Source organism: Dryobates pubescens, chromosome 18, assembly GCF_014839835.1.
Source record: "Dryobates pubescens isolate bDryPub1 chromosome 18, bDryPub1.pri, whole genome shotgun sequence".
NCBI lineage: Eukaryota > Metazoa > Chordata > Aves > Piciformes > Picidae > Dryobates > Dryobates pubescens.
In genome coordinates this window covers 3241964-3383967 of record NC_071629.1, presented here as the reverse complement: position 1 = coordinate 3383967, position 142004 = coordinate 3241964, and the positions used below count along the sequence as shown (strand labels likewise).

Sequence of the window (142004 nt, the reverse complement as noted above, 5' to 3'; positions counted from 1 at the left end):
TCTCAAAATCCACCCTCAGTCCTTCAGTGGCTCAGCTCTGATTCAGAAGGCGGGGGGGGGAAGCAGCCTTGTATTGATTGAATGAACTCAGTGCAGCTTCCAGCTTGCCTTGTTCTTATTTTTTTAAAAGTTGCTAGTAAAAAAGTGGAATCCATTCAATTTACTGTGTGTGGTGTGGTGGGACCCTCTCAGATTCAGTCTTGGGATCCTCACAACCTCAAAATGAGAAAGGCATTAAGGTGCTGGAGTGTGTCCAGAGAAGGGCAGTGAAACCAGTGAAGGGTCTAGAGCAAATGTCCTCTGAGGAGTGGTCAAGGGAACTAGGGTTGAGCAGCCTGGAGGAAAGGAGACTGGGGGGAGACCTTGTCACTCCCTACAACTCCCTAAAGGAAGTTGGAGTGAGATAGGTCTTGGTCTCTTCTCTATCCAAGTGGTAGGATGAGAGTTATCCCAAGTTATCCCAGGAAAGGTTGGGACTGGAAGAAGCCTCTTCACTGAAAGGGCTCTGAAAGACTGGAACAGGCTCCCCACGGAGGTGATTGAATACCTGTCCCTTAGATGTTTAAAAAAGGCAGAGATGTGGGGCTGAGGGACATGGGTTAGCCCCAGACTTGGTAGAGCTAGGGAATGGTTGGACTCAATGATCTTAAAGGTCTTTTCCAAGCAAAACAATTCTGTTTCTGTGCTTCCATAACACAGACACAGCTGCAAACCTGGTGGGATTCTGTCATGCTTCCATGGCCAATGCCATCCCACAAGGCAGGTTCTTGGGGACAGTTCTGTAACTCAGTGGGTCTCCCTTGGTGTGAGTGAGGGGAGAAAGCCTCTGGAGAGCCTTAACTGTGTAACACACTTTATCCTCTGAGAACAACCCAGAATTAGGACTGTAATGGCACGCTGGATGGCTCATCCCTCTTCCTCTGGCATTTGAAGAGGAGAGATAATTACAAAGATGGCTAATAGATGGCAAAGGAGGATTGTTTCATCCTTTACCTTGCCTGCTTTTGCTGCAGTTTAGTCATAAAAATGAGAATTTCTGATAAGTGAGCTCCATTGGATTGAGTCACTGGTATCTGGAGTACTCGAGCAAATAGCTTTTGGTATTAGTCTGAGGAGCTGAGCAGAGCAGGAGGAAGCTGGCAGGCAGAAGGGAGGATTCAGGCATCTCTGGAGAGGATCCTTGGCTCTGGTTCTTGCTGATGCAGGGCAATCGCCTTGAAATGCCCTGGGTCAGCTCATAAAGTGTCTGAGCTGTCCGCTCTCCTTGACGCCCATGGAAGAGGTGCCCAACAGGTTTGAGGGTCAATGATGGGACCCAGGAGTGGCAACACCCAAAAGCAGTGACTAGCTGGGAGTGTGCTCCCACACAGTATTCATGGCACAGCATGTCAGAGGGGGAAACCCCAGGGGCTATTTCCTACACCCTGCTCATTCTCATGCTTATGTACATGGGTAGAAGGCTGTGAAATGAGTTTGTCAGTGTGTGGCAAAACAATTCACACTTGAATGCAGGGATAGGAGACTTTTCCTCTTCTTCAAGCATATTCTTGGTCATTTTTGTTTTTATATTTACTCCTGGAAACCTGAAGTGCAGAGCAATGAGCCCATGGACTTGTTGCTGTAGAGACAGAGCCAACACAAGGTGGCCACTGAGAATAATGTCCCAACAGCCAAAGTTCTTCATCAATCTCAGCTGCTGCTCCTCTGCCCATATTCTATTCTAATGGGTGTTCTTCTGCAAAATAAAAATTATAAAGGTCTCTCTCTCCTTCCCCTAAATATCACCAGGGGAAGCCATTAATTCCAGTCTAGTGTTAATCTCTGCTATCATGATGATATATCCATTAGTGGCTAGGACAGATCCATTAAACCTTCCACCCTTGCACAGAAAGAAATAACAATAGTTCATTGTTAAAAAGGCTAAATGATAGTCATATTTTAAAGTAACTGATTAGCTATTGGTCTGACTTTTTCTTCAGGAGGCCAGGCTCCATATAGAATCATAGAATCGTTTGGGTTGGAAGGGACTTCAAAGATCATCTGGTTACAAACCCTCCTGCCATGGGCAGGGACTGCTCTTATTAGCCCAGATTGCCCAAGACCACATCCAACCTGGCTTTGAACGCTTCCAGTGTTGGAGCCTCCCCAGTTTCTCTGGGAAAGCTGTTCCAGTGCCTCACCATCATCATGGGGAAGGATTTCTTCCTAATGTTTAATCTAAATTGAGCTTCTTCCAGTTGGAAGCCATTGCTCCTTGTTTCACTACCTGCCTTTTTACAAAGTCCCTCTCCAGCTCTCCTGTAGGCTGCATTCAAGTACTGGAAGGTTGCTATAAGATCTTCCTGGAGCTTTCTCTTCTCCAGGCTGAACTAGCCCCAAGTCTCTCAGTCTGTCAGTCTCACATGCTGAGCCTGTTTTATCTAAGCAACCCAGAATTCCTTTTCCTTGCCATTGAAGATGGAACTGGCCTCTCACTTTCAGCCTAACCAGTGCTCAGCCTTTGCCAGAGTTAACCCTTTATTCCCAGCTGCAAATATGAGCCATCACAGCAAGGATTTGGGGAGCAAGTCAGGGAACATGTATTCATTCAATTAGTAGCCCATCATGAGTTGGAGTATAAATGAAAGCTGCAGCTGGTTTCTGGCGCAGCAGATTGGTCCCCACAGAGTGAGGAAAGCAAGCAGTGGGCTTCTGGCAGCACTAAACTGGCATAGTCACTGATAAAAATCTGCCTGCTGTAGCATGAAGGAAAACCCCATAGTATTTCTAATGAAGTGAAAGGTAGAGTCCAGATCTCCTTGGGCCATCCTGCAGATTCTGCATGCATTTAGACTCAGGTTGTAGTTGCAAAACTGTCTTCACTCAGAAGCATATCCACTTTCAGCCCAGAAATTGAGATTGTGACACACAGCTCAGCAACAAAGACTAAATCCATGTGTACATCAAGTCATACAGTGGGCAGGGCCCTGCTCAGGGATGTTAAGGTGTCTTGGTGCTGTGAACTCTGTAGGATGGGATGTAGGTCTTTGGAGAAATGCCCAGAAAAAGCCACCAAGCTGTCAGCATTGCAATGAGACACAAAGACAAATTGGTGCCTTTATGCCAGCATTAGAACAGGTCCAGAGGAGGCCACAAGGATATCAGAGGGCTGGAGCACCTTCCTTGTGGGGACAGGCTGGGAGAATTGGGGCTGTGCAGCCTGGAGAAGAGAAGATTCCATGGAGACCCTAGGGCAGCCTTCCAGTACCTGAAGAGGGCCTACAAGAAGGGACTTTTTACAAAGGCTTCTAGTGATGGGATGAGAGGGAATAGCTTTAAGCTTGAGGAAGGCTGATTTAGACTGGAGATTAGGAAGGAATTCTTTCCAGAGAAGGTGGTGAGACACTGGAACAGGTTGCCCAGGGAGGTGGTGGATTCCCCCTTCCCTGGAGGTGTTCATGGACAGGTTGGATGAGGCCTTGAGCAAGCTGGGCCAGTGGAAGGTGTCCCTGCCCATGGCAGGGGGTTGGAACTAGATAATCATTGAGGTCCCTTCCAACCCAAACCATTCTGATGCTACGATAAAGGTATTTGCAAAGCCAGTTGCAATTCCTGTGCAACGAGTCAAAGGGCCAGTCATGGAAACTGCAACAACAGGCTAAACAGGCTGCTCTTACTCTGAATGAACCAACAGCCTTGCCTGCCAGGAAGCAAAACCTTCTGCCATCCACACACACTTGCAGAAAGAATTGAATCCACCGCACCATTTAATGTTTCATTTTGCTGAGTCCTTACTGCTTCCATTTCTTTTTATGTGATTCCACTCTGTTTCTGCCTATCAATAACATCAAATTCTTCTTCAAAGTCCCATAGAGGAGGCAGTAAGTTTGTTAACACCCTTGCAGAGGATTAAGTATGACCTGCAACCCAGCATCTTTATAAACACTTCCACTGTTTTTCCCTTATCATTTCCAACCTAAAAGGCTATTGTTGTGACTGCAGGACTGCCAAGGTGCAATGCATGACTGATGATGCACAGCAGGTGACTGGTAGTTAACATTTATCTCAAAATGAATGTTACTGTTTGTTGTTGTTTTGTTTTCTTCTTTCTTTCCCCCTGCAGCTTTCCCTGGGAGGTCCATGTCTTTGTCAGTGAGGAGATGACAATTCATCTTTTTACCAAAGGATCCAGTGAGTCATCCCATTAACTCCACTGCAATACATGCTTGCCAGCCATCCTGCCACGGTAAGCGGGTGGGGGTTTGGATTCTCTCTGGAAACATTATTGAGGAGTTAGTCCCCGCTATGCATTCCATAGTAAAAATAGATCTATACCTAAAGCAGTTACTTCTGAGTGGTGACCACAGCCCCAGACAGACTTAAGTATTGCATGTCAGCGTCCTGCCTTGAGTTAGAGCAGAGCTGGTTCTGTTCAGGGATTTGCCTTTCCAGCTCGGTCTCTTCCTCAGTGCTGGCACTTTCTGGACTTCCTGGCCTGTTTTCACAGGCTGCTTCTAGCAGTGATGCTGCTGCTGGTTAGAGTTAGTACCAAGGGCTGGGATGCAGACCAAGGTCACTGCTAAATCTTGTGGATCACATTGGGGTGCACAATAGAAGACCTTCCTTGTGAGAAGGAGCAGACGGTTCAGGTGACCCTAGGGTGACCAGCAAGGGATTCCATCCCATGTATGTCATAGTCAGTATAAAGCTGAGGGATCACCAGGGTCAAGCCTCTTCTTCAATAACCAGTGTCCAAGGAGTACTCTGCCTGTTCTGCCTTTGACCTCAAGTCATGGGTTCCTGAATCCAGTCCATGAATCTGGTTTCCATTTGCTGTTGAATACAGTGTGGGACCTCTCCAGTGCCTACCACAGCATCAGTGATGACAGTGATGTCATTGCCATCAGGAGCTGGGTGTAATATCGATTTGTGCCTATTTGTACCTCTTTCATTTTATGGTTGTTATTTCCATCCAAAATGGCTTAGTGTTCTTTCCCAACCCACCAGTCTCTCTCCTTCACTGCCTTTCTCTTCCCTTTGGCAAGGGAGTGGGCTTCATATCGAGTAGCTGTCACTTATCTAGTGTCACTCATCTAGTGTCTGGCCCAACTCTAACCCTTAGTAGCTATTTTTTAAGTCAGTAATTTATTTTAGAGCACATGAGAAGACAGAATGCACCTCATGCCCTGTTTGCTTGACCTTGGATGCCTTTTAAGAAGGAACCTGGTGTGTTGTGGCAACTGATACAAAGGCATTATCTAGCTGGCGTTGAAAATGCTGCTCTGTGAGGGGATCCACGTGAAGCTAAGAATGAGTGTTCTGTGAGTCATGATGGGAAAACTCAACACCCAAAAATCCCCAAATCTCCAGCATGACAGAACATGGATTATCTATTCCTTCTGGTTGCCCACATTAAATTCCTTGGTTATTTTATCCCTCCTGAGAGCTCCCAGCTCATCAAGCCAACATCCTAGAACGTTCCAGCAGAGGTGTAGGCTGTGTGGTTCCTTTCCCAGCTTTGTGCTGTAGTAGAGTAGGGCTGCTCTGAAAATCCTTTTAGTCTGGGAAGAGGCTGGAGCAGGCTGGCACATGGCTCTGTTTCTTTTCCCAGGTTCTTGGGTTGAGTTGGAGACCTTCTTCTCTGCTTACTTGCTCTGTGCTTGAAGGTGATGTTCTGCGGCACAGTCCAAGCAGACTGCTTTCTGCTGCAGTGTGTTTGGCACACCGTGCAGCCTTATCTCGCAGGAGAGGAGCATATGGCCTGGAGTTATTATTTGTTATTTCAGGGTAACTTGATGGCAACTGTACTGAAAACTTATGGCAGCTCATGCGTTATCTCATGATAACAGGATAAATAAACAGTATCTTCACTGCACACATTAGCATTAATGGAAGGAAAAACTCAGGAAAAACACTGTCAAACCAGTTTAACTCTGTCCCTGTTAGAGGGTGCCCCAGATGCTTTACTGCTTCTCCTTCTGTCGTATGTGTGAAGGGATGACTGGGACTCCTTCCACATTTGACATTCTTGCCTTCAGAGCTAACACCAGCTGCAGTCTTTGAGTCAGTGGGCATGCAAAATACTTTATAGCTTAATAGAGAAACAGAAGCAAGGCTTGAGCAAGATACTATGGAAGTGATTAGTGATGTGTATGAGCAGGAGCGATCCAGAGATCCAACAGAACTGCAGTCATTACTCTGAGCAGCTCTGGGGTAACCCCAAAAGCAAGGTGACTACAGCAGCTGACAAGACACTTGGCTTCATCTGTGGAAGGTCCCTTTGCAACCGATTTCAGGAGCAAACAAAGACAATTGGAGCATTAAACTGTTCCACAGAATTGGAAACCAGACAAACAGGAGAGCAGATAAAAGCAGAGGAGAGAATGGAGCTAACACAGCTGCACAAAACCCGCTTCAGATGTATCCTGCTTCAGAATGCCAGCACATTGCTTTGCAAATACGCTGCAGTGACATTACAGAGCCTAGAAAAAGAGAATCTTAAACAGTTTATTGGTAAAAGATGAGCTAAAAATTAGATTGAGACTGTCCTTTAGATTGTGAGTATCTGTTCCTCTGAAGGTTTGGGTGGAGCATGAAAGCTGTCATTAGCCTGGCAGATTTTCATCATTCAGCTGTACAACCAGAGCTGCTTTGGGGTTGGGGTTTTTTTTGGAGGAAGATGATGTATGGCAGAATGCTAAAAGGTGCTTAACTAAATTTTTTAGCAGCATTGTACAACCAAGTTCATCATTGTTGAGTTCCAATCGTGCTGAACAAAATTAGAGCCTCTCATGTAAAGATGAAAATAAATAATCAAACTGAGAGCTGTGTTTAATGCTCCCACAGTAACAAAACACGTTCCCACACTGCAACCACATCATCAAGAGACAGTGTGAGAGGAAATGACCTCAAGTTGTGCCAGGGGAGGTTTTCATTGGATATTAGGAAAGCTGCCTGGTTTAGCCATGGAACAGGCAGTCCAGCAAAGTGGTGGGATCACCTTGCCTGGAAGGGTTCAAACCTGTGTAGATGTGGTGCTGAGCGGTGGACTTGGCAGTGTTGGGTTAACACTTGGACTTGATGATCCTGGAAGCCTTTTCCAACTGAAACAATTCTATGTTTTCCAGCACTCACTTGTGTTTGACTTCATCTGGCTACTGTGGTCTCGAGCAGTGAGTTGCCTTCCCTTCACCTCTTGTTTTACACAACACTTTGACTAATTAGAGCTTCCATAGTGCTGTTGATTTATTGTAACAGAGGCATTAGTAATAACTCCTGACATTAGCCTGCACACCTCAGTAAAGAAATTTGCTACTGCTTTGAGAAATAAGGATCCTAATGACTCTAATAGTGCCTGAACATTGTTCTTGCTGCCAGAGAAGGGCAACAAAGCTGGTGAAGGATCTGGAGAACAGATCTTATGAGGAAAAGAACAGGAGAAAGTCCTTCTAGGAAAGTCCTTCTAGTCCTTCTGGGTTGCAAACTGCAAGTAACCAGTTCTGATCATAATAATTACAAGAAGAGAAGTTTATTTATGTCTGTCTGGATGTTAATTACATCATTGGCAACTTAATTCCTGGTTTTCCTAGGACATTTTCCTCCTTGTCAAAGCTGAAGGCACAATTCCAGCACAGACTTCTTAGTATTTATCCTAAGACAGTTCTCAGATGTTAATGTTGAAGCTCTGAACTCACAAAGCAGCACTTCAGGGAAATGACATTTTGAGGTACAACTCTTCAACACAAAAGAGATATTTACCCACATTACCTTTTGCTGTCATTTAAAAATCTTAGTATATTGCAATAAAATCCAAAATCACTACGAACATGGAGCAATAAAGGAAGGATTTCTGAGCTTGTTTAGGGATACTTCCATCTTCTGACTTTCAAAAGGTGTTTGAAGAGGGTCCCACTGCTGGAAAGAGGGTTGAATTTCAACTTCTCGAAGTCCTTTCTTCCACAGCACAGCATCAGCCTTGAAAAACTCTCTGAAGTTTTGCAGCATCAGGCACATCATATAACAAAATCTACAACTTGTACAACACTTCTGACTGCTCTGCCTTTGCTAGTTGGTGAGAGCTGCTCCACCACCATCTGACCTATCAGTATCACAGATGACAAACGTGCCAAGAAAAAGCTTTACACAACAACCTCCTCTCCCAACCTTCTTGTGCCACCCAGTGTTGTGCTGCTTCCAGAATACACAGTGGCTTTCTGTGACAGCTGGTTTGCATGATAAGCATACACTAGGATGCTGGAAAGACTACAAAAGAGGAAGTTTTCCCTGGCGATGATTTGCTGTCATAAAGAAATAAGCTTGGAATCATTACAATAAATAGCTAATGGTAAAGCCATAAGCATGGAAAACAGGCAGTGCAGTGGGTGGCAGTTCCTCTCTCATTCAGTTCAAATGTCATATCTCCTAAATGCCTGCAAGAAGGTGGATTGCTGAGGGTGTATGTAAACATATATGCATATTTACTATATATATATATATTTACTTGTGATGTTGTCAAGCAGTAAGGCTGGGCTGGCCACTAAACAACTGACAGATGCTCTCTATGAACCCTTCTGCCTTCCCAAAGGGAAGAGAAAGGGTCTAAGAGAGAGAGGGAGATTGATGGGTTGGAAGAGAAAACTAAGACAGCTCAGATGAAAATAATAATAATAGAAAAAGAAATCTAAGACAGCTTGAATGAAAACAATAATAACAACAACAACAGCAACATGAAAAGGGTACAAATAGCTACAAACCAGTACCAAACCCAACCCCTGTTGGCAGTGGCTGTGCTGTGGCAGAAGTCCCAGACTTCAAACCTATGCTTGGTTCCATTCTTTGTACGGAGGCCAGAAAGGTGCTGGAAATGACACACGCTCTTGTTTAGCTTCCTTAGGAGCTGAAACCGTAGTGGAAATAAGTGAAAAATAGCTCTGTAACATTCCCAAGCCATTTGTCAGCTCCCAAGTTACTTAAAATTACTGAAATACTTCCGAATGCGGAATCCGAAGGCGAGGGAAGGCAAAGCTCTGACAATGTGCATCTGTAGGCACTGCTGATGGAGAAACAACAGCGCAGACTTTCTGGAAGGGTTATTACTCAGTAGGATTTTGACTTTATTCTTCAGCTGTAGCTGAAAAAATATGGTTTAGCCATCTGTCTGCAGAAACATTTCTGGATGTTTCAGTAGCACATTTGCAGTGTTGGCAGGTAGCCCAGAGTCACACGGTGGAGGGGAAAGCAAGATTCCCTTTGTGCAGAGAAAAGAAATTCCTTTCAGTAATCAAAGTTGTTTTTGGTGTCTGTACCCCTGTCTAGAAAGTGTCTGAGCAGAAGCTTCCCACTCTTACTCTGGAGAGCAGAGAGCTGCCCCACATAGCTGTATGACTAAAGAAGCTTTGCTCTCTCGAGTCATGAAGAAAGGTTCCCCCCATGGCCATAAATTCATTCACCTGCTGCAGGAAGCTGGCGGAGCAGCAAACACACCTTCAGAAGCAGCACTCTGAGGCACAGCAGCCAAGCCCTGGGGTTAATCAGAAAGTCCTCAGTAAATCACAATATCTGCCTGTGAGTTATCTTGGGATTTAGGAAAATTGATGTGGTAGGATTGAGCAATAAACCTTCCTGATGAACCATCTAAGCATTGGCTAGCCTCAGAGAACCAAGCAGGCAGAAGGGGACACAGCATGGGATGATGCCCATGGATTCTTGAAGAATTGTAGCCCTCTGAACTGTTCCTACTGGGAGTCAAGAGGATAGGGCCAGACTTTTCGGTGGCACGCAGTGTTAGGACAAGAGGCAACAGGCAAAACTGGACCCCAGGAGGTTCCATCTGAACATGAGGCAAAACTTATTTCTTGTGAGGGTGCCAGAGCGCTGAACCAGGCTGCCCAGAGAGGTTGTGGAGTCTGTTTCTCAAACCCACCTGGACCTTGCAGTCCTGGGCAAGCTGCTCTGGGCGACTCTGCTTTGACAGGGGGGTTGGATTAGATGATCTCCAGAGGTCTCTTCCAACCCTTCACCATGCTGGACTTCTGTGATTCTGTGAAACAATGAGAATGTTGCATCATCCCACCTTTTTAACAAACCTCCCTGGTCTTTCAGTAGTTTTAATGGTGCAAGTCACTGAAGATAAAGAGAGATTTCTAGGCAGGACAGAACAAATTTGCTCATTTTAGCTCATCACAATGAAATTTATTTAGAGTTTCATTATAATCACTGAGTACTTAATGCTATTAACCTTTGAATAGTTTTAAATGAAGTCTATATGGTTTACTGCCTTTGCTTTGAGTCATGGATTATACAATAACACAATGGCTCCTCAGCAGGTTTCAAACCCCAGTACATTAAAATTCAATTAAAAGCCTGTGACAAGTGCAGTGGTTGACTCAGACAGTTAGCTGGGGTTGTGTCTCTGTAACAGGAACTGCCTTGTCACTGCACCAGGGAAGGAAGGCACACATTGGTTATGACAGGGCAAAATGCCAGCCTCTCTTGCAGAAGAGCAGCTTCTAATTCCTGCCTCTTAATTTCCCTTTCTCCCTAGTTAGCCAACCAACTCCACCATGACTGAGGACTTAGACCACAGATTCAGCAGTCTCACCTGGGATCAGATTAAAATCCTGGACCAAGTTTTAGCTGAGGCCATCCCTATTCACGGGAGAGGCAATTTTCCGACGCTGGACGTGAAGCCGAAGGAGATCATCCACCTGGTGAAGGAGCAGCTCATTGCGAAGCAGATCAGCGTGCGAGACGTGCGCCTCAACGGCTCCACGGCCAGCCACATCCTGGTGGAGCAGAACGGAACCAGCTACAAGGACCTCGACATCATTTTTGGGGTGGAGCTTCCCAGCGAGCTCGAGTTCCAGGTTGTCAAGGAAGCAGTCCTTCATTGCCTCTTGGACTTCTTGCCCAAGTGTGTCAACAAGGAGAAGATCACGGCTCAGACCATGAAAGATGCCTACGTGCAGAAGATGGTGAAAGTCTCCACCGACCACGATCGCTGGAGCCTCATCTCGCTGTCCAACAACAGCGGCAAGAACGTGGAGCTGAAGTTCGTCAACTCGCTCAGGCGGCAGTTTGAGTTCAGCGTGGACTCCTTCCAGATCGTTCTGGACTCCATACTGGGTGTTTACAGAGCCACAGACTGCAAGCTGGCAGAAGACTCTCACCCCACTGTCATCGCGGAGAGCATGTACGGAGACTTCGACGAAGCGATGGACCACTTGAAATACAAACTGATTTCCACCAGGAACCCAGAGGAGATCAGAGGCGGCGGCCTCCTGAAGTACAGCAACCTCCTGGTGCGTGACTTTAAGCCGGCGGATCCGGCTGAAATTAAATCTCTGGAGCGCTACATGTGCTCCAGGTTCTTCATCGATTTTCCAGATGTTGCCGAGCAGCAGAGGAAAATCGAGTCCTACCTGCGCAACCACTTCATCGGCGAGGAGAAGAGCAAGTACGACTACCTGATGACCCTGCGCCGCGTGGTGAACGAGAGCACCGTCTGCCTCATGGGGCACGAGCGCAGGCAGACTCTCAACATGATCACAATCCTGGCCCTGAAAGTACTGGGGGAGCAAAACATCATCCCCAACGCGGCCAACGTCACCTGCTATTACCAGCCTGCTCCCTACATGAGCGACAGAAACTTCAGCAGTTACTACATCGCTCACGGACAGCCGCCCGTCCTCTACCAGCCCTACCCGTTTCACATACAAGTGCCAAGCGGCATGGTTTAGGGCCACCAGAATCTCCTCAGCACTTAGACTCCTCTCTTTCCAGTTCTCTCCGTAATAAAGGCCCCATTAAAGCAAGTTCTAGCATCACTTTTGATTTAAGGACGCCTCTCTTCTTCTTTTTGTGCAAGTTGCCAAAGTTCTTTGGTTGCTCAATGTCTAAAGCACCGTTAAGCAGATCGTAGAGTAAGTGAAGCAGCTGTAATTCACCCAAGTATTTATTCTCCTGTGTGTGTTTGGCCTCTATTTTGTGTGTGTGTGTGTGTGTGTGTGTGTTTTCAATGAAAAAAAGAGAAGGATGTAAATGATTCTAATTCTGTAAAATGAAATGCACTAAGTTCTGGGCTCTAAACAAGTTCTTAAGGTAAAACTCAAAGGCAAAAATTAAGCTCATAAAATACCTCTCAGTAGAGATGCCTGGTTCTAGAAGTGATAGCATGCTGGCTACACTAAAGCAGATCACCCATCAGCGTGGTTCCAGCCACATTTATTTGCAGCACTTTGGGGAAATCAGTGTTGATGGCTTGCCTCTTGGTGGTTTGAGCTCTGGCTTGACAGTCTCAAGCTGCGCCAGGGGAAGTTTAGGCTGGAGGTGAGGAGAAAGTTCTTCACAGAGAGAGTTGTTAGCCATTGGAATGTGCTGCCCAGGGAGGTGGTGGAGTCACCGTCCCTGGAGGTGTTCAAGAGGGGATTGGACGTGGCACTTGGTGCCATGGTTTAGTAGTCAGGAGGTGCTGGGTGACAGGTTGGACTCGATGATCTTTGAGGTCTTTTCCAACCTTATTGATTCTATGATCGCTCTTCAGGCACAAGTAGAAACATGAGGTCCCTCTCCTCACCAGAGCACTGTGCAGTAATGGGTAGCAGGAAACATCCCCACCAAGAGCAGGCTCAGCATTTCTGTACATCCAGAACTTCCACTCCAAGTGAGAGGTGTGGCTGTGCGAGTTGGGCAGCGCTGGACCCCCAGCTCTGCCTCACAGACAATGGGAGTTGTGAAAGATACAACTCCTCTGATTAAGTTGGACTTGAAGGCCACAGAATGAGGTGGAAGGTGGAAGTGAGGACATAGGGCTGGCTTTCTATTGCCAACTCGTTATTGATCAAAGATGCTTTAAGGTTTAAGAGGAGTCAAGGAGAAAAAAAATAATTAAAAAAAAAAAAGAGAGAAAAAAGGGACAATATTTTTAATTAAAAAAAAGGAAGGTTTAAAAAAAGGCAAAAAGGCAAAAAAAAATAAGACAAAATAAGCCCAGGACTGCATCATTTGTAGGTGAATGGAAACAAACCTTTGGCAGTGGCAGTGAAAAATTGTTTTATACTTGCAATGTCCAGTGTGTGATTCAATGACTACTAGTAGCAAATGAGGATTTCTCTGCTGATCAGGAAGTAAAACCTTAGTTCCAAGTTGCTGTGTGTGTGAGTGTTTACCAAAGATCAGTTTTAAACATGTCACATAAGTGCCTCGCTGTGCCAGTTGCACCAGGAAGGTTGAGCCAGAGAGCTCCTGAGTTAGGCAGAGGGACAGGCAGCCCCTTTAGGACTCCAGCAAGCACTGAAGGTCGGAGGTGTGCATCATCTGCCTCAGGAGAGGCAGGTCTGGGAGAGAGGGAGCTAAGGTGTTCTCACCAAAACTCCTCCAGTTTAGCTGCTGACTGCTGTGTGAGAAGGAACAGCACAGGAAGGAGATGTGGAATGGGAGCAGTTGTCAAACTGGAGCAGCCAACTGGAGGTGCAAGAATAGAGTTTCCTATATCTGATGCTTACCATGTCACTGTGTCATCCTTTGAGTTCCTTGTGGGTACATCACTGTGTGTCCTCATCCTTCCTGTGTTTGAAAACATGGACTGCATCTTATGTTTACTGCAGGGGTCAGGTCTTAGAAATGTTTTCTGCTCAAGAAAGAGCTTTGGATTTGTTTTACTCTGAAGTGTGCTGCATATCACTTTTACATCACCCACTTCTCGAGTTTGTGAGGTCTATCAAGTCCTGTTTGCCACTGAAATGTAGCTCTTGTTTCCCATTATGTGTCTGTACAGGAGAACAAAGACAACTTTGCTGACCATCATCACTGAAGTCAACTCTTTCCTGTGAAATACAGTGCAAAAAAGCAATGTTTCTGGAACATAAGCAGGGTACACAAATCTACTTGGAAGCTGATCTCTTTTGTGATGTCTTTCAGGATTACAGTACTATAATTTCTGCTGGTTTTTCCCATGTCTTAAAGCACATTTGAGTTCTCTTCCACTAGGATCTACCCATTGGCTGAAGTGTATTTAATAGAACTTATTTCTCCTTGCTCTGTTATCAGATGTGCTAACACTCCACTTGCATGTGTCACTGCTGGGGAGTTTCCCCCTGTCAGAAGCAAAACAGAGTGAGACCTGTTGGGGTTTTATTTTTAACTGAGCTGTTTAGACTACAAAAGGGTCTTTTAAATTGGGTTTGGTGTTTGACAAATTCAGTAGCACTGTGAAATTCTGTAAGAGCCTTATGTAGGTGGTGTCTCTGCTATCGCTCGTGCTTCAGCACTCAGCTGGAGAGCCAAAAGCTGGACTGGGCACAGCCAGCACTGTCTGATGAATCTGAGGGAGTGAGGCAACCACATGCCTTGAGTTTCAGGAGCAGCTGGGCTCCTAAATGCCCTCAATTTGTTTGAAAATCTCAGTCCAGCTGAACTGACCTTAATGTATGTAGCCACTTCAACTTGTTCTTCCTCCACTCATGGTTTCCTGGCTTGCTGGGGGGAGAAATGGGTTGATCACTCAAGAACCGGGGAACAGATCAGCCAAGAAGGAGCATTTCCCACATGTCATGTGCAGCCAGTGGTCTGTTACCTGGAGAAATACTTCAAAAAGTTGGGTTTTAGCCAAATAGACAAATATATCACCCTGCACAAAGGACTCTAACTCTTTCTTGAATCAGACATTGTGAAAAGCACCAGGAATGGCAAATTAGCCCTGGATTTATGTAGACCAGCTCCTCTGCTTGTACAGCAACTGTTTATTAGGAGATATGTCTTCACTGAAAGGGTTCTCAAGCATTGGAATGGTCTGCCCAGGGCAGTGCTGGAGTCACCAACCCTGGAGGTGTTCACGCCTCGTGTGGACCTGGTGCTTAGGGGCATGGTTTGGTATTGACCCTTCAGCGCTGTGTCAAAGGGTGGACTGGATGATCTTGAAGGTCTCTTCCAACCAGATAGATTCTGTGATTCTAATTCTGTTTCAATCCCAGAATCCCAGCATGGTGGGCATTGAAAGAGACCTCTGGAGATCACCTAGTCCAACCCTCCTGCTAAAGCAGGGTCACCCACAGCAGGCTGCCTAGGATGGTGTCCAGGTGGTTTTGGAATCTCTCCAAAGAAGGAGGCTCCACAACCTCCCTGGGCAGCCTGCTCCAGGGCTGTGGCACCCTCAAAGCATATGCCAGTATATATGTTAACTTTGTTATGCCTCTAGTTATGCATCCAGGTTAGATAAGGAGGGACTCAACCAAAGTCCATGGAGTTAGTGGGAAGAATCCACCAAACTCTAGTGGGCTTTTGTGTGAGCCCCTGGAAAAGAGTAAGGGGCTTAGGTGAGTACCTGGAGGTAGGGGTGCAAAGACATCAATATGCAAAAATGTCTCAGGTATAAACAAACCCTTTACATTCATTGGAAAAGGGTCTTGTATTTCTTACCTAGAGGTAGTTCCATTCTGAAGGTGAAGTGAGGTTGAATGAGGTCCTCTACAAGTTCTCACCTACCTACACTCACACGTGTGGGCAACTAACAAAACCAGATGGGTTTAAGGATTTCCTTTCGAATGTTTTGATACCTGGCAGCAGTAATTGACCTGGGGAGGTTTTTTTTTCCAAGGCAGTAGTGAGTCTGTAAGCTAACATTAAACAGGGGATGGTGTTGTGTAGATGCTGCTTGCTAAGCACCGACATCGACGCGTGAGGTGAAATGCTGTAACCTCTTCCGCAGCTGCCGCTGACTTCATTGTGTGCAGATATAAATCTACCAAGAACTGAGAGGGTATTCTCAGTCCTGGTCTTCTGAGCTTCATGTTTACATCACAGTTCTATCTTGCTGTTCCAATCTGTTGAGTAACTATGACACCTGGAAACTGTAATGCTGGGTTTATGTAATCACGTGCAACCTAAGGTTTACAGCTCGCAGTAACCTAATGTTGTCAGGACCTAAGTGTTGAAATTCTAAGTGCTTTCCTAACCAAATGTCATTGGAATTTTGTGTTATGTTGTAAAAGGTCCGTTTGAAGCATTTACTTTATGGTGGTTCCTTTAAAATGTCATCTGTGAGCTTTACACTGGATGCATCACAAAGGGTTTTGCAGAGGGTAAAAGAAGTGCCCAGCTGTCCTCAGTCGAGGTGCTGCTCACGTTAGGCCGAGCCTGCAGATCCGTAACAGCCCTGATCCACCACCACGCCACTTTGAGTCTCTGGCTGTGTGGTTTGATATTAGAGGACCTACATCAATGTGAATTTGGAGTTCCACAGGGGTGGATCCTGTGTGGTTTGCAGAGCTACCTGGAGAGAGGACAGCCGAGAGTTTGGCAGCTCAGCACGGTCCTTACCGCTCCGTTTTTGTTTGCTCTGTTTTTTTCTGTCAGGCTAAAAACATGGAAGGGTATCCAGGGCAAAGCTGTGGTGGGGGAGAGAAGTATTTCACTTCATGTGCCATTGGAAGCTGTTGGTAAAAAACAAACAAACAAACAACACAACAAACCTATTGTAATGCTGAAAATGTGTATTCATCACAGAAATTTGTAGGCCATTAGTCCACGGTGTTGACTAGTGCCTTTGGGTATTTGGGGGAGCAATCATTAAAAGGACTTTCTTGTTTAATGGATGGTCTGCTTGGACTGCTTTCATTGGTCTGGTTGGACATCAGGCTGAGCATGCAGCCTTCTTCCAGCAGCCAACCCGGGGTTTCTAACTGAGTGCTGAAGCCTGGGTGACAGCTTGTTAGGTCAATAAACCAGAACTCAGAGTTACCATGGGTCGGCTGTCAGGCCTGCACTGGAGGTCACAGAATGACCTGGCTGAGCATCTTGAATATCTTTGGTGCATTTGAATGGTTCTGTGCTAGTTTTCAAAGGGGCTTGTGTCCAACAGCCACGTTCTAAGTGCCTGGGAATAGATTTCTATGAACAAACCCGTGACTGTCTGCTGGCTCAATAAAATTCATACTTAACCTGACAAATTATTTGACTTTCCATATGCCTAAAAACCCCCTTGCTGAATGCACACTGCCATAAATCTGATACCCTTTTTTATCCAGGCTGCAGGGTTTCTGTTGCCTGTGAATGCAGCCAATGCCTCACAGGTTGGACCAAGGTCAGAGAAACTCCTAAGACCTGAGCTTACAGCTGGGTGACACAGCCATGGTCACCACAGTTAGGTTTTCCCTTGCTTACTTCATTTTCTGGGGGGTTGGGGTTGAGATGGGGTTTTGGTAGTCTGTTTCATGGCCTGAGCTTTGGACTTTGGCTGCACTATGGACTCCTGGGCTGCATCAAGAGGAATGTGGGCAGCAGGGCAAAAGAAGGGATTCTGCCCCTTGATTCTGCTCTGCTGAAAGCCCACCTCAAATACTGCATCCAGGTCTGGTGTCCCTGTCGTAAGAAGGACACAGAGCTGTTGGAGTGAGTCCAGAGGAGGTCACAAAGATGATCCAAGGGATGAAAGGACAGGCTGAGGGAGCTGGGGTTGTTCAGCCTGGAGAAGAGAAGGCTTTGGGGGCACCTTAGAGCTGCCTTCCAATAGCTGAAGGGATCCTACAGGAAGGCTGAAGAGAGACTTTTCCTAAGGGGAATGGTTTGTAGCTGAGAATGAGGAAAAGCAGCCAGGATCAGCTGGGATCACCCTTGGCAGTTGGAGGATGCAACAGAAGCTGCACCCCAAAGCCCCTTTGCTATCAAATGCCTGATGAGACTAAAGACACAAGCAAGGGAATGGCAATGCAGAGTGCAGGGGAATCTCCTCTCTGCTTTAGTGACACTCAGAAATTAGCTCCAAATGGTTTTCAGTGATTTACCACTTTGCAGGCTCCACTCAGCTGTCCCTTGGGTACCTGCTGCTATGCCAGGCTCTGGCTGCAGGAGGGCACCGAGACCCACAGCCTGGGCAAGGCTGTATTTTTTGTCCTAACATTGCTCTTTCACCTGTGCTTTTCAGAGTGGGATGGACACACGTCAGGAAAAGCCTTCCTATTTTTTTAGCCAGCAATAACCATTTCATCCTGATTTCGTTTCCTGGGCGTTCCTGTTCCTTTATAGCAGCCAGGTTTTTAACAGCCTGCCTCCTAATAAAACAGCAAGTGGGGAAATGGGAAGGCAACCCACACAGGGGAGTTTCCCTTCCTTAAATATTCACCAGACACTTCCCTGAGGAAGTAAATGAAGGGAGTGGAAGGCTGTTTTCTTTTCTAGGCCCCATCCCACACCCCCCACACACTTTTTTTCACTCCATCAGTCTGGATCATTAAATACTATTTCATAAGCAAGTGATTTTCTCCTTACCAGCTGCTTCCACATTCAGCTCCATTTCATCTTGTACCATTGCAGAACCTGTGCTTCTGAAATCACAATTAGTTACCATGGAAAGCGATTCAATGCCCATAATAAACACACTCGAAGGCAGCTCACTCAGCTAGGGATTAGGAAGTAACACTGAAACAAAGTCCCCCAGAGACCTGGATCCAGATCCTGTGCATATGTGCTCAGGGGCATGCATGTGTTTGGAAGCACCCAGGTTAATGCCATTTTCTATTCTGATTTCCTTACCTTCTGGGTGTCTGTGAACACAGACAGCACAGCAAACCTCCGCCTGGTGCAGCTCTGCTCTTCACAAGTGCTGCCCTCTGTGGCAGCCCCTTCTTCCCACCCTAGATTTCATTTCATCTCTCATGGAGACTGTTTACAAAGGCCAGTAGTGATAGGATGAGGGGCAATGGCTTCAAACTAGAGAAGAGCAGATTTAGATTGGAGGGGAGGAACAAGTTCTGCACCGTGAGGGTGGTGGAACACAGGAACAGGTTGCCCAGGGAGGTGGTTGGGGATATTCAGAGGACACAGTCTCAAGCTGCACCAGGGGAGGTTTAGGCTGGGTGTTAGGAAGAAATTCTTCACAGAAAGAGAGATTGGCCATTGGAATGTGCTGCCCAGGGAGGTGGTGGAGTCACCATCATTGGGGGTGTTTAAGAAGAGCCTGGATGAGGCACTTGGTGCCATGGTTTAGTTGATTAGATGGTGTTGGGTGATAGGTTGGACTTGATGATCTCAAAGGTCTTTTCCAACATGGTTAATTCTATCCTATCCTATCCTATCCTATCCTATCCTATCCTATCCTATCCTATCCTATCCCATCCTACTCTATTCTAAGTGAGGCTGGGCAGGGCTCTGGGCAACCTGATCTAGTTGAGGATGTCCCTGCTGACTGCAGAGGGGGTTGGACTTGCTGACAAGTCCGACTTGCTGGACATCCCTTCCAACCCAGCCCATTCTATGATTTTCCTGTAGCTATTCTCAGCCTTTGCTGACGGGAGTTTATTTCACAGTTGTCCTGTTTTGCTTTCTGGACCAGACAGGGACCTGCTGCTGCCCATATGCTCCTGGATTTGTGCACACACGCAACTGGTGGCATTTCAGGCTGCTCAGCAGCTGCCCAGGGCTGGCTTTGTCATCCAGTCTCCTCCATGGAGCAGAGGCGGCGGTGGGAGCGTGACAAGCCTCGGCTCAAGCTGTTGATGCAACCCCACAGTCCTCTTTGCCATTTATGCCACCAATTTCTTCAGCATTTTATCAACTCCTGACATTTTTTCAGACAAAAGGCTGAAACTGTAGCTCATAGCATTGCCTAGAGGGCAAAAATGGCAGTTGAAATCTATCTCTTTTTATTGTGTTGCCTGCTTATCCCTGGCAGTTCCCAGGGACTGACATTTTCTGTTCAAGGCTCTGGATTCATGACCAGCCTCAAAGGGCTTGCACACCCCAGCAAGTCAAAAGGAAGAGCTGCAAACTTCTTGTATTAAAGTACAAACAGCTCATTACAGAACCCCAGCATGGTTGGAAGGGATCTCTGGAGATAATCCCTGATCGCCTCATCCTTCACCTTCTCCTTGGTGAAGTGATTGGAAGCATTGATGATGTCTGTGCTTCATCCTGGGAGGCTTTGAGCTCTTTTCACAGAGTCCCAGTATGGTGGGGGCTGGAAGGGACTCTGCAGCTCATCTTCTAGTTCAACTCACCCCTGCTAAAGCAGGGTCACCCACAGCAGCTTGCCCAGGATCACAAAGTCCAGGTGGGTTTGGAATCTCTGCAGAGAAGGAGACTCCACAACCTTTGTGGGCAGCCTGCTCCAGGGCTCCAGCACCCTCACAACAAAGAAGTTTTCCCTTCTACTTAGATGAAACCTGCTGTGTCCCACTTTGTGTCCATTTCTCCTTGTCCTGTCACTGGGCACCACTGAACAGTGTCAGGCTCCATCTCACTCCCTGCCCTTTAGCTATTGACCAGTATTGATCAGGTCTCCTCTCAGGCTGCTCTTCTCCAGCCCCAGGTCTCTCAGCCTTTCCTGTCAGGGAGATGCTCCAGGCCCCTCAGCATCTTCCTGTGTCTCTGTTGGGCTTTCTGCAGTAGCTCCCTGTCTCTTTTGAACTGGGGAGCCCAGAACTGTACATGATCCTCCAGATGTGACCTCACCAGAGCTGAGCAGAGAGGAGGAGAACCTTCCTCGACCTGCTGGCCACACTTTTCTCAATGCACCCCAGGAGACCATTTGCCTTCTTGGCCACAAGGACACTTTTCTGGCTCCTAGGGAACTTGTCCACTAGCACTCCCAGGTCCTTCTCCACAGTGCTGCTTCCCAGCAGGTCACTTCCCCATCCTCTTCTGGGGTGTGGGTGCTTAGTTATTGCAACTCTTTAGAAGCTGCTGAAACTTCTCAACTGCAGCCCAAACACTCAGTCACATTCCCAACTGAGAGAGGCAGAATGATGACTGCAAGAGACAGCATCACAGTTGTCAGATTGAAGAGGGTGGGACAAGCACAGCTGCTCTAATAGTAAGCTGTAAATAATTGATTGCATCGATTAGCACTTTCATTAAATAATGCATTCAGTCAATGAATTTCTCAGCTCTCATTAAAGGAAACAAGATTGTCAGGGGCTGTTGCATCCCCTGGGTGTGAGCCAGGCACATGCTCCCCAGGGCTTCCACAGGGACTACAGCAGAGGAACATCCAGGTGCATCCTTGTGTGCTCTTCTGAACCGAAATGGGATCTTCTTCTCCTGGTGTCTAAGTTAGGTCGTAGCAAGAAAACAGTTTGTGGTACAAACACTAACAAAAAAGGTGAGCTCAGCACGAGCCAACAGTGCACTCATGCAGCCCAGAAGGCAGATCATAGCCTAGGCTGCAGCCAGAGGAGTGTGAGCAGCAGGGCAAGAGAGGGGATTCTGCCCCTTGATTCTGCTCTGCTGAGACCCCATCTCCAATCCTGCCTCCAGTTCTGGTGTCCCCAGCAGGAGAAGGACACAGAGCTGCTGGAGTGAGTCCAGAGGAGGCCACAAAAATGATCCAAGGGCTGGAGCTGCTCTGCTATGAGCATAGGCAGAGGGAGCTGGGGTTGTTCAGCCTGGAGAAGACTCCAGGGGACCTTAGGGCTGCCTACCAGTACCTCAAGGGATCCTACAGGAGGGCTGCAGAGGCACTTTACCTAACGGACAGGACAAGAGGGAATGGTTTGAAGCTGAGGGAGAGCAGGGTTAGAGTGGAGCTGGGGAAGAAGTTCTTCAATATGAGGGTGCTGAGACTCTGGAACAGGCTGCCCATGGAGGCTGTGGATGCCTTCTCCCTGTGGGTGTTCAAGGCCAGGTTGGGTGAGACCTTGAGCAGCTGAGTCTAGGTGTGAGTTCTTACTGCCCATGGTGGGGAGGTTGGAGTAGATGATCTCTGAGGTCCCTTCCAATCTAAGGCTTTCTGTGATTCTAGGGGAGAAGTGTGTTTTAGCTAAAGGTTAGTCTCCCCTAGGGTTCAACAAGGTTATTAAGTGAAGCTGTAAAGCAGAGCTACAATCAAACATAATAAACCTGAAAGCATTTAAAACTGGGAAGTGATTTTCTTCTTCAGGTTTAAACAAACTGAGTGATTTGTCTTGATTAAAACCTGCTTTTAACATCCTGACATTAAAAGCTACTTTCTGCTCACTTCTCACTCTGTTTCTGGCACTTTCTTTTCCTCTCCCTGCTTTTGCTCCCTTTTCTGCCTCTTTTGTGCTGGGATATCCCTGTGGCTTGAAATACCAAGCAGAGTGCCAAAACACATCTGATGTGGACATCTGGGCTGAAGGTTTTGCAGGGACAATACTGTGGAGAGCCCTGTCACATCAAATAGAGGTGAGTGCTTGAGAAGGATAAACTTCTGCCAGTGATGTTAAACATTGGATGTCTGAGCTCCTGTGCCCACAAAGCAAGCTGCCAAAGAGGTGGTTCTCCAGCAGAAACCTTTGGCTGAAGCAGATCAAAACCATAGACTCATGGAAGAGACCTTTAAGATCATCAAGTCCAACCATTCAGCCAGCATTACCAACTGCACCACTGAACCATGTCCCTCAGCACCACATCTACACAGTACATCAATACCTCCAGTGGCAGGGGCTCCACCACAGCCCTGGGCAGGGCTGTTCCAGGGCTTGACAACCCTTTCAAGGAAGGAATTGTTCCTATTGTCCAGCCTAAACCTCCTGTGGCACAACTTGAGGCCATTTCCTCTCACCCTGTTACTTGAGAGAAGGGACTGACACATTCTTCCCCATTTTGACAACTCAGTGGTTTTCACCAGGCTCCATCTCCTCCCTGTCAATGTCAGGAAGGGCTGGAGGCACGGACTGAGCTTTAAGCTCTTGCTCATGAATTCCTAGTGACCAAATTCTTGACCAACTATCTATGGAAAACCAAAGAAGGAGGAGTCCAGTGTGGAGCTGCTCCCTTTGTCAGGGCAAGATTCAGCAGCCAGTTTGAGAGGCAGAAAGGGAACTTTTGACTTGCCCATCCTCTGCCCACTGACCATGAAGGGCCCTCTGCCTCTCTCCTGCTGGGGACAGCAGCTCTATGGAAACACTGCTGGACATCATTATTTATGGTGTTTTAGTCACCTTGGAAACAAAGTAGCTGCTACCAGCCATGACTTTTAACACAGCTAATTACATCATTAGTGTCAGTGCCACTTAACAACTGGCAGATCCCTTCCCTGGGCCAGGGCTGGCAGAGTTGCCATGGGAGTGACCTGGCTGCATCTTGTGGGGATGTGCACAAGTTGCAGCAGGGCCGTGGTGAGGTGGAGCAGCTTTCTGCTGCTCACCCTGCAGCAGCTTTGTTGTCTAATCTGAATTCTGCATTAGATTAGCAAAAAATCCTCTTTGGAGGACAAGAAATCAGTCATGAGTTCAGTCAAACTTGGTGAACACTGCCCTGAAATACTTCACACTGCCACCCTGACCTGAAGCACTTCACATGGCTCAGCAGGGCTCCCATCTCAGTATCTGCTGAAGCAGAAGAATTCATTACATGGGGGGGGGGAAGACCCCAAACAAACAAAAACACACAAGCCCAAGAGCAAAGTGGAAGCTTTCCTCCTTTACCCAGGACTTCCCACCATTCTAAGGGCTGCCTTGCAGTTTCACAGGGGAGGATGATGGATCACAAGTTCACTGTGAGCCAGCAATGTGCCCTCGTGGCCAAAAATGTCAGTGGTATCCTGGGGTGCACTCAGAAGAGTGTGACCAGCAGGTCAAGGAAGGTTCCTCCTCCACCTCTCCCCTGTGCTACTTAGGTCACATCTGGAGTACTGGTTTGGGTTGTGGGCTCCCCAGTTCAAGAGAGGCAGGGAGCTACTGGAGAGAGTTCAGTGGAGGCTACAAAGCTGCTGGGGAGCCTGGAGCATCTCTGTGAGGAGGAAAGGCTGAGAGCCCTGGGGCTGTTTACCCTGGAGATGAGCAGCCTGAGCAGGGATCTGATCAATGCTGATCAATATCTGCAGGGCAGGGGTCAAGAGGATGCAGCCAGGCTCTTTTCAGCTGTGCCCAGTGACAGAACAAGGGGCAATGGGCACAAACTGGAGCACAGCAGGTCCTTTCAGAACATAATGGAAAAATTCCTCCCTGTGAGGGTGCTGGAGCCCTGGAGCAGGCTGCCCAGAGAGGTTGTGGAGTCTCCTTCTCTGGAGAGATTCCAAACCCACCTGGACATTGCAATCCTGAGCAGCCTGCTGTGGGTGACCCTGCTTTAGCAGGGGGCAGGGATGCCTCTCGACCTGACTGTGATGCCCAAGCCCTCACCCAGCCAGGCTTTCAACAAGCCCAGGGAGGAGGCATCCACAGCCTCTCTGGGCAACCTATTCTAGAGTTTCACCATCCTCATACTGAAGAACTTCTTCCTAAGCTCCAGCCTAACCCTACTCTCCCTCAGCCTCACACCATTCCCCCTTGTCCTGTCCCTAGACACCCTTAGGAAAAGTCCCTCTGCAGCCTTCCTCTAGGATCCCTTCAGCTACTGGAAGCCTCTCTGAGGTCTAAAAGAAACAGAAGGTAAATCTGGGGCCCTGAGGGTGGTGTAAATCCAAAGGTATGTTAGAGAAGCATCTCTGCTGCCCACCACAATCCCCCTGCAAACTATCCCCCCAGGTGCCTATTATGTACAAAGAGACTCCAGCTGAAGAGCAGCTGCTCATAAATATCCCCAAATCCCCCACATCCTGCTTACCTCATTGCCCATGTACACTGGGGGGGGGAAGAGAACATCAGTAAAGCACTGAGTCACCAGGGCCCTAATTTCTCACATTTCAGGCAGGTTTTGAGTTTCCCTACGTGGAGAGGCTCGTTCCTTTTCTCCCCTTCATTAGCCAGGAGGAAGAGCACCAGGCAGACCCCAACAGCTCTTGAATTCATGAAGGCAGAGCAATCGATGTATTTTATTTGGCAATTATTGCCCCAAACAAGCAGCTCATTGCAGGGCTGCTCGAATGTGCTCGGTAAGTAATGCCTCTCATTGTCCTTTAATTGTGTGGATTTGGTAAACGAGCTCTAAAGGCTCTGTTAGTATTCATTAGGCAGCCACTGCCACGGTGCTTTGGGGTTTGGGGTTTTTCCCCCCCTCTCAGAATGAATAAACCAGAACTGTTTGACCATGACGTAGCTGAGCTGCAGCCAATCTGCTTTCATGACAAGTATCTATTACTGCTCCTTCCCAAAAGAAGGTTATGAAGGCTGCAGAGTGCCTATTTTTAGTTAATGGCTGTGTAATGAGCAGAGGTCCAGGCACTTACCAAGCTTCTTATGATTCCCAGGCTACAGTCCACGGCTGAGCTGGGAAAATGAGTCTTGACATACAACTTGCTCTTGAAGCCAGGACCACAGAATCCCAGCACCCCAGCATGACAGGAGCTGGAAGGGCTGCTTATTGATTGTAAATATCTGTATAATACTGTAAATGCTATATATTGTGTACACATTCGTTGCATTCCATTGTAGAGTGTAGTTTTTGCTTGCAAAGGCAGCTTCATGTGCTTCTAACTGAGTTGGTCTGGCAAAGTTGGGGGGGAAACTTCAACCCACTGCACCTCTGGAGAAATCTAGTCCAATCCCTTTGCTGAAGCAGGGTCACCCACAGCAGCTTGCCCAGGATCACAATGTCCAGCTGGGTTTGGAATCTCTCCAGACAAGGAGACTCCACAACCTCTCTGGGCAGCCTGCTCCTGGGCTCCAACACTCTCACATCAAGTCAGTTTCTTCCTCATGTTCAAATGGAACCTGCTGGGTTCCATTTTGTGCCCATTGTCCCTTGTCCTGTCACTGGGCAGCACTGAAAGCAGTCTGTCCCCATCCTCACACACACCCATCCCTTAGATATTGATCAGCAGTGGCCACATCCCCTCTCAGCCTGCTTTTCTCCAGGCCCAAGAGCCTTGAGGTCTTTTCTGGACTGGGATTCTGCTACTGTGTGATTTGAAAGCCTTTGCAAATGCCATACCTGGCTTGGGGGTGTTGGGTTCTGGAATATAAAAAGCAAAACAAAACTCCCACAACTTGAAGAACAAAACCTGCAACAACCAACCACCCTCCCCCACCCCCCAAAGGAAGAGCTCCAGAAGTCAAGAGGACCTTACAACCCCATGCAAACTGAGCAGAGGACATTTTTTCCTAGCAAATTAATGAGAACTTGACCTCATGAGTCAGCAGGTGTTGGTCTCCACAGATTGCAAAACACTTGAGAGGGTGAGAAAGATGTTGAGTTGCTGGAAGGTGTCCAGAGAAGGGCAACAAAGCTGGGGAGGGGTCTGGAGCACAGCCCTGGGAGGAGAGGCTGAGGGAGCTGGGGTTGCTCAGCCTGGAGGAGAGGAGACTCAGGGGAGACCTTCTTGCTCTCTACAACTACCTGAAGGGAGGTTGTAGCCAGGTGGGGGCAGCCAGCACCAGCACAAGAGGACACAGACTTAAGCTGTGCCAGGGGAAGTTTAGGCTGAATGTTAGGAGGAAGTTCTTTACAGACAGAGAGATTGGCCATTGGGATGTGCTGCCCAGGGAGGTGGTGGAGTCACCATCACTGGAGGTGTTTAGGAAGAGGCTGGATGAGGCACTTGGTGCCATGGTTTAGTTGATTAGATGGTGTTGGGTGATAGGTTGGACTCAATGATCTCAAAGGTCTTTTTCAACCTAGTTAATTCTATTCTATTTTATTCTAGTCTAGTCTAGTCTAGTCTATTCTAGTCTATTCTATTCCATTCCATTCCATTCCATTCTATTCTATTCTATTCGAGAGCCAAGGCTGAAGGAGGTTGTGGCAAGGAGTAAAAATACCACCCACAAGGGCAGCAGCTGGTGGCTTGGTGGTGGTGAAGAGGAGATGTGGTGTGAGCACTCCCACTGGTGCATTTCCCAGAAGCAGGAGGAAGCACTAGGTGGAAATTGGAGGCAACAGGCAATGGGAACAAACCTGCCCTGGAGCCAGCCAGGCATCATTGCTGGGAAAAAAAATAACAGCCAGCTGCTGTCAAGGTGTGAGGAAAGATGATGTGTGATAGGGGAGGTGAAGGAAGAACACACATGTGTGGTGAGCTCTGCTTACAGAAGGTTTGTTATGAGTTTGTTGTGGAGACACAAAATTGGACCCTGCCAAGTCATTAATAACCCTGAACTGAGACGATCCATCAGTGCCTCTGAGGAGCTGAATGACAAACAGCCCAGGGGAGAGCAGGGGAAGAGGCTGCAGAGTGTGTCTGCTGCCTCCAGACGTGTGAAAAAATGGCAGGGGGGGAAATGTATCAAAAAACTCAACTCAAAACCAATCAGGAAAGCCATCAAACAGCCATTAAAATATAATGAAGGCTAAGAAATACAGAATATTACCATTTCCATCTTTCCATGAGGCCTTCCCAAAGGGCCTATTAAAGCAAGGCAGCAGAGTGTGGGTTCTCCCTCAGCAAGGCAACACTGGTTGGAATCCTGATACATCAGCTGGTGAGCAAAGTTCATAACCACAGGATTGTTAATGGCAAACCAGAATGACACCCCCCAGCTCACAGCCAGCTGTGGGGTTTGGCTCCAAATCACAACAGAAAGGGAAGAAGCCATGCACAAAACCCTCATTACAGAAGCCCAGCACGGTGGGGGCTGGAAAGGACCCCTGGAGATCACCCAATCCAACCCCCCCTGCTAAAGCAGGGTCACCCACAGCAGCCTGCCCAGGATCACAATGTCCAGGTGGGTTTGGAATCTCTGCAGACAAGGAGACTCCACAACCTCTCTGGGCAGCCTGGGCCAGGGCTCTGGCATCCTCACAGCAGAGAATTCAGATGGAATCTCCCTGATTCCAGCTTGTGCCTGTTGCCCCTTGTCCTGTCACTGGGCACCACTGAAAAGAGTCTGGCCCCATCCTCTTGCCCCCACTCTTTAGATATTGATCAGCATTGATCAGATCCCCTCTGGGGCTACTCTTCTCCAGGCTAAACAGCCCCAAGGCTCTCAGCCTTTCCTCCTCACAGAGATGCTCCAGGACCCTCAGCATCTTTGTAGCCTCCACTCAACTCTCTCCATTAGTTCCCTGTCTCTCTTGAGCTGAGGAGCCCAGAACTGGACCCAGTACTCCAAGTGTGTCCTCACTAGGGCAGAGTAGAGGGGCAGGAGAACCACCCTTGACCTCTTGGCCACACTCTTCTGAATCCACACCAGGAAACTATTGTCCTTCCTTCCCTCAGGGGCACATTGCTGGCTCATAGTGAACTTGCTGTCCACCAGCACTCCCAGGTCCTTCTCTGTGGAGCTGATTTCCAGCAGATCAGTCCCTAACCTGTGCTGGTGCAGGAGGTTATTCCTCCCCAGGTGCAGGATCCTGCACCTACCCTTGCTGATTTACATGAGGTTCCTCTCTGTCCAGCTCCTCAGGTCTCACTGACTGGCAGCAGAGCCTGATGCTGTCAGCCCCACCTCCCAGTTCTGTGTCATCAGCAAACTGGCTGAGGGTCCACTCTGTCCCTTCACCCAGGCTGTTGATGAAGATGTTGAACAAGACTGGATGCAGTACTGACTTCTGGGAAACACCACAGGCTGCAGACTCTGCCACTGGTCATAACTCTCTAACAAGGAGGATGTGTTTCATATGGCAGGAAATGGGGCAAAGAGCTGATAGCTCTAAATAAATATTTAAATGGCAACAGAGCAGCCCATTGTCTGCATTGCCTAAGGATTTGTGGGCAGTGCATGAGGCTGGCCCTTCCCAGCTTGTCACTTCTGGGTTGGTAAATATTTAGGGTGCTCAGTCAGCAAGCACAGACACCCTGGGGCAAAGAAAACCCCCAGCACATCCTGAATTTTCAAAGCAAATAACTTCATGCTTCCAGACTCAAAGGAAGGGCAATAAAGCTGGGGAGGGGTTTGGAGCACAGCCCTGGGAGGAGAGGCTGAGGGAGCTGGGGTTGCTTAGCCTGGAGAAGAGGAGGCTCAGGGGAGACCTTATTGCTCTCTACAACTACCTGAAGGGAGGTTGTAGCCAGGTGGGGGTTGGTCTCTTCTCCCAGGCAACCAGCACCAGAACAAGAGGACACAGTCTCCAGCTGTGACAGGGGAGGTTTAGGCTGGATGTTAGGAAGAAATTCTTCCCAGCAAGAGAGATTGGCCATGGGAATGTGCTGCCCAGGGAGGTGGTGGAGTCACCATCACTGGAGGTGTTTAGGAAGAGCCTGGATGGGGTGCTTGGTGCCATGGTTGAGTTGATCAGATGGTGCTGGGTGATAGGTTGGACTCAATGATCTCTGAGGTCTTTTCCAACCTGGTTAATTCTGTGAAAGAAGGGATTGCTGGCTGCTGTTTAAGTCAGAACAACAAAGAATTTGGTTAATTTGCTGCTTAAAGGCATCTGAAATTACAAATAAATGATGGCAACTGGAATCTTGTCAACCTTGTCCTGATCCATTGCAGGGTCAGGCGAGGACTGGCACGTACATGCTAATGGCACATGACAGTAATGCACGGAAAGACAAACTCCAGCCTGCTGCTGCTCAGCTGCAGGAGGAGCTCTGCTGGTTTTAATGGCCTTGGAGGTGTCCTGACAATTACATTCAGGACATGAGATGTGGAGCATAGGTGATGCATGGATGACTTGGGTGCTTTTCTCCGTTGGCAGAGGGCAAAGAAGACGCTTGCTGGCAAAAGCATCATCTCTCTCTTCTGAAGGACAGAGGAATATACTCTTTCCAGTCCTTATCCAAACTTTAAGAGCTTGAATGTCTCCCTTCTAGGCTAAACACTGCCTGAAAGCCATGATATGGGTATTTTTTGCTGGTGAGGGCCTGGGTAGCTGCAGTGCCATGTCAAGCAGGGCAGAGGCTCAGCAGCACCAACCAGAAATAGCAACACTCAACTTGCTGCACTTCACCAGGCTTCACCTTGTGCTTGGGGAAGGGATGTAAAAGAATTGCATAACCATGCTGGCACTAGAGCTAACTGGCTGGAGGGTCCCTGGTGTCAGCATGGGAGGGGACAAATCCTGGCTGGAAATTTCCCACCAAGCTGTCTGTGGTTCAGGCTGGCAGCAAGCAGGAAAGAGAGCTTAGACCGAGCTGGAGAGGAACTGCTACGAGCTGGAAGTGCCTGAGTGGTTTCCCTGTCAAGAGGCTTCAGATTTTATATACAATTCAAAACAAAAGGTATTTCCTAAGTGAAAAAATAGAGCCTAGAGCCAGAGAAGCACAACCTGATGTGACCTGTCCTGTAACAGCAGAGCGACAGGAGAACCATCTGGAGACCTAACGCCGGTGACTCACATCAACCTCTTGCTAGACTTGAGGCAAGGTGTGTACACTGAGCAGCTAAAATGGTGTTAGTGAGGAAACAATATCCCCACATCACCTTTGCTGGGATCAAGGTTTGCCCCACTGTGCCAGGTGCCCGAGGCTTGGCAGTAAAGCAGCAGTTTCATTCCCTCCATGGCTATCATCTCCTCTCCTGAGAGAGACATCTTACTAAGATAAAGAAAAGCAGAGAATCAGCTATTGACTTAGAGCTTGCAGCTTGTTTCTCATCAGAGGAGCTTTGCTAGTTGCAGTCAATTATCCATTGTAAGTCTTCATATGAATTACTTTTAGGGCTGGAAAGGAGAGAGGCTCCTAGCACATTACCTATTGAAACACGTTCAGGGCTGCAGCTGAGGACAGTATCTTTCCCATGGCCCTTCAATAAGAGCAAAGAAAGTAGTGCCAAGCCTGGGAGAATAATCCTGTGAGCATCCACAGCTACAGCACTGGCTGATGAACAATGGGCTCAAGCCAGTACAGTCAGTGCTTGACAGGGGACTTGAATAAAAGCAATAAGCACCTACAGTCATTAGGTGATAGAAAAGGTTTGTCCCGAAATGATCTAAGAGGTGTAGGCAAATTCACCCTGAATGGGAGTAACACCAGAACACCAGCATCACAGATGCTGCTCAGGCTTCTTTACAAGCTCTGCTGGGTTCCTGGAAATGGCACAGGTAAGGCAGAACAATGATGTGAGCTTGCTGTGCACATCAGGCGAGCAGCCGGGAACCATCTGAATGACAAATAAGAGTTCGAGGGAAACTGCTGCACAAGAGAGCTTCTGAATCCCTTGGACATCGTGGCACACCAGGTCAGCTTGACAGGCAGGCAGCTGTAACAGATAAATGTGTCCTTGTTGACTTCACATGTTATTTGAGATGCTCTGTTTTGGCCTTCAGAGGTGGTGGAGAAAGAAAAATACACAGGTAGGGATCAGCCTGTCTCCCTTATTCCCTTTGCCTTCCCTTTGGGAAGACAGAGGGCTTCTGTCACTTGTTTAGTGGCCAGCCCAGCCCTAACCCTTGGCAGGGGCCTTCACCATTAGTTATTTCTTGGAGAGACCCTGGTGTCCAGCAGAATGAGAGCACCATGCTGAGAGTGTGTGAGCAGCTCTGCAGGGCTCATACAACTTCCAGCTCCACTGCCCTGCTGAGCTGAAGGATGAGATGCACAATGGCAGCATGGGAAGGAGCTCAGAGGAAGGAATTTGCTATTTTAAGTAAAGCCATTTGTTAATCAGGGTGGAAATTTACTGAGGAGAGAGGACCTGAGCACAGACCACAGTGTTTACCTGGATGATCCAGATAACAGGGGTGTGAGGTGCTGCTGGTGAGCATCACACACCTGCTCATTTGTCAGGGCCACACTAAAACTTTAAAGCTTTTCATGAGTCTCTGTGGGGGGAAGAAAAGCTGCCCAAGTGCTTCACATGCTGGCTAAGAAGAGTAAATTTGAGCAAGGAAGGGCTTGATCACCTTCCTCTACACACACTGCTCTTGTCTGGAGCTCCTGTGACTGTGGCTCCAGGAGGTGTGGGCTCCTTGGACAGACACAGCCCATACAGAAGGAAAAAATCCACTGAGCCTATAGGAATGCCATGGAGAACTTTCTTTGCTGATAGCTCTGGGCTGTGAAATACTTTCTGACATGGATTGAATCAGCAAAAAGTCTGCAATATCTACTAATGCCACCTTGTCTCTTCAGATCCAATCAGTTCTGCTCCTTGGGATTTCCCAGCTGAGCATTATGACAGAGGGCAGAGAACAACCTTCACTTCTTGGCTTGCTCCAAAGAACCCAAGAATGCAGCTGGTGCTGGAGTAGCTGCTGAAATGCTTCGGTGTGGGCTAGGCAAGGAGTCCACTTCCGTGGCCAGAGTGCTCTCTGCTGGGATCTGGGGTCCTGCTAAACCTGTCTGCTCCCATGGTGTCTCTGCTCTGTGCTTCTTTCTCCTTGCAGGAAGCTAAACTGTCACATACCCCAAGTTCATCTGTATGAAGTGTTTGCAGGCAAGATGCACACCCTTCAGACAGCAAAGTGGCAGGGATGAGGGCATGGCCCTGGCTTGGTAAGCTTGGAAGGAATCTGTCTCGCTGAATCACATCATCACACCCCTGAAACTGAGCTGGTCCCACCTGGATAGCTGCAGGGGCTCCAAAACACCACCTGAACTTGGTATACAAATAACTCATGTAAGAGGCTTTATAAATCAGCTGTTAGTAATGCTCAACACCACTGCAAAAAGACCTTGCACTTGTGACCATGGTGCCAGTTAGAAAGCTTTCTGAAGCTGGAATTAGACCATCAAAGCCTCAGTGCAGAGATTTCACATGGCACTGAACAATTCCTGGTGCAGTTGGGTGGATGCTCTCCACAATGACAAGAGTAGGACTGGGCAAGAAGATCATCTGGAGCCATCAGCATGCCCTGTTGAAGGTTTGCTTTGTACCACCCTCCAAAGAGAAGCCACTTCAGATGCTAATAGCCAAACAGCCAGGACACTAACCCTTGCAAACCACAGGTCACCTGCACCTCCACGTTTTCCTTGTCACCCCTCCTCTAGTCTCAGAGCATAGAAAGATAAGCAGCAAGGTGATGTCACGCAGAGGAAGCGAACTTTCTTCCCCCTTCCAGCTTGCAACGATTGCTTGTGTTGCACAATCACTCCTGGGCTGCGTTATTAGCATGCAGCAGCACGGGCTCTCCCGGGAGCTCGTTAGCACTTGGGGTCCTAACACCCCTCAGCCCTTTCCCCTGCTCATTGTCATTCACGGCGGGGGCGCGGCCGGGAGCTGGCAGCCGCCCTTCTGACGGCGGATTCCGGCGGTGGGTTCGCCGGGGCTCAGCGCTGACATCAGGGCATGCGTCACCCTGGTCCTTCACAGCTGTCCCCGGAGACGGGAGAAGTCCAAGGTGATAATGACTTCAGATTCCTCTTGAGCTCCAGAGGTTTGCAAAAGCTTTCTTCTCCCGTTGCTGTCCTGTGCAATGATGTTGTCATGGTGACCAGAGCGGTGCTGGAGTCTCCTTCTCCGGCAAAACTTCAACCCCACCTGGACATGGCAATCCGAGCCACTGGGGGTGCCCCTGCTTCAGCAGGGGGGTTGGACTGGATGATCCCTTCCAAGCCCTGTCACGCTGGGATGCTGTGTTAATCCTGAATGAATTCTGCTTGTGTGAATCCAGCAGCACCATTTATATTATCTGACCTTTAGTGAGGCAACTTAATAAGTGTTATAAATAGCTGCTCTTAACATGCAGCCAGTGTACAAGCAGCTCGTGGCATGATTCAGGAACAAGCACAAACTAATTTCCTACTGATAATTCCTAAGAAATCTGAATAAATGGGAGCCTGCATTTGCATACCTCCCTGGGGGGAAGTAACCTCCCTGAAAAAAACAGAATGCTCTGCTTTGCAAAGTGCATTAGTCAATGACTGAGCACAGTCACCCCCACAAGAAATTATCCTGCGAGGTGTGGGAGATTTCGTTTTCCTCCAGAGAAATGTGAGTGCAGTGAGACACAGAACTGTCCAAGCGACTGCAGAGAGAGGCAGTGCCCTGAGTAAGTGATTGCAGGATCCCTCCAAATCAATCATGCTTTGTTAGGGGGAAAAAGAAACACAACTGAGGCAAGTTACAATCAGATCTAGCTGCATCTTAGTCTTCCATAAATAAATTGCACTCGGGATTTCACTGGAATGGGCACCCAGTGTGCTGCACACAGTGTACAAGAGGACTTGCTGCACTCAGCCCCTGTCGTAAGAACCACCTTTGAAATGCCCAAGGTAGCCAGAACAGAGCTGAACATCTCTCCTACCATCTAAAACAGCAGAGTGGCAGAGAAGGAGCGTGGCTGAGCAGCCAGGCATGAGCCCTGGCATCAGCCATGGGGTGGAGAAGGTGCCCACTCCATCCCAGGGTGAGGCCAAGCCACAATATGTGGAATCAGAGAACCATTAAGGCTGGAAAAGGCCTCCAAGATCATCAAGTCCAACTGTTAGCCCAGCACTGCCAAGTCCACCACTAAACCATCTCCCTCAGTGCCACTTCTCCACACCTTTTCAGTCCCTCCAGGGGTGGTGATTCCACCACTGCCCTGAGCACCCCATTGCCAGGCTTAACCACTCTTTCAGTGAAGAAATTGTTCCTAATGCCCAGCCTAATCCCCCCCTGGCACAACTTGAGGCCATTTCTTCTCATGCTGTTGCTTGTTACCTCGAGAAAAACCAACACCAACCTTACTCCAACCTCTTTTCAGGGCATTGTAGTGAGTGAGAAGGTCTCCCCTGAGCCTCCTTTGCCCCAGATTAAACAACCCCAGTTCCCACAGGACTTGTGCTCCAGACCCTTCACCAGCTCCATTGCTCTTCTTTGGATGCAGCAATCTCCAGGCCACCCATCCCAAAGCATTAATTGCTTTTCCAATTCTGTTTAAGCATTTTTAGACTACTTGATTTTGTATTCAATGAGGGAGGCGTGGATGGAGATCCCTGCTGGCTGCCCAGTGCTGCTGGCCCACAAGCTGTGCATGGTCCTGTCACAGAGCATCTGGGGTGAGCTGCAGGACTGACATCCAGAGAGGTAACATCTTGCTGAGCCAGTGAGACAAACCTCAGCATGAAGCTGTGGAGTGTCCTCCTCTAGAGGTCTTCAGAACCCACCTGGATGTGTTCCTGTGTGGCCTGCCCTAAGTGGTCCTGCTGTGCAGGGGGGCTGGACTCGATGATCTCTGGAGGTCCCTTCCAATCCCTAGCATCCTGTGATTCTGTGAGCACAAATGTTGAGTATTTCAGCCATGGGAATGTGATGCCTCTGCCAGAATCCCTGCTCCTTTGGAAGTCTGAATGACACCAGCAAGATGTGCTTTAAACCACTGTTGTACTGGAAGGAGAGTACAACTATTCCCCTGCCCATGCAGCATACCATCAGCTGGAAAAGTCAGGAGGAAGACTATGCTGAATGAAGCTTCTGCTCTGGCTGCTAAATCTTTAATATGCATTTCTGCAGCTCTTCACAACACTCAGCAAATTCAGATCCTCTTGGACAGAGCAGGCACCATCAGGCAGTATTTATAGCAGCTGAGAAGCATCACCATATTCCTGGGGATTTTAATTCACAAGTGCTGTTGTCAGAGCTTTGTCTCAGAGGCTTGCAGGAGTCAATCCTCAGCCTGCCATACTTACACTGGAAGCAGTAAAGGGATCAAACAATAAAATGGCAGTGCAATTCCAGTGGGCAACACCTGTGTCTGAACAAGAATCATGCAAATTCTGACCCTTCTGTAGGACTCCAGCATTTATCAGCCAGGAGGAGAACTGAGTGCTGGGAAGGGCTGGAGCTGCCCAGCCCTGCTGAGGGAGGAGGAAAGAGCAGACCTGAACCCCCTCTTCTGTCCTTGAGTCACTGCCAGTCCTCTGGGCATGTCCCCAACGGGGTGAGACCAGCTGGGTCTGCAGAGAAAGCAATGGGGTGAGACCAGCTGAGTCTGCAGAGAAAGGGATCCTGCAGGAAAGCTGCAGAAGGACTTCTCATGAGGGTGTCTGGAGACAGGACAAGGGGGAAAGGTTTGAAGCTGAGGCAGAGCAGGGTTAGGCTGGAGCTTAGGAAGAAGTACTTCAGTATGAGGATGGTGAAACTCTGGAACAGGTTGCCCAGAGTGGTTGTGGATGCCTCCTCCCTGGGGCATGAAACAGCCTTGAAGGAACAGCCCCAAGCTGGGAGCAGACACACAAGCTGGTCTGGTTTTCACTGGGATGTCTCATGGAACATCCAGCCTTGGAGCTGCCCACTTTGGTTCACTCTCTGGGTACCCCAGTATTGGGAATAATTAACTCTCTCAATAGCAGGCTTAGAAAAGCAGGGGAGGGACAAGATTCTCCATCTTCAGGTTGCTTGGATTGCCTTTCCCTTGATGGAAAAAGTCCTCTTGGTTGGAGGATGGCTTTTGGAGACGTGTGTGGAGGACCAGGCTTGCTCCTTGACCCTTCCTTCTTCAGGGGCTTGGTGGTGACCAAGTTGTGGTTTTGTCCCTCACAATACCACAAACATTCCAAGCTTCTGACCCCTCAGCTTCGTTTGTTACAAGCTTAGAAGCTGCAGGGATAGGATTTGCTGCCATTGAAGTCTTTGGTTCAGCTGTGGCAGGAAGATGAAAATCTAACAAGTGGGAAAGTTCTTCCCCATGAGGGTGGTGAGAGCCTGGCACAGGCTGCCCAGGGAGGTGGTGGAAGCCTCCTGCCTGGAGGTGTTTAAAGCCAGGCTGGATGTGGCTGTGAGCAACCTGCTTTAGTGTGAGGTGTCCCTGCCCATGACAGGGGGGTTGGAACTGGCTGATCCTTGAGGTCCCTTCCGACCCTAACAATCCTGTGATTCTATGAAAGCCTCTGCCTGAGCATCTGCATTTTCTACATCACTTGATTGGGTTATTTTTCATTTTAAAATACTCCAGTAAATGTGGCCTGCTGGTCAGCTCAGCACTGAGTGCTGCTGAGGAGCCCTCGGTGCAAGACAAACAAGCAAAGCTTCAGCAATATGCCTCTTAATGTCTCTCAGAAATGATTAAAACATCACAAGTGAGCGTTGCTGCTCACTAATTACCAGTTTGCAGCCATGTTCCCAGGGCCTGCTCAAGAAGCTTCCCCATTCAGACCTTGAAAAGCCATGCAGGGAGCTTGGAGGAGATGTCTGCTGTGATGGATGGGATGCAGCCACCTATAAAAGCAAAGGATATGGGAAAGCAGGAGCAATATCTCTGAGTTTCTCTGAGTTTTATGGGCAGCAGAAGACTCAGCTGCTGTTGTTACTGAAATACAGTGCCTGCAGGGAAAGATTTCCATTAGCAGCTCCATGGGCAGGGGAGGAGCTCAAAGATTGGTCCTGTGTACAATGTTCAGCAGGGGTAATTAATTGGGGATCGATTCAGGGCTAATCTAATTCCTTTTAAATTTGCAGTGATAAAACCATGATGGATGGGATGGAGAAAGAGGAATTCCAGGCTGGCTGGGCAGGAAAAGAGCTCTGTGTGCTGGAGCAGCCAGCCTGCCCTGAGACCTTCCCAGGTGTTTCCAAAGAGGAGGATCATGGAATGGTGTGGATCAGGGCAGCCAGGTCTGCGTGGGCAGCGGGGAGCAGGTCACACCTCCCTTGCAGATCCTTTCTAAGGGTGTTTCTCTGACAGGCATGAAGTAGATTGTGCTTTCAGAGTTAAAATGTTGCTGTTGGATTCCCCTGCTAGGGATGGAGTTTGATCTCCATGCCTCCTTCCGTGAAAACAACTCATGCAAAATCTGCCAGAAATAATTTGGGATGAATCACAGAATCACAGGATGATTTGGGTTGGAAGAGACCTTTAAAGGTCATCTAGATTCCCTAGCTCTCGTCCCAGCATCCTCAGCTGAAATGTTTCCAGATGTCCTATTTCAGTATCACAGAATCACAGACTGGTTTGGGTGGGAAGGGACATTTAAAGGCCACCCAGTCCAACTCCCCTGCAGTCAGCAGGGACATCTGCCCCTGGAGCAGGTTGCCCAGAGCTCCAAACACCCTGACCTGGAATGGTTCCAGGGATGGGGCATCTACCACCTCCCTGGGCAGCCTGGGTCAGTGCCTCAACACACTCAGTGTCAAACATTTCTTCCTTCTATCTAGTCTGAATCTGCCCCTTTAGTTTAAGCCCATCAGCCCTTGTCCTGTCACAGCAGGCCCTGCTAAGAAGTCTGTCCCCAGCTTGTCTACAGGCCCCTTGAATTACGAGAAGGTGATGCTGCTGGTGATGTTTTGTTTAACTGTCAGCAGTGGCCCTTCCCTCTCCATTTCAGCTCTGGAGCCCACAGCAGCAGGGATGCTCTGGCAGCACTGCAGTGAGCAGCCACGGAGGGCTGGGGCTACAGCCTCCTGCTCTGTCCTTCTGCAACACAACTATTTAAAGCATGGAAATAGCAATTGTTTATGACCCACCTCTACAAACCACAGCTCTTTTTCCCCCCCATCTATGCATTTTTGCCCTGTCAAAGACAAATCCAGTTAAGGCTGTTATGTCACCAGACCATCCTCTCCCTGCTCAGAATCCTCAAGGAAAAATCTACTACTGGGGTGTTTTTTACTTAGAATCATAGAATCAACAAGGTTGGAAAAGACCTCAGAGATCATCAAGTCCAACCTGCCACCTCCTGACTAACTAAACCATGGGCCCAAGTGCACATCATCAATAAAGATATTGAACAGGACTGGGCCCAGCACTGATCCCTGGGGGACACCACTAGTGCCTGGCTGCACAGCATCCCTGACTGCTGCCAGGGTAAGAATGGCTTCAGGGGGTTATTGCTGTGAGTCTGCTCTGCACTTTCAGCCCATTCCCTCTCTTTCCTCTTTGTCTTGCAGCTTTGCTAACCCTGAGCTCCTCTGACTGGGAATTCCCCAGGTAACTGTCCTCCTTGCTTCTCCCAAGCCACCCACACCCATGGGTTCACCAGCTTGGAATATCCCCTTAAATACTGACATTTGACCCTCTTTTGTAGTAGGAAACTCAGCTGGCAGAGGAGCTGCCCTGCTGATGGGGACAAACAGAGCAGCCAGCAGCAGGATGCTGGCAGGCCAGGATCTCCAGGACCAGGATGGATGTGTGGATCTGCATGAGTGTTTGAAACCTGGGGACTGAAAGCAGATTAATCCCAGGAAATCAAATCCTACTGCAGAACTGACAGTTTCTGAGGTGTTGCTGCACACAAATAAGCCTTTGCAAGACTGGAGCAGGCTGCCCAGAGAGGCTGTGGAGTTTCCTCTGGAGAGATTCCAAACCCACCTGGATGCCATCCCGGGCAAGCTGCTGTGGGTGCCCCTGCTTTAGGAGGGGGCTCAGCCTGGATGATCTCCAGGGCTCCCTTCCAGCCCTCACCATGCTGGGATTCTGGGATCTGGTGAAACCTTTCAGTGAGAAACCCTCTGGATATCCATGCTGATCCTGGCAAAAGGAACGCTGCCTCTCGTGCTGTGCCTGGCTGCTGCTCCTCCTCTCCGATCAGACGTTCGCCGTAGCTCTGTGCATCAGCTCCCCGAGCCTGCTGGCTCTGAGCACGGAGCTGAGCTTCTAGCAGGCCTCAGGGCTGTGATGTATGGCTAAAGGGAAAAAAAACCTTTAAAAATTAATGCATTGCCAAGTCTGGAGACAAACACATTAAGATAAGAGATCAGCTCCTGCCTGCCTGTCACAGAGGTGGTGGCAGTGGAGTCTGCTTCTGTGCTATGTAGGCAAAAAGGCTCTTCCAGTTCTGGAGTGCACTGCTGCACTTGAATATGAAAGGATAAAAAAGGAGCCTCTCTTCCCAATGATCTCCATCCTCCACCCAAGGAAAACATGCTCATTTGGGAGAGCATGGAAGTGGCTTGCAGCTAGAGGTAATAAAAATGCTTCAGCCAGATCTAAGTGCCTCTCTCCAGAGCTAACTGCCTCTCTCCAGGGACAACCAAGCCATTACAACCCTCTAACTTGATGGATTCTTATTTTCATTAGTTTTTTATTTAAAGATAGGAAGAAAAAAGAGCCAACCACACAGCCCTGACCGTGCAGCACACTGGCACAGCAGCAGCAGCAGCAGCAGCACAGAAGCAAAGACCCAGGGAAGTCTATTTGAAACAAGAAATCAATTTAATGTTGCAGCCCAGCTCCCCTCCTGAGTCTTCCCCCAAGAATCTGCTCAGAATTATAGATTTCAAGGAGACACTGAAGCTGTGAGCAGTGCTGGGCAGAAGATACTTGCAGGACCATGCATCATGCAGGTGGATAGGGTACCCACCTCACCTGATCACCTCATCCCTCACCTTCTCCTTGGTGAAGTGATTGGAAGCATTGATGATGTCTGTGCTTCATCCTGGGAGGCTTTGAGCTCTTTTCACAGAGTCCCAGTATGGTGGGGGCTGGAAGGGACTCTGCAGCTCATCTTCTAGTTCAACTCACCCCTGCTAAAGCAGGGTCACCCACAGCAGCCTGCCCACGATCACACTGGCCAGGCACATTTGGAATCTCTCCAGAGAAGGAGACTCCACAACCTCTCTGGGGAGCCTGGGCCAGGGCTCCAGCACCCTCACACCAAAGAAGGTTTTCCTTATGTTTAGATGGAACTTCCTGGGTGCTGGTTTGTGCCCATTGCTCCTTGTCCTGTCACTGGGCACCACTGAAAAGAGTCTGGCCCCATCCTCTTGCCCTCTGCTCTTAGATGTTGGTAAGCATTGATCAAGCTGTGCCAGGGGAGGTTTAGGCTGGATGTTAGGAAGAAATTCTTCAGAGAAAGAGAGATTGGCCATGGGAATGTGCTGCCCAGGGAGGTGGAGGAGTCACCATCACTGGAGGTGTTTAGGAAGAGCCTGGATGAGGTGCTTGATTAGATGGTGCTGGGGGATAGGTTGGACTCAATGATCTCTGAGGTCTTTTCCAACCTGGTGAATTCTGTATTCTGTATCAGATTCCCTCTCAGTCTGCTCTTCTCCAGGCTAAACAGCCCCAGGGTTCTCATCCTTTCCTCCTCAGAGAGATTCTCTAGTCCCCTCAGCCTCTTCCTGTGGGATCCCTTCAGGTTCTGGAAGCTCTAAGATCCCCCCCAGAGTCTTCTCTTCCCCAGGCTGAACAATCCCAGCTCCCTCAGCCTATTCTCACAGCAGAGCTGCTCCAGCCCTTGAATCACCTTTGTAGCTTCCTCTGGGCTCACCCCAACAGCTCTGTGTCCTTCTTATGCTGGGAACACCAGAACTGGAGGCAGAATTCAAGGTGAGGTCTCAGCAGAGCAGAGTCAAGGGGCAGAATCCTCTCTCTCACCCTGCTGGCCACAATCCTCTGGATGCAGCCCAGGATACAATTTGCCTTCCACCTCTTCTCCTCCTGATGCACACCACAGGAGGTGGTCAACACCAGATATGTTGCTACATCTTTTGGCAGGCTATCAAATAGGAAATAATATCAAATCTAACAGGTCTCAGGGAGCTCCTTCCTCTCTGATACCACAGCAGAAAGATGAAAGCTGACTTAGAAGGAGAATAAAAATAAGCTTCATTGGAGCTAATAGGACAAAGTGAATGGGAAGGCTTTGACCTACTGGCACAGGGCATGGCATAGCGTGGTGCAATGACCATCTCGGGGCTCTGGGGCTGGGTGTTGAGTTCAAGAAGCATTCAGCATGCTCACACTGGGTCTCTGAAACTCTCTTTTCACAGAATCCCAGAGCCACAGAGCGTTTAGGGGTTGGAAGGGACCTCAAAAGCTCATCTAGTCCAAGCCTTCCCTTCCAAGTGTGTGTTTTCCTCGGCTGCCGTGTGAGTGGCGTGCATTGTTCCCTTGCTGGCCAACTGGCTGAGCTAAAAGCTTTCCAGCATGGAAATGATTTGCCCTTTCATGAATACAAGTATTCTATTGAATGCAGTGATGGGTATCAGGAAAGGGCATCTGCTCCAATTGTTGTCATTCTGAGGGCAGTGCAGTTCCAGTCAGTAGATCACAGCTCGTCTCCAGCACTGACGTGAAGGGAAACACTGTCTGTGGTGTAAACCCCAGCTCAGCCCCTGCCCTTCTGCAGGAGCAGGAGCCCAGGCCCTGCTGCTCAGGCTGTCCTGACACAAAGATACCACAGAGCCCACATTTTTCATAGAATCATCAGATTGTTTAGGTTGGAAAAGATCTTTCAGACCATCAAGACCAGCACTGCCAAGTCCTCAGGATAAAAGCAGCTTGACTGTTTAAGGGACACTTCCCCCTTGTTCAGAACATTCAAAACACAGAGAAGGGACAGTGCCAGCAGGCTGTGGCAAGAAGTTTCTCAAGCTTTGAAAGCTAAAGTCCCCTCCTTCTCCAGGGAAACCAGATCCAAGAATCTCAGGTGTGGCCCATCCTCTGCACAATCCCATCCCATCAATGGCCACAATTGCACAGAATCTCCTCCAGCTGCCACCATTAGCTCTGACAGGAGACACTAAGACTAACATTAATGTAGTTCACATACATGGCATGCATGAAGAGCATTTATCTGCCCTTGTGGACACAGGAGTACTGTGTCCAGCTCTGGGCTCCCAAGTTCATGAGGGACAAGGAACTACTGGAAAGCTCCAAAGGTGACAAGAGGACTGGAATGTCTCTCTGATGAGGAAAGGTGGTCAGATGTGACCTCACCAGGGTAGAGAAGAGGGGCAGAAGAACCTCCCTGAACCTGCTGGCCACACTCTTCTTCATGCACCCCAGGACACCATTGGCTTTTCTGCCCACAAGAGCACATTGCTGGCTCATGGTGCATTTATCCACCAGCACTCCCAGGTCCCTCTCTGCAGAGCCACTTCCCAGCAGGTCAGCCCTCACCTGTACTGGACCATCACAACTCTGAATGACTCTTTATGGCTAAGCTTTGTAGTGGTGGTGATGGAAATGCCACCAGTGGTCTCAGTTAGCCCTTTTGCTAATCAATGCCCCCAAATGAGGAGGACACAGGGCTTTGTGATTCCCCAGAGCTGCCTGCAGCAGGGTGGAAAACCCAAGTCAGATGTTCAGCACTGCCATGTGTTTGGTTGGTTGTGTGCTGGTTGGTTGGTTGGGTTTTGTCTGCTTGGGTTTTGCTTGGTTGGCTGGGTTTTGTCTGTTTGGTTGGGTTTTGCTTGGCTGGTTTATATCTATATGATTTTGGGTTGGTTGGCTGGGTTTTGTCTGGTTGGCTTTTGCTTGCTTGGTTGGTTGTTTTTTGTTTGGCTGGGTTTTGGTTTGCTGAGTGTTTTTTGTCTGTTTGGGTTTTGTCTATTTGGTTGGGTTTTGGTTGGTTGGTTTTTGTCTGGTTGGGTTTTGCTTGGTTGGTTGATCAGTTTTTGTCTGGTTGGCTGGGGTTTGGTTTGTTAGTTGATTGGGTTTTGTCTGTTTGGTTGGGTTTTGCTTGCTTGGTTGGTTTCTGTCTGGTTGATTGGTTTTTGTCTGTTTGGTTTCTGTCTGGTTGGGTTTTGTCTGGTTGGGTTTTGCTTGGTTGGTTGGTTTCTGTCTGGTTGGGTTTTGCTTGGTTGGTTGGGTTTTGTCTGTTTGGTTGAGTTTTGCTTGGTTGGTTGATTGGTTTTTGTCTGTTTGGTTGGGTTTTGCTTGGTTGATTTCTGTCAGGTTGTGTTTTGCTTGGTTGGTTGGGTTTTGTCTGGTTGGGTTTTGCTTGGTTGAGTTTTGCTTGGTTTGTTTCTGTCTGTTTGGTTGGGTTTTGCTTGGTTGGTTGGGTTTTGTCTGTTTGGGTTTTAGTTGGTTGGTTTTTGTCTGGTTGGGTTTTGCTTGGTTGAGTTTTGCTTGGTTTGTTTCTGTCTGTTTGGTTGGGTTTTGCTTGGTTGGTTGGGTTTTGTCTGTTTGGGTTTTAGTTGGTTGGTTTTTGTCTGGTTGGTTGGGTTTTGCTTGGTTGGTTGGGTTTTGTCTGTTTGGGTTTTGGTTGGGTTTTGTCTGGTTGGTTGGGTTTTGCTTGGTTGGTTGATTGGTTTTTGTCTGTTTGGTTGGGTTTTGCTTGGTTGGTTGGGTTTTGTCTGTTTGGGTTTTGGTTGGGTTTTGTCTGGTTGGTTGGGTTTTGCTTGGTTGGTTGGGTTTTGCTTGGTTGGTTGATTGGTTTTTGTCTGTTTGGTTGGGTTTTGCTTGGTTGATTTCTCTCAGGTTTGGTTTTGTTTGGTTGGTTGGGTTTTGTCTGGTTGGCTTTTGTCTGTCAGGTTGGGTTTTGCTTGGTTGGTTGGGTTTTGTCTGTTTGGGTTTTTTGTCTGGTTGGTTTTTGTTTGGTTGTCTGGGTTTCTGGTTGGTTGATTGGTTTTTGTCTGGTTGAGGGTTTTTTGTCTGGTTGATTGTTTTCTGTTTGGTTGTTTGGTTTCTGTTTGGTTGTTTGGTTTCTGTTTGGTTGTTTGATTTCTGTTTGATTGTTTGGTTTCTGTTTGGCTGTTTGGGTTTTGTTTGGTCGTTCCACCCCCCTCCCAGCTTCTATTTTGACCCAGTGTCTGGAATGTTTTAAATCAGTGGTGGAGGGGTGTGAAGGTTTTACATGGTGAGTATTTCAACAGCTCTGAATCTTTAATGCCCCACTGCTCAGCTCAGCTCAGGAAATGGGAAAATTACCATGGAGCAACGACACAGCACTCATGAAAACATTGTGATGTGATGTACCAGCAAAATAATGAGCTTAAATTTGTCTCAGGACTGGCTGCATGCTTGCAATCAATTTGGCTTTGTAGAAATGCAAAAATGTTCCCCTTGGGAATGTGCCTGAGATCAGTTTTGTTGGTGTGTTGTTTTTTCCCCTCCCCCCAGTGCCCAGTGTGGAACACTCTAAAGGGATCAAAAGTGATCCAAACCAGCATGCAGATGGATGTTTTGCTGCACAGCCTATTAAAATGTTCCCAGTTTCAAGTATTTTTGGCTGCACAAGTGAAAATGCTTTACTACCCTCAGCACAAAGTGGGGGGGGGGGGTGGAAATGGGGTCCATCCTGTTTTGGAGCAGTGAGTTTGCAGTGACCTGGGTTGAATGCAGCACTGGCAGGCAGCAGTGCTCAGCCACCAGCATCTCAGCTGCATGCTGTATGCTAATGAGTGCCATTAATTAATAATAAGCAGCAGCATTTAATTAGTGCAACCATTACTATTCATAAAACACTTAATTACACTGAAGATTGGTGGAAATGAGCTGGTTTGGGGTGAAGTTGAGTGGGAAGCTCAGCTCCCAGCTGTGCACTGACATGTGGCCATCAGCAAAGACCAGAGATGCCTTTGGTGCCTTCACTCCTGGGTTAATGAGAGACTGAAATCTCTTTGGGTTGGGCTTTAAGTGGCAGAGTGCAGGGCAATTCTTCTTCCTTTTGTGTCCACAAGGGGTTGTCAAAGAATCCCAGAATCCCATCACGGTCAGGGTTGGAAGGGACCTTGGTGAATCATTTAGTCCAACCCCACTGCTAAAGCAGGGTCACCCACAGCAGGCTGCAGACTGCAGCTGCTTTTGGGTGAGGAAGGTGTCAGCAGGGGCTAGCTCCAGCCGTGCTCAAGCAAGCATACAAGTGTGCAGGCATGCAAGGTGATGGCAGGCCTGTGCAAGCACGGTGCAGAGAAGCTGGAGTTTGGAGGAAATCAATCTTCAGTGCACAGAATGCCAAGACACTTCTTTTACCTGGATTTTCAGGATAGCACAACAATTTCCTGCCTTGCTCCAGATTAAGCCACTCAGACAATTAGCAAAGACTCTGTTCAGTGGTGATAAAAGCCTCCCAGGTTCTCTCAGTGTTGCACAGTGACAAAACAAAACAGGGCAATGGGCTCCACAAACTGGAACCCAAGAGGTTCTATCAGAAGGTGAGAAGAAACTTCCTTACTGTGAGGCTGCTGGAGCCCTGGCCCAGGCTGCCCAGAGAGGTTGTGGAGTCTCCTTGTCTGGAAATATCCCAACCCCACCTGGACATTGTGATCCTGGGCAAGCTGCTGTGGGTGCCCTGCTTGGGCAGGGAGTTGGAACAGGTGAGCTCTAGGGGATGCTTCCACCCTGATCCATGCTGGGATTCTGTGCAAGCTGTATGCAAAGCCAGCAAAAGCAGTTGATTTAAGCAGTTGCATTGAAGCCATCAAAACACCCTGAGCAATGGCATCTGTGGGCCCTGCAGCTGACCACCAGGCAGCTGAGGCTGCCACAGGCAGTCTGCTCAGTGTGGCAGGTCTGCAGGGGGATGGTGCAGGCTGAACTCCCGAGCCAGGACATCAGCCCCATCATTCTCTTGTACCCTATGTGTCAGAGCATGCAGCACTCCTGCAAGCTACCCACACTGCCTCCAGCTCTTCCCTCTCTTCTGGCACTTTCTGTCCTCCAAAATGCATCCTCACACCTGCCCTGTTTTCAGCCAGCTTTTCCTTTCCATCTGGAGGGCAGGCCCTGGGTCTGGCACCGGCAGAGGACATTCCTCCAAGCCTGGTGGAGGCTTGTTTTCAGCCTTCCTCTCTTCCAGCATCCCTTGCCCACACAGTCCCTCCCCATCCTTCAGCTCAGGAGGTGGCTGAGTGAGGGATTTGTAGCTTTCTGGAGAGCTCCATCTGCCGTGGCTGTTCTGGGAGGAGCCTGTGAACCCACACGTAAATAATACCTTGTGTCATCACCGGTGGAGACATCAGTCCTTGGTACCCACGGAGCAGATGGGCTGGAGGAGTCTCAGCAGCATCCTTGGTGCTGCCAAGCAGCTAAGTGGCTGCATGTGTTGTCACTACACAGGAGAGTAATGTTGGGACACGGCAGGCTGCTGGCTGAAGGAGCGATGGAGTGGTGGAGCTGGAGTGAAACCACAGCTCATGGCTTATCCCTGCTTGCAGAAGCTGATGCAAGATGTGAGGCCCAGGATGGAGCCCACCAGAGACCAACACTTGGGTTTCCCTTCACCCCAAAGCCTCTGCTTGTGCATCCACCTGCCCCTAAGCTGGCTGCCCTGAACCCAGAAAGGATTTAGAGCACAAGAGTGAGGAGTATCCTCCAGCTTTGCCACTGTTAGATCTGCTCAGCAGTCTTACAAAATGGATTTTATCAGTCAGTCAAACTTTTGAGGGGTTGTTTTATCCAGCAGGGGTGCTTTAAGGCCCTAAAAATGTTCATGGGAGGAGAAAACCACCACCTGCCCAAGTGCCTTGTGATGCTGGTGTCTAGAGATGGGAGACAGGATAAGGAATGTCTGTGGAGGGCCATGGCCCAGCATGGCTGGCCCAAGGGCACCACCCTGTCATGTGCATTGAGGTCCATAAGTTTCTGCAAGACCTCTGACATAGCCAGTAACCCACAGCTTTGCTGGGAGGTGCAAGAAGAGGTCCACACAGCTTTTCTGGCTGCTGCCTGGATGGAGGCTGGGGGGGACACAGATTGCCCATTGGTGTTGTGTACCCGTGAATTATAAAGAGCTTGGATGTCCAGGCTGCACATCTTGGATCAAAGACATGCTGAGATGGCTTCATGGACATCACCATGGGCAGTCAAGCCTGGAGCAGCATCCACCTTCTGTTTCTGCAGCCTGAGAGGGAATGTGTGGCTGCTAAAACCAGGCTGGCATCCCAGAAATGGGAATCTGCATGTCCCAGCTGCCCCAGCTGCCCTCTGCTTGGCTGCAGGAGAGGATCTGCAGAGCAAAGGAGAGCTGAGAATACAAGGCTGTGTCTGTGGCTACATCACCTCTGAGAAAAGCACGTGGCTTGAATTGCTTCAAAGGATCTAGAGCACAGGGTATCTGAGGAGCAGCTGGGGGAGCTGGGGTTCTTTAGCCTGGAGAAAAGGAGGCTGAGCAGACATCTCATTGCTCTCTACAACTCCCTGAAAGGAGGCTGGAGCCAGGCAGGGTTTGGTCTCTTCTCACAAGGAGCAACTGATAGGATAAGAGTAAACAGCCTCAAGTTGTGCCAGGGAAGGTTTAGGTTGGATTTTTAGCCCCAGACAAGCTGCCCAGGGCAGTGGTGGAGTCACCATCACTCAAAGTGTTGAAAACATGCATCAATGTGGCACTTAGGGACGTGATGTAGTGGTGGACTTGGCAGAGTCAGGTTAACAGTTGGACCTGATCACAGGATCACAGAATTCACCAGGTTGGGAAAGACCTCAGAGATCATCCAGTCCAACCTATCACCCAACACCATCTGACCAACTCAACCATGGCACCAAGTGCCTCAGCCAGTATTATTTTAAACACCTCCAGGGGTGGTGACTCCAGCACCTCCCTGGGCAGCACATTCCCATGGCCAGTCTCTCTTGCTGGGAAGAATTTCTTCCTCGCATCCAGCCCAAACTGCAAAATTGCTTTAGAATCACAGAATCATAGAATTGTTGGGGTTGGAAGGGACCTCAAGGCTCAGGCAGCTCCAACCCCCCTGCCATGGGCAGGGACACCTCACACTGCAGCAGGTTGCTCACAGCCACCTCCAGCCTGGCTGCAAACACCTCCAGGCAGGAGGCTTCCACCACCTCCCTGGGCAACCTGTGCCAGGCTCTCACCACCCTCATGGGGAACAACTTCTTCCTGACATCCAATCTGCATCTACCCATTTCTAATTTTTTTTCCATTCCCCCACTCCTATCATTTCCTGACCCCCTGAACAGCCCTCACCTGACCCATTTCTCCCCTGTTTCCCCTCAAACCCAGAGCACCTGGGCTCTGTTGGAGTCTCCTCCCACCCCAGGTGTGGCCACTTTGCCCTCCCCACCCACTGCCCTATTTAATCCCCTCCAGGAAGGGCAGCAGCCCTAAGCTGAGCCCTTCTGGGCTGGAGGATCCTCCTCTCATCTCTGGTGAGTGCCCCTGGTGCACACTGGGTGATGGTGGTGGTGACAACAAAGGCCGGGGGGCCTGGTGGCCCCCCGGTTGTTAGGGCCAGGTTTGGTGACTCCTCCAACATCACCCACGGGTGCTGGCTGGGGCTGCTGGCTGGGGCTGAGCTGCTCTGGGTAGGATCTTGGCTGGTTGAGGGTCTTGCCCCTGGCTCTGGGATGGCTGCAAAAAGGGTGGTGGTGACCTGTTCATCTTGGGGAGTTTTATCGTCTTACCTGCCCTCCATCCCTCAATTTATTCTTCAATCTATTTGGGTCAGAAATTGCTTTGTACAGCTCCATGGTCCTTAGGTCTATGCCTTAGCTTCTAATGACCTTGGAGGTCTTTTCCAACCTTGCTGATTCCATGGGACTACAAAACCTTCCCCACTCTCATGGTTGCATCCAGCTGCCCAAGCTGATGGATAAATGGCCCTGGCAGCAAACCTGCCCTCTCCTTCCTGCCTCATCAGCCTCAACCCCACCACAACAAACAACTCGAAGTGTCTGGGTTTGTAACCAGCTCCCACTTTGCAAGTTGGAAAACTTGTTTTTGTGGCATGTCTTTTTCTCCCTGGAACTTTGTGCCTCTGCTTTAGCTCATCAGGAGTGTTTGAGGCCTCATTGAAAGCGATTCTGTGGCTGCTTTCTGGAGGAGAAGCGCGTCGCTGCCTGCCCCGCTCGCATCTGCCACGGAAACAAAGAGATGATGTTCTGCACCTGTCCCTGCTTCCCAACCAGCTGAAGTGAAGCTCTGCTCCACGGGCTCTGAACAAAGTGCAGGCAATGAGTCAGTATGGAAATCAGCCTGGCTTCTTTTGAACTCCTTTCTGTGGCAGCACAAGAGGCTCGCTTCTGTGGGGGGATGCATATGGTGTGGCTCTTCCCGAAGCTGCTTCTTCCACTGCTTTCTCACCAGCTCTGAGACAAAAGGAGAAAATGCTGCCTTTCTCCCCTGCCTGTGATACTGCTGCACATCTGCTCTGGCCACTAGTTAACAACTTACAAACTTTAGCTGGGCATGGGTCAAACACAAGGAAAGGGAACTCGCAGAGAGATGTCTCAAGCCCTTCAGATGTCCCTTCCGACCCAAACCATTCCAGGACTCTGTGCTGTTCCAGTGGTCCATTCAAAAGGGGAAGCCTGATGAGAAGGGCACGAAGCTGCATGCCAGTAGAAAGCAGCCAATTCAGATGTGGCACCTATGCTTTCAAAAAGACTATATAACTTTTCTGTATAACGTAATAAAAGTCTTTGTCTGCTTACATCTTGTCCTGAAAGCATTGCTTGAGATGATTAGAACATGTAATTAAGGATAAGGACAGGCTGAAGGAGCTGAGTTTGTTCAGCCTGCAGAGGGGAAGGCTCCAGGGAGACTTAACAGCAGCCTTCCAGTACCTGAAGGGGGCTACAAGAAGGCTGCAGAGGGACTGTTTGCAAAGGCCTCCAGGGATAGGACGAGGGACAATGGTTTGAAATGAGAGAAAAAGATTTAGATTGGATGTTAGGAACAAGTTCTGCACCATGAACACTGCAACAGGCTGCCCAGGGTGGTGGTTGAGGCCCCATCCCTGGAGCTATTTAACATCAGGCTTGACAAGGTTCTGAGCAACCTGATGTAGTTGAGGATGACCCTGCTGACTGCAGGGGGGGTGGACTGGGTGAGCTTTGGAGGTTCCTTCCAGCCCAAACCGTTCTTTGATCTTTACAGGAAAAAGAACCAACCCTGAAACTACTTCAGAATCAGACAGAGGAAGAGTGGAAGAAGCTAAAAAGTACAGCAGACAGGTCAGAGAGGGGCATGCTGTGAGGGACTCCAGAGCTTTTGTGGCCACATTTGTCTCTGCTTCAGGATTTTCAATGGAAAACAGCCTTGCTTCAGAAAAAAATGGAAGCCCTCTGCTCTGAGGACAGGCTGAGAGAGTTGGAGTTGCCCAGCCTGGAGAACAGAAAGCTCCAAGGAGAGCTGCTTGTGACCTTTCAGTACTTATAGGGGCCAACAGGAAGATGAAGATAGACTTTTCAGTAGGGCCTGCTGTGACAGGACAAGGGGTGGTGGCTTTGACAAGGAGGATATTCAGACTAGACAAAAGGAAGAAATGTTTTACCTGGCCCAGGTTGCCCAGAGAGGTGGTAGCTGCCCCATCCCTGGACCCATACCAGGTCAGGCTGTTTCAGGCTCTGAGCAGCCTGCAAGGGCATTGGACTAGATGACCTTGAAAGGTCTCTTCCCACCCAAACCAGTCCACGATGCTGTGATACTGAAATAGGACACCTGGAACCACTTCAGCTGAGGATGCTGGGGCAAGGACTGGGGAAACTTTAGAAGCCTCCAGAAACTTCAGCAGCAGACTCACCAGTGCCTGCTGTCCATCCGAACCCATCCAGCCTCCTTTTGCACTCAGCATTCTGCACTCGCTCCCTTCCAGCAGAAGTTTGGTTTTTCAAGCCTTTTATCTCTGATCTGTCTTAAACAAACTCCATTTCCTTACAGTGAATAACTTGATACATCCCCAGCCACAGTAAACACAGCACTCTGGGGGCCTTGACTGCATCATATAAGCTATTTTTAAAGGGTGCTAATTGATTCTTTTGGAGAAAGTGCCTGCACAGAGCAAGCAGCCTGTGTATGCTGCTATCAAGATATTGTTTCTCTTCCCTGCTCCTCTATTCTTAAGATTCTCCACTCCAGTTATTCTCCTGGCAGGCTCTGTATAAAAGAAAACACACATAAAATTGGGTGATTTTAAAAGTAGCCCTTCCAGGGTTGAGCTGAGTGTCTTTTGACAGCAGTTAAGCCACCCTGCTTGCTGCCAGGGCATCTTCATCTCCTGGCATTCGCTGGTGACACGATGATTGCTCTCCCCTTATACACAGCTTCAGAATTAGATCCAGAGAGATCCACCTCCTGGAGCATGGATCCAGTGCGCAGGCAAAAGCCAGAGAATCACAGAACTGTCAGAGTGGGACCTCAAGGATCCCCTAGTTCCAGCCCCACTGCCATGGGCAGGGACACCTCATACCACAGCAGGTTGCTCACAGCTGCATCCAGCCTGGCTGCAAACACCTCCAGGCAGGAGGCTTCCACCACCTCCCTGGGCAACCTGTGCCAGGCTCTCACCACCCTCATGGGGAAGAATTTCCTCCTAACACCCAATCTGAATCTACCCACTTCAAGTTTTGCTCCATTCCCCCCAGTCCTATCACTACCTTAAGTCTCTCATCAGCTTTCTTGTAGCCCCCTTTGGACGCTGGGGGGCCACAATAAGGTCTCCTCAAAGCCTTCTCTAACCCCAGCTCTCAGTTTGTTTCTGTAGGAGGGGAGCTTCAGCCCTCTGAATCATAGAATGGTTTGAATTGGAAGGAGCCTTTGAAGCTCTTCCAGTTCAACCCTAAAAAGGCAGTGCAGGTCTGAGGAGCTGGCTTTGCTGAGGGCTGCACCAGGTCACCCAAGCACACACACAAAAAGAGGATTGCTTTTGGAACTACTCTTCCAGTCTCCCAACTTCATGTTTGACTCACATCTGAGAAACTCCTAACTGCCTTTCAACAATGAAATACAACTGAAAAGTGCTCTTCAAGGCCCAGGGAGTGATGTATTTTAGCAACTATGAATTATGACATTGACCACTGCTGTGTTGTTGCTTTCACCTGAAAGCCACCAAGTGAAGCCCCCAAGCTGTCAGCCAGTGCCTCCAGAGCTTTCCCCAGGCTTCAAGTTTATTTCTGCCCTAATGTTATGGAACATCTTGAGGGATGTAAGGGAAATGATGGCACTCACTCGCATTGCTCTTGTGAGGAATAAAACTCCCTGGGGCTTTCCTGGGGGGCAGAGGGGCCACCACCTTCTCCTACAGAACACAGATGCCAGAGTCTGGTTCCCAGAGAAGACTCCTCCAATGCAGAGAGCACACCTGAGCTGTAAGAGCAGCTTGGTGCTGACTGTGCTGCTGTTGTGAAATTCACTCTGAATTGTGTTGGTGGCAGGGAAGTTCAGTTTCACCCTTCAGCTTCTTGGGAAGGGGCAAAAAAAAATGTTGTGCAGTTGAAGTCAGGATGAGGATGTGGGAATGGCTCTGGATGGTTCAATAGAGAAGACCCAAGGAAAGGTCTTCAGTGTTTTGCAGCCCAAAGTTAGGAAGACACTTGCTGGAAGCAGCCACTGGAGCAAAAGGAGGAATCACAGCAGCAAAATGTCCCAGATGTGCCCCCTTTGGAGACCTTAGTCCTAAAGAACTGGAATCAGGAGGTGTCTCCATACACTGCAGGCAGAAAAACTGCTAAAGAAAGAACACCTGGCTTAGCTGCTGGAGGCTGGGCCCCAGACCATGGGGACAGGTCACAGAGCCAGACCTCGCTGTGCAAAACATGGGCACCAAGCAGAGCCAGCCAGCCCTGCCGTGACCCCACACCACACCAGTGCCTCTCCTTGGGCTGGGTGTGGGGATGGGAGGTGGTGCAAGGATGCTGGCTGCTCCTGACCAAACTGTGGAGAGGGTCAAAGAAAAGATGAGTTTCTGCCATGTTTTGGGACAAGTGCTGAACTGCAAATCCAGCAGCTGCCCCTGCAGCCTGAGGGCAGTGCGGGTGGAGGGCAAAAGCCTGCGTTTCCCCAGGACGTGCTCCCAGCTGCTGGGCACATCTGAAGGCTGCTCCAAAACGCCTGTGTTGAGCTCTGCCTGGCCCACATGCTGCTCTGCGTGGGGCAGGCAGGGTCTGCTGTGCTGGGGGCAGCAGCAGGGACTGTCCCCGCTCGAGAGGGACACGCTGCCCCATCGCCCTCCGCGCTGCTGCTGCGCTGCTCCCCGCGAGCGGGGCACGCAGCTATGAGTCAGGATGAATCAATGCCTGCTGGCAGCGAGGGACAGCTTGCTCTGCTCAGAGCCAGCCTGGCAGCTGGCTGGAGGACAGACAGGCTGAGGAGCAGCTCCCCCACATCACAGCTTTCTGCCATGTGGGCAACACCATGAGGCCAAGCAAAGGCCACGTGCAGCCCTCGCTGTGTGTTTGCTCGGTGAAAGAGGTGACAGAGTCCCAGAAATTCATCTTAGCACCTAGAATCATTGCATGTTTGGGGCTGGAAGGGACCTTTAAAGGTCATCTTGTCCAAACTCATAAGTTACCCCTTCCCTCCTTAGCAGAGTGTCAAACCCTCTGGAGCCTGCAGGTGCCTTTAACCTGCCAGCTAAATTACAGAGGTTGTGCCTTCTGAAATAAGGATGAGAATGACAACAGAGATCTAGGAGGAGCGAGAAAGAAGCCCCAGGTCTCAAGATGCGGTGAGCTCTCCCAGCAGATGTGTCTTGACAATGAATGCTACTGTGCACATCTGGAACAGCAAAACCAAAGACCCCCCTGACAGAAAGCACCTGCAGTGTCCTGCCCACGTTTGGTTGTGCCAGAGAGAAAAGCAAGTCCATCACCCTGCAATTGTCAGTCAACAGCTTCTTGTTATGAGGAGTTTAGACCCTTCTCTGTTTTGAAAAACAACCATGAATTACAGACAATTGCAGCTGGAAGAGACCTTTAAGATCATCAAGTCCAACTGTTAGCACTGCCAGGTCACCACTAAGCCACAGCCACACATCCACACAGCTTTGCAGTCCCTGCAGGAATGGGGACTCCATCACTGTCCTGGACAGCCTGCTCCAGGGCTTGGCAACCCTTCTGGGGAAGAAATTATTTCTAACATCCAATCTAAGCCTGGTGTACCTTGTGAAGCTGTTTCCTCTTGTCCCATCACTTGTTATGTGGGAAGAGAGACCAACCCCCACCCAGCTCCAGCCTCCTTTCAGGTCTATTCCATAGATGCCTTTGCCCCTTCACAATGGTTTTCAACACCAGGTTTCAGTAAGTGGTGCTTATTCAGGGCAACGAGACTACCTGTGGCTCAGGCTAAAAGCCTTGGTGAGACACCAGACTGGTGCTGATGGCCCTCAGCACCCAGCAGGTCCAGGAGCTCCCATCTAGTGCCTGTTTGGCAGCCAGCCCCCTCCAGAAAGGCAACACAAACAAAACCTGCACACATCAAGACATGCTCCAGGCATTGTTTCTGTTGTGTGTACATTACACAGCAGTAAAGGGATGTTGGGGGGAAGGACAAACCATTGAACTAAGGTGTAAATGGGAATGAGGGAGCCAGGCTCCTTGCCAGGATGGTGATCCACCCCTGGGTCACCTGCTGCATGACCTGAGATGCACACACAGCTACAGCAAGGATTGTGTGCTTGTACCACAGCTCAGAGGGGAGTTTTGTCACCTGGAATATCATTTGCTACAGCTTGGGAGCCTCGTACAGCGTGAAGAGGGTGATGGTGCCACATTATGGCCTATGTAGCTCTGAAAATATTCCTGGAAAGTTCCTTTGTTCCTGTGCCAGCTGCATGTCTGAGGCAATACACACACCCAAGCAGCTTAGCTAAACAAAATAGCAATGCTAGAGACAAGATGGCCCAGCACAGGGACTTTTCTCCATCCCACTGGCTGGTTACCATGCTCCTACCCAGTGGATGAGGTGACTCATGCCTTCACTTGGCTCTATTTTAAGACACCAGAGCATCCAGGCTCTGCCTGAGCTGGGGAATGTTTTGCTGTGCTGTAGCTCATTTGTACCTGTCAGCTCCAGTCACTTTCCTGTTTACTCTCACTAATGAAATGCCAGCATCAGGAGCGAGTGGTTCTGCTGCTTGGGTTTCAACATACACTCTCCACGGGGCCTCTGGACTCAGGTTTTTTGTCTGGGCTGTGCCTGCTGCACCTTGCCACCCTCCTCCACTTCAATAAAATCTGCCTTTCAAGCTGCTGCTGATCCTTTGCAGTGAAAAGCAGCCTGGGACTAGATGTTCTCCTCCAGCTTCTGCCAGCCTTCTTCCCCACACCTGTGCTCCTGCGAGCCCCCTTTCCCCACCAGCCATGGGAACAGCTTCTGCATCAGAAAACACTGTAGGAAAATACACATTAAATGGATGGAAATCTTGAAGGATGAGCTGCAAGCCAGTCCTTTAATGCTTGAAACAGACAGAAAGCAGCTCTGATCCTTTAATTAAACCCCAAAGCTGCTGGTGCCAGGCAGCTCCCCCAGCAAAGCTCTCCTGAGTTGTGCTGAGCTCCGAACTCCCTTCTCCTCGCACCGCTCCGGCGTGTGCTGGGAATAAAGAGGAATTTTGTCAGCTCTGTGCTGCAGTGTGTTACAATAGCAAATCACCAAGGGCTCAGCTGAGCACTGTGGCATTTGCTGTGCTTTGTCTGTGCCTGATGCAAACCCAGCAAAGCCAAGAAGGGAGTTGTGTAGCGAGAGCGAGGAGCAAACGTGAGGAAGGGTTTGAGGAGAAGTAAGCCAGGAACAAAGCAGTGGACCTGAATTTCTCTTCAGAATAGGCAAGGAAGCCAGCAGGAATGGGGAGATAGCTCAGAAAGGATGATTTCCAGAAGGCTGTGAGTGCCTGGTCTCATAGGAGGAGTCAGAACCACATCCCCTCAAGCTGAAAGCATCGTGTGTGTAGGGAATGCCATGGGATGAGGGTCATCTCAGGGGTACCAGGGATGCAGCTGCACTAAAGGGATGATACTTGCCATCAGTTTGCTCTGGCAAGTGGCACTTGCACACTGGGATGAGGCACAGGGGCTCCAGGTCCCTGCCCAAACCCTTGTGCAATGAATCAGCAAGTGTCAGGGAACAGAAACACAATTTTCTGAAGGAAATTGATAGTCATTTTTCTCCCTCTTAACCCAACCTGAACAATTCTCTATCCAGAGGCAGCAAAAGGCTTGGGGTTTGTAGAGATTGGCTACTAAGGCTTGTTGGGGTTTGGATGGTTGGTTGGTTGGTTTGGGGGGGTTGTTTGGGTTTTTTGGGGGAGGGTTGGTAGAGGTTGGCTACCCAGGCTGCATCTGCTTTGACAAAACTACTAAAGCCAGCCCCATTTGCAGAGAACTGGGCATTGGTGCACATGGCAAAGGCCAGAGGGGTTGCTTTGTTGTGAAAAAACCCAAACCAAAAACTAAATGAAACACTATCTGTGAAGCTTGGATCACAGCACAGCTTCCCTTCAGGGGCCACTGAAAGACCTGGTTAATACTGTGGCCTCCCTGGGCAGCAAAGGTGACTCTGCAGCCCACTGCAAAGAAAAGCCAAGACACTGTCATCATCTCTGTGTTACACCACAGCCGCTGTGACTCACTCCTCCGAGTGCATTAATGATGCAGATTGCTGGTGACAGTATCAAACTGTCCCCTGGATGTGTCTTGAAGCTTTAGAGATAGCAGTTAAGAACCAGATCGTCCCTGGAGATGTTATTATCTACTTGTCTCATCATCAGATGCTAATGTGAGATCCTGGCAGACTGTGATGTGCCTCCTTCCTTTCCATTCAGGAGTGGCTTGATGGGAGAGTTGTGAGCGCAATAAACAGTCACAAATCCCTTTCCTCTCTCTCCTATCATGAGTGCTTTGTCCTCTTGGCTGAGAAGAGACCATAAATCAGCCTCAGTGAAGAACTTCTCCAGGTCTCTGCTTGGGAAAACAAAGAGATTTGTGCAAACAAGGCTTCAGGCTCTGGTGAACAGGAATTTCCAGTCTGAGCTGCCTGGCCTGATGTTTGCCTGATGGTTTGGCCCAGCCTGAGCCAAGTAGGGCAAGCAGCTGGTCCTCCTTGGCTTCTGCACGTCCCCACCACAGCACTGACCCACTGAAATCTCACTTTGGATTTGTTCCCATGATTGTGCAAAGGATCAGAAGGGCTCAACCAGGCTGTTGACAGGCACATAAGCTTTGTGATGCTGCCTGTGGGAGCAGCCTCCCTGTTAGCAGCAGCCAAAGAGACCCAAATATGGAATTTTCCACATACATATTCCTGTGAGAAGTGTGGATTGAGGAACTCCACCAGCAGTCACAGAATCACAGAGCTCTGGAGGTCATCCAGTCCGACCCCTCTGCTACAGCAGGGTCACCCACAGCAGCTTGCCCAGGATCACAATGGCCAGGCAGGTTTGGAAGCTCTCCAGAGAGAGATTCCTCTGCCCTCTCTGGGCAGCCTGTTCCAGGGCTCTGGCACCCTCACAGCAAAGAAGTTTTTCCTCATCTTCAGATGGAACTTCTTGGGTTCCAGTTTGTGCCTGTTGTCTCTTCTCCCATTGCTGGCCCCATCCTCTTCCCCTCACCCTTTAAATGCTGATTAACATCAAGAACATCTCCTTTCAGTTTGCTCCTCCCCAGGCTACACAGCCCCAGGTCTCAGCCCTTTGTCCTCAAAGAGAAGCTCCAGGCCCCTCAGCATCTTTGTAGCCTTCACTGGACTTTCTCCAGCAGTTCTCTGACTCTCTTGAACTGGGGAGCCCAGAACTGGTCACTCCAGATGTGGCCTCAAGTAGGGAGGGGGAGGACAATCTCCCTTGAACTGCTGGCCAGACTGTTCTTAATGCCTCCCAGGAGACCACTGGCCTTCTTGGCCACAAGAGCACATTGCTGGCTCATGGCTACTGCCCTCATGAAGGAAAACCAGCCAGCCAGCCCACTGGTCAGTTGCCTAATCAGGTAACTAATCACTTAGCACAAGGTTTTAGAGTTCCACCCTTAACCCAGCATCAAGCCTTGCTGTAAGCTGAAGACTTTTTTTCTGCTGCTTGAAATTAATTGGTGACAAAACCATTTCAAGGCAGGGCAGGAAATTAAGCAAATGTGGTGTGCTCGTTAGTGATCAGTTTGATGGCTTCCAGTTCACCACTCCTGGCAGTGGAGCTGTGAGGAACAGTGCTCTGGGCTTGCCATTCCCCCAAGCCTGGGTGCGAAACGCTGCTCCGCGCAGGGCTCCCCCGTGCTGGAGCAACACATCCCTGGAGACCCACTAGAAGGCAGTGTTGGAGAAAACTTCATAGGAACTCCTTCAGAAACCTGCAGGTCCACAAACCACAGGAGAAAACTCTCTAAGAGAGGGAACCATGTGGGAAAAAACCCAACATGAACTGCTTGCAGTTACCCAGCCTGGAGAAGAGAAGGCTCCAAGGAGACCTTATTGTGGCCTCAGTGCTTCAAGGCGCCTGAGAGAAAGATGGGGACAGACTTCTTAGCAGGTCCTGTTGTGACAGGACAAGGGGGGGTGGGTTTGAACTGAAAGAGGGAGATTGAGACCAGACAGAAGGGAGAAAGTTTTCATGATCAGGGCAGTGAAGAGGTGGTAGATGCTGCATCCCTGGAACCATCCCAGGTCAGGTTGTGAACTACAGGGCTTTGAGCTCCTGTAGTTGCAGATGTCCCTGCAGGGGGTGGGGGACTAGATGAGGCTTTAAAGTCCTTTCCCACCCAAATGATTCCATGATTCTATGGTGCTATGATTCATCCCAAATTATTCCTGATAGATTTTGCAGGACTCAGCTGCTGAAAGAGGCATGAAGATCAAACTTCATCCCTGCCAAGGAAATCCAACACTATTTTAACACTGCAAACACAACATCTTTCATGCCAGGGAGAGAAACACCCTTGGCAAGGATCTGAAATGGAGTGGTGACCTGCTCCATGTTGCCCATACAGGTCAGGCTGCTGGGCCACCAAAGACAGCCAAGTGAGCACCAAAATGGCACCGAAATGAGCCCAATTTGCCAATAAAGCCCAAGGGTGGACTTCCCAAACTGTTACTGGAGTGACCAGAAGTGGCTTCCCTGGATTCCTTGGCAGCAGAATTCCTGAAGCCCTCCTCCTGCAGAAATGCTGGTGAGCCAGCTCGCTGTGCTCTTCCCAGGCAGACAGCAAGCAGAAGATATTTGATGAGCTCTATGAATAGAGTTGTTGATTCACTGGAAAACACAGGAAAGTCTGGGGGAAAAAAACAAATCAAGTCAATTTAAACTGCTGACACATTTCTGTATGGGGGAATGAGGTGTAAAAAGTGTTTTGAAGCAGTGCAATAACTTGGTAGCCCACACAGAAGAAGGAGTTTCTGGTCTGATGCTAAGTACATTCCAAATACAAAATGCAAAAGCAGCGTGGGCAGCAGATGGAGAGAGGGGGTCTGACACTTTGCTCTGGGAAGGGAAGGGGATGGGATGGGATGAGATGGGATGGGATGGGATGGGATGGGATGGGATGGGATAGAATAGAATAGAATAGAATAGAATAGAATAGAATAGAATAGAATAGAATAGAATAGAATAGAATAGAATAGACCTCACCTGCAGTATTGTGTCCAACTCTGGGACCCTCAGCACAGGAAGGACATGGACCTGAAGGAGAAGGTCCAGAGCAGGCCATGAAAATGATCAGGGGGCTGGAGCACCTCTGCTACAAGGACAGGCTGAGGGAGCTGGGGGTGTTCAGCCTACAGAAGAGAAGGCTTTGGGGAGACCTAATAGCAGCCTGCCAGTACCTGGAGGGGGCTACAAGAAGGCTGCAGAGGGACTGTTTGCAAAGGCCTGCAGGGACAGGATGAGGCACAATGGTTTGAAATGAGAGCAGATTCAGACTGGATGATAGGAACAAGTTCTGCACCATGAGGGTGGGGGAACACTGCAGCAGGTTGCCCAGGGAGGTGGTGGAGTCCCTGAAGAAGTGTGCAGATGTGGCACTTCAGGACGTGGTTTAGTGGTCGTGGTAGTTGGGTTATGGTTGGACTTAATGATCTTAAAGGTCTTTCCTAGCCTTAATGATTCTATGATCTTCCAAGGTCCCTTCCAAGCCCTAATATTCTGTGTGATTCTCAACAATTTCTTCCCCAGGAGGGTTCCCAAGCCCTGCAATGGGCAGTGGTGGAGTCTCCGTTCCTGAAGGGGTTTCAAAGCTGTGTAGATGTGGTTCTGAGGGACATGGGTTAGTGGTGACCCAGCAGTGATAGGTTAAGAGCTGTACTTAATGATCCTAAAGGTCTTTTCCAGCCTAAATCATTCCATGACCCTCTGATCAAACCCAGCATTTGAACCGGAGCGGAGTCCTCCTCTCTGGCTCTCTGATCAGGGGTGGCTGATGGCTGAAGCTGTGATAATCTACCTTGCCTGAAACAAGATTTCTATTAGGGTGATTAAATCCTTCAGGAATTATTTGCTTGTTGAAATGTCAGTGGAAAGATTTTATACTCCTCCAAAAAAAAAAGTCATCTGCAGTGACATTTCCTTAACTGAAAGGCTCTGCAAGTGGAAAGCAGTGCGTGCTGCCAGCACAGGTATAAAGATTGCTACTTTTAAGGCAGCTCTTTTTAACACCTTCTACCCCAAAGTGCCCCTTTCAGTGACTCCCATTCTGAATGTGTCCTTACAGAGCAGAGCCAAGGGGGCTGGGGATCCTTGTTTTAACTTCACATGTTTGGCTTCCCCCAGTGTCACCCTTGGAAAGTGAACTTTCTACACAGACGCTGCTCATGTGAGGAATAATCAGAATGGTTAAGGCAGGTTCTCTGCCTTGCCTCCATCCCCTCCAAGAACATTCATATGCTCCAAATGAAGGCCCAGCCTTTACTCAGAAGAGGAAGGAAACTTCCCCATCCTGCTGAATGCCCACACTCACATCACAGTATTATTACTTGCTTTGCTACACAGCAAACAGCCTCTGTCTGAGGCCAATATTTAGGGACAGGCAAAGCAAGTGTCAGAAAAGAAGTGAGACATTCACTCCTAAAGTCTCATAAGCTGCTGAAGACAGGTCTGCTCTGAGGGGCAAAGTTTCTCCTCTTTTCCTCAGAATCACAGAATGTTAGGGGTTGGAAGGGACCTCCAGAGATCATTGGGTCCAACCCCCCTGCCAAAGCAGGATCACACAGGAACACATCCAGGCTGGCTTTGAAAGCTTCCAGAGAAGGAGACTCCACGACCTCTCTGGGCAGCCTGCTCCAGGGCTCTGTCACCTTCACAGTAAAGTTTCTCCTCATGCTGAGGTGGAACCTCCTGTGTCCCAGCTTATATCCATTATTCCTGAAAAAAAGCCTCTCCCCTTCCTCTTGGCACCCACTCCCCAGATACTGATAGACATTGATCAGATCCCCTCTCAGCCTTCTCTTCTCCAGACTAAAGAGCCTCAGTTCCCTCGGTCTTTCTTCACAGGAGAGATGTTCATCTCCCTTAGTCATCCTCATAGCTCCTGCTTCTTTAACTTCCCACCCATCCCCATCACACAAATCAGGGCTATTTCCATGCTAATTCTGTATGCAAGACGGGCTGCTGCTGCCTGGGTAGGAGCCAGCGCTCAGGGATCCTCACCTCCACGGCAGGCTGCTGTGCTCCCTGCAAACCCCTGTCACAGCATGCCCCGGCTCAAAGCACAGAGGGCACCACAGGGCTTTCTTTCCTGTGTTGTGTGGATAATCATTGACCGAGCAGCTCAACCAGTTCTGCAGGGCTGCTTCCTGCTGACCCAAGCCAGGGCTCAGTTTCTGCTCCTGGGCTACCTGCTGCAAAGAAAAAACCCACCCACGCTCCAGAGCTTCTTCAGAAATCGTTTTATTGAGGCTCAGACAGAGATAAAAACAAACCTAAGGGTGGCCAAGACAGTTGGGACCTGACCCCAGACACTGCTGTGACACAAAGGGACCTACATGAAGAGTTCCTGAGAAATGTAACCAGCCCCTAACTGTAGAGGTCTGGGGAAGTTCAGGTGGTAGTGTGGGGTCCAGAGGAAAGGGATACAGCCAGACTCCAACAGATGTGTGACACTGGCTGGGTTAGCAACAGGCAGGGTGAAGAGCGAGCCCATCTCCTCCAAAAAACCCTGCATCATTTGCATGAGGGTGTCACCTCGTGGTGTCACCCCACGGGTGAGCCATGCAGGACACTCAGCCACCCAGCCCAGGTCTGACTGCCTGTGTGCAGACCAGCAGCACTGAAAACACAACAGTGCTGCCTGTGAAAAACACCCAGGAAGGGGAGAAAGTGGAGAGAATAAAGATTCAGGCATGGTGGAGGAGCCTTTGAGCTGCTCCACAGTGACACCAAGCCATCAGGTTCCCTCGCACACAGCACACGTGTGCCAAAACCTTCAACAGCCTCTTCTGTCTCCTCTGCTTAGCATTAAAAGTGCTCTGCCTTGCTGGGTGCTGGAGTGCTTTGGGTGCAAATGTGGTCTCCAAGCCATTGTACAAGGTGCATGTGGTCCCTGTGCCATTGTGCAAGGCGTGTGTGGTCCCCACGCTGCCATGCAAGGCAAGCACAGTACCTGCATCACTGTGCAAGGTGTGCATGGTCCCTGTGCCATCCTACAACGAGCGTGGTCCTTGAGCCCTCGTGCAAGGTTTGTGCGGTCCCCATGCTGCCACGTGAGGTCTGCACTGTCCTTGAGCCCTCGTGCAAGGTGTGAGTGGTCCCTGCCCCTCTGTGCAAGAGGTACAAGACAGCAGCAGCCTCTTGTGAAACCGTTGCAGGCCAGCAGCAGCCTCTGGCGGCACTGGTTTTGCACAGAGGTGGGGAAACGCATGGGTCAGGGTGCTGGCAGGGCACAGGCTCAGCGGAGGGTGCCGCCGAGGCAGGGCAGGCAGGCGCAGCAGGCGCAGAGGCTGAGCAGAGCGGTCAGCAGGGCCGAGAGCCGCGACGGCCGCTGGTACTTGATGGCCTTCTTCACCTCGCCGCCGCTCTGGGCGATGTAGTCGAGGGTGCGCAGGACGTGGTGCTCTACGCTGTCGGCGGCGCCGTGCTGCTCGGCCTGCAGCCCCTCCAGCTGCAGGAACAGCCCGTGCAGCTCCACCATCTGCATCTCCAGCTCCAGCAGCTGCCGCTGGCGCATCTCGGCCAAGGCCAGGTGCCGCTTGGCCTCGAGACCCTCCAGGTCCCGGCCCACGATGCGGGGCGCCTCGGGGCTCTCAGCTAGTTGGTCCAAGTCCTTGGCCCCCAGGTGGATGCCCGCCAGCTCGGCCTGCCTCTTGATCTGCTCCTTCAGCCTGTGCCGGTAGCGGTTCTCCCGGGCGTAGTGGCGGGCGAGGGTGGCGTGGTAGCGCCGCAGCAGCAGCCACAGCTGGGTCTGGCGGATCCGGGGGCTGGCTCGCCCCGGTGCCCGCTCCGGTGCCAGCGGCAGAGAGCCCAGCTGGGGCTGCAGGGCCATGGCCTCCCGAGCAAAGGTGGCTCTGGCAGCGCCAAGCTCCAGCTTCTCCCGGACGACGCTGTCCTCGGAGGTGCAGCACAGAACCTTCTGCTGCATCTTGTCGATGCTGTCAGAGAGCTGCTCCAGCCGGTCCAGCGCCTGCCAGAGCTTGGCCGCCTCCTGCAGAGCCTGGCTGACGGGGTTGGCATCGTCCCCGACCAAGGCTGGGTTGTCGAAGCACATGGAATCCTCATGCAAGCCCCCCTCGGCCGCGGCTCTCTGCCGCAGCTCCGCCAGCCGGTCCCTCATGCTCTGCGCCGGTCCCTCATGCTCTGCACCGGCCACCGGCACCCTCCGTGGGGCAGGTGACACATGAGGGAGGGGAGGCACGAAGCTGGAGCTCCCTGCGTCAACGGGAAGCTCTTAAAAACCTTCTGTCCCGGTGCCCGAGCAAATATTGATGGAGGAGGGCAGCTTGTCCTGCGTCAGCTGCCGGGCTGGACCCCACCGCCCCGAGCCACCGGCAGGGAGAGCAAAGAGGTTCTGCGAGAGGCAGAGCGGGAGGCAGGCAGCCTGGGCGGGAGGGCTGCCAGCACCACCAGCGTCACGGGAGAGGCTCTCCTGGCTCAACCTCTGATCCTCCCCCTCCTAAAACAAAGGGCTTTTATTCATCGAGAAACAAGAAGCCCCAAAGTCTGGGCTGCCAGGGCTGTGCCTGCAGCCTCCTCTCCCCATGGTGGTACTTGCATCCTGCACCCCAAAAAGGCCCTCAGACAGCTCTGAAGGAAGGCAAGGCATGCAAACACACAGCGGTCTGCCATGGAACGTGCCTCAGAAAGCAGCTCCTGATAAGGATTTAACAACTGAAGGGCAAATCACCCTACTTCGGTACCTGCTTTGAACTGAGCTGATGGGATGGAGGCAGAGCTTGCCTTCCCCTGTTCTGGGTGATGCTGGCAAGGCTCTGAAAGCCAGACAGTGCCCCAGCATTGCTAAGACCACCAGCAGTGCCCTGCAGATGAGAAGCATCCCACATGAAGCTGACAGGGAGATGGAAGAGGGTGCTTTGGGGGGTTCCAGGCTGGAAATGAGTGTTGGGATACCAGAGCTGTCCTGCACATGAGGGCAAGGGAGCATTTTAGCCCACACACTGCTGAAATGCATCAAACCCACAAATTCATTCTGAAACACCTGCAAAACTTGCCTCTGAACAAAAACCAAAAGAAGGTGCTACAAAATGCATTTCAGAGAGTCACAGATTGCACTGGGCTGGAAAGGATCCTCGAAGGTCATCTTGTCCAACCCCCCTGCAGTCAGCTGGGACACCTCCAACTACATGAAGTTGCTCAGGGCCCCAGCGCTTGACCTTGAATGCCTCCAGGGATGGGGCCTCTCAGGGCAACCTCTTGCAGCATTTCACCACCCTCATTGTGCAGAACTTGTTCTCTACCACATCAGTATCTTGCCTCATGTGTTTCAGAACATGTTTGATCACATCTGACCTCAGTGCAGGATGTTTTGGCACATGATGACACCTATAAAGTGGGTAATAGACACCTATCATCTGATACCTACGGGAGTGACAGCAAGGGTGGCTTGACAGAGGAAAGCAGCTCTGAAGAGTGTGATTCCTCCCAATTCCCCTTCATGGATGCCCTTAGAAGGGGAGCTCCAGCATTAGTGCAAACCAAGTTTCATTTTGGTCTCTGTAACCAACAAGGTCAAGAGAAGAAAATAAAACAATCCCTTCTGTTCCTGAGGCCTGGGGAATGCAATCTGAACCCGACAGGAATTTCCATGTGCCCCTATTTCAATCAGTGCAATGAAATATCAAGGGATTAAAGAGGGGCAAAGCCAAACTACTCTTACTGTGAGAGCAAGATGGGGTGAGACAGGCTTGAGGGAGAGCTGAATGGCCCAGGACAGGCTGACCCTGAGGAGCTAACACCTGAACCAACTGGTTCTGAAACTGCAACTGCCTCTGCCTGATGTGACACAAAGGCTTTGAAGACTTCATGTAGGAAGCACAGACGTGGGATAGTCCCCAGCCCCTCCCTGCTTGCATTTGGGACATCACAGGGTCAGCCTCACCAAGCTTTGCTGTTTTAACTGCTTGCTGCTGGTGCTCAGCATCAGCCCCTGGCCAAACTTGAGACACTCAGCCCCAAGGGGCAACATCAAGCCACACTGGCCCCCACAGCAAGGAGCTTCCAGGCAAGCCTGGCACCAGCCATCCCCAGCTGTGAGTGCTGCTTACGCAGGGAAAGCCCTGTTTAAACAATATTATCACTGCCATTGAACCACAGGGCAAGAACAGTGAGGGGAAAAGGAGTTTTGTGTTTCACATTAAATACCCCTTTTAACAAAAGGCAGAACTTCCCTCCTGGAGCTGAATCTCATCACCAGAGCAGACCTGTGTCTCTTGATGGGACAGAAAACTTCTCCTCCTCCTCCTCCTCCTGCTGACCCACACTGGTGCTGTTTGAGGTCTGCACAGGTCTGTCACCCCAGAAAACAATTTCATGTAGTTTCCCAAGAAATCATTGAATCCTGGAATGGCTTAGGTTTGAAGGGACCTTAGAGATCATCTACTCCAACCTCCCCCTGCCATGGGCAGGGACACCTCTCAACTAGACTCAGCTGCTCCAGGCCTCATCCAACCTGTTCTGGAACACGCCTAAGCGGGGAGGCATCCACAGCCTCCCTGGGCAACCCGTTCCAGTCCCACTGCTCTTGTACTGAAGAACTTCTTCCTCAGCTCCAGTCTAACCCTGTTCTCCCTCAGCTCCAAACCATTCCCCCTTGTCCTGTCTCTAGATACCCTTAGGAAAAGTCCCCCTGCAGCCTTCCTGTAGGATCCCTTCAGGTGTGGAAGGCAGCTCTAAGGTCCCCCTGGAGCCTTCTCTTCCCTAGGCTGGATGGAAAACAGGACTGATTTGGGACAGACCTTACTGAGTCCTTGCCCTCGAGGACCTCCATCCTGTCCTGAGGATCTGCAGAGTTTGTTCTAAAGTTTCTACATCCAGTGTGGAGAAGTTTCCTTTCTCCTAAGCACCAGTTTAACCAGCTGAAGCACCGGAAACACTGCTTTCAGTGCACTTCTTGCACTGAAAACTACTCCATTTGAAACCTCTTTGTCCTTTTAACCTCTAAACTATTCAGTAAGCAATGCCAAAAAAAAAAAAAAAAAGAAACACCCAAAGGAAGAGTTTAGCTTTTCTTTTTAATCTTTTTTTCTTTTTATTAAGACAATCCCACAGCTGGAAAAAAAAAAACCAACCAAAAGAAAACACAAAACATCCTAGATTACAGAAGTGACTTCCAACCAAAAAAAAAAACCAAAACCCCCCCAAAGAAACACCCCCAAAGGAAAAAAAAAAAAACAACCAAAAACCACCAAACCTCTAGAAAAAAATCTTTACAAATTTACATCTGTACAATACAAAAAACTAAACAGCTCATTGCATATAAATATTACATTTGGTCTGCCAACGAGTGGCATCAAAATCCCTGAAGCATTTCATTTAAAGGGACCTGAGATAGCAGATGTGGAGATATGGGCATAAATATCACCTGGGAGGGGGGGAAAAAAAAAGAACACCCACCCCCCCCACCCCCCCACCCCCCCAAAAAAAATAAAGAAGATTAGAATTAAAAACTCATAAACCACATAAAATTCTCATAGCTTTGTGCATTTGTTTGGAGGAGTTTGCAGCCGCCCAGGAAGTGACCCTTAGAAAGCCTAAATGCCGTGGCTCCGGCTGAAGGCTGCGGGAACGGCCGGTGGAGGAACGAAGAGCCTCTGGTAGGGTTCCTACAGACACCAAAAACATATCATCATCATCATCAGGGGCCAGTCTCTGAAGATATCCCAGCAGGCAGCACTCTCTGAGGAGGCATTTTAGGAAGAGAAACGTTGGGTTTTGGTTTGGTCTGCCAAAGAGGAGTGCAGCTGCAGGGCAGAGGTCGCAACACCAACCTCCTCCTGCTGATACTCCGGCCCGTGGCTCCCTCACAACAGCTCCTCACAGACACCAAGCTCAGGAAGATCCACAGCACTTGCCAGTCCACAAGCCAGACCCCAAGAAGCTGCTCTTAATTGTCCATGGGTTTAAGCATCAATTCATTCATTGTCCAAGTACTTCCACATTTGCCCATTCTCAAATGTGGCAGGAGTCACCTAGCAAGGGGCCATCGACTCGCAAGCACAGCACTGAGCCGCTCAGTTTTCCTCTGAACCTTCACAAACTCATACCAGGTACCCACATCCATGCACATCAACTTATTTAAGCACCATTTTGATAACACTTAAAGGAGTTAATTAAGGCTGTGACAGCAATTCCACTGGAAACCGAATTTGTCAGGGATTAGTAGCACAGTTAAAAGATTGCTGTGGGCTGAACATGACAGAGTGAAAATGTACAAGCTTCCAACAGGTCTTTTGAGTCTCTATTACTAAAAGAAAAGGAAAAAAATAAAAAAGAAAGGAAAAAGGGGGGGAAAAAGACCATTTTAGAGTAAATTCTGCAGGCTGTTATTTACTGTACAGAAAGGAGTTTGCTTTTTGCTGTGTGTGAGCCTCGGGCCGTTGGAAGTGATCTAGCACACAAGCGTGCTAAGTTTCTAGGATGCATACTGCAAAGAACACAAGGACAGCTCCCTACCATACTAAGCACAGAATCACCCAGGGGTTTGGAAACTGCTCCACTTCAGGCTAGCAGGGGAAGAATCAGGGTTGTAGGGAACTCTGCCTGATGGGGTGAAAGGACCAAAATCCAGAAATGTAAACGCACGTGGCAAAACCGCTGAACCCATGACATAGGGCAAGGGTAGCAGGAGACTCCATGGCAGGGCTGGCAAGACATCCTTAACCCCACAGCTATTCACTTTGCCCTGGCATTCACTGCTCAGGTGAAGGAGATTCATAGAATTGTTCAAGTTGGAAGGGACCTCAAGGATCAGCCAGTTCCAACCCTGCTGCCATGGGCAGGGACACCTCACACTACAGCAGGTTGCTCACAGCCACATCCAGCCTGGCTGCAAAAACCTCCAGGGATGAGGCTTCCACCACCTCCCTGGGCAACCTGTGCCAGTGTCTCACCACCCTCATGGGGGAGAATTTCTTCATCAAGTTGTTCTAAGAAATCAGTGATTTCAGCTTGTTTTCTTGCATTAACACTATGTGATTGTGAATGGCTGCCAGAAACACCCCAGACACCCAGGAGCTGCCTTTTCAAAGGCTCAACAAGGTTCATCTCGTTTCTGGCAGACAAGAGAGCCTCCAGAGTGTCAAAAGCAACACGCTGCAGTTGCTTCTTCCACATCTTTTGGATTGCTCAAAAACTCTCTTGAGGATGCAGCCGGTGGCAGCTCTTTGCAGTGCTCTGTGTCTCCATAGCCTTTCTGCTGTGGAGCAGAAGCAGCCAAGGTGTTTGCTTAAGAAAACACTCAGGGAAACTTGAAACACACAACAGAACACAACATCTTAAGAAGCCAGAAAAACCCTCCATAAATTCTCTCAGTATTCTATTTATCTGTAGGCTGGGGTTGGCTGGGAAGAGGAAGGGTGGCCTCAGCTTAGCTGATGATGGAAGGAGTGATAAGAAAAGAGGGAGAAGTGATCAAACTGCTCAGACCCACCAGAGCTCAAGCACCAACAGAAAGCTTTTGTGGGTTATTCGGAAGAGAAAGATGAGGCTGGAAGTGCAGGACTTCTGCAGGGGTTACAGCAACTGTGAGCCACACAGCAAGGGGGAAAACAGGACTCATTCAGCAGAGATGTGTTAAGGGACAGGGGGTTGAACCAAGCAAGGTTTTAGGTAGCACTGCTGCTGGCCTCCCCACGGGATCCAGCAGCGTTTCCGTGTGGGCTGTAGTTTGCCACTGAAGTGCAGAGCAGCCAAGGTGGCAGCCCTCAAACCTTCCCCATTGTCATTAAATCTGGGAATGTTACTGGTCAACAAGAGAAAGTAGATCTAAAAAACATGGAAAGCCTTGGGGGGAAAAGTGGACTAGAAAGAATTTAATCTTAATCTAGCCAAACCAGAATTCATTCACCAAGGTATCCTAAGCTCCCCAAAAAGCATCCTAAATAACAAGAGGGGCAATAAAGAGCAGAGATGGAGCATGGCCAAGAGGGAAAAGAGCATGCAAAGACTGGACTGAACTGAAACAGCAGCACATCACTGCTGCAAAGCCAGCTTTTGTCATTCATGCCCTGGGTGGAAAGAACTGGGAGCAGACAGAGCAGATCTGTAGCCAGGAGAAGTCAGAGAACAAAGCTGCAGACCAGCCCTTCAGCCCTTCCTCCACAGAGGATGATACGTGAGGGGCTAATAAAACAGGACACTGGCCCTGTTCTATGAGGTGTCTCTGAATGCCCTCAAGTTGCCCTGGCAAGTGATGAGGGACCACACAAGACTGTACATCTAGAGAAAGCAGCAATGCCCAGGAATTCATGCTACAGCAGCAGAGGGACCCACAGCCTGCCCGCAGCCTTCTTAGCCTTCAGAAGCCTGATGCCCACTCAGACCTTCAAACTCTTGTCTTAAGCAGAGTTTTAGAGCTTATTAAAAGCAGAAGGAGAGGGGCTGTGGTCCTGACTGCCACACACCAGGCAGCACAGCCAGCCAGAAGCTCGAGATGCTGGCTGAGCAGCCAGGGTTTGGCTTGGGGAGCCACATGCTGCAAGGCTTACATCATTCTGCTGCTTCTGCTGCACCTCTCGGGTTGATACAACCAGAAGTTCTGCAACCAGAAGTGGCTCCTGGTGGGATCTGGAGTTTGCAAGTGTTTAAGTTTCGAGGAAATGATCATCATTCCACAGGAGGAGGCTACCAGAAATCAACTGCCTAACCGAGAGGAAGAACCCAGCTACAAACCCGAGTGAAAACAACACCTCTAAACCCAGGTTATTTCTTTCATGCTTAGGAAAGGTTCTCATGCACACACACAAAAAAAAAGGGTTGGGTTTTTTGGTGGGGATTTTTTGTTTGTTTGTTCTCTTCTGTTTTGTTTTTACACTAAGCAATAGTTCTGTTGTTCTAGCACACCCTGCTGCCTAGCTCTGCACCAGGTGACACATGTGACTGATACTTACGCCACCACAGCAAAGTGATGCTTCACTGTTATCTTCACAGTACTTCAGTACACAGAAAAAGTCCATTTCAAGAACATAGTTCATATTATTCTAGCTGCTGCTAAAAATACACAAATTTAGGAGGGGAAAATAAAAACCCCAAAGCAAAGGGATTTCTCTGGAATCCAAATCCACACCGTTTCTCTCTCTCCCCAAACCCCTCACACAAAATAAATAAGGTGGCTTTTCAGCCAGGCAGAAATCTGGGAGAAGCATTTGTTTGGTTGGTTGCATTTCAAGGTTTTCAGGCTTTAGAAGAGAGATCCCAGTGTTACCTCAGCTGAAGGGGACTGAACTAAAGGAGGGTCTGACTCTGGCTGTGCACTGAGGTGTACATGCTACTCCTGCTTACCATATGTAGAAGGATCAGTCAAAGGAAGAATACATTGCTTATAAATAAACATGTGTGTATATATACACATACAGATACACGAGAGAGGTGACAGGACAGCTGATTCTATTTTAAAACCCAACACAGAACTAGGAGAGCCTCTGCACTTCTTCCCCACAACCCCTCCCCCCCAGCACAAACACAACTGAATCAGAACTAGGACGGGCTCTGAACTTCTTTTCTCTCCCCCCAATCCAAACACAACTGAATCAGAACTAGGAGCCTCTGCACTGCATTTCTCCCTGCCCAATCCAAAGACAACTGAATCAGAACTAGGAGCCTCTGCACAGCTTTTCTCTCCCCCCAATCCAAACACAACTGAATCAGAACTAGGAGAGCCTCTGCACTTCTTTTCTCTCCCTGCCATGCAAACACAACTGAATCAAGTCCAGAAATCAATTCCAGCTGATTCAAAGCATCCCTTCAAAAATTAAAAGGCTGTTTTTTCTTTTGTACTGTACCATAAAGTCACATTAATGCTCTGAGCAATTCAGGATAAACTCTCCTCCAGCACAAAACTAAACCTCTGTGTTTTATTCAAGTCATTTTGCATCTCACTAGGATTATTTAGTTGTTTTGTTGTTTTTTTTTTAAAGAGAGATAAAATAGCTAGTTCTTCATATAGAAAGTCCAAAAAACTAAATTCCTTCTGCATCTGAGAGTAGCCAGGGGTCACTCTTTGCTGCCTGAGGGTTTGCAGAATTATTGACCAAGCTATGCACAGAACTGCAGGATATTGGATGAAAGGTTAAAGAAAAACTCCACCAGAACTTTCAAGTCTCTTTTAGTTTGTTCTCTCTGTAAGAACTCAACTCTCTCAACCAAGCCAGTACTGCCAGATTGGTTCAGACAACGGGAGAGGATTAAGTCCCAGCTATATTCCAGCCAGACCCTAGGCAGTAAGAGGCTGCTCATCTCCAGCTCAGCCTACGCCGAACACCTGCTGCTGGTCACCGAGGAGCGACGCCACAAAGGTGCTGACACACTCTACTAATCACTACCAACATGACTCCTCTGCTTTCAAGTCTGAGTTTTGACAGAGAGCAAGAGTACAGTGCAACATCAATTCTCTTCAGGAAGCTTAAGATGCCAGAGTCTGTCTGGAGGATGAGCACAGGAGCTTCTCTGTACTGCCAGCCCCCCGAGGTACCCAAACTCCATCCCGCTCCCTCGGCGCCTGCGAGGAGCAAACTAAACCAAACAGAGCCTTGCACCGAGCAAGCGGCAGCAGGAAGGTGGGGGAGGCAGGCTGCCCATCTGCTGAAAACAGTCTGCTGCTGCAAACTCTGACCAGCACCTAGATTTGTCCTCACTGGAGAAATGTAATGAAGGTATTTTACTCTACAACTTCACGAGCAACTCCATCCCTCTACGCCCCTTCTCGCCTCTTCCTCACCAGGTGCTGATGAACAGCATCTGTTTCCTTTCACGTTTCCAGTAGTTGTTGTAAAGAGAGGTAGCTGAGCTACAATTAAAACAACAAAAAAAAATTCAAACAAAATCACCTTATGCTTTGAAGAGGAGGAACCTTTCAAACTCTTGAAGTCACCCCTTAGCTGCACAACCTCTATTGAAACCCTATAACAAAGAGGAGAGGGCAAAAAGAGGAACGAAGCAAACCAAACCAGAAAACAGATGCGAGTTAACTGTTGCATTTGGCACCTTTCTTTTGTTGTCTTTTGTGTCTGGATATTGATAACTTCTCAAGTATTCTCTTTTTTAATAAAGTTAATGCACACATAGGACACACCACATCGAAGGTTTGCTACATATTTACAAGGCACCAACCCTTTGTCACTTTGTACATGAAGAAAAGAAGCCGTAGAAAGCATGTCAGGAACACCCCCCACCCCCCCCTCCTTTCCCCCTAAACTGTAAGTATAGACATACTTCAGTTCAGCACAATCCATCCACGTTTGGCCTGGGAAGAGTAAAATAATCCAGATCCTTCTTACGATATAGAAACTGTAAACATTTTATAGCTGCCTTTAGGATTGGTGTATTGTGCAAAAAGTTATAATTATTACTGTGTATAAGGATTTATGGCAGAACCCACATAAAAACTCTGTAAGAAGGTGCTAGTTCTATCATACAAAACCAAAAACAAACGAAGGAGAGAGGAAGAGGGAGAGAGAGAGAGAGAGAGAAGTCAGAATCGGTGACTGGAAACCATCAGGTTCTTATTGAGAAGCCGGAAGCCTCTTTTTTAATGGGATGAACTGGTAGTGTGTGGGGAAGAATTTCTGTTAATTTAAGGCCTAATGACTAAGGCTTGTTCTGACCAATGAAGTGTGGCAAAGCTGGAGCTTCAAACAAATGCAAAAACTGACATCATGGAAAAGCACCACTGTGAAAGGTGAGTGGAGTCCCCGCACGACTTGCTCGGTAGATATTTTATCTCTGGTAAAATCCCTGCAGTAAAAGGCCATTAGAAGTTCCTTTTTTTTTTTTGTTTTTAAAGTGTTCCAAAAGTTTTTGTTTTGTTTTGTTTTTGTTTTGCTTTGTCAATAATTCCATCCCATGAGATGGCTGACCCTGGCTTTTTCTGTCATTTTCCTCACCCTGCCTGACCTGGAAGTACCAAGGTTCAAAGGATCCTCGGTGTGCACGAAGTTGTCGTTGTCGGAGTCGTCGTTGTACAGGACGGTCCTCCTGCCCTCGTTCCTCGTCTTGATGCGGGGTGGCCTGCTGAACCTCCCCCCAAACATGTTCTCCCCAAACTGCCCTCCGAAGAGGTTCTCGAACTCGTCGTCTGTGATGCGGGCGCGCTTCGCTCTGCTGGCTCCTCGGGAAGCTCCTCGCCCCCCTCGGCCTCTTCTTCCTCCCCGGCCGCCGCCTCTTCCCCTGCCGCAGCCTCTTCCGCCTCTACCGCCTCTTCCCCCTCGACTCCACCTGCCCCACCGCCCCCATCTACCTCTCCTCCCTGTCCCTCTGCCCTGCCAGTTCCGTTTCCCACCGCTGATTTTCCTTTTGAGCTTCCTTTTGGGTTTTTTGGACTGCACCACCTTGCTGTAGTCGTGGTCGCCGTCGATGTAATCCTGATCCGTTCGAGACGTCGACTCCGAGTCCGAATCGGAGCCGCTTCTGCTCTCAGAGCTGGAACTGGATCCTGACTCCCCGCTTTCTGATGAAGATAAACCAGATTTTTCCTTTAATTCTCTCTTCTTCTTCTCCTCTTCCTCCACCTCCTCCAGATGCTCATCCTCTTCTGATGCGCTCAGCAGCTTCCTCTTGACGCCCGCCCGAGGTTCTCTGCCATCGCCGTTTGTGAGCGGTCCATCAGGAGAGTGATCTAAGCAAACACAAAACAACCCCATCAGTTATCAGCACCGTGCCCCAGCCAAAGAGGATACACAAAGTGGGATTTGCCTCATCTGCCTTTGGGCTGTGCTCTGGAAATGGTCCAGCTCTGAGCTACTCACCACAGATGACCTTTATATGCTGTGGAGACAAACAGGTGCTCTAAGGGAAAATTTATCAGACAAAGCAAACACAGATCACCTTGTCTGGAAGCAAGCACTGCAAACTCTGCTGACTCTGTTCAGTGCAGATCCAGGGTGACTAGGTTAGACACAAACATCTAACATTTAGCTAAATGCCCAGTACTGCCCAAGGTGCAAACAGGCAAAAAAACCCCTTCTATAATCCACTTCAAACCTATATTCAATAAAGACCGCTCTGCAAGCAGTATTTATTCCCTATCAGATGCATGTTCTCAGAAGGCTTAGTGCAGGAAACACTTGTGGCAAGCAGAGTTTCAAGACAATAGCCCAGGAAAGCTCACTAGGATTGCTGAGCAACTTAACTAAAATGTAGAAAGGCTCCTGGTGGCCTGGCACCCAAAACACTGCATGTTTTCAGAGTGATTAAATATCTTCTTTAAACACAGGATACAAAGAGCTCACCTGCAACATACCACACTGCTACAGCAGAGAAAGGCTTCAGGCTTTCAGCCAAGGCTCACCCATCACCCAGCTCAGTGAAAAGTCTGGTTACTAGTTTGTCTCTGTCCCAGAGACAGCTTGGGCAGTATTTCCCCTCTAATCACAACCAATTAGTCATGATTAAGATTGAAATATTTACAACTTCCTTTCATCCTTGGTTTCAACGTGGAAGATTGGTTTGCTTTGCTTTGCTTTTTTTGTAACTCCTAAGGGAAGTGTAATTCTCAAGAAGGTTAAAAGTAATCAAACTTTCCTGTCTGGAGCAATTTTAAAGGACCTCACTTGAAGATCTGTTTGGTTTGCTTTGCTTTGTTGTGACTCCCAAAAGAAATGTGATTCTCGAGAAGTTTAAGAGCAAACAAGCTTTTCTGTCTGGAGGAATTTCAAAGGACCTCAAGTGCATTGTGTGCACATCACTCCTCAGACAGGAGACCACAGAACTGGAAGAAGAAAGGGAAGTCCAACTGTTTAGCATGGTTTGGGAACACAGCATAACTCTAGACTCAGCTGACAACATCATAAGCATCAGACAGAAGCAGCATCTCCCATGTCTAGTGAAAGCAGCCACTCCAAGACCAGGAGAGTGACCATTCCTCACCTTGTTTCACTGGTGTAGATTTGCTCCTGATGGGCCTGCTTTTCCCTGGATCAATGATATTTCCACTTCGGCTCTGTGCAGTTGAGCCTGAGGAAGATGGCTGACCTTCCAGCTCTTCACCAGTGGCTGAACCTAGAGGTTCTTCTGCTGTATCTGAAACTTTAGACAGGACACCACTAATGTGACAGAGAAATGTTTACCCTCTAGTTATTTATAGGGTTGCAATGCAGAGCCTTCTGAGGAGGTTTTGTATCACCTGAGTTAGCCCAAGTCAGGAGGTTAATCTGCCTCTGCAGTCACGAAGATACAGATTCCTCCAGGATGTCATCCAAAGTAAGCTCAGTGCCTTTGCAACGGCTGTGTGAGAGCAGCCCATGTCCAGGAAGTCCAGGCTCCTGTCACTAGGTTAATTCTTACCAAGAGCAGGCCTAGGTTCCCTACCCTCTGACCCTCACCAAGGGACAAGTTCAACATAACCCAACCTACAGACAACGTTGATTACCATGACCTTGCTGCTTGCTCTCTCAGCAGGTGGCTTTTGCATGTGTCTCATGAACATAAAATTCAATCTGCCCACACAAGCTGCTGCAAGAGACAGGATGCACTTAGAAACATTTTCCTCACCATGAGATGAAACTGAAGAACTAGTCCTGGTCAAAGGCAGTGAGGTATTCTGGTTGGGCTTGGGTTGAATCTTCATCTGCTTCTGTTTCCCTTTTGGGCTGAAGACACAAAACATCCCAGAGAGATAAAACTGTGAGTACCAAGAGACTCAAACTCAAAACCAATTTCCCCTGCAAAGTGCCTTGCTTTCCACAGCAACTGCATACCACAAGTGATCTCTTTCTCCCACTGCTTGCACACTGAAAACGGTTACAGTATCATTCTGTTTGCTAAAGGGATATGAGCTTGCAAGAACAAGATTTTCTCTCACCTTTCAAAACAAACACTCCACTTAGAATAGAATCATGGAATCTTTCAGGTTAGAAGGACCATTAAAGGTCATCTAGTCCAAACCCCCCGCAGTCAGCAGGGACATCTTCAACTGGAGCAGGTTGCTCAGAGCCCCAGACAAACTGACCTGGAATGGTTCCAGGGACAGGGCATCCACCACCTCTCTGGGCAACACGGGCCAGGGTCTCAACACTCTCTGTGGAAAAAATGCCTTCCTTCTATCTAGCCTAAATCTCCCTCTTTTAGTTTAAACCCATCACCCCTTGTCCTGTCACAGCAGGCCCTGCTGAAAAAACAATCTGTCCCATCTTTTCTTAAAGGCCTCTTTTCAGTACTGCAAAGCCACAAGAAGGTCTCCCTGGAGCCTTCTCTTCTCCAGGCTGAACAACCCCAATTCTCTCAGCCTGGCCTCAGAGCAGAGGGGTTCCAGCCCTTGGGTTATTGATGCGGCCTCCTCTGGAGCTGCTGTTCCAAGGACTCCAGAGCCGGACCCAGCGCTGCAGGTGGGGGTCTCAGCAGAGGAAAGCAGGAAAATCCCCTCCCTTGACTTAGATAACACCTGATGCAGAAGTCAGAAAACCATTACTAAACACAATTACTGTACAGAGGCAAAAAGAAGTTTGCTCTTCCACTTCCTGTTCCAGCAGAACAACTTCTCATCACGCTGTCTTTCACTGCGAGCATTGTGCACAAACTCCAAACTGAGCATGGAACTCAAGCTCCTGACTTCATCCCCCACAACAGCAACAACATCAGGGAAGGAGCAGTGCTGCCACTGAGTGCTTCCTCACAGACACCTGTCTGCCACTGTCATCTGCAGGGGCACCAGCAGCAGCTCTCCCAAGCATTCTGTTACCTCGATGCTCTGCTAGTTGAGGGCGAGCTGCTACTGCTCCTCAGCCGCTTTCGGTAGCGTGGCCTTTTCCTCTTCTGGCACTGCACTGCTGACTTGTACTCAGAGATGATATTTTTCATGTGGTTTTCAAATAAGGCAGAGAGTCGAAGTGTCATGCTGTAAATCTGGAAGAAGAAAGCATGGTTATGCTGATTGGAAGTTGAATAAGCAGAAGATCAGCAAAGTGGGGGGAAAAAAGCTAAATAAATAAAGGAAAGTTGATGGTGACACTCAGCTGGCAGGTTCTTTCCTTCCATGGTACAGGTCTGGTCTTGCAACAGGAAGTGTTCTCACAGAAAGATTTAATTACTTATAGTACAAAATATTGACAGAGTCAAAGGAGAATGGATATAGAGATTACTGAAATCCAGCCTCCTCTTTTAATCTCCACGGAGCATGGAACCACGCCGTGAGATAACCCCAAGTCCCAAGGGAAAAACAACTGAGCTTTGCTGCCCCCCCTCCCCTTTTGGTTTTGCTTTAATTCCTTAGTGACAAGTCCTTACACCAGCCCCACAAAGCTGCATGCAGAAGCCAACTAAAATATCCTCATTCCTATGTCAAATGCCAGATGTCAAACCCCTTAAAGCAGTTTTCTGGCCTCTTTCTGTAGCCTCACCCAGAACTTCACTCACAGCTCTTTCTCCCTGTTTCAGACTGTTGACTTCTGTTCCTGATCTTACCTTGGATGTGTTTGAGTTACAACACATAATAATTCAAACTCAGCACAAATACAGTGAAGTTCTTGACTCCCTCCTTATACCCACATCCTCCTGGTGCATTCAGCCCCCTGAAAATCACATCACCACCACCAAGAGAAAGCTCCAGGGAGACCTAACAGCAGCCTTCCAGTACCTGGTAGGGGCTACAAGAAGGCTGCAGAGGGACTGTTTGCAAAGGCCTGCAGGGATAGGACAAGGGACAATGGTTTGAAATGAGAGAAGAGCAGATTTAGATTGGATGTTAGGCACTAGTTCTGTACCATGAGGGTGAGGGAACACTGGAACAGGCTGCCCAGGGAGGTGGTTGAGGCCCCATCCCTGTAGCTATTCAAGATCAGGCTTGAGAAGGCTCTGAGCAACCTGATGTAGCTGAAGATGCCCCTGCTGACTGCAGTGGGGTTAGACTGGGTGAGTTTTGGAGGGCCCTTCCAACCCAAACCATTCTATGATTCTAAGATGATGTTATCATCATCTTATACTCTGACTTCTTCCCATTTCTTCCAGTTTGGATACAAAACCCCTCTGATACAGTAACTTAATTTTAACCCAGACCCTTTTATTTCAGTACTGTCTCCTTCTTTAGCTTTGGTACATAAAGCCCTGCCCTTCTTGCCTCCATTCAGGATGCCATAAGCAAAGATGGTAAAATGGGCTGGAAAACCTCAGGATGTTGGCATTTGGCAGCAGATGAATCTGGTGTGGCAGAAGGCCCAGCTGTGTGCCCCAGCCCTCTGGCAAGGATCACCTCACTGAGGCACTTCACAGTATTTAAGCAAATGGATATTGATGGGCCACTCTGTTAAAGTAATTTGGGAGTTGAGTCACAAGCTGTGCAGTTATTAATGCACAGGGAAGATCCCAGGGAGTGGCAGCAGTAAATAACTCACTAAGATTCCTGGTTTTCTTGGAGTCCTCCACTGATTTCCCTCATGCAATGGTTCAGATGGGAAAAGACCTTTAAGATCATTGAGTCCAGCCATTAATCCAGCACTGCCAAGCCCAACACTAACCCATGTCCCTCAGTACCACATCTATGCAGCCTTTAAACCCCTCCAGGGATGGGGACTCCACTGCTGCCTGAGCAGCCTGTTCCATGGCTTGACAACCCTCTTGGGGAAGAAATTGTTCCAAATATCCAGTCTGAACCTCCCCTGGCACAGCTTGAGGCCATTTTCTCTTGGCCTATCACTTGTTATTTGGAAGAAGAGATCAACCCTCACCAGGTCCCAATGTCCTTTCAGGCAGTTGCAGAGAGCAAGATGGTCTCCTCTGAGCCTCCTTCTCTCCAGGCTGAACAACCCCAGCTCTCTCAGCCATTCCTCAGAACACCTGAGCTCTAGGCCCTCCCCCAGATTCATTGCCCTTCTCTGGATACACTCCAGCACCTCAATGTCCTTCTTGTAGTGAGGGGCTCAAAACTGAAGCCAGCATTCAAGGTGTGGTGTCACCAGTGCTGAGTACAGGGGGACACCTCTCTGGTCCTGCTGGCTGAAATCACAGCCATCTTTACATGGCCACTCATACACTTAGCAGCTGTTTCACCCAGCTCAGATCAAAATATCCATATTCTAACATTTTGCTCTCCCCTTTCCCTCTTGCCATACCCTGTTCAGGGCTCCAGTGGAATCCATTTATTTTTCTAAGTAGATTTCTATTCCAGCACTCAGAAAAACACACCTTAGCACCTGAGAACAAAGGCAACACTCTGGGAAAGATTTTGTAAGGATGCTAAGTCAGCTAGAAAAAATTTAGCTATCATAATGCTTGTCTCCTCCAGTAACAGAAATATTGCCTAACACTTGCACTAGCAGGAGATTGACAAAGATCCTTATCTCTAGCTATGCAGCTAGCAAGCTGATCATTTATTCCTGGAAATGAGGCTACTGGAAGAAGAAAAGCAACAGGAAATCAGCTTCTGCTACAAATATTCACCAGCAGCCACACCATTTCTCAGAAGTTCACAAAGTTCAGGTGGCAATGCAGCCCAGAAGTGATTCGAGTTAGCAGACCAAGGCAAACTGATAACCAGAGTTCCCAGAACTGACATCTATTACTTGTTTTTATTACTGCCCTTTTCCCTCTCACAATGCAGTGCTTTGCTCTTCAGATACAGACCTTGTTTCAGACACTGTGGTCATGCAAGGGCCAGAGGCTTTGAAAAGGAAGCAAGGAAATGTGCTACTCACTCGAGACTTTTTGTTGGGAGTGTAAGCTTTAGAGTTGCAGAATATTAAACGAATATCTTTGTAGAATTCCAAGGGACTGGTGTAGTTTCCTGCTTCCAAGGTTTCTTTCACAGTGCTGAAGTCCATAGGAGTGTCTACAATGTCTCTGTAATCCTGTAAGACCACACAAGCAAACAAGCAAGGCTGTCAAATCCTACAGCAAGAAGAACACTAAAGTCTGCCCTCATGGCCTGCCCTGAGTTAGAGCAGAGCTGGTTCTGTTCAGGGATTTCATTTTCCAGCTCAGTCTCTTCCCAGTGCTGGCACTGTCTGGAGTTCCTGGCCTGTTTTCACAGACTGCTTCTAGCAGTGATGCTGCTGATGGTTAGAGTTAGTACCAAGGGCTGGCAGAAGAAGGTCACTGATAAATCCTGTGTGCCACATTGGGGTGCAGTAAGTAAAAGGTAGCACCTGCAGGGTGGAGCAGACAGTTCAGATGACCCTAAAGTGACCAGCAAGGGATTCCAGCCCATGTATGTCATAGTCAGTGTAAAGCTGAGCCAGCACCAGGGTCAAGCCCCTCCTTCAATGGCCAATGTCTGCGGCGGACTCTGCCTGTTCTGCCATAGATTCTGATCCATGAAGTCATAAATCCAGTTCCAGAATTCAGTTCCTGAATCTGGTTCCATCTGCTGACAAATCCAGTCTAGGACTTCCCTGGTGCCTGCCACAGCATCAGTGATGACAGTGACATCATTGCCATCAGGGGCTGGGGTTGATATTGGTTTGTGTCTATTTCATGTTCTTGTTATTACTGACATCAAAGCTGGGTTAGTTTCCAACCCATCACTCTTTCTCTCTCTTATTCCCTTTCTCTTCCCTTTGGGAAGGCAGAGGGGTTCACACAGAGCATCTGCCACTCACCTAGTGGCCAGGCCAGCCCTGACCCTTGACAATCCACAACAGTGGCCCTCAAGTAATTATTTCTACTTGAGACAGGTAATGTCTGAGAACATCAGTGCCCAGAAGGTGGTGGTGCTTTCCGGCTCACAAAGGGAGACGTCTGAAACACACCAGCCGTGGATGTTTTGCCCAGCGATGAACAACAGGCTTCTGAAGCACTGAATCTAGAGGCTGTACTTACAGGATAGGAGAAGAGATCCACTGGCTGTCTAAAAGGCTCAGAGTCCTCTCTTTCATAGATCAGGTTTAACAGCTGCTTGCATTGCTCTTTCCAAGCATCAGGACTTGCTTTCAAGGGCTGCCTTTTCACTCGGCGCCTTACCTGCAGGCAAGCACCAGCATTTCAAAGCTCTACACAACATTCACCTCTCCCCCTTCAAGGTCCTGCTAATTTCCCAGCATTTTGATTTAAAGCAAACTTCTACAATCACAGCAAGGATAAAGTGTAGCTGATGGCCCCACAAGATGCAGACTGGACCCAGCACTACAGGTGGGCTCTCAGCAGAGTGTAACAGAGGGGCAGAATCCCCTCCCTTGGCCTGCTGCCCACACTGCTGGGGATGCAGAGCAAAGGTTACCAGATTATATCTACCTTCTCATCCATTCATAGGACTCTGAGTCCTACATGCTAGGAAAAAGTTCAACCACAGTATCATAGAATGGAAGGGGTTGGAAGGGATCTTGAGGCATCATCAAGTCCAACTCCCCTGCAGAGCAGGTCACAGTGGAACACATCCAGGTGAGTTTTGAAGATCTCTGGAGGAAGGAAACTCCACAACCATCCCAGACTTAAAGGAGTGTTTCAGTGCCTGCTCTATCCCACAGCGAGCAGAAATGTTTTTACTCACTCTTCTTTTACCGGAGGAAGTTCCTGGAGCGTCGGAATCCACATCGACTTCTGCCACCTAAAGGCAAAGGTGATGGTTACACAGCGCGCTCCCCGCGCCCCCGGCGCTGTGAAAGGGACCAGCACCAGCCGACGGCAAGCGCCTGGAGACTGCTGAAAGCAACCAGCGGCTCGAGCAAACCAGACATCAGCTTCACTCCATTCCCTCCCATCCTGGCACTGCAAGCCCTCGTAAAAAGTCCCTTCCCAGCTTTCCTGCCCCAGGGGAGCAACACGAAAGGCCTAAACAAGGCCATCTGAAAAACTCCATAAAACAAAACCTCAACAAACAATCTTTGCCCCCAGATTTCTTCCAAGTGCTGAACTGAAGAAGGTGACAAAGTTCTGGCAGGCAGACTTGATGCTCTTACCTCCTCTTCCTCATCAGTACTGCTGAGATCTTCTGCTTTCACTTTGTTATAGATCTCTAATATATCAGTACAGCTCTGATCCCTGCAAGGGCCAGAACAAAAGCCAAAATCCATAACCCAAGAACTCAGAACCTGAAGGGGTGTGAGGGAGCAGGGTGGGGTGTGAGGGAGCAGGGAAGGGTGTGAGGGAGCAGGGAGGGGTGTCAGGGAGCAGTGTGGGGGTGTGAGGGAGCAGTGTGGGGTGTCAGGGAGCAGGGAGGGGTGTCAGGGAGCAGTGTGGGGGTGTGAGGGAGCAGGGAAGGGTGTGAGGGAGCAGCGTGGTGCATGAGGGAGCAGTGTGGGGGTGTGAGGGAGCAGTGTGGTGTGTGAGGGAGCAGTGTGGGGGTGTGAGGGAGCAGTGTGGGGGTGTGAGGGAGCAGCATGGTGCATGAGGGAGCAGTGTGGGGGTGTGAGGGAGCAGTGTGGTGTGTGAGGGAGCAGTGTGGGGGTGTGAGGGAGCAGAGAAGGGTGTGAGGGAGCAGAGAAGGGTGTGAGGGAGCAGGGAGGGGTGTGAGGGAGCAGGGAGGGGTGTGAGGAGCAGCGTGCCCACCCGATGAAGCGCAGCAGGACGTCGGTGACAATTTTGGCGGCTTTGACTATGGGGCTGTCAGGCTCGTTGAAGGTCCTGGCATTATGCTCAATGTAGCGAACCTCCCACATCAGGGCAGAGATCCTCCTGGAAACAAAAAGGAAGGGAAGAGCTCCATGAATTTCCTTCTGAGCTCAGTAAAAACCCACAAACGAATCAGGCAATTCAGATTGAGGAGAGAGAGAGAGATACTGTAGGAGAGCAAAGGAAGATGTTTCTGCTTACGACCTCCTGACTGCCCCAACGTGCCAGGCTGCAGCAGCTTTGTGGAGAGATCACAGAATGGTTTGGGCTGGAAGGGAACTCCAAAGGGCACCTATCCCAATCGTCCTGAAGTCAGCAGAGACACCTTTCACTAGATCAGGTGGCTCAGAGCCTTGTTGAGCCTGCTCTTGAATATCTCCAAGGATGAGGCCTCAACTACCTCCCTGGGTAACCTGCTCCAGTGTTGCACCACCCTCATAGTGCAGAACTTGTTCTTAACTTCCAATCTAAATCACTTCTCTTATTTCAAACCATTGCCCTTCATCCTATCAGCAGTCCTTTGCAAACAGTCCCTCTGCAGCCTTCTTGTAGCCCGCTTCAGGTACTGGCAGGCTGCTATTAGGTCTCCCTGGAGGCTTTTCTTCTCCAGGGTGAACAGCCCCAGCTCCCTCAGCCTGCCCTTGTAGCAGAGGTGTTTCAAATCAGCAATGACTGGAATGAAAAGAGGAAACAAACCAAGGAAAGAATCTGGTCTAAAGGCATCAGAGGTACAGATGAAGCAAACATGCTCTGCCTACAACACATCCAGAGGATTAAGCTCTGCATGGTAAACAAAAAGGACCCTTCAGCTATATCAGCTTTTGCCTAAACTATGTGGCCAAAAGAGATTATTCTTCAGGAAAAGACTCATTGTACCCAAGGCCAAACAGAATCTGACCTTCTGCTGATGGCTCATGGAAGAAATGCAGTGGCATTACACAGTGTTCAGCTGAACATGCTGTCCTCAATGGAGCTACAGCAAATATAGATCACAACCAGATAAAGATCTCACTGACCTATAAAACCTGTTTTCAAGTCTCCTCCTGATTGTGGTGAGGTCAGTTGGATAAGCAACAACAGTGCAATACATGGGATAGGCACTAAGGTCCACTGGAACAGCAAAGGGATTAGAAATGTCTGAAAGACAAAAAGATCAGAACAATTTAGATATTTCAGAAGACACCTGAGGGGAAGTTATAAGATAATCAGATTCCTTAGAAAGGTTTCTAGGTTTCTTCTCCAGCAATTCTAGCAGCAGCAATGCAGATCCACAGGTGCTGATGTCATTACCCAAAGGGGAGGATTCTTCCTGTGCCATCTGCCAACTACTCCTGAAGAAGCACTTTTCATTTAAGTATCAGCTCTGAGGTTTGCACACCAACAGCCAGCTGCACTGCTAACAAGCAGCATGGCATCTGCACTAACAAGTGGAATACTACAACAAGCAACACCAGCTAAGAACACAGAGGTGTCCTGGATACAAGCAGAGGACAGAATGTCAATCACAGTCTGCTATTAAACAGGGACAGAGTTGCTCCGAGGTAGCTGTTGGTGAGGATTTGTTGGTTGGGTGTTTTGGAGGGGTTTCATTCACTGCTGTGCTTGCTCACATTAGAATACAGAATTCACCAGGTTGGAAAAGACCTTTGAGATCATGGAGTCCAACCTATCACCCAACACCATCTAATCAACTAAACCATGGCACCAAGTGCCTCATCCAGTCTCTTTTTAAACACTTCCAGTGATGGTGACTCCACCACCTCCCCAGGCAGCCCATTCCAATGGCCATTCACTCTTTCTGTGAAGAATTTCTTCCTAACATCCAGCCTAGTGGGTATGACCCACTCAGAATCACCATTAACTGGAAAGGAAGTAGGGCAAGCCCCAGAACAGAAGGGATTACAGCTGAAAAAGAGACTGTGTGGAATTGAGAAGGCTGGCTCACTTCAGTGATTTAGTTGAGCCCACTTCTAACACTCTACATCAACTCCCACCACTCCATCCCATCTGCTCTTCAGCCCTGTGTGCCACTAGGCTCCTGCTCTTCACCCTTCCACCTTTTCCCTGCAAACATACCAAGGGAAAGCAGTTGCTCAATGCCCCGGATGACTCGTTCACATTCTTCATCTCTGGAATGGGCTCCCCACTCTCCTTCCTGGGGTTTGTAGAGCAGAGCTGTCAGCTCATCTGGAGTCACTGGAACCCCAGCACCAACCTCCTCTGGGTAAGCAGCTGAATATGAGGAATTCAAACCCAGTAAGTTTTAGCAGTGGTAAAAAACTCCTTACTTTGCACGTGGACACAACTTCAACACACTTACTTCCTTCTGGAATTGGTTCCATGTCCCATGGACTCATCCTCTCTCTTTCATTGTTGTCCCAGCTGTTAAAGAAAACACATTCAGATGTATGTTGAGCTGAATATAATGATATACTTTTGCTCCACCAGCCTTCAAACACAAAGGTCCTGCCTGTCAGAAACAAGACACGACACCAGCTACATCCCCACTCCTTATTTTCCTCTTGTGTCTCCTGTATATTCACTGCACTGCTCTTTACACCAAAAGTCTTGGTTTAGAGAATCACAGAATTGTTTCTGTTGGAAAAGACCTCTAAGAACAGAGTCCAACCATTCTCTAACTCTACCAAGTCTGGAGCTAACACCCACGTCCCTCAGCACCACATCTCTGTGTCTTTTGAACACCTCCCGGGATGGGGATTCAATCATTTCCCTGGGAAGCCTGTTCCAGTGTTAGAGAACGTTTTCAGGGAAGAAGTTTCTTCTAATATCAAACTTAAACCTCCCCTGGTGCAACATGAGGCTGTTTCATCTCATCCTATCAGTTGCTCCTAGTGAGAACAGACCAACCCCCACCTGGCTCCAACCTCCTTTCAGGGAGTTGTAGAGAGCAAGAAGGTCTCCCCTCAGCCTCCTCTTCTCCAAACTAAACAACCCCAGTTCCCTCAGCCACTCCTCACCAGACCTCTTCTGCAGACCCTTCACCAGCTTTGTTGTCCTTCTCTGGACTTGCTCCAGCACCTCAAGTTTTTCTTGTAGTGAGGGCCCCAAAACTGAACCCAGTACCCAAGCTGTGGCCTCACCAGCGCCAAGTACAGGAGGACAGCCCCTGCCCTGGTCCTGCTGATCACACTATTGCTGATCCAAGCCAGGATGCTGTTGGCCTTCTCAGCCACCTGGACACATACTGGCTGTTGGCCAACACCATCCAGATCTTTCTCTGCTGGGCAGCACTTGGCCTTGTTGAATCTCATCCCACTGGCCTTGGCCAATTGACCCAACCTACTAAGATGCCTCTGTGGAGCCTTCCTGCCTTTCAGCAGATCAGCGCTTCCACCCAGCTTCATGTCATCTGCAAGCTTAGTGAGGGTGCCTTGATCTCCTCATCCAGATCACTGATTAAAATATTTATGAGTAAATTCATATTTTAATAAACAAAACCAAAGTGTCTGATTATGTAGTCAAATGGGAAAAAAGCTCTTGAGGTCCAACACTGAAGTTGCCTGTGACCATCTATGAGACCCAGAGCAGGTGAACACCTGAGACACACTACAGCCACATCAATACTTACTGAACACAGTAGCACTGGAAGGAACTATCAGGATATTCTGCCTGGAAAGGCTGCTGACTCTCCACAGTTCCAAACCACCAAGCATCATCTATGATACTGCGAAATCTATCCCCTACAGGGAAAAGACCAGTCAGTAAAAGAGCAACAGAAATCACTGTGAAACACTTCTTTGGGGGGAATCAGCTTCACCTTTCAGAAGTAAAGCATTTCAGCTCTTGCATTTTGCACTGCAGGAATCAAGCCTTTCCCCTGAAGGGAGAGCTTGCACATCTCTAGCCAGTCACAGCTCCCTCCACGCCTCCAATCACAATACAAGAGGAGATTCTGCTGCTGTCACAGGCCTCACACCCATTTCTCTCATTTGGGGTTCTTCATTTGCAACAGGAATTGCAGCAAGCAGCAAGCAGAACACCTACAATCACTGTAACACCATGTGTGATCCCATCCTTTACATCACATAAGGGAGAGGCTGTGTCCTATTAAACAGCTGCAGAAATAGTGCAAAACATATGGAAGTGGGGAAAAAAAGTAATCACCTATTTGCCAGTTCCTTTCTTTGGCTTCATTATAAAACTGATGCAGCACAAGGAAGTCAATAACATCTGGCATGTCATGGTACCTTCAGGAAACAGACAAAGAACATTGCTTCTGGCACCTAGAAACATGGCTTCACAGGCACAACACAGGCAATTCCATGCATTTGTTTTCAAGGTCAGTGTAATAACTAATCATCAGGTCTTGCAAGAAAAAATAAGAGGTGGGGAGAGCTTCTAAAGGGCAAGAAAAATCTCTTGAAGAATGACATCAGCATCCACTTCTGGTGTCCCAGTCATAAGAAGGACACTGAACTGCTGGAGAGAGTCCAGAGGAGGGACACAAAGGTGATCCAAGGGCTGGAGCACCTCTGCTGTGAGGATAGGCTGAGGCAGCTGGGGCTGTTCAGCCTGGGCAAGAGAAGGCTGCACAGGGACCTTAGAGCTGCCTTCCAATATCTGAAGGGATCCTACAGGAAGGCTGCAGAGGGACTTTTCCTAAGGGTGTCTGGAGACAGGACAAGGAGGAATGGTCTGAAGCTGAGGAACAGTCAGTTTAGAGTGGATCTTAGGAAGAAGTTCTTCAGTAGAAGGGAGGTGAGACTGTGACACAGGCTGCCCAGGGAGGTTGTGGCTGCCTCCTCCCTGGGGGGCATTCAAAGCCAGGTTGCATGAGGCCTTGAGCAGGCAGCTCTAGTTGAGAGGTGTCCCTGCCCAGGGCAGGAGGTTGGGGTAGATGATCTCTGAGGTCCCTTCCAACCTGAGCCATTCCATGATTCTGTGATTCAGTGACTTACTTTATGGAAAATGATTCTCCAGTCATTTTGCCTGTGATTGGATCTAGGAATGCAAGCTTCAAGCAGCAGAGGGTAGGAGGCCCAACTTCATATTTAATTCCTACAGTCTTCACAAATTCTTGTTCCTATTTATCAACCAGCATGGAACAGCATTATTTTCACTTGCCAACAACAAAATCATCCACAAGAAATACCAAACATATTAATTAAAGAAGAATAAATTCCACTTTACTACCCAGATAATTTGAACCATCTTTTCTTTTCCAAATACTGAAAGCCAGCCACAGTCACCTTAGAAAAGAAAACAACCAACCAACCACAACAAAGTACAAGATGCTCACTCTCTTGGAAGATTCATGAACAGGATACCCACAAACTGTGGGTTCTGAGGTTCTAAGGACATATCCACTCTGGTGTGAACCACACTGATGGCACCAAAAGTTCTACCTGTCCAAAGCCAGGGCCTCTCACCCTTGTGTAGCAGCACACAGGGGGAATGAAAGGAATTGCTTCCTCTTAAAGAGGAAATTCAACAATAGGCTTTATGTTCATGTCCTGGCAAACATCAGCTGGTAGCAAACATCAGCTGGTGGCAAGATCTCTAACCTAAGTGAAATGCTGTTTCCTTTTCCTCAGACTGATGATGTCTTTCAAGAGAGCCTGATCTAGTGTGAGGTGTCCCTGCCCATGGCAGGGGGGGTGGAACTAGAGGATCCTTGTGGTCCCTTCCAACCCTGACTGATTCTATGATTATAGCTGGAATCACTGAATAGCTAGGACGAGGAACTGGGAAATGCTACTTCCTTTTCCTCCAACTGATGATGTCCTTGAGGACTACAGCTGGACTCAGTGAATAGCTGGGACTAGGAAGTGGGTATTTTGGCAGTGCAGTGATTATTTTTGTTAATAACCCCCCTGGCACATACCTGCACATATCTTAGCACACAGAGGTGCTCCTCTTAATCTGAAATCTGAGTAAAGCAGAAATAAATCCACCACCACTGTGCACTCAGTATTAAGGGACTCAGTGTTTCAAAGCAAGAAGATAAGAGAAATCAACCCAACTGTGCAAACCTGACATCTACCCAAGCAACCCATAACACTTTTACTTGGTAAAAATATGTTGCAAAATAGTCTTGACCTTCTAGGGATTTAAGGACACACACAATTAGGTGTCAAACTGCATTTGCTGTTCATCAGAGCTTGTGCATACATTTAGGTGCTCACATCATCATGTCTTACTTCAGCATTAAAAACAGTGGCTAGAACCTCGATGTTCAGGTCATTGTAGGGTGCTGGCAGACAGCTTTTGAGTGGTGGAGTCCAAATGAGTTAGTGTTAAGAAAAGAGAAACTGCAGTCATAAAATAGTTTGAGTTGAAAATGATGCCTGAGGAATCACCAAGCCCAAAGTCCTGCTTGTGGCAGGGCTAACATCAAAGTTCAATCAAGTCAGAGCTTGGTTTGTTGAGCTTTGAGAAGTCGTTGTCCAGGGAGGTGGTTGGGGCACCATCCCTGGAGGTGTTTAAGCCCAGGCTGGATGAGGCTCTGGCCAGCCTGATCTAGTGTGGGGTGTCCCTGCTCATGGCAGGGGGGTTGGAACTAGATGATCCTTGCGGTCCCTTCCAACCCTGACTGATACTATGATACTATGAAGAGTCCATAGCCTCTCTGAGCAGCACTTCCAGTGCTTAACTGCTCTCACTTGACTTTTTATTGTCCAATATTCTCCATCTTTTTCTTAACCATCAGGCAAGAATACCTCACTAGATAACCTTTCACATTCTTTAGCATCCTTCTGCCCTCCTATGCTGTGGAACTGGACAGCTGTGAAGATTGTGGTGTTGAAAACACTGATGTTAACGTTTACAATTTGAGTTCTCACACTGACATTTCCAAGCCCTGCTTTCAGCTTGGTTTCCACTCTCAGTTTAACACCAGAGAGACATTCAGCTCTTTGAAGTGTCTGACTTACCCTGAGTTCCATTTTGTTCCATGGTTGTTTCTGCATATTAATACTGTATATTTTTGCCTTCCTCACTGCCCGCACATAAGCCTCATGGCCTTGCCTGAAGTAGATGACCTGCAAAGAAAATCATAAACATCAAAAAACAGGAAAAGAAATTATTCTGCTGACAGCTCTTTTCCAGTTTGTTCCAAAACTTCCATGAACACTGAACACAGGCCTCATCATGGTTAGGCCACACCTTGAGTCCTGTGTCCAGTTCTGGGCCCCTCAGTTTAGGAAAGAGGTTGAGTTGCTGGAAGGTGTCCAGAGAAAGGCAACAAAGCTGAGGAGGGGTCTGGGGCACAGCCCTGTGAGGAGAGGCTGAGGGAGCTGGGGTTGCTTAGCCCTGGAGAAGAGGAGGCTCAGGGGAGACCTCATTGCTCTCTACAACTACCTGAAGGGAGGTTGTGGCCAGGTGGGGGTTGGTCTCTTCTCCCAGGGAACCAGCACCAGAACAAGAGGACACAGTCTCAAGCTGTGCCAGAGGAGGTTTTAGGCTGGATGGTAGGAAGAAGTTCTTCATAGAAAGAGAGATTGGCCATTGGAATGTGCTGCCCAGGAAGGTGGTGGAGTCACCATCACTGGAGGTGTTTAGGAAGAGACTGGATGGGGTGCTTGGTGCCATGGTTGAGTTGATTAGATGGTGTTGAGTGATAGGTTGGACTTGATGATCTCAAAGGTCTTTTCCAACCTGGTTAACTCTATTCTGTTCTATTCCATTCTGCACACTGCCTTAGAGCATACTGCACACTGCTTTATTTCATCATAAAGCACTCTTCTGCTTAAAAATCATAGAATCATAGAAATGTTAGGGTTGGAAGGGACCTCAAGGATCATCTAGTTCCAACCCCCCTGCCATGGGCAGGGACACCTCGCACTAGATCAGGTAGCTCAGAGCCACAAATATTTGTATCAGCCCCCAAAGTGGCACCTGCTACATGCTTTCATACTTGGGATCATTGAGGAGTGTGCAGGCTTGTGTGAAGATGCCCAAGTCAGGCCTTCCTGCTGCTCCCGTGTACAAAGAGAGAGACAGGATGGCTACCTGTAAATAACTGATTGCCTGAAAATACAAAAGGGTATCCAAACTGAGCCTATCTTGAGCATGAGTCACATAAAACAGTAGCTAGATACGAGAGTCCTGACCAAAACAAGTTCCTCAGCCCAGGTGGGGTCGTGCGGATTGCTGCCCTCTTTACCTCATCGCCCATCTGCGGGACGAAAGGCGAGCGGCGGGGGATGGTGTCCAAGATCCACTGGGGAGCGAGCCACTCTTCACTGGGCTCCCCTTCCATCGACAGCAGACCACTTGGCTTCTGGAAGAGATGGCATCACATTCAGAATGCAGGCTGCAATTACCACACCAGAACATGTGAAAAACCCACACAGCACTGCCTGAAGATAACTGGCAATTAGACAACAAGAGCGAATGGTTTGAAGCTGAAGGAGGGAAGGGTTGAACTGGATCTTAGGAAGAAGTTCTTCAGTACAAGGGTGGTGAGACTCTGGAATAGGCTGCCCAGGGAGGTTGTGGATGCCTCCTCCCTGGGGGTGTTGAAGCCTTGAGCAGATGAGTCTAGGTGAGCTCACAAGGGAGACATGGAGCTGCTGGAGCAGGTCCAGAGGAGGGCCACAAAGATAATCGGAGGACTGGAGAAGCTCTGCTATGAAGACAGGCTGGAAGAATTGGGGCTGTTCAGCCTGGAGAAGAAAAGGCTCTGGGGAGACCTAATAACAGCTGTCCAGGATCTGAAGGGGACCTACAGAAAGGCTGGGGAGGGACTATTTAGAAGGACTTGTGGTGATAGGATGAAACTGGAGCAGGGCAGATTTAGGCTGGACATCAGGAGGGAGTTTTTTAACAGAGAGTGGTGAGGCACTGGAACAGGCTGCCCAGGGATGTGGCTGAGACCCCATCCCTGCAGACATTCAAGACCAGACTCGACGTGGCCTTGGGCAGCCTGATCTAGTTGGAGGTGTCCCTGCTGACTGCAGGAGGGTTGGACAAGATGACCTTTGGGGATCCCTTCCAACCCAATGCAATCTGTGGAACCGGAACCACAATGGCTGTGCCATCCCTAGGTTCTTTTTCACGTACACTTGTTTGTGAAACATTTTGCTTTGAAAGCAACCACTCACCAGAAAATGTACATTCACAAGGATAAGAAGACAACAGAGAAGTACAGTAAAGAAGGCACCACCAAAATGAAAGCTGCTGACCTTTTTTCTAGGTTGTTTCAGTTTCCTTCGTTTTGGCTCCAGTCCTTTGGTTCCCTTCATATTTTCATCCTCAGAACTACTACAGATTTTGCGAGCTGCCTGCCTGGTTTGTCTCTTTGGAGGCTGCAGATTGATTCCAGCATCTGCTGTCCAGTCTGAATATTCACTTGATGAATCACTGGAGACAATAAAAAGCAGTCAGGAAGAAGAGCACCTCAGCTTTCACACACTGGAGAGAAAGGTCCAAATACTCGGCCTGCTCTTTCTCCTGCTTATGTGGAACAGATGTCAGGATTGGCAGAGAATTCCATTCTCATGTGAGTTTCAAATACCTTAATTTGTGTATTTGAGGAGATTATCAGTTGTAAACTCGTGGTGGAACTAAGTTGATACCTGTTTTCATACTAATTACCTCACTGATCCACAGACTTTGTAAGAACTGACTGCACAAAATGCACAAAAACCCGAGAAAATTGGAGCACCCTCCTAAAAACACAGCTCTGGGTTGCTTAATATGCAAATAACACACAGAGAGCATTTGTACTGAGCTAATCTATTCATCAGCGAACTGGCAGAGGGCACAGAGGGCACTGTCAGCAAGTTTGCTGATGACACCAAACCAGGAGGAGTGGCTGACACCCCTCAGGCTGTGCTGCCATTCAGCCAGGCCTGGACAGGTTGGAAAGCCAGGCAAGGACAATTGAATGAAATACAGCAAGGACAAGGGCAGAGTCTTGCACAACCCCATGGACCAGTATAGGTTGGAGACTGCCCTGTTGGAGAACAGCTCTGGGGAAAGGGACCTGGGAGTCCTGGTGGACAACAGGATGATTGTGAGCCAGCAATGTGCCCTTGTGGCCAAGAAGGCAAGGGCATCCTGGGCTGTATTAGAAGGGCTGTGGTTAGTAGGTCAAGAGAGGTTCTCCTCCCCCTCTACTCCACCCTGGGGAGGCTGCGTCCCAAATATTGTGGCCAGTTCTGGGCCCATCAGTTCCAGAAGGACCTCAGGGAAGTGCTTGAAAGAGTCCAGCACAGAGCCACAAAAATGATTAAGAGGGTGGAACATCTCCCTGCTGAGGACAGGCTGAGGGAGCTGGGGCTGTTCAGCTTGGAGCAGAGGAGCCTGAGGGGTGACCTCATTCATGTTGATAAAGATGTGCAGGGCAGTGTCTGGAGGATGGAGCTAGGCTCTTCTCAGGGATGTCCAATGATAGTACAAGGGGCAGTGGGGGCAAGCTGGAGCAGAGGAGGTGCCACAGCAACAGAGGGGAAAATTTTGTCACTGTGAGGGTGCTGGAATCCTGGAGCAGGCTGCCCAGAGAAGTTGTGGAGCCCTCTTCTCTTGACAGGTTTCAAACCTGTTTGGATATTGCAATCCTGGGCAGCCTGCTGTGGGTGACCCTGCTTTAGCAGGGGGTTTGGACTGGATGATCTCTGGAGGTCCCTTCCAACCCTCACCATGCTGGGATTCTGTGATACCTGGAACTGCTTTCACTTTGCCACGCTGCCATGGGATCATCCATAGATGCATCACTTGTGCCAACAGTCTCATCCTCCTGGATTAGGGGGGAATGAGAAAACAAAGGTTTCACTTTGGGGCCATATTTTTAAAGTTATCAGTTTTGTCTGGAGCAAGTTGTATGACTTGTCTCACCTGAGGAGAGCTTTGTATTTCAGGACTGGGTTAGCTTTAAATAAGTCTGTATCTTAATTAATATAGAAAGATAAGCAATTTTTAATGGTATTGGAACTATAGAGAGGCCTCATTTCTTTGATTAATAAATTTCAGTGTCAAGTGGGCAGCTTTTTAGCTGTTCTGCACATTCAGTGCACTTACAAGTGGCAATGCTCAGTGTCTTTTTACTTTCCTTTAAAACATACCAGGTTCTATTTAACCTGGTATATTTTAAGCTCTTCCCTTGCCAACACCAGTGATTAATACCAATACTCAATCTCCTCCAACAGCAGCCTACAGACCACAGCTGCAATCAAAGTGCTGAGTATGTATGACCCAGAATACACGTGCAGGAGGAAATCCCAAAATAGCAAGCGGTTTGACACAACCCAGTTAAACTTCAGAATGTTTCACACTTCTAAAAATACCCAGGCTGTTTTTAGCTAGTTTTGAACACTGTACTGGCATTGATCCTTTGCTCTCCAAGATCAACACACTACGGTAAACACCACGCATCCGAGACGCTCAATCATCTGAGTGTTCCTACACGGAGAACCTTGGAGCCTTAAGGGTAAACGGTGCTCTCGGTATATCTGTTGTCACACCACACTGTCTGGGAACAGGGAAGCTATTGAAATGGTTGTTTGCTGTATCAGACCTCTGAGGAGCTGTCAGATTCCTCCCGTGCACGCGTGGTTTGATTTGCTCCCGGCTGGCTGTGCTCGATGGTGGAGCGCGTCTGATAGGCGTGCTGCCGCTTGCGCTGGTTCCTTCTCAGTGACCTTCCACTCCCTGGTTGGTAGTCATTCTTTTAGCACAGGAGGGACAGAAAGGACAAGGTTAGAGACTTAATCATGAGTGACAGGGTTAGCATTTGCCTCATTTAGGTGAGTGTTGTACTCCAGGGAAAAGGCATCTTCTACCCGCTCGTGGCTCGTTTCGGTGCACACACAGCTGGGGAGGTTGGTTCGGTATCAATTCTACTTTTTCAGGCAGCAGTCTGAGAAAGGAAGTTAGGGGGTTTCTGGATAAGATAAAAGCTGGTGTCACCTCTATTCTTTCTCCTAGTTACCACAAGTCAAACTGAACACCCACTGTGGCTCCACTTTTCCTTTCCCAGCATCTTGGGATGCCTTGGGGAAAGGGATCTACCATTGCTGTCAACATATTAAACTACAAAGAGGACCAAATCAGTTAGAGGAGAACAGAGAGACAGAGAAACAGAACTGTTGATCTTCTCAATCATTTAATAAAATGGGGGGGGGCTTTGCTTGTCTTTTTTTTCACCTAGTGCTCAGAACTGCTCCATAGGCAGGTTCTCTCTGTGAGTAACTTAACTTACCCGTTGCAAGGTGTGGGAGGGCTTCCTCTTCTTTTCAACAGTGTATAAACTGATCTCAATTTCACCTTTGGCAGCTCGGCATTCTTCCTGCACCCTGATCACACACAGGAAAACATCCATTTTATTCAACAGATCATGAAAGAACTTGGCAGCCTCATTAGCAGACACATTCAAATGCTTTTGGTTCCCTTGCTACAAGAAAACAGCACATAAGTCCTCCTAGAAGCCTCCCCACCAACTTCACTCCTGAAGTCACAAGTTAAGGAAGTAAATCTGTTAGCTGAACATGCATAATTATTTTTAAGTAAACTGAAAGGTATTAAAATTGGCTTTATGGGGTCTCTTTAGTGAAGTTTCAGGGAAATGTGGTATTTGAGCTACTGAGAAAAGGCTCAGTTGTGAAGAGAAGGAATTGCTGTTCTCAGCTACCCAGCAGAGGCTGCTGCCGCTGTAACCCCAGGAGGAACTGCAAACAGACACACAAAAAATAGCCGAGACATCTGTGAGAAAAAACCCTATTTAAAAGCCAGCAGAGGTGCATGGAAGATCATGAGCTTAGCATCTTACTTGCTGATGCCTGGAGGAAGCTCGTTCACCACGACTCTCCTGCTCCACGCCATGAGATCTCTCTCGGTTGCCATCTGACTTCGGGGCGCGTTGTGGTGCATCTGCCGCACCCCTTCGATCTGGCCGCTCCTCCGGAGACCAACGTTTGGTGGGGATGAAACATCCAAACCTGGACTTCGAAGAGCTAAGGAACAACAAGATATTTTTTTTTCCCCCCTTCAGTTCTATAAACCATCAGTAAAATGCAGAATGTAAAGCCTAAGGACTGCATGGAAATTCTTTTCTGGCGATAGACTAACCAATTCTGTGCTCAGCACCCTTAGTGTTTTTGGACAGCTGGAGATGTGTAAGCTACAGCAACATCACTGAGCCTTGCTGCACCTGAGAAAGACAAGGCAAGCAAAGAACATAACCTATGAGAAAAGTTTCAAAGGCACTTAAGGCCACATCTGGATTATTGTGGCCAGTTCTGGGCTCCCCAGCTCAAGAGAGACAAGGAATTTATGGGAGAGAGTCCAAACGGAGGCCATAAACATGCTGAGGGGCCTGGAAGCCTCTGTGACAAGGAAAGGCTGAGAGCCTTGGGGCTGCTTAGCCTGGAGAAGAGTAGCCTGAGAGGGAATCTGATCAATGCTTATCAATGTCTAAAGGGTGGGGGACAAGAGGATGTGGCCAGGCTCTTTTAAGTGGTGCCCAGTGACAGGATGAGCGGCAACAGACACAAACTGCAACCCAGGAGGTTGTGGAGCCTCCTCCTCTGAAGATATTCCAAAGCTGACTGAATCCTGCAATCCTGGGCAGCTTGCTGTGGGTGACCCTGCTTTAGCAGAGGCACTGGGTAGATGATTTCCAGAGGTCCCTTCCAACCCCCACCATGTTTGGCTTCTGTGACTTTCAAATCAAAGTCTTGTCAACTGTCTAAAGGTTAACATCTAACACAGTAACATCTAAAACAATAATCTGCTGCAAGGCTTAAAGGTTTCTGCACCTCCATTTTCTCTGTGTTTTTAATACTTATTCACTGGGGTTTTCATCAGGTAGCACAACAATGTGGTGCCACACGGTCAGGAGAAAACACACTCTGGGACACAAAGTGAGAGAAGAAAGACTGACTTGGCAGTTAATGGTTGGACTCCATGATCTTAGGAGGTTTTTCCCAACCTTAATGATTGTATGACAGAATCTGAACCACTGCCAGCACTGCCTTTATTTATCTCATCATTTGGGAATGCAACAACAGAATGCCCACATGCTTAAATAAGGTTCACTGCGTGAATACTTTGCATTCACAGTTGTGTAAACCTGCAGTTGAAAAAAAAAGGCAGTTTAAATATGAGGTATTTTGTACATCCTCTGATTAACCCCCACAAATGGGCAGTTGATGCAGCCAGGTGCCAGTACTGTAGGGTGAGTAATTTCTGTATCATTCATGCCTGGGAATTCCCTTGCACACAAAGACAGGGTTATGCAAATGAAATGGACAACCAGGATTTCACCACACAAGAAGCAGAAAAGACTTCTTGTGAGCTGAAGCTGGCTTCCAGGCTACCTTCTTGACAATACCATTTCAGATCAAAGCAGAAGTGCATGTTCAGCATTTTTCTCTAATATTTTTCCTAATCCTTCTTGAATTCCAAACCAAGTAACTTCAAACCTAGCAATCCCAATGAGCTTTACCAGGAAATCTAATTCAAACATGTGCAATCAGTCATTTAACCTAGAACTAATTGATTAGCAGATGTAAACCTTTCAGGAGCTGGGAATGACTTGCAGCACAAGTCAGTAGCATCTGCTCCCTTGCATCAGCTGTACTCCATCAGCTGCCTCAGTCAGCTGTTCACATCTGATTGAGTTGGCTTTCAATTTTTAATCACTTTGTGGATGAGAAATGAAATCACAGTAGCAGAACATTTACCAAGAGAATAATCTCAGGCTTTCTAAGGAAACACTAAGGCAGAGCAGACATTTATTTTCTAAACACTGATGCTCAGCCTTAGCATACTACATTGTGGCAGCCTAATGGCTTCCTGTTGCTGTCACAATGCTGTATTCCACTGACACTCTCCAATTCTGCTCTGCTATCTTGACATGGAATTCATAGCACTTATAATGGATCACCTCTGCAGTGACTGCCATCAAGACTACACAGTGAACTTTGTTTCTTAGGAAAGGTTTGTAACAGCAATAATTACAGTCTAATGGTTGGAGGTAATCAGATACAGCCCAGTTATTGTGTGCCCTCAGTTGCACCTTCAACTCTTAATACCTCTGCTAGCCTCTGCTGAACATCCAATTGCTCCACGGAGGTTAACGAAGTGTATAAGGACAAGAAAGAAAACCTCCTCCAAGACAGCCTCAGAACTTAGCTGACATATTCTGATTAGTACCTCACTGTGCTTTAGGTAAACATTTTCACCTAGAGGGACACTTACCTCCATTAACAGAGTGGGATCTATTGAGAGGAGGGTTTGGAAGAGTTTCTCCCTCATTGATCAGTCTCAGATCTTGCTCCCTCTGCAGCTCCCGGATCATTCCATCAAGGATACTCTCATCCTGGTCATTAGTTTGCTGCCCAATGACTTGTTCGACTACTTCACCATCACCTTGACAAGAACAGAGTCACAACTGCTTACAAAGAGATTTTTGGTTTACTAAATGCTTCAAATTGTGCACAATTATTTGTCTGCTCTGGCAAACACCTGAACACTAGCGAGCCTTCCGCTCTCCTGTGGTAAATGGAGGCAAAGTTTGAAAGAGAAGTTAAATAAAAGCCTAACATTCCACAGCACAAGCAGAATATGAATACAAACCCTTGAAAACAGCAGGAAAAAAAAAATAATGCCTCTGTAGGTAATAATGGAAGATCTCTCCTTCAGCAGATTGCAGAAGTTTGTATCATAGAATCACAATGCCTTAGGTTGGAAGTACCTCGAAAGGCCATCTAGCCCAAACTCCCTGCAGTCAGCAGGGACATCTCTAACTGATCAGGTTGCTCAGAGCCTCCTCCAACCTTAAGGGGAATGTTGGCAGGGATGGAGCATCTACCACCTCTCTAGGCAACATGGGCCAGGGTCTCAGCACTCTCAGTGGAAAAAATTCTTCCTTGTATTTAGTCCACATCTCCCTCTTCTAGCTTCAAACCATCACCCCTTAGCCTGTCACAACAAGCCCTGCTAAAATGTCTGTCCCCATCTTTCTTACAGGCCCCTTTAAGTACTGAAAGGCCACAAGAAGGTCTCCCCAGAGCCTTTTCTTCTCCAGGCTGAACAAGCCCCACAGCAAAAAAAAAACCTGCTTAAAAAAAAGCCAAAGCTATTTTTACAGTGTCTTTCTTACCTTCTTGCTTCCTTACTCACACACATAGCTACACTGAGGTTTAAGGGAAATTCTTTGAGCATCTTGTCACATCTTGTCATACACCTGATGGAAGCCCACAGACTTTATAACACTGCAGTCTCCTTGTCTTGCCTCCAGTCATGTTAACTCCACACCCTCTCCTTTATGCCATACAGCCACCCCCATCTCCTACCTCTGCACTGAATTTAAACCACTAGTTTCAGAAGGCAACTGAAACAAACAAACCCTTGTAGTCCCATCCTGCCGAGCCGGTGCTCAGTACTGTGCAGGACATGTATTATGCATGAGTTTTAGCCAGCATACCATTAGCTACATATCCCAGCTGAGGAATAAGCTGTTCATCCTTGCAGTTCTCCCTCCCTGGTACCAGCCGCTGGAATCTCGTGGGATGAGGATTTCCATCAACATCCACCAGGAATGGAGGAGGCATAAGATGTGGAGCCTGTTGAGTCTGCTCATCCAGCACGTAGTTATTGGCATCGCGGATCAGCGGGCGGTAATCCGTGTGGAAGAACATCTGATCTGGAATCTGCAACAACAGCCAGTTGGTGAGGCAAGCAGTGGCCATCTGGAGTGGCTCCCATCCCCATGAACCACACCTCCCACACTCAGGATCACCAGAAGAGATCATAGAAACACAGCATCAATAAGGTTGGAAAAGACCTCAGAGATCATCAAGTCCAACCTGTCACCTATCACCCAGCACCTCCTGACGACTAAACCATGGCTCCAAGTGCCACGTCCAGTCCTTTCTTGAGCGCCCCCAGGGATGGTGACTCCACCACCTCCCTGGGCAGCACATTCCAATGGCAAATTACTCTTTCTGTGAAGAACTTTCTCCTCACCTCGAGCCTAAACTTCCCCTGGAGCAGCTTGAGACTGTGTCCTCTTGTTCTGGTGCTGGTTATGACAGAGAACAGATCCCTACCACAGATCTCTTTTATTATCAAGGTCTGATGTAAACATTCAACAGTAAAAGATGGCAGCAGAGGTGAAGAGATAAATGTTCATGGCTTTGTTCCTCTGTCTAGAGATTCTCTTGCCTAAATAGCCTTGATTCTTCCCCTTTGCTCTGTTGAGACCCCACCTCCAATATTGCATCCAGTTCTGGTGTCCCCAGCATAAGAAAGACACAGAGCTGTTGGAATGAGTCCAGAGGAGGCCACAAAGATCCAAGGGCTGGAACACTTCAGCTGTGAGGATAGGCTGAGGGAGCTGGGCTTGTTCAGCCTGGAGAAAAGTCTGGACAGACCTTAGAGCTGCCTTCCAACACCTGAAGGGATCCTACAGGAAGGCTGCAGAGGGACTTTTCATGATGGTGTCTAGAGACAGGACAAGGGGGAATGGTTTAAAGCTGAGGGAGAGCAGGGTTAGACTGCAGCTGAGGAAGAGGTTCTTCAGCATGAGGGTGGCAAGGCTCTGAAACAGGCTGCCCAGGGAGGTTGTGGATGGCTCCTCCCTAGGGGTGTTCAAGGCCAGGATGGATGAGGCCTTGAGCATCTGAATCTAGTTGAGATGTGTCCCTGTCTGTGGTGGGAGGTCTGGACCAGATGATCTCTGGGTCCCTTCCAACCTAAGCCATTCTATGACTCTACAAAACAGCAACTGCTATTTAGTCTGAGGCAGGCTGAAGGAAAGACCTGTAACACAAATACTTCTGTGACAAAACCAGGACAAGACACAGAAGAATTTAAAATCCATTCAACTCACCTTTTCATAATATTTATTGCATCCAAAACCAAACAGCAGCAGATGTCCATGGGAGTCTGTGCAGGCAAAATGCTGTCCATCTGGTGAGAACTTGCAGTCAAAAACAGCTCCATGGCCTTGGCCCTCGATCTGTGTACAAGCAGAGAGTATTCCTTTCACTGTAAGGGTTTGATACAAGTTTCACCTGTTTCATCCTAATTCTGTGTGATTTCTCTTCTTGCTCCAGACTGATTTACATGTACAATTTTCACCACTTAATTATTAAAGCTTTCTGAACACTGAAATAAAACCTGGCACTTTCTCTTTGTCCTGAAACAACTCCCTAGAAGTCTACATTTTATGTTAATGGCAGACAGGGCAAGCTTGCACCAAAGATCTCAGACATCCTGGCTCTGTATGAGCAGGTTTCCCAGCCCCATGTGCCAGCTCAGGTCCTGGAGCAGCACAGCTGCCTTCTCTTAGCACTGCAGCCAAACCAACAAACCTGGCACTGGGTACCTCAAGATAAATGTGGCAATTAAGGTGGTACAGAGCCAACCATGCCATCTCCCAGCCCACAGCACTCTGCCACACCACACAGGCTAACTGCTTTTCACTGCTCCACCCTGGGAGTCACTACAATCTTTTTGGCAAAGGTGAACTTCATGAAGTTCAACAAGGGCAAGAGTAGGGTCCTGCACCAGGGGCGGAATAGTCCCCTGCATCAGTACAGGTTAGAGGCTGACTTGCTGGAAAGCAGTTCCACAGAGGAGCTGGGAGTGCTGATGGACAAGCTCACCATGAGCAAGCAGTGTGCACTCATGGCCAAGAAGGCAAACGGTCTCCTGGTGTGCACTGAGAAGAGCATGACCAGCAGGTCAAGGGAGCTTCTCCTCTCCCTCTGCTCTGACCTGGTGGAGCCACATCTGGAGCGCCTGGTTGAGTTCTGGGCTTTCCAGCTGAGGAAAGACAAGGGAGTACTGGAGAGACTCCAGCAGTGGCTACAAAGGTGCTGAAGGGACTTAGAGCATCTCTCTGACAAAGAGAGGCTGAACTCAGAGGGGATCTGTTCAATGCTTTACAATATCTGAAGAGTGGAGGGCAAGTGGATGGGGTCACTCTTCATGGTGGTGTCCAGTGACAGGATCAGGGGCAATGAGCACAAACTGGAGCACAGGAGGTTCCATTTGAATATGAGGAAAAACTCCTTCCCTGTGAGGGTGCCAGAGCCCTGGCCCAGGCTGCCCAGAGAGAGAGAGCTTGTGAAGATTCCTCCTCTGGAGAAACTCCAAACTTGCCTGAACACTGCAGCCCTGAGCAACCCACTGGGGGCGACTCTGTTCTAGCAGGGTGGTTGGACTGGCTGATTCGATTCTATTCTATCTCCAGAGGTCCTTTCCAATACCCACCATGCTGGGACCCTGGGATTCCATGGTATAATCATGCCCACACACAAGAACAATATTCAGAGGTAACAGAGCCCAGGAAAGACTTGCTGCTGCACTTGGGATGTGCAGGCCCAGACTCGGGCACCGCTTACTGAAGAGCGTGGAGCTTTGTTTTTGATACATAGAGGTTTCCCCCAGCCCTGTTTCAACACTGGCCACAGTAGGTACAGAATGAAATCTGCTTTGTGCTCATGCTCAAACCCCCAGTCCTTCCCTGGTCATTCTTACCATGTTGAAGTAGTTGCGGATCTTCGTTCCTTTGTCTATGTCCCAGACAAAAATATTCCCATCGTGCCCGGCCGAGAGGACAATCCTCTGGTCAAAGGGATGGGCCTCCAGAACAAACACTTCATCATCATGGCCCTGCAATGAGAGCAGGGTGAAAAACAAAGTAGTGTCTCTCCATGGAGTACTTCCAAACACGCTAGGATTTAGTGTGAGGACATCTCAGTTCAGGCAGTCAGCCACCACAGGGTGGTGGAGCACTGGAACAGGTTGCCCAGGGAGGTGGTTGGGGCCCCATCCCTGGAGGTGTTCAAGGTAAAGCTTGATAGGGCTCTGAGCAACCTGATTTAGCTGAGGATGCCCCTGCTGAGTGCAGAGGGGGCTGGACTGGATGACCTCTGGAGGTGCCTTCCAATCCAAACCATTCCATGATTTTATGAACTTCCTGGATCTTAGGCTAGAACTGCACCCAGTCAAGCTTTCTGTCAGAGGCACTATCATAGTCCCCTTCATGTGTGCCTTGGACTGCAGCTCAGCACAGGTGGCATGGAGACTGATAGGGATGAAACAGGAACCAGCAGCAAGGACAGCTGCAACCCTCTAATCTGGTGGCTCCTCAGCCAGCACACCAGGGGTTAGCAGCGTTTCAGTCCTCAGCTCCTTTCCCTGTGACAGATACCACGCACAGGCCAGGTGGCACACTTCAGGACCAAACACTCCTCCTCACAGGGAAGGATGATGCAGTTGAGCCTCAGATCAACTTCAGAACTGCACTATAAGCATTTGGGATGATTTTACTCACAGATAAGCTATGCAGAAGCTGCCCTGTAGATGAGTTCCACACTTTGAGAAGGAAATTGTTGACTGCGGTGATGACAGTGGCATCGTATCTATCCCAAGCCACCATGGTAACCTTCAGTTTAGTCACCTTGTCCTCCCCAGATGCTGTGTTGTTTCTGAAGAAATTGGTAATTTGAAGAAGAAATAGATCAGTAACTGCACATGGAAACATTTAACAGTGCTAATTCAGTATGGAATTAGGGAGAGCATGGCTGCCACCACTGTGGCTTCTGGCTAAGGCAGGAGAATGAGGCAGGGGAATGAAGGATGGAAAAATCAGAGGCAGGGGAATGAAGGATGGAAAAATCAGAGGCAGGGGAATGAAGGATGGAAAAATTAGAGGCAGGGGAATGAAGGATGGTGAAATCAGACACAGGAAATACCCAGTGCCACTAAGATTTATAGAGCTTTATTTCCTTAAAGAAAACAAATTTCTCTTCTGTTCTTGAGTGATCATCCTGATCTACCCCAGTCCTTTCTATTCAGTTCTATTCATTTCTTTTCCTACAAGGCATTTTTCAACATGAGTAAACTCTAGAATAAGAAATTACCTGCTGAACAAACCCAAACCTTACTTTGTCAGCTAACATTACATGCAGAACCAGGGACCTGCTGGAGGGGGTCCAGAGGAGGGCCACGAATTTGATCAGGGGGCTGGAGCAGCTCTGCTACAAGGACAGGCTGAGGGAGCTGGGGCTGTTCAGCCTGGAGAAGAAAAGGCTCCAGGGAGACCTAATAGCAGCTTTCCAGTACCTGAAGGGGGCTACAAGAAGGCTGCAGAGGGACTGTTTGCAAAGACCTGCTGGGACAGGACAAGGGGCAATGGTTTGAAATCAGAAGAGATTTAGATTGGATGTTAGGAACCAGTTCTGCCCCATGAGGGTGGTGCAACACTGGACTAGATGATCCCCAGAGATCCCTTCCAGCCCCCACCACGCTGGAATTCAGTGTGTGATTCTGTGAGTTGTGTTTCTCTTTGCTTTACCCGGTCATTTTAGTAGCCATATCCAGGACCACACTCTTCCAGTCTTGCTGATGATAGTGCCATATTCTTGCTGTTCCATCTCTGCTTCCACTGACAAATCTTAAGCTGAAAAGGAAAAAAAAGAACAACCAAGCAAGCATGAGATTCCAAAGAAGCAAAAGGGACCACTGCTTTTGGTTTAATACCCACCTGCCCATCTCAGGATCTTACTTTATAGTGATTCAGTAGTTTTGCTGTGCAGTTTTCTTGTCTTTTTTGGAAAGGACCTCAGAGATCATCTGCTCCAACCTCTCCCCCACCCAGGGCCTCAGCTATTCAAGGCCTCATCCAGCCTGGCCTTGAACACCCCCCACAGAAGAGGCAGCCACAACCTCCCTGTGCAGCCTATTCCAGACTCTCACCTCCCTCGTACTGAAGAACTCCTTCCTAAGCTCCAGCCTAACCTTGCTTTCCCTCAGCTTCAAACCATTCCCCCTTGTCCTATCTTTAGACACCCTCAATGTGGTGGCTTGAGGTTCAGGTAACTTTCTGAGTAGCTCATGTCTGTAAACAAGGACACTCATGAAAAGCTCCTCTGCAGCCTTCCTGTAGGATCCCTTCAGGAATTGTAAGGCAGCTCTAAGGTCTCTCCAGAGTCTTCTCTGGGCTGAACAACCCCAGCTCCATCAGCCTGTCCTCATAGCAGAGGTGCTCCAGGCAATGGATCATCGTTGTGGCTCTTCCCTGGACTCACCCCAACAGCTCTGTGTCCTTCTCATGCTGGGGACACCAGAACCAGATGCAGTATTGGAGGTGGGGATCTCACAAGAGCAGAACAGAGAGGGAGAATCACCTCCCTCATCCTATAGCTATGTAATATGATAATTGTGTATGGGAATAAACATCCTCACCAGCAGTGTGGGCCTGCTAATTCCTGTGGCAAGAGCATTTAGGAACTTGGCAGGGGATTGTCATTCACCTTAGGAAAGGTCACTACAAGCACTCACTTGAATGTTACTCTGCACCAAACAAGCAGATGTACACAAGCATCCACAGAGCTGGAAACACAGACTTGTGTCTAAATCCTTGTCTCACTCTGTGTATGCCCACTCATGGGTGTGTTTAACAGCTCATAAAATAGCCACAAAACCACTTGCACAGGAAACAGGCAGCTCCAAACCGCTCAGGAGCCAGGAGCACACCCAGCACAGAAGCTAGAATGTATTGAATCTTGCTTCTTTCTTGCTTGCTTTCAGCACTTATTCTCTGTATTGTTTGTGTCTCTCTGATCTGGAGAATGTAATTAAAAGACAGTGAGGTTACAATTTTCCTATCAGATATTGCAGGGGACAAAAGAGTTTCTACCCCACCACATTAATTACATTTGGCTACAGCTAGCAGATGGCCTTGGCCTGACTTCAATGTCGTAATTCATCCAAGCTGCACATTCCCTTTTTTAATGACATCAGCAAATCTCTTGAGCAGTTCGTGGTGGCAGCAAAGCTGCATGCCAGGAGTCTAGCATAAATTATAATACATTAGCTGAGGGTGAGGGTGCAGACAGAGAAGGGAAATACCCAAGTTGAAGACAAGCAGGTAGCTCCGCCTAGGAAGCTGAGCACTAGTCTCCTTCTTATTCAAGTCCTCCTTATTTAAATCAAATCAAGTATCCAGCTTGGGCTGCCCAGCCATCAGGCTTGGGCTGCTCAGCCATCAGGCTTGGGCTGTCACTGAAACCCTCTTTGCTGAGAATTTTTGAGGAAGCTCCCCTCAAGTAACGAATTTGCCCAGGCCAGCCAACGTCTTTAAAAGTAGATTCCATTTATACCCTGCCTGGCTGTGAAAAGGCAAGCCTCTGCCATTTGATTTTAGTAAGCCCTTCTTCCACCTTTTCAGCTTCTCTGATCTCAATGTTTTCACCATGATGCTTGTGCCATTTATTTTCTTTTTTCTTCTTTGTATTAAAAATGAAAAGGAAGTCACCCATTTTCCATTGAAGGCACCCTTGGAGTCAGTGACAATTGCATCCTACCTGACCTCATACCTGCAGGGAGAAACTCTTCTCCCACACCCTGTGAGGACAACATTAGTACCAGAGGATCCAAGGAGCACCTCTGCTGTGAGGATAGGCTGAGGGAGCTGGGGTTTTTCAGCCTGGAGAAGAGAAGACTCCAGGGGGACCTCAGAGCTGCCTTCCAATACCTGAAGGGATCCTACAGGAAGGCTGCAGAGGGACTTTTCCTAAGGGTGTCTAGAGACACGCCATGGGGGAATGGTTTGAAGCTGAGGGAGAGCAGGGTTAGACTGGATCTTGGGAAGAAGCCCTTCAGTACGAGGCTGGTGAGACTCTGGAATAGGCTGCACAGGGAGGTTGTGGCTGCCTCCTCCCTGGAGGTGTTTAAGGCCAGGCTGGATAAGGCCTTGAGCAGCTGAGTCTAGTTGAGAGGCATCCCTGCTCATGGTGGGAGGGTTGGACCAGATGATGTCTGAGGACCCTTCCAGCCTGAGCCATTCTACGATTCCATGATACAATGACACCAGTACCTTCCCCCATCACTTCACACAAGCATCTCTGAGTACAGGTGCAGTTCTACCAGCAAAGCTAGTTTTGCTGGAAGGCTCCTGCTTGCCCACATCCCTAAACCTCCTGCCAAGCACAACAAGGAATATGAGCAAAAGATGCCAAAAGCACAGTCAGGTTCTGATGTTGATCACTCATCAAAGCCTGTTACATCACCCTCCAGCACAGCCAGGCTGCAGCAGTTGGACACACAGGCACCTTTGTACATTCCATCATGAGCACCCTGACTTTAATTGCTATATAAGCAGCAGCAGCCTGACTTAGCACAGCTCTAAAAACTGACAGCTCTGCAGGTTGCAATGATTTGCTTCATAAATCTGAAAGGCACAGGATTACTCTTATCATCTAAACTAATTAGCTGGGAAATTCATATATTGGCCTAGAAATGCACAGATTTGCCAGCTATGATGTCAGAGAGAAGTAGAGCACTACAGATGAAAAAGTGGACCAATGAAGTGATCATCAAGACCCACAGGTCTTACAACTGCACCTATGTAACTGCTTCTAAACAGGGGGCAGTAACTGTGGACTGCAAGGTCAAAAGGACCATGAAACGGTTTGGGTTGGAAAGGAGCTTTAAATGTCATCTAATCCAACCCCTCTGTAGTCAGCAGGGACATCTGCAACTAAATCAGGTTGTTCAGAACCTCATCCACTCTCACCTGGAGTACAACCAGAATGGGGCTTCTGCCTCTCTGGGTAACCTGAGCAAGTCTCTCAACCACCCTCAGCATAACAAATTCCTCCTCTTTTAGTTTAAAACCATCACCCTTCTCCTGTCACAGCAGGCCCTGCTAAAAAGTTTGTCTCCATCTTTCTTACAGGTCTTTTTCAAGTACTGAAAAGCCACTATGAAGTCTCCCACCATGAGATGTGTGTGTATAGAGTAACTGTCCCATATCTTGAAGCCACACTTTAGCAGTCAGGAGGTTTTGGGTGACAGGTTGGACTTGATGATCTTTGAGGTCTTTTTACCTTATTGATTCTATGATTCTATATACCCAGGACCGGCAGCTGGTGAAAGTATGCCCTGTGGTTCATCATTAGTCACCAAGGAACACAACATCCCACAGCCTTTGCTCCAGAAAATGTGGAGATTAGCCCATCTAATATCACACTTGGTAATGTTAAGCTGCTCCCATGTACTGGTGACTCAGTGAGGACTAAAGATAGTGGGTTGCAAGGAGACACCACAAAGTTATTGCATAAAACATCCAATTCCTTGTGAAAAGCTCCAAGTGAGGGCCCCAAAACTGAACCTGATACTCAACCTGTGTGGCCCCACCATTGCTCAGTACAGGGGGACAATTAGCTCAACCCCCCCCAAGAAAACAAAGCAAACCCCCCCCCCAAACCAAACCATACCCCCCACAACAAAGCAAAAGCAGTTACAGAATGGTTTTGTTACAGCAGAGCACAGCAAGTCCAAGTTCAAGGATAGGACACACATCTTGCAATGTACTCTAAACAATTTGTCTGAGATTAAGCAGAGCCCATTTGGGCCCTGTTGCACCAGATTTGCTCTGAGAAGTTCTTTGGAAAATCAAACCCCATACTTCTGATGTCAAAAGCCCAGGACAGCCACTCACCTGTCACCATTGTTACAGAACTGGACTGCAACCACTTTGTCCTAAATAGGAGGGAGGAAGAGAAAAAATAGTAGTGAATGATTTGTAAGCTGAAACACTCATCCAAAAAGATCTTAATGGTGAGCTCCTGTTGAGCAGTTTGCATCTTCCCAACACCTCCTACAACATATTATCATACAAATTCAAGAACAGAAAAGTCACAGTTGAAGTGAGAAGCTCCCCAGACATATTGTATTGAAAACTCAACTAGAAAAGTGCAGAGAGGCTCAGACACTGAATGGTTTCTGACTCAGTTTCTGTAACATTTTGACATGAAGGAAGAAGCAGCTGCAGCAGCTCTGTTCTTGCCTGAGCACAGTGTCACAGGACTATGCACACCCCAGGCTAAGCTCTGCCTGGGAAAAGCTGCACCTCTCAGACTCCACAGAGTTAGGAGTAAGGAAGCCCAGGAGCTCCCAAAGCCTGGTAGTGCAGCACTCCACGAGACAGAGAAAGAACTTAACCAAACAAGTGATCCCAGTAGGTTTGCTGTTTTTAGACCTAACCATTGAAGCACACAGAAATATTTCATCCCAGAAAAATGCAGGCCTTGGCTTTATTTCCACCATCAAATTGTTGAGAAACAAATGCTGTGGTTTAGAGGTGGGTTTCCCTGCCTTTGTTTTGTTAAATACTTGTGCTGGCTGCATGCATTTGCTGTCAACTCCCACTGAGGTCTCTCAGCTCCTGATAACCAGGAGTCCAACTGGGGATGGTTTTCAGGGGCAGGCTGAGAGCAGTCTGTGGGATTAAGAGCAGCAGACTTTCAAAAATTAAAGGAATTACAGTTTCTTCCCAACCTGAACTGCTAGGAGCAGGATGCTTGTTAGATCTGCTGGCTTGGAGCTCTGAGACTTAAATGTGAGAGCCACGACTCCCACTGAAGTTCAGTGAATCAATTTAGACCTCCACTTGAATCCATAAAACCTTGTTAAGGTGGGCAGCCAGGCTATTAAGGTTCAGAGATAAATGCTCCAAGCTCCACAGAAGTGACAGCCCTGCCAGGCTTGCTACAAGCTTGCCTGTCTGATGGATTGTTTGCCACGCACATACTAAACAATGCAATCATCACCTGCTCTCAGGAACAACTAAGAGATGAAGAAAGATTTGCTACTGGGTGACTTTATATGGGGTTGCATTAAAACTGAGGGATTTAATGGGTTTAATCAATGCTCTCAAGACTCAAACTGGAAAACTGACATTGAAAGCCATCATGTATGCAGTTAAAATGGTTTGAGTGCTTGTGAGAACCCTTCTGCATTACCTGAGTAAAGCAGCTTTTAGGCATCCTTTATGCTCTAAATGAAATCAGCAGGGTGAGCCAAAGCTGGACTGCACACTCCCAACCCAGAATTAGCTTGGGTTTTTCTTCCTAGGGGGATTTGTGGCCATAGCTAAAGTTAAACACTCAACACTGAATTTCAGAGGAAAAATGACATTGTGCATGGAAACTCTTTGAATGCCTCCTTCCAACACAGGCTGCCTTCAGGAATATGAGAAAATCATCCAGTCCCTCCATTTCCTTGGGGGATAAAATACATAAAACATATTTTGCACACATCTCCTGCCACTGAGGAGTATAAAAATAAACATACCACAAATTTTCAGGCATTTAAATACCACAGGGTTGAGAGCCAGCTCAAGTCCAAATACAGAAAATAAGTCAAGCAGGATGTACAAAACCCAAGCTGTTGAAATAAGGTAGAGCGGGGGGGGGGGGGGGGGGAAGAAAGAAAAGAAGGAAGGGATTGGCTTTCTGCCTTGTCTCTTACCGTGTGAGATTCTAACTCTGCCATCTTCTCTGGAGACTCTGAGCCCAAATAATAAATTCTTATCACATGGTCAGTGCTACCTGTTGCAATGAACATGCCACCTAAGGGAGACAGTGTTTTCTGTGAGAAGCAAGGCCAGGCCAAAGAACAACACTTCATTTAATTACTGCTTTCTGGGCAGCGCAGCAAAGTAGAGTTTGAAACAGAACATTGCAATGTAGATAAAAGACACATGCTGAACAAAGCAGCTAGCTCTGCCAGCTTCTGCTCTGAGCTGCATTTCCTCAGTCTTTATCAGCACAACTATGAGCTCTACGATATATCCCAGCTGCAAACCTTTCTGACCAAAGGGATATTGCAAGTTCCAACATTCATCCAACAGACTGTTCAGCTTTCCCTCAGCAATTACCACAGTGCTCTCCATCAGCCTAGCTGGGAAAGCAGATGGGGAATAGTTTCATATTCTCACTGTACATATCAAAGAAAAGTATTTCAGTACATCTGAAATGCACAGGAAGGGCATGAAACCAGTGGAGGAGAGCCACCAAGATGATCAGAGGGATGGAGCAACTCTCCATTAATCACAGGCTGAGAGAGTTGAGAGTTGGGGTTGTTCAGCCTGGAGAAGAGAACACTCCATGAAGACCTTACAGCAGCCTTCCAGTGTTTGAAGGGAGCCTACAGAAGGGCTGGAGAGGGACTTCTCACAAAGGCAGGTAGTGACAGGATGAGAGGTGCTTCAAACTGGAAGAAGATCAATTTAGATTAGACATGAGGAAGAAATTCTTCCTCTGGAGGGTGGTGAGGCACTGGAACAGCTTTCCCAGAGAAGTTCTGGAGGCTGCAAGCCTGGAAGTGTTCAAAGCCAGGTTGGATGGGGCCTTGAGCAACCCTGGTCTAGCAAGAGTTACCCCTTCCCATGGCAGGGGGGGTGGAAATAGATGCTCAGTGCATACGTACCAGAACTGAATGATGAACAAGATATCTGAACACCAGGCCTAGACCTCTCTGCAAACTTTACAGGGCGATCCCTATGTGGAAAAACACAACATTTTCACTTTCCATTACTTTCTTCCAATGTTATTCAACAAAATAGTGAAATCTAGGAAATCTAGGAAGAACAGCCCTGATCTCTGCCTCCCCTCTGGGCTGGAATTCCAATGGCATCCTGGCCTGGAGCAGGAAGAGTGTGGCCAGCAGGAGCAGGGAAGTCATTCTGCCCCTGTACTCAGCACTGGTTAGGCCACACCTTGAGTATTGTGTCCAGTTCTAGGTCCCTCAATTGAAGAAGGACATTGAGACTCTTGAATGTGTCCAGAGAAGGGCAACGAGGCTGGGGAGGGGTCTGGAGCACAGCCCTGGGAGGAGAGGCTGAGGGAGCTGGGGTTGCTTAGCCTGGAGAAGAGGAGGCTCAGGGGAGACCTTCTTGCTCTCTACAGCTACCTGAAGGGAGGTTGTAGCCAGCTGGGGGTTGGTCTCTTCTCCCAGGCACCCAGCACCAGAACAAGAGGACACAGTCTCAAGCTGTGCCAGGGGAGGTTCAGGCTGGATGCTGGGAGAAATTTCTTCCCAGAAAGAGTAATTTGCCATTGGAATGTGCTGCCCAGGGAGGTGGTGGAGACCCCCTCCCTGGAGGTGTTCAAAAAAAGGTTGGACATGGCACTTGGAGCCATGGTTTAGCTGTCAGGAGGTGTTAGGTATTAGGTAACAGGTTGGACTTCTCTGAGGTCTTTTCCAACCTTATTGATTCTAAGTGCTGCCTGCCTCACACACTCACGCATGGGAGAGCACATCCCAAGAAACTTGCTCCTTGAAGAAAGAACAGGTCCTCATTGAATTATCTCACTGCTCTTCTTCCCCACACCAAACCTCAAAATAAATTTGTCCTTTATTGCAGATCATTAGAATGATCCAGACAGGCTTACTTGAATTTCATGGTGTTCGCGTGCCACTGCCAGAAACAGATTGTTCCATCAGCACCAGTAGAAGTGAGGTATCTCGTTGTTCCTTTCCTTGCTGGAGAGAACTAAAAATAAAGTTGTAAGTTAAACAAAAGCTCATTTCTTTCTGCCCTTACGTGCTGCAAACCTGTCAATGGCCCTGGACAAGAAGCTTTTCCCCAAACACAGGAGTTTGCTCCCTGGGAGGACAGAGAGCAGCGCCAGGGAGGAGCACGGGATTGGAACTGCCCGGAAAATAAAGCTGAGGGATGGGAAAGAGCTTTTGGCTGGCAAGGCTTTTGTCTCTAGCACACAGAATTAAGTAAATTGGAGAATGAAACGAGCCTGGACTATTTTAATGGGCAACAAGATGAGGAAATACTTCTTCCTAGGCTTGAACTGGATCAAACATGCTACCAGACAAAAATAATTCCTGCATCCAAGCCCAGTGAAGAATCACAGCACAGCGGAAGCCTCACAGCCTCTTAGATTAGATTGGACGTTAGGAACAAGTTCTTTACCATGAAGGTGATAGAACACTGGAAGAGGTTGCTCAGGGAGGTAGTTGAGACCCTATCCCTGGAGATATTCAAGGTCAGGCTCCAAACGCTCTTGAGCAACCTGATCTAGATGAGGGTGCCCCTGCTGACTGCAGAGGGGATTGGACTGGATGACCTCTGGAGGTGCCTTTCAACCCAGACCACTCTCTGATTCCATGGTTCTCCTTGAACCTCTCCTCTGCCCCTCCAAGGAGCAGGAAATGTTTTCATCCTAAAGTCTCTCATTTAAATTTCCCAACTGCAGCAAGGCCTGTAATCCTCTGGCTACCTGGTATTTGATTAAGGGATAAGTATTGTTCCCTCAAAAGGCCATAACTGATTGTTTTCTACATCACCAGAGCTTTACAAACACTTGTCAGTAACGTGTAAGCATGTAAACAAAGAGTATGCAAAGCACACAACCAGGCTGGAAGATACGTTACCAAAACGGTCACCTTAAAGTGAGCAACTTGCAATGTAGCTGAAATCGGACAAAACTTGGCTGAAGGGGGAGAAATGGGACCCCCAGGGACTGCTGGCGTATTGGAGCTGACCGTGAAGAACCAAAGGCAGTACACATCCAGAAGAGAGGGATTCTGAACCAAACATCCCCACTCACTCTCCCCTCTACGTCCCAAACCTGCCAAACTGCAGAGATTGTCTCTTTTATCCTGGAATTTTGTTTTGCTGGAGGTTTCTGCCTGGCAGTTGTGGGGTTTTTTGAAGGCAAATGAACTGCAAATCGCTCCTCATTACCGACTGTGCCTCCACTAGAGAGCTCAGTGCTGGCAGTTTAGTCTTTTTATTTCTTCCTGCTCCGCTATTGTTCACTGGATTGCAACTGGAATTGCATGGGCACAAGCAGAGATGCTCTGCAAACACTATGCTCTGCTGTGGCGGCATGTACGCAGACTACAACACCCTGACCACAGAATCCAAGGTGGTCTGGGTTGGAAGGGACCTCCAAAAGTTATCTAGTCCAAAACCCTCTGTAGAGCAGAACAGCTCCTTCCCATAAGGCTAAGAGAAGGAGGAAATGAGAAACGTGGAGAAAGGAATTTTAACTGACAGCACTCTTCAGGCAAACAAATATTACCTATGGATAGAGGACTGTGCAATAGCTACCACCAAAGGTGCCAGCCTTGTGCCCCTGGCTCAGCCTGATAGTGTTGGTGACCATGTGTGGTGGTTTTAGGCTATGCCTTTAAAATTTAGTCACAGATTTTGAGCAGAAAAGTAGAAAAATATAACTAAATCACTATGGGATGTAAAAAGTAAAACTAAAGATTCTTCTAAACAAAATCACTGGAGGAGTGTCTGCCATAAAACAGGCTGCACCTAAACAATTCCTTCTTCTTTTCTGATCTCTCTGCTTGCTTCACTTGGGAGAGACTTATCTGCTTGCCAGCTGACCTTGGCTGCATTGTTTAGTTAAGTCTAACCCACTGCTTTCTCTCTGCTCCTTTCTCTCTTGTGGGACAGGGGGAGAGGCAGGCAGTGGAACAGCTTCCCTGGTCTCTGACCAGGGGGCTTTTTGTGTTGTTTGCTCACTGTAAATATCTGTATAATATTGTAAATACTGTATATTTTTGTACATATTCATTGCATTCCATTGTGGAGTGTAGTTTGTGCTTGTAAGTGCAGCTTCCATTTGCTCCTAACCGAGTTGGTCTGGCGCAGTTAATGCTGGGGGGGAACTTCAACCCACACCACCATGTATTTGCTAGACCTAAGGGAGCAGCAATGGGACTACAGAGTGAAAGGTAGCTGGAAGAAGCAGGATCATCACAAACCCGATGAGGAAAGGCTGAGGGAGCTGGGGTTGATTAGCCTGGAGGAGACTCAGGGGTGACCTTACAGCTCTCTACAACTACCTTAAGGGAGGTTGTAGACCGGTGGAGGTCGGTCTCTTCTCCCAGGCAGCCAGCACCAGAACAAGAGGACACAGTCTCAAGCTGTGCCAGGGGAGCTTCAGGCTGGATGTTAGGAAGAAGTTCTACACAGAGAGAGTGATTGCCTATTGGAATGGGCTGGCTGGGGAGGTGGTGGAGTCATTGGAGGTGTTCAGGAGGAGACTTGCTGGGGTGCTTGGTGCCATGGGTTAGTTGTTTAGGTGGTGTTGGATTGGTTGATAAGTTGGCTGTGATGATCTTGAAGGTCTCTTCCAACCTGGTCTATTCTATTCTATTCTATTCTATTCTATTCTATTCTATTCTATTCTATTCTATTCTATTCTATTCTATTCTATCACCTCAGGCAGCAGCTGGCCTCAGACAGGAGAGAACTGTCAGGAAGCAACACCCTTCAGTCGGGACAAACCTACACTGCCGGTGATCAAAAGACTTTTTCTCTTATTATCATTTGAACCCAAAGGGTTAGGGGGAAAACAAAACAAAGTAAACCAAAAAGCCCAAACCAAGCCCACGTTGTCTTTTACCTGTATGGAAGTAATGGAAGCCGAGTGGCCCTGCAGCACTGCCACCGGGGCACAGGTCCGCAGACACCACACCCGGACGACTTTGTCGCAGCTGCCCGCCGCGAGCAGCGTGTTCTCGTAGTTCACAGCCATGTCGGAGATCTCAGCCGAGTGCCCTCGCAGCGTCGACAGCAGCCGCCCGTCATCTGTAGCCCAGATTTTGACCAAACAATCATCTGACCCCTAATGCCACACAAAAAACATGTCCAAAGGGGACAGGGAATCAGTTTGCTTGCGCTGCGGACAAGCGGCTGAAGCAGCGGCGCGGCGTCGACCTGCCAGGAGAACAACCTGCACGGCCCCGTGCAGGCTGGGCACAGAGTGGCTGGAGGGCAGACAGACAGAAAGGGACCTGGGGGTACTGACTGACAGCAGTTGAACATGAGCCAGCAGTGTGCCCAGGTGGCCAAGAAGGCCAATAGCATCCTGGCCTCCTGCATCAGGAAGAGTGTGGCCAGCAGAAGCAGGGAAGTCATTGTGCCCTGTACTCAGCACTGGTTAGGCCACACCTTGAGTCCTGTGTCCAGTTCTGGGCTCTCAATTTAAGGACATTGAGACTCTTGAACATGTTCAGAGAAGGGCAGCGAGGCTGGGGAGAGGTCTGGAGCACAGCCCTGTGAGGAGAGGCTGAGGGAGCTGGGGTTGCTTAACCTGGAGAAGAGGAGGCTCAGGGGACACCTTATTGCTCTCTACAACTACCTGAAGGGAGGTTGTAGCCAGGTGGGGGTTGGTCTCTTCTCCCAGGCAACCAGCACCAGAACAAGAGGACACAGCCTCAAGCTGTGCCAGGGGAAGTTTAGGCTCAAGGTGAGCAGAAATTTCTTCACAGAGAGAGTTGTTAGCCCTTGGAGTGTGCTGCCCAGGGAGGTGGTGGAGTCACCATCCCTGGAGGTGTTCAAAAAGGGATTGGATGTGGCACTTGGTGCCATGGTTTAGTAGTCATGAGGTCTTGGGTGACAGGCTGGACTTGATGACCTTTGAGGTCTTTTCCAACCTTACTGATTCTATGGGATGCCACAAAGGCTCAACCCTTGGAGGCTGGGAAGCATCCTGTGAGGCCAGAACAGAAGCCACTGCCTTCTGTTTCATACTAAAATCTCATTAGTGCTGCCCATACGACTCCTTCTTGGCACAGTTCAGTAATAATTAAGGTAAATTTAAGCAGATAAAGCATTTCATTACCTACTAGCAAAACACATTCAGTTGTGTAGGCCACATCAAGGCAGTCATAGAATCGGAGTAATCCCAAGACTTAAGCTCTAAGGAAAAAGAGCATTTAAGCATCTGAGGCATCTCAGAGCCTCCTGGAGCTGAGAGGCAGCTGCACAAGGAGGTTCAATTTCTGTTAGGAGAACATTGGACCAATCAAAGACAGAGACTGTGCTGCCAAAAAGCTGTGTCAGTGAGATTTGAGCCCAGCACAGGACACGACTCAAATCATATCCAATTCATATCACTGTAAAATACTTGAACCTATAGGAGCAGCTGTGAGGTTAATTTCATCCTCAATCCCAATATTGACCAAAGCTTTTGGACCTTTCCACTACTCAGATACTACAAAAACTCCTCCTCCTAGCAACTAGGATTGCCACTCTGTGTTCATGAGCCTAAGACAACAAAACTAACTGCAACAGCAACACCCTTTGACTTGAAAGGACATTTTATTCACTGCAGCTACCTTCAAACACAAAACACTTCCAGCTCTTCACACTAACTGCAGAGGAGAAAGATTTCTTTCTGGTGTAAACAGCAATGGAAAGGTCCTCACTATGACCCAGAGCAATCAGCATTAACAACACCAGTAATTGCTGTTTGACCAGTTTATAATGAGGGGAAAAGCTATCAAGGATACAAACAGACAACAATCAGCCTGCCAGGTAACCTGCTTCCAAGCTTTTTAGTGACAAGAGCAGAAGGCAAAGACAAAACAATCCAGGGCTTAACATTACCAGCTAGAAGGTGCATTCTTAGCCTGAAAGAACTGAGACTGTTCAGCTTTGAAGCTGCACAAGAACAAGCAGCACAGGACACTGAACAGCAATACGGGCTGGAGAGAAACTTCCACTAACATTCACAGATTCACTTTTCTAGGAAGTAAATTTAGTAGGGAAGTAAGCTGCAGATGAAGTAATGAGATTTTCTGCTCATCATCGAGTTGTCAGTGAGATGCAAGGCAAGGCTTGCCAGCATTTCCAAGGTTACCAAAGGTAAAATGCAATTTGAAAGGAGGTGTTGAGATCTGCCCGGCAAGCAGCACCCAAATGAATTCCAAACCCCACAGTACCACAGGTGCCATTCAGGAGGAAAGATGATAAATAAAGCAAATCAAGCACGTGTTCCAAGTGAGGTTTGCAAGCTGTGGGCTGGAACAGGGCTGCTGTCAAAGGTGGGGAAGCAAAAGAGCTGCAGAAGTTTCGGTCTGCTGGAGCTGCGAGCAGCTTGGAAACGCCAAGCGCAAATGAGCAGAGCGAGAGAGGAGCTCTCCACACACCGCCCTTCCTCTTATCTGGAAGCCATGTCTGCTCCTCAGTCAGCGCCTGGGAGGCTGCTGCAGGACTCGAGAGAGAAAGGAATCACAGCAAGGGAATCCATTGCCCAAGAACAGCCCCACCTGGATGCACACTTACTGTAAAAATCCTCCTCCCGCTGCGATCGAAGGCTATACAATAAACGGAGGAGAGGTGGCCCAAAATCCTCTTGTGCATCTTCATGTGTTGGTAGGTGGATGTTGGGAACAAGTGGCTGAAACGTCCACATCCAGTTAATTGCCTGGCAGAGATTATATTTACTGGCAGAGACACACAAAAAAAAAAAAGGAACAAAAGAAGAGGAAAATGAAGACAAGAAGGTTTTTTTCCCCAGAACTCAAAATAAACAAATATTAAATCAAAGATTGTGCTTGGGAACAGCTCTCTTATCACAACCCATCAAGCTGAGCCTCTTCCACCTTACCAAATCATTCTGCATGGTCTTGTGAAAGAGAAAGTTCACTCCTGGGGATGCCCTTCAATACCTACCACACTACCCCTGCCTGCTGGACACAAATTGAAGTAAAACAAAGACTTCTCATCACAATGACAAGTTACTCCAAGTGTTGAGTTCAGCAGCAGCCAACAGATCTGCTTACTGGGATTCACTCCTAGAATCTCACAGAATACATATTTGGTTGGAACAGACCTTTGAGACCATCCAGTCCAACCTTTGACCCAGCACTGAAAGGTCAGCGCTGGTGGCTGGAAAGCTGCCTGGTGGAAAAGGATCTGCAGGTGCTGCTGGACAACAGGATGACCAGGAGCCAGCAGTGTGCCCAGGTGGCCAAGAAGGCCAATGGCATCCTGACCTGCATCAAAACCAATGTGTCCAGCAGGAGTAGGGAAGTGATTGTGCCCCTGTACTTGGCACTGGTGAGACCACCCCTTGAGTACTGGGTTCAGTTCTGAGCACCACAGGACAGGAAAGACATTGAGGTGCTGGAGTGTGTCCAGAGAAGGGCAGCGAGGCTGGGAGGGGTGTGGAGGGCATCACAGGAGGAGAGACCGAGGGAGCTGGGGTTGTTTAGTCTGGAGAAGAGAAGGCTGAGGGGAGATCTTGCTTCTCTCTACAGCTACCTGACAGGAGGTTGGAGCAAGGCTGGTGTTGGTTTCTTCTCCCAAGTAACTAGTGACAGGATGAGAGGAAATGTGCCAGGGGAGGTTTAAATTGGACTGAGAGAATGGTGAGGAGTTGGAACAGGCTGCCCAGGGAGGTGGTGGAGTCACCAGCCCTGGAGGTGTCTGAGAAGCTGTAGATGTGGTGCTTCAGGATATGGTTTAGTGGTCATGGAAGTTGAATTAGGGTTGGACTCAGTCTTAAAGGTCTTTCCCAACCTTAATAACTCTGTGATTCTAGAGCATTGCTATCCCATAACACACTTGGGTAAATTTAGGAGACTGAAGTATTTATATGCAGCAGGGAGATAAAGGGGCAAGGAAAAGAAATTGTTTCCAGCTTTCCATGAAGGTGCTTTGTTTGATGCTCTGAAACTGGGACTGGTTTTAATCACTCAGGGCAACTGAAACATCATGTACTGGGGTGGGGGGGAAGTTGCAAAGGTGTAGCTGCTTGCAAAAGCCATCAGGCTCCCAGCCTGACCTCATCTTCAGTCACCATTCCTTTGTCATGTAAAAGCACACACTCAGCAGCACTAAGAAAAAGCAAAACACACTGAATCACATGAATTTCTTTCCTCCCTACTGTTCAGTTGCGATCTGATACTGTACAGAAACTGCTACATGAAGCTGTCTCCTCCAGCTAAGGAAAGGTTTCATCTGCAACTCCTTTTCCCCACCTCTTACAGGAGGGCACAAGACCCCCACGGTGAGAAATGCTGCACAGAGGCAGCATCAGGTTTGCCTCCACATGATTTTATTTACTATTTAAGTATGTCAGCATAAAAGCTAAGTTCTGATCAATACCACAGACCCCTTTCCCCCACCCTGTGGCCACTGTCATGCCAACAGAGAGCTGTACTCATTGGGCAATATGTTAATTATAGAACTCCAGGCTGGTAAGGATGGAAGGGACTTCTGGGGAATGTTTAGTCCAAGCCCCCCTGCTTAAAGCAGGGTCACCCACAGCAGGGTGTCCAGGATCACACTGTCCAGGCAGATTTGGAATCTCTCCAGAGAAGCACACTGCACAACCTCTCTGGGCAGCCTGGGCCAGGGCTCTGGCACCCTCATGGCAAAGGATTTTCTCCTCATGTTTAGACAGAAGCTCCTGGGTTCCAGTTTGTGCTTGCTGCCTCTTCTCCTGTTGCTGGGCCCCACTGAAAAGAGTCTAGCCCCATCTTCTCACCCTCCCACTCCACATAGATCAGATCCCCTCTCCTGCTGCTTTTCTCTGGGCTAAACAGCCCCAGGTGTCAGCCTTTCCTTGCCAGAGAGATGTTCCTGTCCTGTCAGCATCCTTTTAGCCTCCACTGGACTCTGCTGTAACTCTGCTGTGCCTTTCAATGCTTCAATCATTTAAACACACACTGACAGAGTATCTGCTTTAAACCCTTTCAAATGGCTTTGCACATACTGCTTTATTTATTCATTTTGCACATACCAAGCACCATGCAGGGGAATCTAGAAGTTCTGCTTGCATTGCACAAGACCAGGAGGACAGGAGCTGGAAGGGACCTCTGGAGATCACCTCGTCCAAGCCCCCCCAAATATTCCCCACAATCCCACCACCCTCTCAGCACTACAGTGTTCCCACACAATGCTTCTGAAGGTTGGCCACTGCTCTTTGTTGTAACTGCAGGAATAAAGTATTAAAAGGTGTAACAAATAGTCAGGCACCTAAGTCACACCCCCTTGGCACTCGGTAGCTGACCTGAAGAGTCGAGTCCCAGACTCAGCTCAGCTTCAGAGGAAGTGAACATCACTTCAGTTTTGCTATGTCCCTGTTTGCACAACAGGGACAAGACTCCTCCAGCTCCCATGGAGAATTACAAGATAAGAAGCACAGGTATGAAATTGTCCTGCCTTGAGTTAGAGCTGAGCTGGTTCTGCTCAGGGCTTTCCCTCTCCAGCTCGGTCTCTTCCCAGTGCTGGCACTGTCTGGAGTTCCTGGCCTGTTTTCACAGGCTGCTGCTAGCAGTGATGCTGCTGCTGGTTAGAGTCAGTACCAAGGACTGGGGGGCAGACCAAGGTCACTGCTACATCTTGTGTACTGTCTTGGAGCTACAGAGTCAAGGATTGCAGCTACAGTGAGGAGCAGCCAGCTCAGGTGACCCTAGAGTAAAGGATTCCATTCTGTCATACTCAGTACAAAGCTGAGGGGTTACCAGGGACAAGCCTCTTCTCTTCAGTGCCCAAGGAGGACTGTGTTTGTTTTGCCTCTGATCCTGAGCCACGAGGTCCTGAACATAGTTCCAGAATCCTGCTCCTGAATCTGGTTCCCACCTGCTGCTGAGTCCAGCCTGGGACTCCTGCAGCAGCATCCGTGGTGGCAGTGGTGCAGCTGCCATCAGGACCTTGCAGCTCTTTGTATAGAGTTTAGTATTATTGTCATTAAAGTAGTTTTAGTTTTCTTCTCCAATTCATAAGCCTCTGTCCATTATTCTCTTTCTTTCCCCCTTGGGAAGGGAGAGGGGTTAATAGAGAGTGTCTGTCAGTTGTTCAGCATCCAGCCCAGCCTTAACCCTTGAGAGGATTGATCCCCAGTTCCAGAGAAACACAGAGGCATTGTCATGCCATGAGAAATGTCACCTCTAGCAAAGCAACAGCCTCTTGCCACTGAAAACTAGCAAGTATTCAACTTAGCTGATCCTCACTCCAGAATGTTCAGCAAAATAAATAAAACCCATTAAATCTACATCCAAAGCTGTGACTGAGATTTCTGTCTCCCCACACTTCATGAACTACCTTTGCTGTCAAAGGAATTGCAAAGTAGAACCATCCCACCAAACAAAACCATCCCCAACTCCACTTCTCCTGGGAGAAGATGAATACCCAGGATCTAACTAAGGAGTTACCCACACATGACCAAAAAAATCAATCCCTGTGCAGTTTGCTTTCTTCAGTACAGTGAAGCTATTGTGCTCCTAAGGCCTGAATGCACGACAAACAAACAATTCCTAAACAGAGAATTAGCAACTTAGTAGCCCTGAAAAAGAGTTCTAGCAACCTATCTCCTGGCTGCTGTGCTTCATGCCATAGTGGGGCCAACAGCAGCCAAGCCTGCCCCCTCACTCTGCCTTGCCAGGAAAAACTTACAAAGCTGCACTGCTCCTATTTCACATTAAAAGGCAGCACAGCCAGGCTGCCTGGTAAGGAGAGGCAGCACAGCCAGGCTGCCTGGTAAGGAGAGGCAGCACAGCCAGCAGCCTGGTAAGGAGAGGCAGCACAGCCAGGAGCCTGGTAAGGAGAGGCAGCACAGCCAGGCTGCCTGGTAAGGAGAGGCAGCACAGCCAGGCTGCCTGGTAAGGAGAGGCAGCACACCCAGCTTGCTCAGTAAGAGAAGTGATCCAGTTTTGTCCACAACCAGAGGATGCCTCCTCAGATGAAGCTCCTCCTGCTGAGCTGGCTGCCCCTTGGGTGCCATCAGTGCTGCCATGAGGAAAGATGGGCTTGCTCTCCCTCAGCCTGTGGCAGGAGCATCCTGCTCACACCCCAGCACCAGCACAGGCACACTGGAGAAAGCCCTGGCTGCCAGAGGCACACAAGTGCCTCCTCAAAGCATCAGCTTCTGGTACCAACTGAGAGTAACCTGTGGCAATATCCATGCATGTTTGCATTTCCTTCTCACAGCCCTTGGTCTCTGAAGTATTTCACCATTCTCATGAAGAGCTTCCTCCTGATGTCTAACCTAAATCTCCCCTGCTCCAGTTTCAAACCACTGCCCCTCATCCTATTGCTCCAAGCCTTTCTAAACAGATCCTGCCCAGGCTTCCTGCAGCTCCCCTTCAGATACTGAAATGTAGCTCTAAGGTCTCCCTGAAGCCTTCCCTTTTGCAGGCTGAACAGCCCCAGTTCTCTCAGCCTGTCTTCAAAGGAGAGATGCTCCAGCCCTCTGGTCATCTTTGTGGCCCTTCTCTGCACATCCTTCTCGTGCTGGGGGCCCCACCACCAGAGAGAGCACTCAGAGGGAGTACCACTCACAGCGTGCCCAAGGAACCCAAGTCTGGATTTCATAAGAACACAGGAAAATAAACAGTTGGCTCACACATGCAAAATAGCTTATCAGAGAATGGCTGTGTGGCCACAAAGCCAGCTAGGACCAGTAAAAGCACCAAAAGAACAAAGAGTTCCAAATGTCATAGCTGCTGAGCGCATGGAACTCATTTACAGCAGAGAAACACCATGGAGTTCTAACCTCATCAGGGCCCTGCTGCTTGGCAGGCCTAAGGTAGCTGGATCACCTTGACTGCAAATTTCCATCCAGCTGAACTGGTTCCCCAAAACTATGCCATGAACCTCCTGGTTCCAAATTTTCACTAGCAACAGTTACCAACATAAAAAGCTTTCCATACTCAGAGCAGCTCCAGCCACCAGCTGCAGAAGGCAAAGCACCTTCTTCCTCATCTGCTTCGTGTTGCCTGCAAGAAGTTCAGGCAAAATGGAAGTAGTATTTCAGAGTGAGTTGGTTGTGAGTAACTCCCACTGCTGAGCTAGGCACCAATCCTTCAGCCTTCTAATTGGGAAAGCACCAAGAGTCCTAAACATAGCACTGCTGTAACATGTGCAAGGAACGAGTCTAAAATCATAGAATGGCTCAGGCTGGAAAAGACCTCAGAGACCATCTACTCCAACCTCCCCCTGCCACAGCAGGGACATCTCTCAAGTAGGCTGCTCGAGGCCTCATCCAACCCAGCCTTCAACACTCCCAGGCAGGAGGCATCCACAGCCTCCCTGGGCAGCCTGTGCCAGAGTCTCAGTACCCTCATACTGAAGAGCTTCTTCCTCAGCTCCCAGTCTAACCCTGCTCTGCCTCAGCTTCAAACCATTCCCCCTTTGTGCTGTTTCTAGACACCCTTATGGGAAGTCCCTCTGCAGCCTTCCTGTAGGATCCCTTCTGGCACTGGAAGGCAGCTCTGAGGTGCCCCTGGAGTCTTCTCTTCTCCAGGCTGAAGATCCCCAGCTGCCTCAGCCTGTCCTCATAGCAGAGGTACTCTCAGACCATCCTCACTGTATTTGCCATGGCACCCTGTCAGCAGCAGAAGTCAGGCAGCATTTTCCATCCCTCTCCTCCCCCAGCAGATCACCACACATCCCCAAGACTGAACAGCCAAACAATACATTCCTGAGCACAACTTCCACAGGTCAGCACTTTCTTGGAGACTCTCCCAGCCAGAAGATTCCCAGCTCTGCAAAAACAGGCTGGGAAAAGTCAGCACTGATTTCTTGCTCTAGTTTGGCTGTGCATGACCTTTTGGTTTGGAGTACAGACCACAAGGTCCCATCCCAAGCAGCTGGAAAGGCAAAGCACTGCAGCAAGGGACTCCTCCAGCTGGGAGGGCAATCCCATTCTCACTGCAGAACAACACCCTGGCAGCGGCAGCTCAAATCCTTATCAGTGGAAGGGAAGTGATCTAAGAACACTTCTGGCTGCTAGCTCTAAGCAGAACCAGTCTACCCAGGCAATGACACAAGCATTTCATCTCACCCAGGAACACACACTCTTATGGGTGTCTGCTACTTCAGCCCAACTCCCTCAGCATGCAATTCCAGAAACCTCTAAATCATAGAATTGGAATTGGAAGGGACCTCAAGGCTCAGCCAGTTCCAACCCCCTGCCATGGGCAGGGACACCTCACACTGCAGCAGGTTGCTCACAGCCACATCCAGCCTGGCCTTAAAACCTCCAGGGATGAGGCTTCCACCACCTCCCTGGGCAACCTGCTCCAGTGCCTCACCACCCTCATGGTGAAGAACTTCTTCCTAACATCCAGTCTAAGCCAAATCTAAGCCAGCAGAGCAGAGGAAGTCACAATTAAACCAATGTATTAACGAGGTTGGGCATACTTCACCACCTTGTACTTGGAAGCAAGGCACAGACACACTGCAGCACCTGTGGCTCTCACTGCTCCCCAGGTACAAAGCATCCAGGGTGCAAATTCTGAAGTTTTGTGACCTCCACCTCAGAAATCACAACAAGGTATCCCAAAACCAAAGCTCTGCCTTCTGCACAGCTTCAGTGTAGTCAACTTCTTATTTGGATCTGTATACACACTAACTGGCACCAGGAGGGAGGGCTGGATTCCTTCAGGGAGCAATACTTGTCAGAAATTCCCTTCTGGCCCTGAAAGACCCAGTTCCATTCTCAGACCTTTGCATGCCTTCAAAAAACAGCTGTCAAGAAAACACTAAAACCAAATCATGCTGGTGTCTGTGTCACTACACAGTCCCCAAGCCAGCAGCACAGACCTTAGTCACACTGGAATGACAAATTCATAGATTGGGCTGGGTTGGAAGAGACCTTAAAGAACTGATCCAAGAGGCCTTATAGAAATGCACCTACAGAAGCTGAGTGTATCTGGGGGGGTTTGCAATCCATCAGCCCAAGCTCTAGCAATAAAGGAACTGCAGAGCCAGCCTAGAGGAATAAACACACAGACATGCACAGAAATAATCATTGTATCTATATTTATATCAGATATTAGGAACTGGAAGTAGTTTTACTATATGCAAATGGTTTTCTCTTTTGGAGGTCCTCAGCATGACTCAAATTATCTGCCAAAAGCAGAAGGAGAGAATCAGAGAATGGTTTGGGTTGGAAGGGACCTCCAAAGGTCATCTAGGCCAACCCCTCTGCAGTCAGCAGGGACATCCTCAACTCAAGCAGGATGCTCAGAGCCCCAAACAACCTGACCTGGAATGCTTCCAGGGATGGGGCATCTACCACTTCTCTAGCTGTCCTGGGACAGTGTCCCACCACCTTCAGGGTAAAAACATTCTTACATCTAGTCTAAATCTCCCCTCTTTTAGTTTCAAACCATCACTCCTTGTTCTGCCACAACAGGCCCTTGCTAAAAGTCCATCCCCATCTTTCCTACAGGCCCCCTGAAAGGCCACAAGCAGGTCCCCCCAGAACCTTCTCTTCAGGCTGAACAACCCCAACTCTCTCAGCCTGTCTTCACAGCAGAGGACTTCCAGTCTTTGCATCATTTCTGTGGCCTTCTCTGGTCCTGCCCCAACAGGGCCATGTCTCTGCTGAGGACTCCAGAGCTGGCCCCAGCACTGCAGGGGGGTTCTCAGCAGAGTGCTGCAGTGGGGCAGCATCCTCTGCCTCCATCTGCTGCCCACACTGCCAAAGATGCAGCCCAGGACACAAATGGCCTTCTGGGCACCACCAGCACCTCCAAGCCTTTCTCTGCAGTACCAATTCAACAGCTCCCCATGCTCTGGTGCAGGCACACAGCCACTCCTTTTACATACAGAAGATCCACATTTAACCTGGGTTACTCCATCACACTGCTGTCAGCACACCTCAGGGCTCATGCAAAGCACCCTATCAATCTCAACCACAAACAGCCCAGGCTTTGACATTTGGTGTCTGACAAAGATGAATTTTTGAGCAATGAGAAAGCACAGAAGCATATGGTGGAAAAGAGCAGAGTGTCATCATCATCATCCTCACATGATGCATTCCTTAACCAACCAGGAAGGGCTCTCCAGTTGCACAAACACAGGGCAGATTCAGATAAAATACCCTAATAAAAACCCAACCAGGACCCAACAGGACTTACATTTGTGCCTGCAAGAATCTAATTTGTTTGCTATAAAAGCAGTTAATGAAAGTTCAGGCCATACAAGGGAAATACTTTCCAACTCAAGCAAAACAAGCTTCAGCTCTTTGATGATCTGTAAGCTGAAGGCCTCCACAGACCTGAGTTTCATAGGAGTTCTTTATCTGTGTGGACAACTGAAAGTGAAGCAACACAAATGCTGGTCTGCTGATTATTTCCTTTTTGCAGAAGGGTGTTGCAAGCAGTCTGGTTTCTGTCATAATCAAACTCAAAGGAATTCTTCAGGCAAAAAAAAAAGTTCCCTGGGAACCAGGCTCTTTGTTCTGGTCAGATTCCTGAAGGAAAAGATTGTCTCCATGCCCATTCCCTCTTATAAGCATCTCCTGGGGCCCTCACAACAAGAAAGACATTGAGGTGCTGCAGAGGGTCCCGAGAAGGGCAATGAATGTGGTGAAGGGTCTGGAGATCAGGTCTGGTGAAGAGCAGCTGAGGGAAATGGGGTTGTTTAGTCTGGAAAAAAAGAGCTTGAGGGGAGACCTTCTCACTTTCTACAACCCAATGAAAGGGGGGTGCAGTGAGGGGGGTGTTGGCCATAACAAGTTACAGGATGAGAGGAAATGGCCTCAGGTTGCACCAGGGGAGGTTTAAGTTGGATTATTAGAAGAAAATTATTCACTGAAAGGATTCTCAAAGACTGGAACTGACTCCCCAGAGGTGCTGAATCCCTGTCCCTGGGGGTGTTTAAAACATGCAGAGATGTGATGCCAAGGGACATGGCAACCTGATCTAGTGTGAGGTGTCCCTGCCCATGGCGGGGGGGGTTGGAACTGGATGATCCTTGAGGTCCCTTCCAACCCTAACAACTCTATGATAATTTGGTTTAGCCCCAGACTTGGTAGTGTCAGAGGATGGTTGGACTCCATGATTTGGAAGGCCTTTTCCAACCAAAATGATTCTATAATTTTATGTAGTGGTGTATCACAAAAAGAAGTACTCCAGCAAGCTGCCCTCCAAACAGGAAAGCTTTCCCACATGGCCACAATGCTGTAAGGTGTGTACACATGGCCTGGAAGATGCAAGCCTGGACAATCCAAAGAGGGTTATTCTGTGGGCAGTGAGAAACCTTTCTTTTCCCTTCAGCCTGACACACGCTGAAATGCCCCAAAAGCCATCAGCACAACCCCACAGCAGCGTTTCACATCAGTACCTTTCAGCTGGAGCAGCAATAAAAACACCAAAGGAAACAAACCACCTCAGGTATGTGGCAAGACTCACCCACGTTTGGTGGCTTCCCATAGTTCACAGGTAGTTCTGGAGGTCGGCCTCTGTGCAGGGCTGCAAACGCAGATCCCTTCCATAGCGTGTGCCTGAAGTCTGCGCCAGGAAGATTAACAGCAGGTTACTGAAACAAGCAGCCAAACCAGCTCCAGCTCCTCTGCTCTTCAAAACCAAGAGCATCAAGCACCCACTCCCAGCAGCCCAAAGTAAGATCTGCCTTTTTAAACAGTTTGTCAGAGTGTTCCTGAGCTCCTGAGAGTTGCTACTCTGCTTTCCAGCTCCTGAGCAGGAGGGCTGGGGATGGGTTCAGCTTCTCTTTTTGCCGAGTGAGGAGTCAAAACTGATGGACAGAACAAGAGAATTCAAAAAGTGGGTGCACTTTGTATGGAAGCAAGACCAAACTTGGGTCCTTTTTTTGAGTCCCAACACTCTTATGAGCTGTACTGCTGAGAACAGGCACACAGGCACACATTTGCTCCCTCCAAGTGAGAGCAGTGAGATGATTTTTTTGGTCTTGCCTCAATAAAATCTGTTTTCCTGCAATTGGTGGCAATATGCCCTCCTTTCAGATTCTCCTTTGCCCCCAACCCCCCCAAGAAAAATTGTGTTGGGCTGGGTTTTTGGATTATTTTTGTTTAATGCAGTCTCTTTAAAGCCTCTCCAGCTATCTGCTGCCAACTGGCTGCAGAGAGCCTTCTCTCTAGAACAATAGTGATTTTTCTGAGACTGTTCAGAGTGCCTCAGAAATTAGACCTGGATTTCTTCCATTTCTGGCCATCTGGAAAGGAGAGAAATGAGCTTCCACAATGAGTAAGGACTGAAACAGAAGGAGAGTGCCACAGATTGGTGGGTCTGTGCATCACCCTTTAAGGCTCCCAATATGAAGTGCAGGAGCTTACGTGACCCAAAGAGACCCCCGAAAGCACCTTCCTGCTTGAGACCCAAAGTGTGCCACAGGGTGCCACAATGATGCACATTAAAAATAGCACTCAGACTTCCTAAAATAGATGAAAATAGCCTTAAATACTGATGGTAAATGGAAACTTCACCCTGATGCACAACTAGAAGGAACAAAAATCCACTCTGTCAACTGTGAAGCAGGCTTGATGGTATTACTGAGTGCTATTTCCACACCAAGTAGCACAATGTCACAGCACCTTCCTCTGAAGGTGAAGAAACTCCACCATAAATCTAGCAGGAACCTCTTTGCAGTAAATTTATCACATGGTTTAGGAAGCACTACATCTCTCAGTGATTAATCTAGCCTCTGTTCCCTAATTCACCTGAGAAACTTCTGGTTCCCTGCACCAAAATTGTTTGTCTTCTTTGTATTTTGCTGCTGTTTTCTTCTCAGCTGAATCCTGAGTGTGAAGTGAAGGGCTGTTTCTCCGCAGACTTCCTTGAAAAGCTGACTTTCTCTTGCCAATTCCAGGCAAAACAAGACTCAGCCCCAAAACTCTGCGGAAGGAGCAGTGGTTGCCAGTGGCACATCCCTCCAGGTGATGCCCGGTGCATCAGCAGAATGCCACAGGCCCGGTTAGCATCAGAGGGTGACTTCATAGGATGTGGTAAATTAAATGCTCAGCTGCCACAGAAACAGGAAGGTCCTGCTCTCCCATCCCTGCTCCTCTCCCGTGTCACCTCCAGCACTCCCATCCTTCCCCGAGCTAATTTCATTCGCTACAAGGGCAGTAACACATTTTGCAACATATTAGCTCTCTGAATCAGCACATCACAGGATCAAATAAGTTCTGGCTCTGACAGGGAAGAAGAGGCAGGGACATGGAGTGAGGAGGGAAGGGAGGAACCACTCTCTTCAATAGCAGATGGCTCTCAGATCTAGTTAGCTGTAACACAAACCTGCACTCTCGGGATCATTATCTCAAGCAGAGCAGGCTTTCAAAAGGAACAGGGCTGGGGCTTTACTCATGAAAGGCACAGGGGCTTGTGTTCAAACTAACTTTCAAGCAAGGACAAGCAGGAGAATCACAGAACAATCAGTCTCACCTCCTACCATCCTCTAAATGCTGCCCCAAATCCCAGCCTGCCCTTCAAGCTGCCTGCACAGCCAGGGAATCAAATAATGGAACAAATGGAATGAATTAGCCTGAAAAACAGCCCAGCATAATATATAAACTGCTGGGCTCTTCTAGAGCCAGGCAGGTGTAAATGAAAGAATGGCTGCATTTCAGATGGATCAAATCTCTAATGCAGCTCATCACCTCATTTACACAAACACCAGAGTGCTGGGGAGGGGAGGCAGAGGAAGCAAGTAACACATTCAGGCAACTACAGGCAAGAACTGCTGAAAATGGTGTTTTCAACCAAAGAAAGGTGTGCTCCAGAGCCAGCAGCAACTGCATGCTAGCAAGGCTGCAGCAAGAGCCACAAAATGATGAAGGGAGTGGAACATCTCCCTTATGAGGAGAGACTGAGGGAGCTGGGGCTCTGTAGCCTGGAGAGGAGGAGACTAAGGGGTGACCCCATCAATGTTTGTAAAGATGTGCAGGGTGAGTGCCCAGAGGCTGGAGCCAGGCTCTGCTGGGGGATGCTCAATGACAGCACAAGGGGCAGTGGTGGAAGGTGAGGAATAGGAAGTTCCATGGAAGCAGGAGGAAACATCTTTTCCCTGTGAGGGTGACAGAACACTGGCACAGGCTGCCCTGAGGGGGGTTGTGGGGTTTCCCTCTCAGGAGATATTCAAAACCTGCCTGGATGTGTTCCTGTGTGACCTGCCCTGGGTGCTCCTGCTCTGAGGTGGGGGGTTGGACCGGATGACCTCTCGAGGTCCCTTCCAGCCCCGAACATGCTGTGGGATTCTGTGAATGCTGCTGCTAAGCACAGGACATGACCCAGGGTTCATGCAAACACACACAGGTAGCACAATGTTGAAACACACAGCGGGGTTGACTGTCCAAATCCAATTCAGTTGCAGAGCAGTTGAGACTCTTACCTTTTGCTGCCCTCAGGAGAGACTGGCGGCCAACGCCGAGCAAAGTCTGAACACCGAGGACACTCTGGGGGATCTCCTTGTCTAGAAGGGGTCCAAGTCTCTCACAGATCCTAAGGAGATAATCTGGAGGGATGTGTGCATTGACAGCCACCTAAACACATAAATAACACAGAAGTTTGAGTGTGGTTTTAGCCTTGCTCCTACTGGTACTTCTTTCTTTGTTTCATCTGCAAGTGTTGAAGTCACTGAAATCAAGCCTAGGACCCCTGAAGCCCCCCTCAGAAGATAGTTTGGGTACAATCAAAGTGACAGGGAGTGTTGAGAAAGACCAGAAACTCCAGGTGGTCGTAGGTTTTGTTGTACTCTGGGATATCCCTTACCAACAAACACAAATCCCTGAAACTCAAAGCTCCCACTGCAGTACTCTGACCAAAAGTACTGCCTGGAGACTCTTTAAAGTGGTTTTTTACCCCTCAGTTCATTCTTTTCACACACAGCATTTCTTGCTTAGCTGAAAAACCCTTGCCAGACACTCCTGTTACTGTAAGGAGCACATGAGCTAAAGCCTGAAAACCTTAAATTCATCCTCAAAGCCACATGTAGCCTACTGTTCTTAGCCACTGGGAACAAGGATCTGTAAGACCCACGTGTGCAGGCTCTGCTTCTGTTTTGTCATCTCTGGAAAACCTTCTTCTCCCCCCTTTAGACAGAGGCTGTTTTTCATGGAGAGACAAGAGCTTCTCCAACACTCTGTTCAAACAGCAATTAACCTCTATCTCATTATCCAGAGTGTCCTGTACTTGCCTGACTTCTTCTGCATCTACTGAGGGAATAAGCTCTGGTGTGGAGTTTGTGACACTCCACACCAGAGTTTGTTTAGCTGCTTCACTGCAGGACATGCAGCTCCATCCATCTCCTTTTTAAAGATCAACAGTAACAAGTCCCTCAGCTCTTACATACCTGTGATTGAGGAGGGAAAAAACCCCAAGCAACTCCAGCTTATTAGCATTATTTACACCTTTTGTCTCTGTTGCAATATCATGAAGAAATAGGTAGTCACAAACCAGGGTTTCTTTCTTTGTTTCACCAAGCCATAAACTAATGCCAAGTAATTCTAAAGCTGACCTAAAGGGCCACAACAGTGCTCACTGCAAAGGAGTAACAGCAGGCACATGCCTGCTCATACCCCTCTCTCCTACATGACTGCTTCAAATGTGCTCAGCCACAGGTCAACATTGGTGACACTGACAGGGCAGCTCCCTCCTGGGAGCCAGAATGATTTCCCAGATTGGCTAAAGCCATGACCAGCAGAGGGAAGAAACTACTTCAGCTCCCCTGGCTGGCTAGCAACACTGACAGAAGAAGGAAAAGGTTTTCTGCCAAGGAGAGCAAAGCTGTGATTCAGAGAAGCATCAGAGATGGTGGAAAGCAAGGTACAGAACCAATTGTACCTCATCATCATCCCACCTCCCCAGAACCCCAGGGATATGGCCAGCCCCTGCCCCAGCACACACATCAGACAGGAGGAGAAGGTAAGTGCTTGACTCAGACCTGCTGCCAAAATGGGGTTGGCAGAACGCTGTCATCAAACAGATGATGACTACATGTCACTGGGAAAGCATCTATCCTAATTGGGCAACTGCAGTGGTGCTGTGGGGCCCTCCACACTGACTCATGTGTTGTATAATCCAGTCACCTGCACTACCAACAGGAGCAGCACCAGCCCACAGACAAGACTTTAACCAAAAAAGAACCAACCAGGAAAGGCTTTTCTACTGGTGTGTACCAATCAGCTAACCAAACCCAACCAAAACTCCTCCAGTCTGACTGGAACCTTCACAGAAGGGACACAGGCTTCTCCACACAGCCTTTCAGTCACTGCCTGTTCCACATCTGGCTCTGGCATTTGATGGAAGCAGAAGAATCTGATCTCTGACCGAAAGGTAAACCTGCTGATTGCATTACCATGGTCCCAGGCATGGCTTTTCACACTGTGAGCATCAAGGGATGACTCTCTGAAAGCTCTCTTGCACCAAAACTGCATTCTCCAGCCAGTCTGTCTTTTTTTTCCCTCCCAGATCATAGAACTCCAACGTTGGTAGCTCCCCAACTGTACAGCCAGTGAAGCACCCAAGCACAAACTGTCTTCCATTGTAAATTATGTGATACAACAGAAGTCAAAAGGAGATCAAAGCATTATCTGACCTTCTGTATTTGCCTATTGTTCCTAACTCATTCCTGAAACAGACTCATACTTGGGGTTTTTTGTTGTTGTTGGAAAAGACCTTTAAGATCAAGTCCAACCATTATCTAACTCCACCATGTCTGGTGCTAATATTACAAGAGGCTTATTGCTACCAAGTACTTCATGATCCTGTGCTATCCTCCCATGTATGTAAAGGGCCTGAAAAGATCTGCAACAAAGGCAATTCCAAAGAGAGAAGTTGCAATTTAATAACACAGGAGTATGAATCTTTCTTCCCCACACATTTCTGATAATTAGTAACATGTTCCTCAGTCAGCAGCTGCCAATTCTAGCAATTTATTAAGCCCAGGATGAAAAGTGTAAGAAGAGTAACCAAGCTAGAAGCTCTGGAATTTTACTTCTAGGGTAGGGAAAAAGCCCAAACCAATGCACTGTCTCTGGAAACAGATATTTCCCAGGAAGTCCAAGCCATTCTCCTAGTGCAGTGCAGCAAAATGCTCTCTTTTCACTCAGGAGCACAGTGTTTTGGAAGCATTGCTGTTATCCTGTGTTGAGAGAGAGGTGCTGAATTAAGCCTGGCAGCAAACATCCTACTGTGGAGACACAGCTCAAGTTACTGGACAGGCAGTGCTGGTTAACTCTCCTCAGACACTTCAGAAAGGGACTTGGTGGCTTGGCTTAAAGATCTGCAGAGTAAGTCACAGTTTTATAAACAAATAGCAAGGGAAGTGAGCATCAGCTGAAGCATCCAGATTTTAGTGCAGACTTTTATCAGGCTGTAAACTTCTCTAAGTGCCATTTAACATGGAGCATACTGCACAGAGCAGGCCCTGCAGCAAAGCGACCATTTGCTTTATTAACACACTTTCCTCACCAGATTTGCCACCTGCAATCAGAAGAGGCCACACCACCGAAGAAAGGCTCTAACACACTTCTCTCCCTGCATATTTTCATGTTTCAGCAAGCCAAAACAGCCCAAATTAAGTGGCCCTTGCTCTGAATATTATCACTGCTGTTGTTACCAAACAATTCCATAGGCAGGCAGCAACAGCAGCAAATTCTCCTGGAGATTTTGTTCCATAATAAATTCCAGATAAAATGCTCCAACCACAGCCCAGAGCAAACCCAGCAGTTCTATTTTCAGGTTCCCTAAAGAACCTGAAACAAAAATCCTTCCTTTCACCTCTGTCTGAGATAGCTGCCAATGGATTTCGAGCATATGTCCAAAATGTGAAGCTGCAGGCACCCAGGTGAGAAAAACAAAGACTCCCAACTCAGGTTTTCATTAAAGAGAGGATGGAAAGAGGCAAAACTTAGGATCAGTTAGAGCCACACCTCTTACTATATGCTACTCCAAGCTCCACACAGCCAAATTAAACAAGGGCAAGGACACTGTCACCTCCTCAAATGCATTAGAGATGTTTTAGAGAATCATTAGAAAATTAGAGACATTCTTGACAAACAACAGAGGCCCAAACCATGCTTAACAAAAGCTTTTGAAAGAGAGTGTTACAATAATGCAGAAGGGCTGAAAATGTGCTAAGTGAGAACAAGTTCTGCACCCTGGGACAAGGTTTTGTTGCCTTAAGATGTGAAAAACTCTGCAAAGCTTACAATGTGAGAGCACAAGAAAGCCACAGTACTGCAGAAGAGTTCTGACACAATAACCACACAGGTCTTAGGTATGAAGACCTCACACAGGTCTCAGGTATGAAGACCTCCAAATTTTGGTGAAGTGAATTCCTTCTCTTTAAAAATCCCTCTCCAAAAACAGCCAGGAGTGAATGTCCTCACAGCCAGGATTGTTTGAACCGGTATGCAAATAAGTTGCTACAGTGATAAGCAGCTCCCAGTAAAGAGCTATTAGTGAAGTCACATCAGGGCTAGGAGAAAGCCCTACTCCTAACCTTATGCTTCTGCTGTTGTATTACCAGGCAGTCTCAAAGGCTGCCAAGCAGAAGGTCTTCACTGGCCAGCTAAGACCACAGGCAAGAAGCTCGTCGATCCCTCAAACAATCTCACTCCCATGGCAGGACTGCTGACAACTCCTCCTCCAAGGAAGGTTTCAATAAACAGGAAACAAACAAAGGGGAAAAGCCTCTTTGTGTGGTTACTACTCTACGGTGCCTGTCTTCCCAGGGATGGGGACCAGATAGCTCTGGACAAGTCTCTTCTGGGTGGAAAGACCAGCGAGGCACTGCTTCGAAGCACAGACTATGTTTGACACAAAAGCCGCATGTCAGAAGCAATGCAGGCAGCCAGGCAGACCTCTGAAGGCTCCTTCATGCCCAGTCCCCTGTGGCAGGCTGGCAGCTGTGCAGCAGATTTCTAGCCTCTGAGCAGTGGTACAACACTTCTCTCGTTTGCCAAAATAGCAATCAATTACCAATCAATTGACAACTACATTGAAAGGCAGCAGAGGAGACCAAGAGGACCAAGGCAGCTGAGCAAGCAGGAAATTACTCAAGACCTCAAGTATGGAATCTCAGCAAAAGGAAGCTCAGATACTGGCCTTGCACAAGATGTCAACAGCATGCAAATGCACATGGATGTAAAAAGCCATTATGCACTGCACTGCCCCAGAGAGAAGGGGCTGGAACTACCGTGCTACCAGATGACATTTTCCTGTGGTGACAAAACTGTGACACCTCTCCACAGCTAATGCTGGGATTGGCAAGAGCTATAAATAACAGCACCTCAGACTCCAGCCAGTTTTAAATCAATGCAGATGGGCAAGGCAGAAACTCAAAGCCAAATCCCCTAAGCTGTTCCATACCAGCACAGCCGTTCACAGATGCAGCTTCTCCACCGCCCAACAATAGCTGGTTTTTCTCTTCTGCCTGAAATGAAGACATATCTTCAGCACAGAACAGGCTGAGCCAGGAGAGACAGCCCATCAAAAAGTTCCTGAAAAATCAGCCCAGAGCCAGACATCTTTACCAGGACTAAACAAAGATAATTTCAAACAGCAGTCCAAGGGGGGCTGCTCTGATAACGTGAGTTGGTTCAGCTCGGCTCGCCTGTGCAACAGCTGCCTCCACGCTGAACTGCTGCGGTTAAAATAGGAGCACTAACTGCTTGCAAGTTGGATGTGTTCGAGGTTCAGCCTGCAGAAGGCTGTGAGGCCACCTTACTGTGGCCTTTCAGTACCTGAAGGGGCCTGCAAGAAAGATGGGGACAGACTTTTGGCAAGGCCTGTTGTGAGAGGACAAGAGGTGATGGTTTTAAATTAAGAGATTTAGACTAGATAGAAGGAAGACATTTTTAATGCTAAGGATGGTGAGACACTGTCTCAGGTTGCCCAGAGAGGCTGGTAGAAGCCCCATCCCTGGAAACATTCCAGGCTGGGTTGGATGGGGCTCTGAGCAACCTGATCTAGTTGAAGATGTCCCTGCTCATTGCAGGGGAAGTTAGACTAGAGGAGCTTCAAAGGTCCCTCCCAAACTAACCATTCTGTGATTCTACGACTCAGAGGGAACACAAGGACCCTTTCCTTTGCAGCTACATTTTGTGTCTCAAGCCCACTAGCAGTTAATAACAAAGTAAAACTTCTCTGGAGTACACCTGGAGAATTACCTAAAGAGGCAGTCCCATGTTGCACAGAAGTACTCTGAAGTAGAAATCAGCAGAAAAGACAAAAGAAACACAAATGCACCTAAGCCAGTGTCTATTCGCTGCGTGGTTTTGCTTGCTGAGTACGATCCTTGTTAGTGTGCCTTCAGTTACTCTTCTACTGTGCATAAAAGGCATTTGAAGTAAAATACTAAATTAAAAAGAAATCTCCAGAGTTTTCAGATCTTGAGTAACAATTTGAGTGAAGGGGAAGCAAACATTCCCCAGGCACAAGTCACTTTGTTGGTGATTATTTCCATTATCATTTCCAAGGCTACCTACTCAATGGCAGGAGTATTGGTGTATCTTCTGAACCATACACCAACACTAACCTGAACAGCCAAACAGAATGGACAACACAGTTGGAACCTTAGTAATGAGAGCAAGAAATGTTTTCCCAGGTTTGCCAAAAGAAGAGTATCAAGCAAAGACAAAGACAAATAAATAAATGAACCCAGCCTCCTCTGGGCTTGCAACTTCTCCTTAAGTTCCATTATCTCAGACCTGCCTGACCAGTGTAGTTGCAGCACTAGGCAGGGACGGGAACTGGATTTGGGGCTCTGTCTGGAAGTGTTCACAGAGGAGAAAGGGCTAGGGAAAAAAAACCCAAACCACCACCACAAAACAGCAAGTGTATCTCCAACTGCTAGCTTCTATCATTTGGTTTTGGTTCATTTTGTGACTGAGACAATTAAAACAAAGGCCAGAGTTACTTGTGTTTGTCACAACCCTGGCTTTGTTCTACACAAGACCTTCAGACATCCAGCTGACCCTGAAGTCGAGTGGTGGAAGTTAATCTACAATCATATGCAACCAAAGGTCCAAATTCCAAATACCTCAGACCCCAGACAATGAGAGGGAAAAAAGCCTTTCTTCAGCATCCTCAGCAGTGAAAGCTTCAGTCTGAGGATTAACAGAGAGAAAAACTCAGTTCATCCTACCCAGCATCAACCTGCCTCGCTGCAGAGGTTTATTTATAGTCCTGTTCCTCACTGTAAATCATGATAAACAGTTAAATAACGCCAGATAAAGAAGCCATCTCAAAGGACAGCTTAGTGCTGATCAGTTTAAGACAGAAAAAGAAAGCCTATACTTAATTTTGGTAATTTTATACAAGTAGCAATGTCCCATGAATTCCAAGCCTCACTTTGCAACAGTTTGTCTCCTGTTTCTGGAGTTGTAAAGAAAAGGGCAGTGCCATCTAACACACAAAAAAAAAGGCTATGAAGCTTTGCTGTTCATGCCCCACAGGATGAAAGAGGGGTGGAAGCATATTTTACTGGGGTTTTTTTTTGGCTCATTTTAATCAGGTATATTATGTCTGAAACCAGATTTCATCCTGCCACTGTTCACATTCCTCTCGGGTACCAGGTGTAGTCACAAGCTAAACCTGAAACAGGCCATAGTTAGATTTCAGGTTCTCTGAAAGACTGTACAGCATTAAAATGTATTGAGTGCAGTACTTGCTCTGTCTGCTCACTCAACATCCAGTCCCAGAATTATCCACAAGAGGTATGACGAAGCACAACATTCATCTTCAATTCTTAATACACGTTGGAAAGGGAAAGCCAGCAGCAAGTGCAAACATCTCGTCTCACTGTTGAGGAGCTCTCCCCTCTGCGTCTGAGCTGCTAAAATATTGCTGAAGTGGGAAACTCTTGAGCAACCAACCAAACGGTTTGAGCAACGCTCACGTCAAGATTCCCTATCAGCACTGCACTGTGCTAGCTGGGAAAGGCAAGGACAAACTTTCAGCGGTGCCACATCCATGCAGTGTATGAGGAGTCTAAAAGCTGAGTGAATCTACAGCATTAACTTTCAGCGGTGCCACATCCATGCAGTGTATGAGGAGTCTAAAAGCTGAGTGAATCTACAGCATTCCAACTGCACAGTGCCACATCAGGACCGTACATTACTACCCAGGGAAGAAAACCAGGCCACCTGCACCCTTTGGAAACAAACCCAAACGAGTTTTCAGTCAAGATGCTTTCACTGCGAGGCCAGGATGAACACACACATCCCACGGCTGCGAAGGGACAACCTCCATCCCCCTGCACCAGGCCCTTCTCGGCAGCACCGAGGGAAGCTGACCTTCCTCAATGACAGATGTTGGTAGGCTTTGCATCCAGCAAAAGCAGCTGCTCCATATATTTCACAGCGTTTAATAGTTTCGAGGTTACATTTTCAAAAATAGAAGTCAAACCCAAAACCAACCATACCAACCAACCAAACAAAACCCCTCTCTGATATTAGAGCAGGCCCAGCCTTCCCGCACAGGCTGCAGCCGCAGGCCAGGAATCCCTGAACCAGCCCAGCAGCTCTGCCCGGCGACGGGCCCGGCGGCACGTCGGCATGTAATCCCCCACCTCCAAAGCCGCTCGCCCAGCCCCGGCCGCCCCCCGCCGCCGGCCCACGGCAGCAACCCACTCCCGGCGGCCTCTCCTCCAGCCCACGGGGGCCGGCCGGCGGACGGCTGGGGTTTAGCCATACTGCCACTCCCGCACGGCGGGGCTGGGGGGGCAGCCGAGGCCCGGTCACCCCCGATCGCAGGCAGCCCCGGACGGGGGGAAGTGTCCGCCAGTCTGCCGCCCCGTGAGGCGGAGGGGGCACAGTGGCAGCTCCCGCACGGTTGCCAGAAGCCGATCAAAGCGCCCCACCGTCCCCGGGCGGGGGAGGCCTATCAGGCCATGGGAAAATCGCCCTGGTTCCGGCGGAGAAGCGGCTGCCGGTGAGGGGCTCACAGGACGGCGGGGGGCACGAAGGGGGAGCCCTGCGCCCCCCGCCCAGCCTGCCCTCCCTGCCAGTTCCTCCGCGGCGCCGCAGCCAATCAGCTGCAGCCTTTCATCGCCTCCCGCCGCTCTACAGCTTGCAAGACGCGACGCCATTCGCCGGGCCGGGCCCCGGTACGTGCCCTCAGATAACCCTCCCGGCCCCACAATAGCACGTCGCAGTCAGTCAGCACCAAGCAGCCCCCGCCGCCGCCCCGGTCTGTGTGTGTGTCCCTATCCCGGGCCCGGCCGCGCCTCCCCTTCCCTCTCTTCCGCACTCCTTGCGGCCCGGCGGCAGCCGCGGCCTCGGCGGGGCGCAGCCCGCAGCCCCGTGAGGGAGGACGGGGCGGGGGTGGGAAGGGAGCGGCGGCCGGGCCGGCGGGGGGGAACTTGTCGGGGAAGTCGGGGAGTGAAACTTGGCTCACCAGGTCCTCGAAGCTGCGGCGGTGCTCCTTGCCCTGCCAGTCCAAGCGCCGGGGGATCAGCTGCGGGAGGGAGACGGGGAGAGGGGAGGAAAGACGGGGACGGCCGTCAGACCCCAGCCGGCCCCGTGCGGAGCGATCTCTCCCCGGTCGAGCGAGGGGAGCCCCCGCCGGTGCCAGCCCGCCCCGGGGAGGAGCCCCTCCGCCGCGAACCCTCGGACCCGCCACCCGCAGCGGGGGGCACCCGCGCCTCCCGCGGGGTCTCCCGGAACCCCGGGAGGAGATGGGCTGGGTTAGATCGGGCAGGGCAATCCCCGACACCCCCCTCCCTGTCTCGAGGGCTTCCCTCGTCCTGCCGGGACAGGCGCCTTACCTGGTGCTCCTCCAGCTCCTCCACCAGCACCTGGGGACAGATGGACACACAGACAAACACACAAAGGACGTGAGTCCGGCGCCCGCAGCGCAGCGGCTCCCCCGCCCGCCGCCCTCCTGTCCCGTCCCGTCCCCGCCCGCCTTGGCCCGGCCGGAGCCCCCGGCTCCCCGCTCACCTGGGCGGATTTCTTGCAGGGTCCGGACTGCAGGAACCGGGCGATCAGGTAGTAGAGCTCTGCGGAGGGGCAGGGAGGGAAAAAGAAGGGGACACGGTCACAACGGAGCGGAGGGGAGAGGGCGGGGGTAGCCGGCGGGGCGGAGGGCAGCCCCCGCCGCCAGCGATACCCACCGGCTTCGAGCTGGGTCGGGGCGGCCGCTGTCGCCATCCTCCTCAGGAGGCCCGAGGGGGAGGGGAGGTGGCAGATCGCGCCCCGGGGAGACGCCGCTCCTACTGCGGCCGAGCCCCCATGGGGGAGCCCAGCTGGCCGTGCGCGGCGCTGGCCCCGGTCCGGCTCTCGCCCGGGCTCATCGCATCGCCGTTCGCCCCATAGATATTCCGGCCCGAGAGGCAGCAGCGGAGCGAGGTGCAGGGCGCGCCGCCCGCCGCACGGGGGCGGTGCGCGGCTTCACGAGAGGGGGAAGCGGCGCCGGGAGGCGCGGGGAGGGGACGAGGCGGAAGCGGTGGGCCGGAAGGGAGGGACGGTGACGCAACTGGGGCGAAACGCAGGAGGAGGCACTTCCGGCCGGGGCTCGGGGCCGGGGTGGCGCAGGTGGCGGCTGGGCCCTGCCTGGGCCTTGCGCCATCCCCGCCGGGCAGGCTGCCACTGTGACAGGAGAAGGAGGAGGAGAGCCTAGCCGCCCCGCAGTCCTGCCGACCCGCCCCGCCTCTCCGCATCTGCGTCGGAGCTGCAGGGCCTGGAGACGGCCTCTTGCCCTGCTGGGAGAAGGAGACCCACAGAGGCCCGGGAAATAATTCTTTATTTGAAATAAAGCGCAGGGTTTAGGGATCTGCAGTTTCTCGTCAGGCAGGTGGAGGCACAGAGCCGAAGCGGGTTTCATGGAGGGGCGCACACAGAGGGCTGCGTGGGTGGAAGGGAGAAGCAGCTACACAACCCCCCCTGCCTCCTATTAAGAGGGGCCTAGCTACGGGAAAAGGCATGAGGAGGTACATCGGCTGTGAAACAGCTGTGTGGTGTGCTGCTGGACGGGCTAAGTGGATTTGTGGCAGTGGAATTGTTTAATGCAACATGAAATGTAGACAAAAGTAGTGGAGATAAAAGTGCTGTGATACCAACACTTGGCTGTTGGGCAGCTCGAGAAGTGTCTGCATAGTTTAGAAGAGCCGTTGTGCTCAGTAAAGCGTGTTCAGCAGTGGTGGCACAACACATTCTTGCACTGAAGAGTGCTGCTAGTTCATATGCATTAGCAACTCACTGGTGAAGTGGCAGAAACTTAGGGGGCTTTCACAAGATGCTTCCCCTGGGGAAACCGTTTCCCTTAAGAGCTGCTAATGAGTTTCAGAAAGACACCACCCTGGTAGCTCTTGGAATCTTTTGAAGGCAGGCTCATTGATCAGCTCATCCCTAGCAGACAAAAGGTGCCACTTCTCCAGGCGCCACCTCACCGGGCTGCCAGCCTAGTGGCTTGCTGATAGTAACACCTCTCCCACCTTTCCAGCAGTGCACTGGAGCCTCCCGAGGTTACAGCAGGGTTGCTTCTTGCGGGAGAGGCAGTGTAAAGCTGCGGTTCTCCGAACAAGCTGCCGGCTAGGGAAAGAGCCTGCCGGTATTCCGTGTCCTTTGAGGTAGTGTTTCTCCCACCTGTCTTCAGAACCGAGAACTGCAAGCTCATCTTTTCGTACGTGGTGGGAATGCAAAGGAGAAACCACAGATGATGTTTTGTAGCCTGCCCTGAAAGTCCCCATCAGACATTCTGTGCTAAGTAGAATTCTATGCCAGAAGGAAATGCAGCGCTGTA

The 142004-nt window shown here is 48.9% G+C and overlaps 3 protein-coding genes across 3 annotated transcripts; 1 reads left to right on the top strand and 2 right to left on the bottom strand.

Moving 5' to 3' along the window:
- The first annotated feature begins 10385 nt into the window (after nt 1-10385).
- Nucleotides 10386-14852, top strand: TENT5D (terminal nucleotidyltransferase 5D). Its single transcript, XM_009896865.2, has 2 exons — nt 10386-11900; nt 13754-14852. The coding sequence occupies exon 1, from the start codon at nt 10542-10544 to the stop codon at nt 11715-11717; it is 1176 nt and encodes a 391-aa protein (XP_009895167.1). The 5' UTR covers nt 10386-10541; the 3' UTR covers nt 11718-11900; nt 13754-14852.
- Nucleotides 14853-62708: 47856 nt separating this feature from the next.
- On the bottom strand, nt 62709-63645 carry LOC128898102 (syntaxin-1A-like). The gene has a single exon (XM_054169656.1). The coding sequence runs from the start codon at nt 63637-63639 to the stop codon at nt 62758-62760; it is 882 nt and encodes a 293-aa protein (XP_054025631.1). The 5' UTR covers nt 63640-63645; the 3' UTR covers nt 62709-62757.
- An 8504-nt stretch (nt 63646-72149) lies between these two features.
- BRWD3 (bromodomain and WD repeat domain containing 3) lies at nt 72150-140631 on the bottom strand. Its single transcript, XM_054169379.1, has 40 exons — nt 140377-140631; nt 140204-140262; nt 140029-140058; nt 139659-139718; nt 130648-130798; nt 127692-127790; nt 117826-117986; nt 115160-115381; nt 112169-112269; nt 111204-111274; nt 110244-110344; nt 108433-108473; nt 104284-104388; nt 103261-103414; nt 102462-102596; nt 100807-100935; nt 99400-99625; nt 98172-98342; nt 95740-95923; nt 95173-95266; nt 94489-94638; nt 93635-93711; nt 92156-92333; nt 91135-91251; nt 89903-90010; nt 87929-88053; nt 87135-87217; nt 86599-86710; nt 85330-85391; nt 85086-85241; nt 84026-84146; nt 82947-83072; nt 82358-82439; nt 81949-82005; nt 81282-81422; nt 80159-80311; nt 77212-77375; nt 76026-76123; nt 75402-75560; nt 72150-74151 (listed from the first exon to the last, which is right to left on the bottom strand). Exons 1-40 carry the CDS (start codon nt 140411-140413, stop codon nt 73364-73366), a joined length of 5388 nt encoding a protein of 1795 aa, XP_054025354.1. The 5' UTR covers nt 140414-140631; the 3' UTR covers nt 72150-73363.
- Between the last annotated feature and the right edge of the window lie 1373 nt (nt 140632-142004).

Coding starts and splice junctions, on each gene's coding strand:
- TENT5D (XM_009896865.2), top strand. CDS start 10,542: ATGACTGAGGACTTAGACCACAGATTCAGCAGTCTCACCTGGGATCAG.
- LOC128898102 (XM_054169656.1), bottom strand. CDS start 63,639: ATGAGGGACCGGCTGGCGGAGCTGCGGCAGAGAGCCGCGGCCGAGGGG.
- BRWD3 (XM_054169379.1), bottom strand. CDS start 140,413: ATGGCGACAGCGGCCGCCCCGACCCAGCTCGAAGCCG. Junction 112,270..115,159: donor CTTCCATTACTTCCATACAG/GTAAAAGACAAC, acceptor CTTTATTTTTAG/TTCTCTCCAGCAAGGAAAGG. Junction 93,712..94,488: donor AATCTGACAGCTCCTCAGAG/GTCTGATACAGC, acceptor CCCCTAATCCAG/GAGGATGAGACTGTTGGCAC.